Source organism: Macrosteles quadrilineatus, unplaced genomic scaffold (genome assembly GCF_028750875.1).
Source record: "Macrosteles quadrilineatus isolate MER2022 unplaced genomic scaffold, UCM_ALF_1.0 Scaffold_6__1_contigs__length_79288215, whole genome shotgun sequence".
Taxonomy (NCBI): domain Eukaryota; kingdom Metazoa; phylum Arthropoda; class Insecta; order Hemiptera; family Cicadellidae; genus Macrosteles; species Macrosteles quadrilineatus.
In genome coordinates this window covers 23404708-23527384 of record NW_026542599.1, presented here as the reverse complement: position 1 = coordinate 23527384, position 122677 = coordinate 23404708, and the positions used below count along the sequence as shown (strand labels likewise).

Sequence of the window (122677 nt, the reverse complement as noted above, 5' to 3'; positions counted from 1 at the left end):
TATTAAAAATTCAATTAAAATAAACATGTCAATATACAATGCAAATTATTTTAAAATGACGTTTTTACCTTTCAATATAAGTCGGAAAACTTATTTCTGTTTAAGCTTTGTAATGTATACACTATGGTGGAGATTTACTTATAAAACAAATTTGAATAAAGATTTGTTTCCACATTATAACTGTAATTGTTTAATTTATCGCTAAAAGTTTTGATTGCATAATGATTAGACACAAATGCAGCGAACATTTCAAAACATATAAATTTGCATTCCACTAGGTGCTAAAGCTTATTGTAGTTTAAAGTTGGAATTCTGGTTAAAACTTCTATATGCATGTCAAAAGCTTTTTATTGGTCAATAACATCAGTTGTAGATATGTACAATTTTACATATTGGGACATTTATTATGATGGAAAAATAGTCAATACTTACTATCCAATGAATGTAAATATTTAATATCTGAAGGGTAACTGACAAATATAAATTTAGTTTAGGGTTCGGACATTTTTTACTTTTTCCAAAAAACAATTTATTTTCTTTTTAGGCAGTTACATGACATTCGGTAATTCATATAAAGTTTGACACAAACAACTGAAAGTAATACAAACGTTCACCAAATGTAGAGAAAACCAGCGAAATACAACCAAAACATTACAACCGAATGATTTGATTGGTTTTTCCATATGACTCCCGCTTCAGTTACCATCGTATGGAAATAAAAAGCAATACTCGACTCAATCGAAGGCCAAATATGTTTTGGAATAGATTTTTATATTGGAAAAGGCAGCGGGTTTTACTAAATTGTGTAATAAACGGGTTACAGAGCAGCGGTCCCTGGTCATATATTGGCCGTTTGTACACAAAGTGCATATGAGGGGAAAATATAAACGGCGGAGTACATTTGCCAATGAAAACATTTATATTGGAAAATTGTCCGCCTCTATTGGACAATATGTAACAGGCTTTACAATAATTACATCCATAATATGTGATGATTTAGAATTGTGAAGTGTACATGTATATGTGTACCACGAATACTAGAACAGAGGTACGGATCATAAGGATAAAGCAAATAGTGTTACTGTCCGAAAGTAAACATTATTTACAATTATATTAATAGAATATTGTGGTTGTTGTGACTGGGATACACATAAAAGAACTGTTGGGACATACAGTAATGATGATTTACGTTTAGTTTTGAAATCTCTTAACCTCTAAATATAGACCCGCCGTTTGGGTTTCAAGTTAGGGACAAGATAAACCTTTATAGACTAACTTTTCGACCCATTTAAATTATAATCAACAGCTATAATTGTATTGCTGATAATTCATTAATGCAATCATTAATCAGATAAGTCCACCTCGTGCAAACAGGATAACATTATACGATAGGCCAAGGAAGTAAGATTCGAATTTGGTTTATAAAATGCAGTAGCCTAAATACTGAATTTTCTAACAAATTAGACAAATGAAATATACTAAATCATTTTATTTTATCTTAAATTGGAATTCTTTAGTAAGTAATACAACACGGCCCCTAAATGCATAATTATTGATTGACAACATGCCAGTTTATTTGTTTTGATTTAACCTTAAAATTTGACACATTCATCTTAAAAGATATTCTACCACACCTTAACCGCTTATAGCTAAAAAGAATCCAACTGTACTTGGATTGAATGACATTACATGTCTATATCGACAAATAAGCTACAAATACAATAATTTTATATCCTGCCAACCGCCAGGCTATATGTTACTAATATTTTATCATTCATACAGTTATTTATTTAATTATTTTTTAGTGTCATATGTTGATATTCTTTAAAAATATTGATTTTGTAATTTAAGATCATCTGTTATTGTTAGTAGTTGTGTTTGTTTTGACTTATAATATTCAGTTCGTAACATTATTCTCAAAATAAAAGTTTTTAATACGTTAGAAAACTTTATTTGTTCGACAGTAAGTCTCCGGATGACGTGAATAAAAGTGATAGTATATTCAATTGTTTTAAATGTGCCGTGTTGCCATTTTAATGTCAGTGTTTGTGTTTGAACTTTTTGTGAATTGACAACCTTCTTATGTAGTGATCATCCTTTTGACATCCTTGACGCCTAAAGACGGCTTCGTAGATTAAACTAGCTGCGACACTAGCAACATAAAGATTAAAACAGGTATGTGCACCAATTTAAGGTACTTTATTGTACAGTAAACTATATATTAAATATTTCATGTTGGACCTTACCCTCGTTTATTATACAGGGTGTTTCCAATTGTCTGGATATATTTTGTGGACTTGTTCCTTGGGCTAAGACAAACAAGTACAAGCCATACAAGTACCGGCCTAAAATGTCTAGATTTCGGTCTGTTTGTGATTTTTATAAATTATTTCATAACTTGCAGACATTTCATAATTGGTATAAATGTGTAGTTTAGAAGGTAGCCCATAAAGAACTTAAAATATTTTGTCCCAATATCTAATACCATTTTAATAAAGCAACAATTTAAAATCTTTAATGCCAAATTTCATGAAAATAGTAAATATTATGAAGAATGTTTTAGGATTATAAAGATAGAAAATTTAAAGCCAAATCAAATGAGACCTTGTTTGTTAAAATTGGATGACAAACAACCGAGTTATCAGTTTTTGTCTACATTCGGTTACGTAATTTAATATGACTTATATTTATATTGGTTTAATTTAATAATAACATAATTTAATAGGACTTAGGAGCAGTATAGTAGGTAGTCCTTTTAAATTGCGTAACCGAATGTATACAAAAACTGATCACTCGATTGTTAGTCATCAGATTTTAACACAGCAGGTCTTGTTTGATTTGGATTTAAATGTTCTAGGCCTATCTTTTTAATCATAAAACATTTTTCTTATCATTGACGCTTTTCATGAAATTTGGCATTTAAGATAGGCTAGGCATATCCTTTTAAAACGGCTTGAGATATTGTAACGAAATATTTTAAGATCTGTATTACCTTCTAAACTACACATTTATATAAATTTTGATATTTCTATCCTGAAAAATGCCTAAGATATAAAATAATTTGTAAAAATCACAAACAGACGGACAGACAGAAATCTAGGCATTTTAGATTCATATACTTGTTTGTTATATTATGTTCCTTAGCCCAAGGAACAAGTCCACAAAATATATCCAGACAATTTGGAAACAACCTGTATACGGTACTATTAAATACAAAATGTTTAGTATTTTAGTCAGTTTTCAAGTGTATTTTAAACCATTAAAGCAATCAAAACTATATAGCGATTTTTTTAAAACAGATGTTTATAACAAAAGACAATCCGTATAAATCCTCATTAAAACTTATCCTAAACACAAGATAACAGTTCTAAAAATACTCACACGGTTACATTCATTGACAGCCTCAGCGATTTATTCGTTATTGAGAATCGCGAGAGCTTTAGACAATGCGATGAAGGGTGATTGAAAAGCTCATTTCATAATTCACGGGAGAATCGCGGAGTAAGCAGATCGCTCTTTTGTGGTCCAGTTTGCCAAAAAGATCAGCAACGAACAATAGACGAACGTCAGTCTAAGGCGCTTACACAATGTAATAAACAATGTAATAAACTCATGTCGTATTACAGAGATTTAAGAGTGGTTATTCCATATTGGTTTTGTGTTATCACATATTACTTGAGTAGCAAATGGCCATTGAAATTTAAGCTCTGCGTTGAATTAGTTTTAATAGTGAAGTGATAAGTATGAAAAAACATTTGAAAAACTATAGTAGAACCTGAATTTTTATTAGTAATGTAAGATTGATCAAGCTATTGGAAGGGGACTAGACATATCAATACAGATTTTCATAACATTACTAAGTAAATGAATTGTTGTACAAATATTTATTCAGGAGTTAGTTTAACTGATGTAGGTACTAAAAAAAATTAAATAATTTATAAAGTTGTATCATTGTACTTAGCCTATTTAGGTTTCCATATTTTAATAATTTTACCGTGGCGTCGTCCTGTAATCCAGCTAACTAGGAGGTCACGAATTGTGGATATTTAAAGGCACGATGTGGATGCGATACTCTCTGGTGTGGATTAACGTACTAGTGAGAACTACGACTATCCGCAGTAGTGTCCTGATAATTAGACCAATTCGTAAATTTCAAGGCAAAAATGTGTTTCGGATTCCACTATATTAGGCCCGTTGCCATTGGGCTAGTAAAAAGACTACACGATCGCGCCACTTATACATTCATCTCCATTCATACTGGGCTTAAAATACAAATGTACGTATGGTCACCATTTCAATTATAAGTATTAAAAAGTATTGAAGTATTTGTGGGTCCAAATGCAGTATATTAACTCCATCATTATCCCTTAAGATTATTTTTAACGTTGTTAGGGATAGGAAACATAATTGATTTTAGTTATTAAATGATTTGTTTGCAATAAGTTTGTTTCTGAAATGGCTACCTTGTCGGGTAAGCAAGTCTATTTAAAGCCGGGTTTTCCTAGGCGCGGATGTAAAGAGCGGAGAGAGGACTCCACTTGTCTTAGGTAATTTAATGTTGCTGTTTTCCTAGAAGCGGAGCAGCATCTCTTTTCCGCTCTCCGCGTTCCTCTCTCCGCTCTCCGCTTCCGCGCCTAGGAAAACCCAGCTTTAGGAATACATTTTATGCATTGTAGCCTTTATTTGATTTATTGTACATGTATAATTTGCATTTGAATCAATTTAAATGAATGTTTGTACAGTATCGCGTGTAGTTTATAAATACGAAACAGATCCTTAAAACATAAAAAAAGAAAATTAATAGGGAGGACGGGAGTTAGTTTTCACAAATTAAATTAAGTACTGTTAGCACTTTTTATATCATTGAAACTTAAAATTTAGTATGCGTTTTGTCAATAATTAAGTTGTATAACAAAAGGTCATATTCAATTGTATAAGTTTGAAGGGCCATTAAAAAAATAGCTAAAAATGCCAATAACATAGAAACGTAAAAGAGTGAAATAAAAAAGAATTACTCAAAATATTTTTAGCCATTGTTGTATTTAGGTTATAGGGTGTTGTAAATAGTACAACTTCATACATTCTCCAAGCCTAATGCGTATTTTATCGCCAAGTACATAAAAGCAATACAAAATAGGGGTTTTCAAACACTATTCAAAATCCTTCATCTCAGTTACAAAACAGTATATTTTTATAATTTCAATAGATAAATTTTAAAGAAAAAAAAAATTCCTTCAAATTTATAATTTAGATACGGTAATAGTCTGAAGATTCTGATTCCGATTAGATCACTAGGAGGAAAATGAAAACCAAATTGTCTCGAACAATTCGTGGCAACCCTTTCTTCAGCCGATGGATATGAGACAATTATAGATGGAAATGAAAATTATAACAGCGAGAAAGGGTTGTGCGAGTTAAGAAGGGGAGGAAGCTTCAATCGTCGGGTTTGATCGAATAGAAGCTGTTCTTTCAGCAATTACTTTACGGGCAGTCAGACTTCCACAAGGAACGTAATGCTAACTATTGGTGGTAGAGTCATAGGGCTTGTTTTATTTTAAAGATAAACTCATTGGCTAGTGCCTTACACAGTGGTTTAACAATACCTCTAAAAACCTTTTTTATACAAAATTATAAAAAATATTGCAATTTTGAGATATTTTTTCTTACTAAAAGATACCATAATTTAGGTTGCATAACAAATAATACAAAATCCCTGTGTAAGGAACTAGTAAGTAGGTGTATAAACATGGTGTGAAATTCTGATCCTTGTATCTCTTATCGTTTTTTAGATATGTGTCCCCAAAGTTTAAAATAATAGTGTTTCGGGAAATCATGAGAAAAAAGAAATTACATTGTAAAACTTCACCAATGTGATCATACTTGTATTCATATTTTAAGAATTACAACAACTAAATTGCCTTAATGTTAATATATCAATAAAAAAAAAAAATTGTAGGAAATGAAACCAAATTAAAAAAAAAAAAACTTATGTTAGACTGCCCTTACATATGCACAATATTTTGTTAAATAGCAGACAGTATATGCATTTGTTTTCTAATCGGCCACCCTTTTTATAGGTACACTTCGTTGCTGGTGAATACAGTTTAAATTACTCTTTCCATTAAATTTTACGTTTTAGGAAAATAAGAGGAGTGATCCGTCAGAGTGTTAGTGAATAATGTCTTAATGATATCAAAGTTAAAGGCTCAAATATTGGAAACAGAGGTATCCTATTTGTGCATAGCAATTTTCTTGGTTCAAAATATAAAATTAGAAAATTTAACTCCAAACTGCAGTTACTATATGGGAGGTTCGTTCAATTATGTTAATTTTTGAGTAAAAAATTAACTATCTACATCTGGTCAAATAGATGGGTTGGTTACTTAAGTTCAAGTACCCTTAAACAAGGGATTTTACCTGTCATGACGATTTAATATTTTAGGTGTATAAGTTCAAACAAAAAGTCTGAATATTGTACGAAAAATTTGAATCCGATATATAACAATACGGTGTTCTAAATATACTATGTTATTATAAAAATGTTGCCAAAAATATCTAAAATCCTTTTTTCCCATAATCGAAATTCAAGTCTCCTTTTTAAAGTTTTCTGATTAACCAACGTTGGCAGAGTTCAGGTATTCACAATGTATACGGCTCCTTTCATAATTAACAAATTACTTAGTTGTAAATAATCAATTAATTTAACACATTCTGTGTCAATGTAATAAAAATACCATTTCCCCAAACAATATTTCGTTCACATTTTCTCTTAGTTTTATCAAAATAAATATCATCCTGCAACAAATGGTAAACGCTTGTATAAAGTATAATGCTTTTAAACTCTTGAAACTACTTGTACACAGCAAAAGTCGTAGAAAAACACCACAAATTGTTTTGCTCGCTTGTCACCATCATTATTGCCTAAAGAACAACAGAAAATTCCATTTCTTAAGAGCTACCCTCGCACTTCGGGCGGTCTTTGATTTCTTTTACCCCTTAAAACACATTTTCTCGCAATTGTGCAAATGCACGCTTATGCTTTTAAAGTAACGGCTTAATAGTGCCGTTGTTCTCTTAACCACGTCTTGCTTTCTTTTTGGCTCGCATTTAGTAGCAATCGTGTGTTATTAGGGTGTAAGCGAGGTAGAAGGCAGACATAAACCAATAGTAAATATGACAACAGCAGAGAAATCACACTACCACAGGGTATGAGATGTGTTTAAGTTTAAATACTGAATAAAGATTACTAGTTTGCTCTGACCGTGCTTCGCAACGGGATGAGAATGCAGAGGATAATAACGCGGTTCTTTAAATCTACTGTAAGACTGTTGAAATACACCCCTCATTGATTATAGGAAGCAAATCTCAAATAGCTGGGAAAAACATGATTGCTAATTAATATAAAGGATCTATTTAGTGGGGGTCGGTACTTAATCATATACTGTTACCATTTATTTTATTTTCATACACGCCCTAAAACACACCATAAAGGAATTACACCGTTAAAAAACTGAAACAAAATATAAAACATAACAGAATCTATTAAGGATCACAATTTAAGTAGAGAGAAACATGTCCACGCCTCGTATTTTTCGGTATTCAAAGTTCTTTTGGAAGTTGAGTAATTCGTTGAGACCTAAGTTCAAATCTCACCTTTATTCAGTTTCTTTTACACATATGATATTACAGAAAGTAAATAAAAAAACGTCTAACAACACTTTAAATATATATTTACACTTACATAATAATTTTGGCGCACAAGATGGTAAATACATATAACATATGATAAGAGGTAATCGCTTTCGACTGGACACTCCAATCATCAGAACCAATTGGTGAAAGAAGTAAAATAATATCGTCACCCGCAGATTCAAAGCCCCTCAAAGCTTAAGCTCAATACTAAGAAAACATATTATGTTTCTTAGGTCAGGAAAACTGTCTGTGTATCTCGAAAGAAATGCATAATTGTTCTATTTTAGAATTCTTTTTCAAGCGTTAAGTTCAGCAATTAATAAAAATCATTTTTAATTAATGGGTAAACCCTAACACCCATTGTTAACGAAAATAACCCCGTTGTATAAAAGGGCTCTTGTATAAAGAAGCTGATTTTTCATTTTATAAAAGAATCAAGGTCATTAAGAGGTAAGAGGATCAGGAATATCCTTCTTTTCAGTGTTGACTATTAAGATTAGTCTAAGGAACAAAACCTAACTAGTTAGTTGATCAGACCCTATAAAAACATTAATTAATTTTCTTAACCGTGAATTAAAACATTAACAACATATTTTAAAAGTTAATTAATAACAATTATTGTGCCTCAAATATATTATTAGGTACATCAATTACAAATAACGAGGATAAACCCTCCTTTCAGATTCTTTTCGAAAAATAAGATAAAAAATTTGAATCGTGGTAAGTTGGTCATATAAATAATTTAGTTATTCCTATCAAATTTTATACTGACCTGAACTACAGGTCTGACATATATAGCTACATAGTTAAATGGATTGATTGTGCAGCTCATCTGTAAAATGTGTTAAAAAAAAACAAAAAAAAAACTGTCGAAGTTCCAGCAAACCGCTGTCATGAGTGTTTATAAACTTCTGATGCATCAAAAGGGAAGATTCCTGCAATATTCTGTTTTTAAAAAATGGTAAAGAAACTTAGCCTTAATACGAGAAATGCATTTGAAATGGTTCTCATTCATACTAGTCAAGCGTTATAGCATTTTCCTCTGCCATATCAAACTACTTTTTTGAGATAAACTAAGAAAAATGTATAATGCTAATTCTGTTAGGTCATATAATCTCCAAGGGAATTTTAATTTTCTATGCCAAAAATTAAACATATATCAATTAAATAGCCTTAAGCCAGTACAACTTTCAGTTCTTGGAGCCGCTGCTGTGCTAATACAAGAGTGTATAGCAAAGTTATTTCATAATTCCTTGCCTTTATAGACAAAATAAGTATATGCATCGCCTTAGAAGTAAGTAAATGTTACATACAGTAAATGTATATTTTTTATTTAAAGAGACCATTTTAGAATAAACCTCTCATAGGGGTCCCTATTTTGCAGTCATAATCGTTGGTCGTTGTTCATACATGGGAACATAACAGAAGCTGGCATTTATAGTAAGTTGTCTTTTTATATTTTTCATCAATTAAATTTTAAATATTTAGAAGATAACTGTATTTTACATCGGTGTACTAGCAAACCAAGATTAACCAAAAAATACCTGTAATTAAACATAGAAATAGAATACGGTGGCCCATGTACATTCGTGTTAATCATACCGATAAATTATTATCTGTAGAAAATTCACTAAACGTAATATATTGTAAAAAGCCACTACACACACTATCTAGACGTGTATGTACTAAATGAAAGTTAACCGACAATAATGTAATAACCGCCAGACAGTTATTGATTGGTTAATGATCTTATCGCAGAAACTGTCACAAGTGATAAGGTGTTCCAGTAAGTTAATTAAAAGATACATCATCACTATCAGCTGTTGAAACAAGCGAATTAGTCTTGATTAGATTGATACGCATTGACGTGTACTCTATGGTATAAGAGTCGGAATGCACGTTTAAAACATTGTAAGCAAGGAAGAAATATCCCCACCGCAGCAAGCCTGCAGACTAAGCGAATTTTAACCTGATTGGATTTACACTAAAATGCCTCCATAAAAATATCACATTTTTTTCCTATTTAAATAGAATTAGTTTAACGAGTACTTAGGTTTGCTGCAACAGGAAGTGTAGAAACATGTTTTTTTAAAGTGTTAATAGTTTAGTAAGAAATGAAAGTATTTTCCAAATTCGATCAAAATATGTTCATAAACAAGCACACTACAACAGTTGACTTATTCTCCGTAAGAATAACATAAGAATTTTAAATTTACAATTTTTTGGAATTTTCTCTGTAACCATTAGGCGCACAACTACGCTTCAAAATACTGAATTGTTTGTTCTTTTAAGCTCTACAAAATGGTTTGGAAATAAATTGTAAAATTTTGTGTTTTTAGGGTCAATAATGGGAAATACCTATTTTTACCCCATAAAGCCCCATATAAAACCCTGTTCCCATAATCCGATCATGCTGGTTCGCGAATTCGTTCGAACAAATGTAGGTTTACACGTTCATACAAAATTTCATCACAATCGGATTGTTTTTGCTCCGATTGTTAGTTATCGCGCTAACGGACACATGAATTTGAACGGATGGTGTTTTTGGCCTCTTGGGACCTCAAAACGAAAAAGTAAATCGGTCCCGGGTCCAGGTCTTACCATGAGTACTACGGTAATAGCTTATTCCCTATATGGGAAATTCGCTAAAATTTTTGTACTAATACACATTAAGATCAGGCTAAATATATCAAGGATGTTTACCTCAACATGGATGTTTACCTCAATAATGAAAAACAGCCTTAGATAATATATAATCGGACAAAAAATTTTACAAATTAAAGAAAATAGCTCTGTCCTTGAATCAATCCTTAAAGGGATCGGTGGGATAATTGAGTGAATATGCGTGACAATAAGATCACCGGTTCTACCCTGGGAAATGTGGGATTTTTTACGATTCGATACTGAACCCAGCTGTCCATGGGGTTTTTAATAAATCGCTAAATAAACAGCTGTTCTTGTAGTCAGTACAAATCTACAAAGACTATCTCATCCCTTTCTACGCTTATTCTTCACTCATATATATATGGGATACGCTCAATTGAGTTCCCATTTCAGTTGATACTTGTTATGTAATGGATCAAAAATCGTCAACAAGAGCAAAAATATGCGTTCTCTTAAGTTCTATAAAAAATTGAAATCCAAAGTGAATGTTTTCGGCGTAAACCGCATCTTCAGTTGTAGATCACTGTCAGACGTTTCGCTCATACAGTGAAGTGAGATTTCCATCTCCATGGATTTCAATGACACCGGTCGCAAAAGTCTACCCATGAAGATAATATTAAAAATGTTTTTGAAGAATCTGCAGAAGTCTAAAATGTAATTTGATGAAACAACGATCGTAGCCAAACGTACTACAACTGTTCACATTTCAGCCTAGAAGGGTAAAGGGTAGAAGACTAAGGGGTAGATTGACTAACAAGTGCATGATTGGGTTGGTGGGGTTACAAAATCGGGCTCAAATCGCTCACAATGCGGCTGGTTAGACGTGTGAGGGTAGTGGTCCGCACCACCGCGACACATTTTCTGCCCCCCCCTCAAAACTACCCTGCGAACTGATCAGAACCACCCCTTTACTTGGCTTGTCTATTATAATGGTTATTAAATACTACTGATATCAGAAAATTTAAATATTGTGCTTGATATTTATTTATTTGTTGTCAGTTTAGATTGATTAAAAAACCCTACATTAGTTTAATTTTGGTTGAAAATTGTTCGGACATTTATCACGTGGGAGGGGGGGGATGTAATTTGATACTGTTTTCAGGGTAATGACGTGCTGTATGGTACACAAGGTTCTTGTCTTACAGGAGCCCAGTACCTTCTTAAGAGGCTCTCCCATCGAGTTAAACTATTGTTAGACCATATACATATCGATGTATGTATGCTAGCTATAGTTAGACTCCTTTCATTCTAACTATAGTTCCTCTAACTATTGGTAAAATTTGGGCTCTCCTTCAGGGAAGAGGTCTCTCAGCGTAGGACCCGCCATGGGTGTATCCTGCTTTACTTTCCAAGAGTGAGGGTTGGGATGCGAATCTCCATACTTGGGTCCAAAGGTGATCATGCTTTGGTCCCATCTGGCCTCAAAATATAAAAAAAAATACTTATATACTTTCATTAATTAGGTAATGGTTTAAAGTGTTGACGATTGTCTAGATTTAAATTTTAGATGTTTTTAAATATATTTATTTACCGCGGTAAAATATATTCTTATTGAATAATTTTTCATTAAAGATCTTTCAATACAATTTAAGCATGTGAGAAAAAATACTTTAAAATCTTTTGAACAAGCGTAATAGGCCCAGACATAACATTTACAAAATAAATTAGGGTAATATCTTTACAGTCTCTAGCCATTATGAGGGAATATCAATCTATTCGTTGTTAGTGTTGACACCAATGCCATTTTAACTGAAAGAATATGAATAGATAATGGGAAAGAAGGAGCGAAAAACCTTAAAACCACTAAACCAGAAAGACACCAAACTGAATACATCAAAATGGCATTTACGAAAGCTACTTTGATGATTTTCTAAAGTTTGTTCACAGTCATCTCACATTAGGAACGGTATTGAATAATTTATGTTAATAGACTGGCAATTTTTAAAAACAAATTATGATTTAAATATTTTTGTATCACATAGGCATAGTTATTGCAATAATCTACACAACTAAACCAATAACAATTTAATAAACACGCCAATAGAACACATATTTGTCCAAGATTGTTATAAAAACAGCCAAAACATGTATAAACGTTTAGAACTGTTTATAAAAGTTTTACACTTTAAGTTTCACGAAGTGAAGTTGCATTACAATAAAAGCGACTGCGAGTGTTGTAAGGGGGTTTTAATGGGCGAAGGAATCGAATCATGCAGGGTAACAACGGGCAAATGGCCTCTTCAAAGATTGTTTTAAGTCGCACTTCCATTACGTCTTATAGCAGCAAATGGATTTGTGTCATTTCTATTTTTTAGAGTTTATTTGGGATATGTTTTTGAAGTATTGGTTAAAAATAATTGATTCGAACCCGTTTAGGGAGAAGGCATTTATGTGATTAAGTTTTAGGATTTTGACATAAGTTAAAAATTAGGGACTTATAAGCCCTAAAACGTGATTGGTACCAGCTATTACCTCAGGAAAATTCTTATTTCGCTACGCAAGTCATTTGGAAAATTTTACATCAACCATAAGGGTTGCTAAGTAACTATGTTGGTTGAACAAAATAACAAGGAAAAAGTAAACAAAAGAATTGTCACTACTCACATGTGTTTTTAACGAGCCATCCAAAGTACACTAAGAAATTACAAAATACAGTAAAAAGGGAAAAAAACATCAGTTGTAACTACTGAGCAAAGATTAAGATTACTCGATATAGGGAAAGAAAGTTCCGATCAAATACTGATTATTTTACTTAGCCCTCTCCCACTAAAACTTAATCCCTGAAGTACTTAGGCATTCGAAGTAAACTTATTACATCTGGGGCTTTTATTTTGTATAGGCTAAAACTACCGTATGCTAAATGCCAATGAAAAAAAGGGCAGCTGAAGAGCTGAGCTTATTTCAAAATCTGATTTAAATTACGAGTACAAAAATAAATGTTTAATTAACATTGGCACAAGCAATGGGAAAATTTAAGAACTGTTTAAGAAAAAAGAAATCAGCTGTTCGTTGTTCCCTCGCTCTAAATTTAAAGCTGTTGGTTATGCTTATTGCAGTTATACTCAAGCTTTGCGTTTGCAATGGGGGAGTACAAAATAGACTAACAGTTTAATGGAATTTGCTTCTTTAAATTTACGGTATACTATAGTATTACCCATCTACCATAGCCATAATTTTCTACCACTTCACCTAAACAATAGAGAAAAATAAATTATCAAAATATTACAAATTATTCACAAAAACATAAACATAACTGTAAACAATCCTACTTTGACTGTTATCATGGTATATCACAGTTTTTGTTGCTACTTGTTTAAATTAGTCATTTTCATAAATGCAGAAAAATAATAGTGCTGCACCCTGTTGGTAAATCTTATAACTTTTTAATGCTTTCGCATGTCATAGAACCAACTTTTTTATTTGAAACAGCTGACTAAATTCTTTAATTCCCTTTAAATATGAATACTCATAAGGTTAACATGGGGAACTACAGAGCCACTGGGGCGGGGCCCGAAAGGATTTTTGAGATAAGAATATGCCTATATGTTAATCGGGAATGTAAGCTATCATCATGCCCCCGTAGTTAACACACAAGCAAACACACAAACTTTCACATTTATAATATTAGTAAGATATCAGCTGTCATTGAAATAGCTCTAAAACATTAGTTGACTCAAGCTAGAACAAGGACTTTACAATATTGTCTTTATTACTCTTTGAAGCAACTATTTAAATCACCCATGCAAAGCTGTAAGTCAAATTGTCAAGGAAAAATTCGAAATAATTTCAACACAATATATTTATTATGTACAACAGCGTTAGGATAGAAACTTCAACAACATTTACCGATGACACAATGATTCAGCACAGAGAATTTGAGCAAACGTTCAATTATTCCGTAGCATTCAGTAGTTTTCTTCTAAGGTGATTTTTTCACACTACGTAGTCTAAGATTGCTGTTGAACGTTCTCGGTCCGGCAGGTGAGTCGCCGGACGTCACTCTGCCGGTTCCCACGGAACACGACCAGCCGGGGGCGCGAGTCAGCGATCACATCATCCACGTCGTCGCTCTCTCTGTCTCCGCCAAAACAAAATAAATCCCTTTAATTCCGCAGTCGAGGGTTCTCATCCAACGAGCCGAGATGATTAATTAGCGAGCTGTTTTAGTGATCGGTGAGCCCGATTTTTGAGTCGAGAGCACTTCAATGTCTCGGATTGACCCGCCCTCAAATCACCCGCCAGGCCGATTTTTGTTTTGTTTTTATCGGGAAAAATTAAATCACCGAATAATGAACTACGGTGTTTTTGTTCGAGTGCACTCTATTAGTGGACGGTTTGTTATTAAATCTCGTTTCCGCGGTGATCGGCGGTCGGTGGAATTAGTTTTTGTAATTTGATTGTTAAAATTCTACCTGTTGTGTTATTGATCAAATGTTTTTAGCAGGATAACTAGGATGTGGTTATTTGTAGTTAAATGGAATGCAAAATTTGAATGTGGATTGTCTGAGATGATTTGATGGTTAAGGTTCTACCTGTTGTGTTTCTAGTTGAATATTTTAGAGGGAAAACATACTATGAACGATTAGTGGTTCCTAGTAATAAATTAGCTGCAATGGATTGTTTTTAAAACATGATTTCCTTGACAATCCCATTCAGATACTAGCACGATTGGGTTATTTCAAACCGAAATTTACGTGAAGGCTGGGTTTAGAAAGTAGTGAGATTTCTTGTGTAACTTTGTATTGATTAAGAGTCCTGTTCATCTTGTCAGTACCATTTATTAAAATGCGATGATCCAGATGGTATTTTTGTATAAAATAAAAGTCTAACTACAGAAAACATTTCTATGTTTACACTTTGAGGTTGTCAGTTACTAACTCCATTCAATAAACTATTTTCGATTTCTCAATATTTTAATGTGACCAGCTTGATGTTGTTACTCATAAATTAGTATGAAGTAAATCATGCGTCACAGTTATTACAGACCAGTACATTTTGTTTTAGAAGTTAATAGTTATTTATTCTTCAGTCTAATAAACAATCGGTTAATTTACAATAATCTCTCAATTTACTCAACCTGGTAGTAAAATCAAATCAACCTATACACAATTCAATACTTCTATAATTGAAGAAACTAAAATGATAGTCACACTCAATGCGTCAAAGAAGTATATTTTCTTATATTTAAGGAAATAGTTGAACTTTACACTATAATCTTTAAAATACTCAAACACTAATCTCGAATCAATCAAACGTTTCACCTCAAATACAATGCGACAAGACAATAAAAATTGAGAGTCAATTGTGTTAAAAGTACCATTTCTGAAGTGTGAGATTGTTCTGTTCAGAGCGATGGTCTAACTTAGCAAAAAAGGTAATCATCTGAACAGACAAACCTTTTGAGACAGTTTGACAAACATTGCTACAAAAACAAGAAAAAACACCACAGGCACTCCAGAAAGTTCACACCAACCCTTAGTAGGGCTCTATTGTGAAAGGTGTGACACTCCTAAAACAACCTTTGTCAATGGTAAAAACTCCACTATATCCAAAATGGTCGACAAATTGTTGGTATTTGCTCACATTATAGGGTGGAGTAAAAGCAAAAATGTTTAAGTGTAGTGGGGAAAGAAAAGGGTCTATTGATTTGACACCTCTTAAACTACATTTTGACGACAAAACATCCACAACATGTTATTTAAAATGGTGGACTGATGGTATTTGCTTACACTATTTAGTGTAGCATAATAAGGGCGAGAGTTTTGAGAAAGAGAGGGAGGTTGGGAATGGTTTCGCCCCTAAAAAACCGCAGCATGGCTATAAAATGGTTGACAAATTGGTATTTGCTCGCACTGTTTAGGGTGAAATAGTAAGAGTGTTTAAGTGTTGGGACGCTGGGAGGGGGTGGGATAATAAGGGTGTAATGCGAGGCTAACACCTGGCGACGCAGTGGGGGGTGCGTGATACGCCAACAGTGACAGACTGGTTCACAGTGGTCCTCCCAGGCGGGGTCACAGAAGGACTGAAAAAATCATTGTCGCAACAGACACAACAGTACTATACCAACCACACATAAATTGGGTATAGTAACACTTCGGCCCAGTAGCATTCTCAAATTTCTTAGAAAATTAGTGACAATTCGCTTTTGTAGTTGATCAAATAAGCTAATGGAGTAACATTTTGGCTCGGTGAAAAATTGACAAGGGTTGAGCAGCTGAGGTAGTAAGAGGCCCATGACCTGTATACTTTGCAAGCTACTAGTAACCTGACCTAACCTAACCCAACCTAACCTGACTTACCTAACCTAAGCCAAACTTACGCGACCTAACCTAACCCAGTTTGTGGTGAGTCATTTTTAAATATACTGCCGTTTGTTCGTTTTTTACTATCCTTCCAGATAGATAGGGAAGACTTGTCAAATATGTTTTGGACCTTGTGGTAATAGTGAGTGAACAGGTAAAAAGTTGGACCGCAGGTTACATAATGCAATTAAATATGGAAATACCTTTTTTTAAGAGGGTGGATTTCTTGATGAAAATAGGTGGATTCTGGGCCCAGGCACGTCAACTATTGCTTATCGTGTATGCCCTACTTGCCCCTAGCTGGGTAACCCGTACATTTTACCATAGAGCCTGGTCCATCTCCTGGCTGGCAAAGACCAAAAAGTGCCCTTATTCTTGACATCGCATTATCACATCTGAATGGTTGCCAACTCGACTCCCCTAGTTGTCACCGATGATTCCAGAATGTAAAAATGTTACCTGAAATAACTGTTTCAGTAGAAAAACTACTTGCTTGATCTGTCCTCTGCCCAGCTTCAGTAGCCAAGTCGATTTAAAAATCGATTTGCAAAAATGTTGGTCCTGTAGAAATCCACATTTATATTTCTAATCATAGTTGTTACTACTATAGTTCGGCCGCTTAGAAAACGACCTGCGCGCTAATGCTAAACCTATGCTGGAGGAGGACGCTTTCTAAGCGGCCGACCTATACATCTGGTTAGTGGATTTGGGATATCCTACTGGGGATGCTTGGCAGGCAATTATTCCCTACATTCTTCTTGTTTCAGTTACATCGTTGACTATACCATTGATATATGAATGACACTAAAATTCCATTCACATGTCAAACATGTAGGATAAAAATTAATGTAGTTGAATTGAGTCACTTAACAGAGTGCGTCAATGTCATTTAGGCCTACTATTTTGTAAATATTCTACCAACTCTCTATTCATATCAAACTAAGAGGACACCTTACGCACCTAATGCATATTTTAACACATCTATTACGGAAATTGAAACTAAGCGAGAATATAGAGTTTTAATTTAAAATTTAGTTTTAAGTTTCTAAACTGACGCGAACTGTGTGAATGGCTAATTCAAATTTATTTTTTTATGAACAATGGCTACTATCGGTCCCATAGATGGGATGTATTCTTCAGTAACCTAAAGTCACTATGGTTCAATAAAACAAAAACTATAATTCGTCATTCCATGCATAAGTTCTAGAACAGGAGGGGGAAAGTCACTCCCTCTAAAGCATTTTAAAAAGAAGGTTGAGAAACTAATGAGGACACGATCTCTGTACTCCATCAAAGAATTCTATACGGAAGAAAGTTTGAGTGGACCTCAGGAATTACAGCTATGTTAACCGATATGTGCCTAAAAATTCTAAAGTGCCAAAACAAATTTTTTTGACGAAATCCATCCAGTCTTTACTGGTCAACAATGGATAGTATAAAGTGTTGAGTGATGAATGAACTTTCATTGACAATGCCAAGTAATAATTACCATTCGGACACACGGGTTAACTAAGTTTCCAAATCCGGTTCACATGAGTACCTCCAGTTGGCCTCATGTGAACCGGCCTGCGAAGGTGTCACAATACTGTCGGGCCCCAAACATCTCAAGGTGGACAACTGTATAAAGGGAAATTGAGACGCGCCGACAGCATTCACGCCTGCGGGCGGCCGCTGAGCCGAAATTGTGAATAATGAGGCTTTTTGGGCCCATTAAGCCCCGGGTAGCCGCGATTATCCGAAATTAACAAGTGGAAAGACATCAACAGAGCGGAGGTGGGATCGGGTACGAAATTTGACAACAAACAGCTGCACAAGAAAAGTCTTGTTTGGGGTTTGGTAACTTTATACCGCGGAAGCAGAGGGATCATAGAGGGTAGTTAGCATTACTTTTGAGACTACACTAGTGTGAAATTCAAACGGAATATTATTAATTGAGATTGGATAATGAAGTAGGTTGGATAGTGAGGTAGCTGTAGCAAATCTTTCATAAAATATTAGTTAAATGGGTCTTTAACATAGGTAATGCTGCCAGAATAACATAGGGCTTAGTATCACTCAGTTTTTCACAACGCTAAAATTTACAATAAGTTGTATTTCAGTTTGGCTTGGTGGCTTTATTAAAATACGTATTTTTTTTCGATATCGCTACATCAGGGAGGGCCGAAAAGGGAAGACGTTTTTGCATACGTCCTATGCTTTACAATGTTAACATAAACACATGTGTTAAGTTTGGCATTATTGCAGCACAGCGTAACCATAAGAACATAAGTAAATTCTGACTTATACACCTTTGCCACTCCACGCAAAAACAGCTGATTTTGTATCTCTTTAGTTGAGAAGAAAGTCGTCGTTTGTAGAAAGATGAAAAAAATTTTAGCTTGGTAAATTTATTAAGCACTGATAAGGTGCACTGAAAGAAGTTTCTTCAAAAGGCTCAAAGAAGCTACAATGAAGCCAAATATATCCAAAAACTAACATTGCACGACCAAAAAACCTGATGGAAAGTTTGAAGAAATCTAAACTAGTAAACAAAATTGAAAATTGTTTAATTTGTTGTGTTGAAATAGTGAAGATGGTCCTAGAACAGCCTCAATCCAGTAGGTTTCGGCTCCCTGGACTGAAACATCACGAAACTAACTAACTGCACACGACACAGTGTTTTGATTCCATATATGGATGGTTTTAACACAAAATAAAGACTCGTCATATGTATTTGTTGCTGTTAATAGGCTACAACTACAGCAAAAAATGTCGTACATTCGTACCTACCACTATGTAGCGTATTATACCACTGTCTCATGACTATTACAAGTTCTATCACAGACAAATATTTAACTATTTCGTCTATGGTTATATAGACTCGTATAATCACCATGTAACGGTCAAATCCAAGGTAAGAAGAAGTCTATATAAGAAGGGAATAAAAGAATAATTTCCTTTGTGATAAGCACTATAACTGTGCCTTAACCTTTTAAACGTATTTATTCTATCCAGTAGTGACCCGATATCCGACCAATTGTCATCAGGGTTATAGTTGCTTGTGTAACTAGTGGGCGAAGTGGCACTTTGCTGCACACGCGAGAAATGTTTACGCACGAACCGTAGGCGAGTGTAGAAAGTTTCTCTCGGGGGCAGCAAAGGCAGTTTGCATTCGCGTTACACATTATATTTTTTATACCTACAGTTACTATAAAGCATATAAATAATTCTTTCAAATGTCTTTCAAACAATGTACAACACTTTTTTAGGTTAAATCCAAACATTGAACGAAATGGGAAACACTGCACCAGCTGATCGTAGTTGTAATATCCGTTGCCAACTTATTTTCAAGCGTATACGTATTACGTGCATAATAAAAGCACGCTGTTTTGTGTTTGCTTGAAATATTGGTGTGTGGCAAAAACAAACTGTGCGGAAAAAGTTAAAAGTGTGCGGCAAAAGTAAGTAGATGCAGCAATTATCAACTTTCTGCACTACAATCAGTGCAAGGAAGGCCACTTTGTCAGGTGACTGTAGGAGAAATTCGTTATAGTTTCATTACACGCGTACCTACGAGGGCAAACCTAAACGTAATAAAGAAATCGGCTGCCAATGAAGTAATCCGAAGAGTAAACTGGGCTGAGTATTTACGGTTCCCTGAGGCCCGAGGGGTAGAAAGGGGCAAAGAGGGTGGTTTAATAAAGATTCGATTGGTAGTGGGAAGTTAATAAGTGCTTGGAACAAACGTAAGCGAATCACGTACACAAATGTATTTGGATGTTGTAAAAATCAATCAAATGTTTGCTGTAAATTGCCTCTATAGGTTGGAGTTTTAATTATTGCTCCTATATGCGTTCTGAAATGTTTATCCTACTCTATGTATTACTATTGACTCAATAATATTATGTTTGTCGAAATTAGTCGAAGATCTGCCTGTGTACGTTATGCTCTAAGGGGAATCTAAATTTGATATATTCACTTGTATTACAGCTTAGTACTTAGCGTATACTTTTAGGTTGGAGTTGTGACTTCTTCGGAAGAAGTTCTAAATTTAATTATGGAAATCATCATGTTGCAAACGAATTTGTTATCTTGCGCTTTCAGAAGACAATCGATAAGCGTATACTTTTATGTTGAAGTTGTAACTTCATCAAAAAAAGGATTAAATCTAACTATGAAAATCGTCTTGTTGCAAACGAATATTTTATTTTACGTTCTCAGAAGACAATCCGTAACCGTTTTTAGAAAAAAAAAATAACACTTTAAGTGACAAACTGTTGTTTTAGTTTGTAGATGATAAAAGTTTTGATATTGTAGTATTATAATTGTATGCATTAATCTTGTAGGTCTAAAATATTTAACTATATATTAAATGAGATTATATATTAAAATTTTACCCCTTTATATACCCTTAGGAAGGTTTGTGCTTTTCCTTACGCTATCCAGTAACAGATTTTCAGAACTTACTGGGTAACCGAAATGCTCGCCCTCAATTCAAAATTACCAAAACGAAGTCGATTCTAGACTTACATGCTTTTCACCATTAGGCTATAGTCGATGACGTCATCTAAAAAAATATCAACCTCAGATAAGACTAGAGTTTAGCCCGTTCCCTAAAAAAACAAGTAAAATGTTAACGGTATAAATAAACTAGAACACAAAACACAGGAAGAAAACATAAAACCAAAAAATCTCCATTCTAGAAATGTTTCAGATCAAATGTAACCAAATCAAAGTTATATTTACCCCCAATTCCCAACTGATTGTTCCAAACATGTAGAGTTAGAGTTGCCTCCGGCTCGGACAACTAACTCCTAACTCTAACTCAGTAACCGGCTCAATTATATTGACTCTACGCCACATTAGAGAGTCGACTCAATTGTCTTGTGTTTGAGTTGCGTCGCTCCTAATCGCCCCCACGGCGCTGATACACTTTTAATAACATCCTCTGCTGCGCGCTGTGTTTGCTAGGGGTGAGGAGCGACTTTATTGGCCCATAATTGACAACGACCCTCAGCCCGGGGCTGTAATGAAATGACCGAGATTTACTCAAGTCTAAGTTAGATAAAGGAGGTTTTCATTGTAGGATGCATTGACTTTCGAAACTACGGTGTGCGGTATTAAGGCGCTGCTGAGAAAGTCAATCCGAAAATCGTTGCTCTAGAAATACGTTTCGGTGAAGTTTATTTCAGAGTTATATGTTTCGGAGCATTCAGGGGTATTTGTGCAAAATAGGTGAATGTGTTTTGGAGCAATGCCTTCTAGAGTTATTTGTTCCGGAGCAGTTCCTGCAGAAGTATTTGTTTTGGAGTAGTGCCTCCAGAGGTATGTGTTTCGGAGCAGTGATACCAGATGTATGAGTTCCCGAGAAGTGCCTACCAGACGTATGTGTTTCGGAGCATTGTCTTCCAGAGGTATTTGTTTCGGAGAAGTACTACCAGATGATTGTGTTCCGGAGCAGTGTCGACTAGACGTATGTGTTTCAGAGCATTGTCTTCCAGAGGTATTTGTTTCGGAGAAGTACTACCAGATGAATGTATTCCGGAGCAGTGTCTACCAGACGTATGTGTTTCGGAGCATAGTCTTCCAGAGTTATGTGTTTCGGAGTGGTGCCTTGTAGAGTTATGTATTCCGGAGCAGTGCCTTTGTATTTGTTTCCGAGCAATGCCCCCAGAGGTATGTGTTTCGAAACAGTGCCTAACAGGTGTATATGTTTCGGAGCAGTGCCTACCAGACGTATGTGTTTGGGAGCATTTTTTTCCAGAGGTATTTGTTTCGGAGCAGTGCCTCCAGATGTATTTGTTTCGGAAAATCGTCTACCATATGTTTGTGTCTTGGAGCAGTATCTTCCAGAGTTATGTCTTTCGGAGCAACACCTAGATTTCCAAGTAGACCTCTTAACTTATTGTACAGGATGTTTTTTTACGTAACCTAAATCATTAAAACTACCATATGACACTTTTTAACGACAAAACCAGTTTATATGTTGGTATCCCTGTTTTATTTACTTCATTTTTATATCCATTACTGAATATGTATGAGGTTTAGTGTTATTGAGAATGTATTGTAAATAGGTCTTAACGTGGTATTTTCGCAAGCTCATATTAAGTAGGTATGTACCTATTGTATGTCTACGTTTTTTTTTTGTTTTATATGGATTTGATTTTTAGAAATTTAACAATTCTATGAACAGTTGATTTTCAGGTACTGAAATCACACATTGAGACTTAATTTCATACTAATGATTTACTTTTAATGTACAATAAAAATTCTTTGAACTTGCGAAACCTCCATGTTGAGTCTGATTTGCAATAAGTTCCAATTTAGTATCATCAAAACTCATAAATAATTACTTAAAAGCAAATAAGTAAAAAGCAAAGAAAAGTTAAAAGCAAAGCATCATATTAGCTGATCTAATGAAGTAAAGAAAACAGGGATACCAACATATCAGCTTGCTATAATATATTTAAAACTGTTTGCAGTAACTGAGAGTTTTTCTGTGTATATTATTTTGTCACAGAGTCTTTACTTAAAGTTTTATATTTTTTTTTAATATTAGATAAAAAACGCCCAGCAACCATTTGCAAAACCCATTACTACTAGATACATACTATACATGACAAATGACACATTTTGATTTTCAAGCTGTTTTATTTATTTGTGAAATAACTTCCTCAGAGTGAAAGCAAAGTTTTTGATTTAGGAATACAATTTAATAAATGTTTAACGTGCTACAAATACTGTTGAGCTTTTTTCAAAATGTCGTGTAATGTATAAGCATGTAATGTATTCTGATTAATCTATTCTACATTATAATGATACGGTTAAATTACGGCGTTTGGTATTTTTAATAGCTCGGTACTCAAGGAGCATAGTATAAAATTGTGTTATGCTAAATTGTTTTCAAAACTGATTCCAATAAGTAAATATAGATATTACTACCACTGACTAATATATATTACATGCTTTATTATTTCGGAAAAAAATATTTTAAGGTGAAATATCCTTCAATCGTTATATCCGAGTGGTTTGTAAACCTAGCCTAATTATGTTGGTGTCGATTCATACGTTTAGTAAATAAAAGTGTTAAAAAGTAAGAATTTAATGACAATTTTAAAATTCAAACACGCGAATTTCGTGTCTATCAAATACCAATCAATCTCAATCAATGAGATGGGGCCGCCAACCAACTAGGCGAGTATTTTAACCCAAAGTACCAAGTGACCGAGCCTTGCTCGGATTGAATTGAACAGTATATTTATTGGATAAGTTATTTAGCAAAATTAAAAATATTTATCATGTACGTCAATGTGAACAAATTTTGTATGATTCAAAGAACACATTTTAAAACACCGTTATAAATACATTGTCATAAACATACCTGTATCAGCTGTTTTATTAACTACAACTACAAAAAGCTATTGACGATAACATGGGTACTTTAAAGGGCTGTAGGGTGGAAAGTGGATTTTTTCCAGCCTTGAGACCAACTCCAATTGATTTCTCGAGAAAAATACCCCATTATAAACAAAAAATTAAAAATCCTCGGACGAAAATAAAAGTTTGTCCGTACACGCGCTTGTTTTAGATTATAGGATATGAGTGAAGGATGATTGCAGAATACAAACACAGACCCAATACATCACATTATTTTTTCAGTAGATCCTCAACTTTAAACTAACCTCGTAGATGTTATTGTTTCCGTTTATTTTTTTTTCAATAAAGTTTGCTTTAGTTTACTACATAGGTTACAGATATATGAAGTAAATAAGAATGTAAAAAAATTAAATTCTGGTTCTATCAAGTAGTTTTGAAAAATATATTGATAGCGATATGCAACGCTGCCTAGCGGCAATCGCTCGGACTTTCAAATTGAAGTTCCTTACATCGCCGCTAGAGCGTTCTGTTAGTCTGTTTTCGCCCTTTGCAACGTAATATAGGGGTTGTCAGTAGGCTTACCACACTAGTATCAAGTAATTAATATTACTTACTCGTTACTCATAGCAAAATAAACAATTCTTCTGCTTAATACAATTTTCTAAAAATATATTATAAATTTATTTCTGGAGCTGAGGATTAAATAAAAGAAAATAACAGGTATCAATGCAGAACCTACTTCACTTTCAAAACTTAATATATCCCTAACATTGAGTTTTTTTAACGATTTATGTAAAAAATTAAATACAAAATTAAGCTAATACTATTTTTATTGGAATAGTTATTAGACCAGTCAAATATAAACTTTGTGTCGAAATACTGATCACTGACTTTCTTTAACATACGAACAAAATTATTTAATAATATAAAATTCCAATAATTTATAACAATTTCGTTAATTTATAAATCTTTTACGCGGTTATTTAGGATTTGATAGAATAATCTTGCCGCTAGTCACTTATCATCGCCATTTTTGAAATGAGTAAAATAATACAAACAGGAATTAAAAGGAGCTTTTACCATAAGAAGAAATAAGATATCCGTTGTCACATTTTTGCTATATTCGGTCCCATAACATCTTAACCTCTTCCAAACAACTTTAACTATACACTAATCTTAACTTATATTTATAAATTTTTATATAAATAAAATACAGTTTTAATACATTTTTGTAGCGACATGTTTCGTTCCGTAGAAGTTTAAACTATCCCCAAGCAACTAACTTTTCGTTACTTTTTATTGTTCTCAATAATTATCATACCAGTTGTTTAAATTTTCGCAGCTACATGCCTAATTCCACAGCACCTCAACCTTTTCAATACAACCATCATACTGCTTAACTTATATCCTTATTCAGTAAATAAGAAGCCTGCTGTAGTCCTTGTTTCGTACACCACTACTTGCAGAACAGTTTATTCTTCTCCAAAAATATTTTTTCGGATAAGCGCCTTTTGGAGCATTGCCTTTAGTATCAGTGCCCAGTTTAAAATGTATACCTACCCCATGTTCAATAAATAATATAACTGTTGACTCTATTTTCGTAACTACACCCTCGGTTCCATTGTCTATCCTATTCCAAACAAGATCAGATTTTGATCCAGAGGGCACAATTCCGAAAGCCACTGTTCCGAATGGCACTGTTCGAAATACACTTTCCGATCAGTGTATGCCTGTGCATGTTATTACTAAGCAGAGCCTATGTGGCGCATCCTATACGTTGAATTGCCTTTCGGAGTAACGACTTTCAAATAATTCTGTACACCGTTTACAAAATTACTTCCCCCCCTTCTTTAACTAAACAGATGCACAACTAAACGTCACAACCATCAGGGTGGATGAGATGGTTAATGAAGATATCTCGTGGTAACCAAATCCTTGCCACTTAGTGACATACAGACCCTAAAGTCGTAAAATGAATAGTTGTCTACAAACATGGGACGGTAACGCTGCCTGTAATGACTTGGGACACGCACTCCCCCCCCCCCCCCCACCACACGTAACAACCATCCCCTCGGGTCCGGAAAGTCACTTTGAAAACTATCTATTGGCACTTGATTGCCGAAAATTGAATAACATCATTTAGACTCCCGTGCTGTTTAGGGGCTGGCGTTTATGTTTTGAGATTTTGGTGCTTGATTGTAATGATTGTACTGATGTAAACCAATCGGGACAGACTGAAACCGTTATTGCACTATTTTTTATTGGTAATACTGTAGGATTTATAATAGTAGTTTTCATCACTAGGAACAAAAGTGGTTCGCAATCGTGTTGCAAGTTGGGCGCAGCCGAACTTTGAAATACGGTTAAATGAACAAAGTACTTTCATCATACTTTAAATGGCCTTCTAATCGTTACAAAACTAGACCTCATAATTTGAGGTTATACATAGTCGTCATCACTGTTTACATTTCTGTTGTTTGCAAATATGACAAAATAGCTTGTGATTAGCAGCGTTTTCACAATGCACCGATAAAATATTGTTAGCAAACAGAGAAATATTCCATATTTTTTGTTACCTATTTGAAGTGACCCAAAATCGATAATTTTTTGACGATTTCGAGAACTAAAAACGGCTGTTTTTCAAGCAGTTTGCTCATTTTAATAGGGTTCAAAATTTACTTTCAAGGTTAAAAAAATAATAATGCAATATTTTAAAGATTTACCTACCTCAATCAGGTTGCAATTATCAAAATCTTTGACTATTTAAAATCAATTTTCATAAGATTTTTTGTCTGTCTCTTGTTTACAATCTGATTTGTGGTTAAAAATTCAACTGAAGGATCAGCTGTTAAATTTCTACTTATATTCGAACAATTATAAAGAAAGTTAATCAGCAACACTGAATATTTGTAAGTGGACTTAAGAAATAGTAGTAACACAATGGGGCGAAGCCCTAGGAAATTACCCTTTTCGTTACCATTTGCATGTCTGGATCATACGCTTTAAAAATACTTCTCAATCGTGAAAATCGGTTAAGTAGGATGGTTGCAAAAGGAGATGTTTTATACTGTAGTTGATTAGCTGATTTAGCTTTGTTACCGACATATATCAGCTGTTTGTTAAACCAACAATCTCAATGATAAGGTAGAGTTGGCCAAGTTTTTAACGATAAAGATAATCATCTGTTTACTATGAGGACACTATTAGTTCTCTCTACACTACACTTGGTTAGCCATGATTTTAACTATGTAAAATCGTTCCTGCGTGTTATATAGGGGTCTGTCTCACCTGCCTTGACGGACACCAGATAGTGAGTCAGCTGTTAGCATGCGGCACGAGTACGATAATTTCATTAGGCGATAACACACACACGAGCACGATTACGCCTACTGCAGCATTGATTATTGTATCGATCGTGTAAATTATGTGAGAAGGTTCCAATATCTATTACCTCTTCTGAGTCACATGAAAAAAACTAGATGCGTTCATTCTCATTTCGAATATGTAACAAGATTGGAAATTAATGATTCATCAAATTGTTTTCTAAATGTTACAAATTAATTGTCTTTGTAGTTGCACATCGAACTGAATTCCAATATTAATTATGTAAGGCTAAAGGTAGTTCGTTTCCATGTAAACAAATATGTACGAATCTCTTGTTACTATGGAAGCAACATATATTTAAATTAAAAATATGTTGTGCATCAATTCAAATTTGCTAAAGACCTTGGTAATATCATAGCCTAACAAACATAGGTAAACTTCTCCTCCCATTGTAAATTTTGAAACTCGTTTTTCGTGTTTAGTTCATGTCTGGTGACCCTGATCGCTAGTGTCACCGAAATTATGTTTCTATCATTTTTGGGTTGATTTCATGATTTGTGCTTTACTGTTTGGTTGTATAACTAGGGGACGAGTTATTGTATATGATTCTATCATTTATTTTGAAGAGCGTGGTTTTAAATGACTGAAATAACAAGAAACAACACAAACAAAACCGACCTATACAGTGCACTGGACGGAACTAACAATAAAATGGTTTTCAGCTGATCCACTAGGTTCCCAGAGAAATCTATGGGAGTATGTTTTATCCATGGTAATATAAAAAAATAAAAGCATTTATTAAGGATGGTAATTGAAATGCTTTTAGTTCAAGACAACAAGCTTTCCCATAAAGATGGTAAGAAGATCCATTTTCATATTATACATATAAACCGAGGTTTACTGTACAAGGTTTCATCAAGTGTAAATGGTCTACTCTTGTAAAAGATAAGTGTAAAAAAAATTTCCCAAACAGATTTCGTAGCATTTCAATTGCACAAACTGAATAAAAACGTAATTTCCCTGAAACGCACTACTGTGTGACATTTCAATTACCAACAAAAAACCCTTACACGATTACCTTTTTTTTAAAGATTAAAACTTTAGTAGCAATTATTGTGTAAAAACGAGTGATCGGTTTCGAACACGAACATCGCTCCATGGATGATTATAAAAGCATCATCATCAGTGTCTAATTATATGGTGATCAGACATGATATGTTACAATCGATATGGGGTAATATTGTGACGTGTATGTGGCATGACGTGCTAAGGTGGAGGTGGCATTGACTACGTAGTTGGTATCACATTACATTGTGTGTGTCCCGACTTCACATCATAGTATAGGATCGAGTCCGAAACCGTTTTGCATACTCCAGGATAGGCCTTGGTTGTAGCATTATCGCATTTTCAACAATGGTGATTGGTGGGGGAGCTTAACCATTAGACCAGCTTGCGAACCAATATGTGACATGACTATACTGTCCGGTGGAGATACCATTGACTATGGATACACGTATTACCACTAGTGGAGCTTAGATTTTTATTCTTCATTGTTCCAAAAGGAACAACTCCAAAACATACTACTACTAAATTATTTAGGGACTGTAAGGCTACAGAAGAGAGCGTTAAAGCTTTTTTTGAGTGATGAGTCTAACGAAACTTAGAAGTTTTTTCTGATAAAAACCAAATTATACGCATTGGCCTTGCAAACCTATTCCATAAGCAGCCACAAATCGATGATTATTCGAATGTAATGTTCTGGTGAACGCCTTATTATAGGATTATTTCTTTTAACTGTATTAAGCTTCTCCAAAAAGAAATTGAATTTCAAAACTAAATAATAAAAATCGCCATTTGTATTTCTCAACAAAGGAGAATATTTATAATACTATGTCACAATCTTACATTTCAAAACTTAACCTAAAATGAAGAAAATCAAATCAAAACTAAAATCACACTATTAATCAAGCAACACTGCAATCCAACACGGCAAAACAATATTAATTAATGAAGCATGAAAACTATCTTGCTAGAGACTGGTTCTATTCTAAAAGCCTCAAAAAGCTTATCCATTTGTTAAAGTGTATTTGATAAGTATCAATTCTCCAGAACAGTTACATATTATTTTACTCTGACACTGACCAGTAATAAAAGTGCTGCTGAAAAAGCCCCACCCTAAAAACCTTAAAGAGTTTCAACATCTGAAGAAAAAAACATCCAAGTAATGTGTACATCTATCTATAATATTAAAACGTGACAGGGTTTTTTTATTTCACGATTCTAAATCAACCCCACGGATGTCACTTGACGGATTTTCATGATTTTTGTGTTGAAAGATAATTTTGAGAACTAGGGAATGTTGAAGCCACAATTTTAGTTTAGGGTCCCAGTTTTTTAGAAATAAAGTTAAAAATTTTTAAAAGTCTAGCAGCCGACGCTAAGATTTTACTCTAGCTTTTGGTATCATACCATTTGCTTAACGTACAACAGCTGTAAACATTCGGCGTTTTCGACACAAATTCAGCATTTGGATGAAAATGAAATGATATACGTAGGGTTGACTTATTTATACTATGTAATGCTATAATCATTGATACGTTCATTTATCGTCAAGAGGATGAGAGATAATTTAAATATACATAGTAAAATAATAGATGTTCTAAATTATTTATTGAACAGTCTATGAAATCTTTAGTTTGTTTTAGTGCAATATAATCTATACTATTATATAAAAATCTAATGGTGTCTGTCTGTATGTGTGTTACTAATAGGTGCAAAAACTACTGAACAAACTGGGCTAAAATTTTACAAAATTATAGTTACCATACCAAGGACCATTATAGGACTATTCACGTTTCGATACTGACCGTAGGCTTTGTCCCTTTGGCTTTAAAAGTTGTGAGGTGAAGATTTTAAAAGTAAATATTGATTGGTCTCCATGGCTGCGATGAGATCACTAACAATGTTTGTTTACATTTGCTTTGACATTTAAATGTAAACAAGAAGAACTGCTAAACTGCAAATTTCACTATTTCAGACAGCTGATACAAAGAAATTAAATATAATATTTTCCATAACTTTGAGGTAGGTTTATTTTAATCTAACCTTTTATCATGGATTATTTATTCTAAAACTATGTCAATGATTATATACAAAAAAGATTCTATAACCGTTGCTGTATCAACTCCGGCTCTGTTTTGGATTTTTTTAAAGCGTCTAAGTTATGAAAATAATTTTATTAATAATACTAGTGTCCCTGTTGCTCGAATTCGAGCAATTGCTAAATAAGTTATTACAGGCGTTATTTTAAAACGAACATCAACCAAGTCAGCAAATATTTGCAGCAAACTGTTTTATTAGCAAACTTATTGACTGTTTACAATTAACCTATGCTCTTCTTCTCACTTTTGATTTCTGACAACAGCTGGAGTTTCATAACAATTTTTGTTTCCCATGTTAATCTTATGGAGAAATACGAAACTTTAAAGGGCCCCAGGGCCTCACTCTCTAATTATTTCCCTAAAAAGAAAGTTTCCTGCACAACTTCACGTTACGCTCTTTCCAATGAGACCAAAAACATGTCAATCGGTTCAGTAGTTTCGGAGGAGTAATTGTCACCAAAATCCTGCTTGCGTATTAAATAAGTATAAAATAGATGATTTCATGGAAACAGTATGAAAATTACAATGTATAGATATTTTATATGAATTTGGAGGCTACTTTAAATAAATTCTAACTCCTTAACATGTGTTAGATTGACTTAACATAACTTGCACATCACATTGTTTTTTATATGTATATTTAGGTAAATTAAGTTATTGTGTTTTACTAAACCTATGCATAAATTAAACTAACGAATATCATCAATAACTAAATTGTACTGTACGTCGTTGATTTTTGTTTTTTAAAATCTGTTGTATATGTGTAACTATAATTAATTATCAAATGGTAATACAAAATACTCTTATTTTATCCATAGCTTTCAGTTCACATTTACTTTATTTGATACATTTATTATTTGTGTTTTGCCACACCACTGATTAAATTAAACTAAGGAAAATATCATAAAACTAAGCAGTACACAGTGTTCTTTTGTTTCTAAAATCAATGAAGTATCTGTTACTAGACTTTATGGTAAGTGTGAAAATGTAAAGCCAATGGACGATGGAACTGATTAAAAGAACTGGTTTGTATATTAAGTTGTTTGTTGATATTTTTGTAGAGTAGAATCAGAGATGCAATGAAACATATACTGTATTTGCTGTTAAATTGTTTAGTCCTTGATACTTTGATAATCATATTAGTTTTGTCTGCTGTCTTTAATGCTAAATTATTTTTTGAAATTTTTTATAGTACCTATAGATAGGCCTATAGTTTCTTTAATATTTCAAAAGACTGTATTGAAAAGGCATAGGAATATTTCAAGTTTATAACAGCTGACTTAGTTTTGCTAATGATTTATTGTGAGTGAAGAAACTGAAGATGGAAGGATTTGTGATTTAATATGTATAAAGAAGAGTGAAATCATTTAAATTTAATAACTAGTAGTAACTTCAAAATTGAAATTTAAAATGTCAATAATAAATAAAAAGATATGTTATTAAGGGAGATGAAATGGTGGTATCCACTACTTACCAGATTTAAAAGTCATAACTTAAACGTTTCTATTAAAAACTTTGTATAAAAGTTGAATTTTGTTTCTAAAAGCGTTGGAGGATGTGTAACTACTATATGCAACAGATGTAAAGATTAAAATGTTTCTATTTTGTGTCCTCTTCCCGTTGCAAAGCACGGGTACAACAGCTAGTTTGTTATAACTTACAGCTGGTTGAATATAAAAATACTCTAAGAACTATGAGGTTAGTTTATTTACTCTGTGATTTTGTCATTGATTATAGAAATTAAGTAAGATTCTATAAACATTGCTCTATACGAATCGAAGTTCATGAGTCTTGAAAAGAAAGCTTATGAAAATTTTGTTTACCAACCGAATTTTTTAGGAAAGGTTGGGAAAGTAACAACGATCACAAGTTTTAATTAATCTTGGGAGCTTTTTCTTTACAATAAATTTTGAACTGCTTAAACTAAGCTTGAATTAGGAATAGACATATTGATTTAACTTTATACAGTTTTAATACACTGCTCGATTCCCGTACGTAGGACGGGCCAACAGCTCGTTGTTATTATTTCTTGTTATATCCGTATGAACATCCTTGTACAAAACGAGATAATTTTCAATTGGTTCAATAACTACAATTGGTGGAGACTAACATTATTAAATCGTCCACTTTCCTTGAAACATTTGAAAACTTAAATCAGAAATATTTTCAGCCCAATGCAGAAACACTATGTCACTATCTGTTTTCATCTTCCTATGCTCGGACAGCTATGCGCCCTTCTATTAGGACAGATTGTCCTTTGTGCCTGCTATAGCTCGCCTGGCTGCCTCTATTCTATCACTCTGATAATGTTGTTTTAGCTTGTTGTCACCCCAACACACTACCCTTCCTACAATAGGCACTACACGCTACACGCTATACGCTATACGCTATACGCTATACGTCCCTTTCCATACGTCTGACATATCAAGTGTAGATAGTCGTTGTGATAGAGTTTGTGCAACAATATCATTCATTGAGACAACAATAACATCACCTCCCCATGCTGTAGCTAAATTTAGAACTAATATTCGGGCATTGACAGAGTAAGCTGGTTCAATTACCGATTTCTGGTGAATACGCAAACTTTTTACCTAAGAGAAATTAGTAAATTGTGTGGTTTGTTTGTGTCACATACTATCACAGTAACAAAAATTCAAGAGGAAATATAATTTTAAAGCACTAATTTTAGTAGATTCAACTATTGGTTCAAAAAATTGCTACATCACATCTAATCCATATATGTTAAATGGAATGTGTAATTCAGTTACCAAAAGTTAATGATGCTTTTTAAATATAATGTCCAGCAGAATCGTCCACAGTTGATATTTGAGTGTAATAATGCAGTAATGTTTTCATTCGGTTCTTTCGATGACTATTTTCACAACCATCCAGTAGTGAAAAAAACTTACAAAAAAATCCAGAATTTCAAGTTTGATAATTCAAACTATCCTATACTATGATCCAATACTATGATATATGTATTGGGGTGTAATCACCGCATTGATTTATTGGTAATTCCTACAACATTGAGATGCGCCTTGTTAACCCGGAGCTTATAGAGTTTCTGTCTGAAATTTTAAATATATTATATTTTAGCGAATTTCCCTATAGGGAAGAAGCTATTACCGTCGGTCTCATGGTAAGACCTAGACCCGGGACCGATTTACTTTTTCATTTTGTTGTCCCCAGAGGCCAAAAACACCATTCGTTCATATTTTTATATATGTATATACATATGTGTCCGTCCGGACGATAACTTGAGTAATTTTTGTCCGATTTTGATAAAATTTGGTTTGAAGGTGTAAGGTGGGATAAACTTGAATGAGTTCGCGAACCAGCATGATCGGACCATAGGAACTGGGTTTTACGGGGGTTTTTATGGGGTAAAAATGGCGGTTTCTCATTTTTTCCCTTAAAACACAAAATTTATTCATTTTTCTCCAGACCTTTTTAGAGAGCTTAAAAAAACAAATAATTTAGTATATCAAAGTGTTTTTGTACGGTGAATGGTTACGGTAAAAATTCAAAAAATTGTAAATTTAAAATTCCTATGTTATTCTTATTCTTATGGAGAATATTGTAAAATGTTGTAGTTGGCTTTTTTATGGATATATTTTGATCAAACTTGACGGATTTATTTATTTCATACCATATAAAAACACACTTTATTAGTTTCCCTGTAGCAGCTAACCTAGGTACTCGAAACATAAATGTTAATTCAATAGAATTGAAAATCAATCCAGGCAAATGGAAATTCGCTAAGTCGGCAGGTTTGCTGCGGGGGTATTTATAACTTATAACCATTGTATAACCTAACCATACACATTTATGGTAGTAATTGAATGAATTCAAATTATCCACTAGAATTCAAGTAATTTCGCAGTATGGAACGGGTCATTTAATATTTAGTTCCCTGAACGACCGAAACTGTACACTTTGAAACACAAAATCCCCATAACACTTTATTCTCGAGCTATATCCAGGTCCAAACGCAGAGTTAAAACATCACTCGTAAGTGAGATCTAATAGAGCACTAACCTCCAATAGGGTCGGCCCAGCACGCCTGATTAAGCTGCCCAAACATCCATTTCCATTTTATTAGTTCCTCCGCCTTGGGACAGCCGCCCCAGCCAGATAGCGATTAAAACTCCACCTTTGATCTTGCAAGTTTAAATGAAAAAGCTCAGCGAAGCTTTCACATGCTAAGTACACAGGGCCGCCGAATTTAATAACTATAAACTCTTATCGGGTTACACGTTAATGAGTTGAAGTTTGCGTTGGCTCCCAATACATGCGCCTACCTGTGTCTTTGATCCTGGCTTATTTCACGGTGTAGCGTGCGAGAGCGCTTTAATGGAATCTCATTAAAGTTATGTCAACTAGTTGTGAATGCGTTAGCTGGATTCATTGAGTTTTGTTCGTCTTTGTTGGGGCGGAGTAAATGTTTTGTTATATTAGTTGTCGCATGTTGAAAAATATACTATTATCATACTTCATAACAATATTATAAATGTGAAAGGTTGTGTGTGTGTTTGTTTGTTTGTTTATTTGTTTGAAGTTCAATCACGCTTTAACTACTGCACGGATTGGGCTGAAATTTGGTATGATGATAGCTTACATTCCCGATTAACATATAGGCCTATTATTATCCCAAAAATCCTTTCGGGCTCCTCCCCAGTGGCTCTGTAGTTTCCCCATGTTAACCTTAGGAGTATTCACATTTAAAGGGAATTAAAGAATTTTGTCAGCTGTTTAAACTAAAAAAGTTGGTTCCATGGTAAGCTATAGCATTAAAAAGTTATAAGGTTTACCAACAGGGTGGAGTATGATTGTTTTGTGCATTTATTACAAAGCTTATTTGAACTAAGCAGCAACAAAAAAACTGTGATATGCAATGAGAACTGTCAAAGTAGTATTGTTTACAGTTATGTTTATGTTTTCAATTATGAATAATTTGTGATATTGTTTGATAGTTTGTATTTTCTATAATTTAGGTGCAGTGGTAGAACATTATGGCTATGGTATTATACTTTAGAATACAGCAAATTTAAAGAACCAAATTTTACCAAACTGTGTCCTCCCCCATTGTAAACGCAAAGCTTGAATATAGCTGCAATAAGCATTTTATATGCCAACTCCGCACGAAGGACGGGTACTCTACTAGTACGTAATAATGAGTATGATTCTAATTTAATTAAATTATACAAAAGCAAACCTTGCGCTTGAAAAGTTTATGGTTTAACCTTGAATTTAATTTAATTTTACGCCAGTAATTCAAACTGTATGACTAAACAGAATAGGCTACAAATAATTAATGCAATCGTCAAAAAAAAATCGCAACAAAAAAGTGATCCGGGGAAATAATTGTATGTTTGTGTATACTTCAGAGTAAAAATTAACAAAATTGCAAATGCGTTAAAAATAAGCTGTATAAGCTCTCAATTTTTTTATATGCCGGGAATCGAACCCGGTGCGCTCTCACGCAATTTTGAGACACTAACTACTTAGATTGCAACAAGCAAATGTTTTTTTGTTTTGTTGCTTTATAATATTGTAACAAATAGTACAAATTTGAAAGCTATTTTAATTCTTTTATTCACGCTGTCCCGTGAGTAAATAGTCAAACTTTTAAAAAGGGTTTATGGGTAAAAATTAAATAAAAATCAAGTATAAAATTTTTGTCTTGTTTTCAAAATCCACCATTTTATTGTATGCCTTCATAAAAAAATATTGTAGTTTGGATTCGTTAAAATTGTTTTGAAGTTGGTCATAATTCGAGCTATTTTTTGTTTATGGTCTACAAATGTTAACACAGGCTCTTTAAAAAAAAGTTTATACAATATAGAATGTAGTCATTATTGAATACTAAGCCTAATGACAGAACCATTTCCGATTCCTCTAAAGTTATTATTATGAATTGGTTGAAGTGCTACATACAAGGTTTTGACAATACAACACCCCTAAATTTTAATACACAGGAAATAAGAGGAGATAAAAAGTAAACAAAACATATTCTTCTCATACTAGACGAAAAATTGCAATTGCCTTCTACCAACACATAAAGATGACTGATCTAAAAGTCATTGATTTTTGTCATATAATTTTCATCGGCAGAAGTTTTCTGGTATCCAAAGAGTCCAGTAGTGTACTCACCTAAAATTTTAAAGGTGTCTCTTTAAATCCAAGCAAAATCAATTTTAGACCCTATGCAATCCGTGATTAAGATATGCCACCTAACAAAATGACAAAATGTCAGAGTTACATAGTAAGAAACTTATTATTTGAAGCGTGTTTTTTACAAAAACTTCAACATCACCAATGGCGTTGCCCAAAAAAAAAAAAATAAATAAAACCAAACAAAACTGGGTGATGTTTTTCTTCCACTATAATAAACTGCAGGTAAGTAACACAACCGGCCCCTCACCCCCCTCCCCCTTCAATCAAGGGTGGCGTGATCGCGTGCATAATTCCATTAACAACATGTCAGAATTGAAAATGCCTTGGTTTTTAAAAGACTAATAAGCCTTAGTTGAGCACGAAGACCGGCGATTGGTTAACGAAGAGTGTAACTATAATCTTGACTAGGGTCTTTTGTTACGTGAGATTGAGAATGTAGTTTTATGAGTTCAAGGTGCAATTTTGTGGCTTTTAATGGGGGCAATTAGTAAGTTCTCTAATGCAGAGCAAGTTCTCTCCCTTTATTGAGTTTGATTATTTTTTATAAAATGGACTTACAGATTAAAAAGGGGTTTGAGCAACAAGGTCTTGAGTTATCACTAAAAGTCATTGGAGATCGGCAGGACTTTAACCTAGGCCTGAAATACTGAGGGATTCTAACCATTAGATTAGCTGTGCATAGTTTAATCGTTGGATTTGTTTACAGGTTAAAAGCATCACTATTAAAATACATCAGAAGAAGAATAAAACGGTTGTTTCTTATTTATAACAAGTGTAAACTGGGTTTGTCAACATTTTAAATACTGTGTTGATCTTATTTTACAAAACAGGAGAATTTTATTACACCACTATCACCTTCAAAATTACAACCAGCTTCAGAATTTTATTTGGAGCTCCTTTTTAATAAACTAATCTAATTTCAATACAATCTTGAACGTACTTATTTGAATGAGCGTAAATACTTACTTTTGGGGTTTTCCCACTGGCATCGCGTCAGTGACATAGTCGTCCAATTATTTTATTTTTCTTGCTTTTCATTTTTTGTAATACTGATTACATTTCCTCTTCAGGAATGCATATGCGTTAGAGATATATTTCTTTAATAGTGTGTAGTTAGTAGGCTACTTGATTTAAATATGTTTTAAACATGTTCTTGAATTTATTGAATGGAGGATCTTGAGTGATATCACTCATTTGTGTCAAATTGTCGATTGAACACTTAATCATAATTGAAAACCACAAAACTGTTGACGAGGTCTTAAAAAATCTTTGGTTAATATATTTTGGCAATCAAAAACACCAATCGTGACGAATCGTAAGGTTACAAATCCATCATGAGAACGAATCTTCCTCATGACCTAAATTTAGCTGTTCTGTGTTTTATCGTTGGCTTCAAGTATAGGTTCTTGACTAAAGATCCAGATTATCTAAGTCTGTAACAAAGCTATTTCCTATTTATATTAAACTTTTTCTTCTATCATTCAACTCTAAACCACACCTGGAGTTTTGACTGTATGGTTCGAATCTAATATATAATTAAATAACCGATTGAATAATCAAATAACCTTAATTTTACCTTAATAAACTCTTTAAAACCAATGATTTTGATTTATATTTGGAATAATCTCACCTTTAATGTAATGCTAGGTAAAGATGAAGGTGTATTTAGAAGGGTTGGCTCTCTCGTTTTCGTAAGTGGTCCATAATTCAATCTAAAATAAAATCTACACCATCAATGTTAACGTTAAACGGCTTATTACATCATTAACTATTTAATGGTCAAAACTTACATTAAAAAAATGAATATCCATGGGGAGGAATTATATCTTAAAACTATAATTGCTTTTAAATCAGAACCAATGGGGATGAAACCAATAGACAATTTTACTGACTGGGTTGTTTAGGTTAAAATTACAAACTTATTTGAAAATACAATTCATCACAACATTAACATAAAATTGAAATATATTTTTTTTAACTTGTTAGTGAAAATAGAGTGAACTTGTCTTACATCAGACACGTACAAGTACTTAATTACCTAGCTCAAAATTCAGCTGTTCATTAACATAGGCTTATTTGTGTCCCTAAGACACTTTGATTTCACCCTCTATCGAACATATTTTTTTCATAATAATTAATATATTTAATATTCATACAAGACAATTTGTGTCCATTGTAAGCTAAATTTAAAGCCTCTCTCCTTCCTTAACTGTGTGTTTCGTATCTGAGAGTTATCAAACAACAACGCATTAGTAAAGTAACCTTCAACATATTTTTGCGCAACACAACCTGTTACTGTCGCCTAACACGACCCTTACCCAATCAGCTGTTAGGTAAACAGCTGTTGTTTCGTCATTGATCGACACGTTAGTGCGTGTTGGATCCTATTATATGCGATATGATTGCTCATTTGCTACCCGCTATTTATCCTAACATATTCATTTCCCGCCATTATCATCTGTTCCGTCGCGTGTTGGTGATTTGCCACTTTTTATTTGTCAAAACGGTCTAGTTTTCCCGCGTAAACGCAACCCCTGTTTGAAATAAACGTAAGTGTAACCTATAGTAATCAGATGCCATAAAGCTGTGTTTCACTATGAATTAGTAATATATTTTTTGTGAGGTGGAATAGTGAAGGAGCGGTTTTGGTACACGAGTTCTCGGTTCAAATCCCAGCAATCGCCAGTGGCTTTAAGCATAGACTAACTTTTAGGATGTGAAGTTATCGGTAAACCGGTCCTGCAGTAGAAACGTCCTAGGACAGGAAAGGGTCCTAGGAAAGGGGACAGAAACGAATACTGATAAATGATGATTGTCTGGTGCACATTTAATTGTAATAACCTTTTTTAGTATAAAATAAAAACTAATTAAGATTTAAAGTTAATCTTTTGGAACTGTAAAACCTTGATAGATTTTGTCTCTTTTTAGAATTTGGAGATTCAGCGAAACATTTTTATCGCTACGGGTTTTATTTCTTCGTTACGACTCCAAAATAAGTGAATGAGTCGAGCAATTCAGAAGACGTTTAAGTCACCACAGCTTATAATTTAGGCTACATATTTAAACATTAAGTAATGTCTCTTATTAGAAAAAAAAATATTGCACTTGGGCAAATCAAATTACAAGTAGCGTAAATATTACGCACAACTATTGTTAGGACAAAAGAATTCTTTTGTTTTAAACATTGATAGCTAACTTTCCAAAGTTGGTGGTATACTTAAGGGATTTTAGAAATGGCATTAGTGTTATAAGACTATATCTGATGTTTGAACAATTACATAACCCTTTCTGTTATTGCATTATTTAGAAACTCAAATAGTCTATTAAATCCAAAAATATCAGGCTTAAGCCCAAAATATGGGCTAACGAAAATCGTCCTTGCAAAAAAATATACCAGGAAATATTAAGTAAATCCGATAGGGTGTATAATGCTTAGCTGAGGCGACAGTTTCCCTTCTAATTATGTGATTTAGCTCCAGTTTTGCATAAATTAATCCGAAATGTCAACCTAAGCTCCATTATAGAATGATTTGACCAAATCGTGTCCAATAAACAGCACTGATACGAACGATAATCACAAAATTACACTTTAAGAGTGACATATTAGGTAATTTTGGTAGAAAGTATATTTCACATGTTACAAAACGTTTTCAGGGTGATTTTAAATCGATTCATATGAAGTCAAGGAATCAAGACAGAACCAAGTATTAAAAGATTTTACGCCACACTACATTATTTTGACGAACTTCCCACGCAAGGATTTAGTCCAGAAAACAGCTGTTTGCCGCCAGCTTATTCAAATGGGGTTTCATTGCGTAATACTGTTCTGCAATGAGTTTTACCGGACAACAATCAGCTGATTATACTGTATTTGCGTGGCAATGATTGGTTATAAACAAAAACATAGCCTCTCGTAGAGGTTATGGCTAGTGATTTTTAGTCCTTTAGTTGGTGGTAATATATAAGGATTTGTACAGATTTAGTAGTATGGCGTAAACCTACGTACGTAACTCGTCCAAAATGTGTTTGCCGCACTCGTCCGGCAAACACTTATTTTCAGGACTAGTAACGTAATATACTATTTTGATACATTGAGGTTATACAAACTGACCAATAGCCTTAAATATGATTTTATATAGTTCAAATAACCATTACCCAATAATAAGTATAGAATAAGTATATTTAGTAGCAAAAATATAAAACTAATGATAAGCAATTTTTAAAATATTAATTTGAGGTAATATTTTATGGTAATGCATAGGTAATAATGCATTATAACCTGCGTTATAAAAATTGTTACAATGCAAAGATAAAAGATGAAAATTGTTTGTAAAAAATGTGATTGGAAAATGAATGTGGCCTTCAAAAGAGCTATAATTGTATTTTAAATTGGTTCTTTGGTGACATTTTCTTGTACTAACTGCTCCTTAACTGGTCAACTATAGTCTGTATGTCGGAACCTGTCTCCTGGCCCTTCTTCTACCCGAGCCTGAGATTTCCACAGGCCTTAAACCGTTGGCCAACCCCCAGATAGACGGGTGGGTGAGGATACAGGTTCCTTAATACAGACTATAGTAAACGAATAATTTATTTGTTTAATGCTTCCAAACTGGATATGATCTGAGCCCTGATGTAGAGCTAAATCGTCTTTGTAAGGTTATAATTGAAACAACTTCATGACACGGCCCAAAACAAAATACAAGTTGCAAAATTTAACTGGGTTGGAATTCTTTAGGATTGTTCAAAATTGTCAAAAGGTCCATTTATGGTAAAAATAAAACCAATACATATTAAATGGTACGTAATATATTTTATTATACATAAATAACACAATAAACACTATATTATATACAATGTTGAAAATTGAAACATATGTTACAATTATTTTTTATCGGTAAAGCCGTTGTAATTCCACAATGATTTTAAATATTTCATTCAAACAAATTTTGTCTGTATTAAGTAAAAAGTTATGAGTTTTTGATTAAGGAGAGTGTTAATTTTCATTCGTTGATTGCAAACAACATGCATATTTACAATTCATTAATGCATATAAATCTTTACTATCATATTGTTGAGCGTTAAAGAACTAAATGATTAAATTTCATTGTACAATATTGAACAAGTATCAAGTATCTAATGTAAATAGTCATGTAAACAATGATAAAATAGAGAATACCTTTTTGCTGATCATTTATTCAGGCAAAAATATGTAATTTCACAGCTGTAGTAGTAGTTATATTGTTTTCAAACATTATTCAAACTAGATAACGAATATTGGTATTAAAGCCGTGTCCTCAAACTTATGCAGTTAAAATATTTGAATGGCGTGATAATATAATAATCAGTTTATTTATTGATCATAGTTGCAAATTTAGACTAGTTGTCATTGTTGTTAGTAGTTTTAAATTTTTGGACTACATTTAATTTACATTACTCACAAATACATTCACAATTTACATTACCATACAATGGAGAATAATTTTTACATGAATAAAGAGTGATCATAATAATACTGGTATTGGTATCGGAATGGCTATATACAAGCTAAAAATAACTGTTTCACATCTTAAAATTGTGTTTGGCCTAGCTTCAATAAAAATTATGTATATGTAGGTCTACTAATTTTTACAAATTCAGAATATTAGATAAAATTTTACTACAAATGTTATCAAATAAAATTATAAATTAAAATTTGCATTCGATAATTTAAATATAGAATAGGCCTACGTATTATTTTTACAAACAAACAAACTCTAACACCTTTGATTTAAGTTAATGCTAATACTGTATTTACTATCAGAAAAGTCACTATAAGTTTGAGTGCTTAAACAATCTGTACAGTCTATTAAAGTCTATAGTAACGTCAATGAATGCGTTGCTCTTAATTGTTAAAATGGTAAGGAAACTTATACAAGGATGGCACATTAAATAAATAACATCACTTTAGTAGAGCTAAACAGGGGGCTTCTTCATGGAGAAAAATTAACTATCTTCAATTCATATTTCAACAACTGCAGTTCCTTAATTTCTTAGAACAAACTAAAATCTTCAACTAAATATATTGACAATAGATCCGAAGTAGAAAAAAAGGTTACAATGTTCTTAATGCTGTTCAATAAATTTGAATGGTAACTTATATTCTGTACTTGTAGATGGCGTTGCCCAGCATGTATCATTAACTCTATTTTAATCTGATCATAGTAAAACTGTGTCTTATTGCTCCCACTTGAGCAGATGTTTTGACCTCATTGTAAACATCAGCTATCGAAGAACTGAATCACGACATTGTAGTTTGGTTTGAGCTGGAATTCTTATTTCTAGAGGTTATGAAAACTTTACTTTTTAGTAAGTCAGTATTAAATGGGAATTTTTAAATTTAAATTCTAATCCTGATTGTTGTGTAAACTTTACATCATTATTGAATGGTTATTGATAAAAAGAAGAATGTTAAATTAACCGTAACCAAACAGTGGTTTAACTAATCGTATATCGAAATTTTATCCCATTGGAGTTTGAATTACACCGTATTGATTTATTGGTAATTCCTAATACATTGTGATACGCCTTGTTAACCCGGAGCTTATAGAGTTTCTTTCTGAAATTTTAAATATATCCTATTTTAGCGAATTTCCCTATAGGGTAAGTAGCTATTACCGTAGGTCTCATGGTAAGACCTAGGCCCGGGACCGATTTACTCTTTCATTTTGTTGTCCCCAGAGGCCAAAAACACCATTCGTTCAAATGTTTATATATGTATATACAGGGTGTTGAAAATGTCTGGAACCAACATTATATCTCGTGAGTGGTTAAAGAAAAACAACTGATATTTTGTGTACGGATATACTATGGTTTTACCTATCTTTTGGTGCCTTATGAAAATTTTTACCACTTATAGGGAACGTCCTGTGGAGGATGCAGTAAAAAGTTTTAATGGAAGCCTATGGTAAATGATACATCATTTTAAAGGCCATTTCTTTCTGAGTAAGATGCCACAAGTTTCATCTCAAAAGGACCACCCTAGCAAAAATGGCGACTGTTAGAAATTTAAAAAACCACTTATAGGGAACGGAATTTTTAAATTTCAAACAGTCGCCATTTTCGCTAGGGTGGTCCTTTTGAGATGAAACTTGTGGCTCCTTACTCAGAAAAAAATGGCCTTTAAAATGATGTATCATTTACCATAGGCTTCCATTAAAACTTTTTACTGCATCCTCCACAGAACGTTCCCTATAAGTGGTTTTTTAAATTTCAAACAGTCGCCATTTTTGCTAGGGTGGTCCTTTTGAGATGAAACTTGTGGCTTCTTACTCAGAAAAAAATGACCTTTAAAATGATGTATCATTTACCATAGGCTTCCATTAAAACTTTTTACTGCATCCTCCACAGGACGTTCCCTATAAGTGGTAAAAATTTTCATAAGGCACCAAAAGATAGGTAAAACCATAGTATATCCGTACACAAAATATCAGTTGTTTTTCTTTAACCACTCACCAGGTATAATGTTGGTTCCAGACATTTTCAACACCCTGTATATATGTGTCCGTCCGGACGATAACTTGAGTCATTTTTTTCCGATTTTGATAAAATTTGGTTTGAAGGTGTAAGGCGGGATAAACTTGAATGAGTTCGTGAACCAGCATGATCGGACCATAGGAACGGGGTTTTACGGGGGTTTTTATGGGATAAAAATGGGTTTTTCTCATTTTTTACTCTTAAAACACAAAATTTATAAATTTTTCTCCAGACCTTTTTAAAGAGCTTAAAAAAACAAATAATTTAGTATATCAAAGTGTTTTTGTACGGTGAATGGTTACGGTGAAAATTCAAAAAAATTAAATTTAAAATTCCTATGTTATTCTTATGGAGAATATTGTAAAATGTTGTAGTTGGCTTTTTTATGGATATATTTTGATCAAACTTGGCGGATTTATTTATTTCATACTATATAAAAACACACTTTAATAGTGTCTCTGTAGCAGCTAACCTAGGTACTCGAAACATAAATGTTAATTTAATAGATTAATTGAAAATCAATCCAGGCAAATGGAAATTCGCTTAGTTGGCAGGTTTGCTGCAGCGGGGGTTTTTATAACTTATTACCATTGTATAACCTAACCATACAAATTTATGGTAGTAATTGAATGAACTAATTCAAATTATCCACTAGAATTAAAATAATTTCGCAGTATGGGACGGGTCATTTAATATTTAGTTCACGACTGAAACTGTACACTTTGAAACACAAAATCCCCATAACACTATTCTCGAGCTATATCCAGGTCTAAACGAAGAGTTAAAACATCACTCGTAAGTGAGATCTAATAGAGCACTAACCTCCAATAGGGTCGGCCCAGCACGCCTGATTAAGCTGCCCAAACATCCATTACCATTTTATTAGTTCCTCCGCCTTGGGACAGCCGCCCCAGCCAGATAGCGATTAAAACTCCACCTTTGATCTTGCAAGTTTAAATGAAAAAGCTCAGCGAAGCTTTCACATGCTAAGTACACAGGGCCGCCGAATTTAATAACTATAAACTCTTATCGGGTTACACGTTAATGAGTTGAAGTTTGCGTTGGCTCCCAATGTAACATGCGCCTACCTGTTTCTTTGATCCTGGCTTATTTCACGGTGTAGCGTGCGAGAACGCTTTAATGGAATCTCATTAAAGTTATGTCAACTAGTTGTGAATGCGATTTAGCTGGATTCATTGAGTTTTCGTCTTTGTTGGGGCGGAGTAAATGTTTTGTTATATTAGTTGTCGCATGTTGGAAAAAAATACTATTATCATACTTCATACCAATATTGTGAAAGGTTGTGTGTTTGTTTATTTGTTTGAAGTTCAATCACACTTTAACTACTTGACGGATTGGGCTGAAATTCGGCATGATGATAGCTCACATTCCCGATTAACATATAGGCCTATTATTATCTCAAAAATCCTTTCGGGCTCCTCCCCAGTGGCTCTGAAGTTCCCCATGTTAACCTTATGAGTATTCATATTTAAAGGGAATTAAAGAATTTTGTCAGCTGTTTAAACTAAAAAAGTTGGTTCCATGGTAAGCTATAGCATTAAAAAGTTATAAGGTTTACCAACAGGGTGGAGCATGATTTTTTTGTGCATTTATGTCAACAGCTTATTTGAACTAAGCAGCAACAAAAAAAACTGTGATATGCAATGAGAACTGTCAAAGTAGTATTGTTTACAGTTATGTTTATGTTTTCAATTATGAATAATTTGTGATATTGTGCAAATGTTTGATAGTTTGTATTTTATGTAATTTAGGTGCAGTGGTAGAACATTATGGCTATAGTAGATGTATTATACTTTAGAATACAGCACATTTAAAAAACCAAATTTTACCAAACTGTGTCCTCCCCTATTGTAAACGCAAAGCTTGAGTATAACTGCAATAAGCATTTTATACTTATATGCCAACCCCGTACGAAGGACGGGTACTCTGCTAGTACGTATTAATGAGTATGATTCTAATTTAATTAAATTATACAGAAGCAAACCTTGCGCTTGAAAAGTTTATGGTTTAACCTTTAAATTTAATTTAATTTTACGCCAGTAATTCAAACTGTATGACTAAACAGAATTGGCTTAAAATAATTAATGCAATCGTAAAAAAAAATCGCAACAAAAAAGTGATCCGGGGAAATAATTGTATTGTTTGTGTATACTTCAGAGTAAAGAATAAACAAAAATTGCAAATGCGTTAAAAATAAGCTGTATAAGCTCTCAATTTTTTTTATATGCCGGGAATCGAACCCCGCGCGCCCTCACGCAGATTTGAGACACTAACTACTAAGATGGCAACAAGAAACATTTTTGTTTTGTTGTTTTATAATATTGTAATACATAGTACAAATTTGAAAGCGATTTTAGGCCTAATTCCTTTATACACGCTGACCCGTGAGTAAATAGCAAAACTTTTAAAAATGGGTTATGGGTAAAAATGAAATAAAAATCAAGTATAACATTTTTGTCTGTATTTAAAAATTCACCATTTTGTTGTATGCCTTCATAAAAAAATATTGTAGTTTTGATTCGTTAAAATAGTTTTGAAGTTGGTCATAATTCGAGCTAATTTTTGTTTAACAATATGGTCTACAAATGTTAACACAGGCTCTTTGAAAAAAAAACCGTTTTTACAATATAGAATGTAGTCATCATTGAATTTTAAGCCTTATGTCAGACCTTTTCCGATTCCAGTAAAGTGATCACAATGATAGGTTTAAGTGCTACATCCAAGGTTTAGACACTACATCGACCCTAAATTTAAATACTGTTGCGGGCTTAGCAGGTTCTTTACAAATAAAACTTGGCGATTTTATAATAACTATTTTATTTACACTAATTATTCTATATTTACAAATATTAAAATTACCTAACACCTAGCTAACCCTATCTAAACCTAGCTAAAGCCTATTCTAATTTACAATGATTCTACTTACAGCTAGCCTCTACAGGATTTATCACTTCTGTTACAATACTGTCACTACACTGTCACTAGAGTCACTACACTGTTACTCTCACTGTCACTACACTGTCACTGCCACTAGCACTAGCACTGGTCACTAACACCGACACGCGCTTGCTGCGACGATTCTCGGAAGGCTCAACTCAACTCAACTCCCGTGTGCTGGAGGACGGTCCCTTATATAAGTTTTTCGTGGAACATTCTAGAGTGGAGAGTTCGAGCATCCGTTGTTTACAAACCGGCGTAGAAGTAGAAGGTTCTAGGGCCCCTATTGAGGTAGTCCGTTGACATAGGTCTTTTGTCTATCAGTGGTGCGTTCTGAGAAACCCGTGTAAACAAACAATCCTTTTGTGACGGCGCCTGGCTATTGTTGCGCGGGGCTCCTGACTTGTAACAATACACATGAAATAAGAGGAGATAAAAAGTAAACAAAACATATTCTCCTCATACTGGACGAAAACGTTGCAATCGTCTTCTACCAACACATAAAGATGACGGCCCTAAAAGTAATTGATTTTTGTCTTGTTATAATTTTCATCGGCGGAATTTGTCTGGGTAGCCAAAGAGTCGAGTAGTGTGCTCACCTACAATTTTAAAGGTGTTTCTTTAAATCCAAGCAAAATCAATTCAAGACCTTATTAAAATATGCTACCTAACAAAATGTCAGAGTTACATAGTGAGAAACTTATTATTTAAAGAGTTTTTTTTTACAAAAATTTCAACAATACCAATGGCGTTGCCCCAAAAATAAAATAAATGAAACCAAACAAAACTGAGTGATGTTTTTCTTCCACTATAATAAACTGCAGGTAAGTAACCAAGTAACACAACCGACCCCTCACCCCCTCCCCCTTCAATCAAGGGTGGCGTTTTTTTTTTTTTTTTTTTTTTTTTTTTTTTAATAGAGGGCCAGGCTTCAAGTAACCATGGGATTGCAACGCAGCTAGAACAGCTTATTGTGCACCCTCATTCACAGGTCCTCATTCTTTGTCAAATCCCAGGTCCTTTGTGAACCGTGAGATCCTTTTGACAATGGTGACCCGTTCTTCCCTTTGATCTCCAGTCGATAGGCCAAGGGATCTCATGCGCAGACCTTGTAGGGCTGGGCACATAAATATCACGTGGAATGCTGTCTCCTCCTCCTCTCCACATTTCCTACATAAGAGGCTTTCAACTTGAATTCCCATCTTGTGTAAATGTCCACGGAATACCCAATGGCCGCTAATAAAGCCAACCACCTTCCGCAGGGTCTTCCTACTCAGCCCAAGGGCTTCTGCCGCTATCGCACCTGTAGGTGCCTTCAGCATTCTCTTTGACTGTACATTTCCTTCTGTTCTTTCCCAGTTCCTTTGATGTTCTATGCCCATCCACTGGCGAACAGCTCTCCGTGCTGTGTTGTAAGCAATACCACACGTCGGCTCTGGACCCATGAGCGGGCTTTCAGCTCCTTTGTTTGCCCACTTGTCAGCTCCCTCATTGCCAGCAATACCTTTATGCCCTGGAACCCAACTAAGGATGATCCTGTTGGTCTTTCCCAGGGCTTTCATGGCTTGATGACAGTCCCATACAGCCTTGGAGGTAAAGTCGAAACTGTCAAGTGCCATTAGTGCTGCTTTGCTGTCTGAGTTCATGTATATAGTGTGGCCTATAAGACCGCGCTTCAAACACACTCTCGCACACTCAGACAGGGCCACCACTTCTGCCTGGAATACAGTGGCCATTTTTCCCAAACTTACGCATAACTGCACCTTGGGTCTGACTCCATATATTCCAGCCCCCGTGCCCGTTGGCTTTTTTGAGCCATCCGTATACCAGGTGATCCCCCTTTTCATGAATTCAGGTTCACCCTTATCCCAGGCATCCCTGTCAACAATGTTAACATTGTATGGTTTTTCTAGATCTGTGATCTTCACCATCCTGTCTGGTAGCATTTCCAAGGAGTTCTTTTGCACCTTGTCTACAATTCTTGTGTGCTCACTGGAGGCATTATACTTCCAGTTGCCACTACAAGCCATTCTGTAGGCTGCCATCCTTGCCTCTCCTTTCACAATGATGTCGAGAGGTGGCAGGTTTAGCACTACTTCCAGGGCTGCAGTTGGAGTGCCTCTCATGGCTCCTGTGATGCTAAGGCATGCTACTCGCTGGATCTTTTGTAGTCTCTTTACAGCGGTAGTTTGCATTACCTTGGTCCACCAGACCACCGAGCCATACACCATCATCGGTCTTGCGACCCTAGTGTATAGCCAGTTAGTCATTTGTGGACTTAGACCCCAGGTCTTCCCAACAGCCCGCCTCATCATCATAAGTGTGGTCTGAGAACGTTGCGTTATATGTGCCAAATGGCTGTTCCAGGTGAGCTTGTCGTCCAGCCTTATTCCTAGGTACTTGAACTCCCTCTTAACCTGGATCTGATTACCGAAGAGAGTTGGTACTCTAGCGATATCAACATTTCTCTTCCTTGTAAATGGTACCATTACAGTCTTCATTGGATTGACCCTCAGACCTTCCTGGTTACACCACCTCTCCACTATGGACAATGCCCTCTGCATGAGTTCCAGGCAAGTGTTCATAAATTTTCCTCTTATTAGTACAACAATATCGTCAGCATATCCTTGAGCGTACATGCCCTGTGCATTGAGCTCGGACAGGAGATCGTCAACCACCAGATTCCACAGATTTGGTGACAAGACGCCACCCTGTGGACACCCTCTTTGGGCCTTGACCTCTCTCACCGTCCCACACAGAGAAGCTTGCGCTCTCCTACTTTCGAGCATGTTGGCTATCCACCTCACTACAGTGCTTTCCACATTTCTTGACACCAGCTTTGATACAATAGAGCGAGTACTGGTGTTGTCAAAAGCTCCTTCTATATCAAGAAATGCAGCCACCGCTATTTCCTTGTTCGAGATAGCACTTTCAATCTTACTAACCAGCGCATGCAGGGCTGTTTCGCATGACTTTCCCTTCTGGTAGGCATGTTGGTTCGGATGCAAAGGATGGCTTACCAAGACCCTATCCTTTATTCGTCTATCCACTAATTTCTCCATGGTCTTCAGGAGAAACGATGTAAGGCTGATTGGTCTGAAAGCCTTGGGCACAGCATATGTATCCCTTCCGGGCTTCGGTATGAATACCACCCTTGAGGTCCTCCATGCTGTTGGTATAACTCCACTGGCTAAGCTGGTCCTGAAAAGACGCACCAAGGGGAGTATCAACTGGTCCCCACCTTCCTGCAAAAACCCAGGATAGATGCCATCGGTACCAGGAGCTTTAAATGGTTGAAATGCCCTAAGCGCCCATTTGATACCGTTATAGGTAATCACAGCCCTAGCGCAGGCCCAATCTTCTCTTACCGTCCGCACCCTAGTCTCTCTTTCTATCTCCACCTGGACTGTGCTCTGCGGTTGTAAGGATCCTGGGAAGTGAGCGCTCAAAAGGCTCTCCAGCACTTCTTCTGGGCCGTCTGTATATGTACCATCCTCCTTAAGCATTGTTCCTAAAGGATTAGCTTGACCTCGAGCTAGTACCCTATGAAGCTTTGCACATTCAGAAACACTCTCCATGTTCTGACAGAATTCTCTCCATGACTCTTTCTTAGCTCTTCTAATTGTCCTATTGTAAACAGTGAGCATCTCTGAGTAGTTGTTCCAATTTCCTGTACGTTTTGCCACATTATACAGTCTGCGAACCTTCCTCCTCAGAGCTTCTAGCCCCCTATTCCACCAGCAGGCTTGCCTAGACATGTTCTTTACAGTCTCTGGGCACGCTTCTTGGTATGAGCTTAGTATGGCCGCATTTAGAGAATTCGCCATACTCTCCACCCCATGCCCTTCTGTGTCTTTTAATTGTCTTAGTCTGTCCCCTAGCACCTCTCGATACTGGTTCCAGTCTGTCCTTCTAACGTTCCTATAGGTCTCTTTTACACAGATCGAACCTATAGTGAATTCAATGTAGCTGTGATCTGACGCTGAGTGATCATCAGATACCCCCCATTTTACAACCTTTGTCGCCGCATAATTACTGGCCAAGGTTATGTCCAAAACCTCTTCCCTTAGTACCACCCCTCTCCTCTGTCTAAAGGTTGGTTTGGATCCCTTATTAAGTATAACTAAATTAGATTCAGCTACAAAACTTAACAAGCTCTCACCTCTCTCATTGATATTGCTGCTGCCCCAGGCCACATGATGGGCATTGGCGTCGCAGCCCAACAGCAGGTGTTTTCTTTCCCTGGCTCCATATTCGACCACCATCCTCATTTCTCTGGTCGGTGGTGGTTCCTGGGAGTCATATGGCAGGTATACTGAGGCAAGCAGGATTTTGACGTTACCGTCACCCATCTGCCCGTATACCTCGGTCACGGCACAATCCCTAGAACAGAGATTAGTGACTTTCAGTGTCTTAATATTTCTACTGACAAAAATGCAAGCTCTAGGTTTGTCACTGTCAGTATCATATATCAACTCACCTTTTGCGGTGCTCATCCCCATGATTCTGCCTCCTGCGGTCCATGGCTCCTGGATCAGAGCCACGCCTATGCGGCCGGCAAGAATTTTCTGGCAAAGCGTAGCCGTAGCCGCCTTGCTGTGTTGGAGATTTATCTGGAGCACCGCAACCATCCTCTACTTGTGGGGATCCTTGCTCCCATGCAACCTGAAGGTTACCCTCTCGCAGCCCAAGAATGGGCGCATCGCAAGAGACTTCAGCTTCTGCAGGGAGTTTTCGTCAATTATTATGACCAGGAATTGTCCGCTAGGGTTTGAGTTCCCCCCAACGACCGCCCAGTGGTCTGTGTCAAGGTCATTCTGCAGCTTTATGCCCTGCATCACGTCCTTCTTGGTTGTTGCCCCCGTTGTGGTGGGAACAAACACTGATACTTTCACAGCCTTTACAAGTTCTTTGGCTGGGGCAAGCTTCAGCGAGCTGCCCTCAAAGGGGCTCAGCTCCTGAACCTGTTTGACCAGCCATTCCTTTGTGGTTGTGTTAGTACAGCCGACTACTAGGCATCCACCTTCAAGATGGCAGCTGCTTATCCTGACGTCTTTGCCACGAATGGCCCGTCTGGACAGCTCCCCCTTGATTTTGTTGGCTTCAACCTCTGTCAATTTCCTGTCCGGGTGTTCAGTTCTGGCGATTGCCATCTTCTCTACGGACAATGTCTCAGAATATGTGGGTGCCGATGTCCTCTTTGAAACACCGGACCCCTCTCCTTCCTTCCTCCTTGACTTCTTTTTATCACCCCCAGCATCCTCAGGTGTCAGGTGCTCTCGCCCCCTCTTTCCACCCGTCCTTCTAGAGGCTTCAACAGAGTCGGCTTTGGGAGTGCCGCCCTCACCCTGCTTTTTCCCAGCATCCTGGTTCCCAGAGGAACCGGCTTCGCCGGGAGCAGAGTTCGGGTGCTTGGCAGCCCACGCCAGCCTTCTCTCACTTCTAGATAGCACCTTCTCGCCTTTGGCTAGAGCTTCCGCTATCCTTTGTCTTCGTAACTCTCCCCTGGAAAGTCGTTTGTTTTTTCGTTCCTTTCCAGTTTCCGGGAGCTTGTCATCTTCATCAGATTTTAGTAGGCCTTCCTCCTCCATTAGGGTCGGATCTTCTACATTTACACTAGCAATAGAAGTGCTTTCGACCTGTTGGTCACACTTTTCTTGCTCCTCAGTTATGTTTTTGTCAGTTTGCTTACTAACATTTATTTGGACATCCATTTTGTTCCCACGAGTACCGGGTATATAAGGTCCACCTCCCCAGTGACCCGATTAGAGAGGTAAGGGGTTCATACGACTGGGTTCCCCCTGGTTCCCAGAAGGCTCCGTTTCTGACACTGAGTATTAGGCCCCCAGTGCCGCAAGGCTCTCAGCACGGGTCGCATTACACCTTAGCCCAGGGCCCGCAGTGCTCAGACATAGCTATTGCTATGACTGAACGTCTAGGTGGGCGCCCTGCTCTAAGAGAGGCAAGCCTCTCTTAGACCAGCACGAAACACCCAGTTCTGATGGTGCTGCTGCCCCCCACCAGAGAGTCATTCAGGACTCTAGCCTAGATCCGCCGAGATCAGCGTGACAGGGGCCACGACGTGAACGGTGCAGTCATTGGACTACACAGGCCTGTACTTCATTTTTGTACTGGCCTTCTCGGACGGTCTTGAGCACCATAGATGCCCCTGGGGGAGAAATAGTCCTCGGTTTCAGATATCAGTGCAGCTTTAGCTGTCCGAGGAACTACCTCACCCCCTTAACCCCCTTAAGGGTGGCGTGATCGCGTGCATAATTCCATTAACAACATGTCAGAATTGAAAATGCCTTGGTTTTTAAAAGACTAATAAGCCTTAGTTGAGCACGAAGACCGGCGATTGGTTAACGAAGAGTGTAACTATAATCTTGACTAGGGTCTTTTGTTACGTGAGAGGTGGGACAGAAAATTTAGTTTTATGACTTCAAGGTGCAATTTTGTGGCTTTTAATTTGGGTAGTTAGTAAGTTCTCTAATGCAGAGCATGTTCTTTTCATCTGAGAGTTTTATTATTTTTTATAAAATGGACTTAAGATTAAAAAGGGGTTTGAGCAACAAGATCTTGAGTTATCACTAAAAGTCATTGGAGATCGGCAGGACTTGAACCTAGGCTTGAAATACTGAGGCTTTTAACCACCAGATTAGCTGTCCATAGTTTAATCGTTGGATTTGTTTACAGGTTAAAAGCATCACTATTAAAATACATCAGAAGAAGAATAAAACGGTATCTTAGCCTTAACAAGTGTAAACTGGGTTTGTCAACGTTTTAAATACTGTGTTGATCTTATTTTACAAAACAATCCGAGGAGCGTTTTATTACAACATTATCACCTTCTAAATTCCAAACCGCATCAGAATTTTATTTGAAGCTCCTTTTATCCCTTGCAAATTAAAGTTGTAGCTCCTAACAATAGGAGGGAAGCTGGAAATCGTTTTAATCTGCTCTGGAGATCCTAAATAAGTTAAAAATGAGTTTGTGACGGATTATGATGTGAGCTAAGTGCATGGGAGGCTAAAAACTAGGCCGATTTTGCTCATTTTTTCGCTTGCTCGTTTTTCGCTTATAACTCAAGAACAGTGCATCCTACAGAGGAGCTACAGCTCTTTTTTGGGCTAATTTACCAGGGCTATTTTTAATAAACCGTCTAATTCCAATACAATCTTGAACCTAATTATTTGTATGACTGAGAATACTTACTTACATGTACACTTGGAGTCTCCCCACTGGCATCGCGAAAACGACATGCCGTCAAGTTATTTTATTTTTCTTGCTTTTCATTTTTTAATAATACTGATTTTATTTCCTCCTTGGGAATGCATATGGCCTAGGGATATATTTCTTTAACAGTGTATAGTAGGCTACTTGATTTAAATTTGTTTTTAACATGTTCTTGAATTTATTGAATGGAGGTTCTTGAGTCATATCTTACTTATTTTTAGGAGCTTGAATTTAAATGAAATTAGTGTCAAAATGTGTCAAATTTTCTATTGAACACTTAATAATATCATATTCATATTGCATACTACTACTTGTACGTCCATCCTTCAACTATAAAACCACACCAGGAGTGTTGGCTGTATGGTTCTAATCTAATATATAAATAAATAACCCATAATCTATTTAAGTAATCAAATAACCTTCATTTTACCTTATTAAACTCATTAAAACCAATAATTTTGATTTATATTTGAACTAAACTTCCCTTTAATGCCACCTGTACCTTTAATGCTAGGTGTATTGGGTCGACGCTCTGGTTTTCGTACGTGCTCCATACTTAAATCTAAAATAAAATCTACACCTTTAATTGTTCAACAGATTAACTTCCATTTTACAAAATTGAATATCCATGGGGAGTAGAAGGAAAACTATCTTCAAATCAAAAACACTTTTAAATCAGAAGCCAGTGACAGAACTAATGGTTCTTGTTAATGACGAGGTTATTTGTCTAATATAACAAAAAATTTTTAAATAAAAAAAAACTTAGGCTTATTTGTGTTTCTAATACAGTGAAGTACTGTCACAGTAATATTGATACAAGGAAAAGCCAGTGGTGTTTGCTGTTACAAGCTGCGATAAGCAGAATGTCAAGTCGGCAAAAGACACTTTGATTTCACCCTCTTTGAATATATATTTAATTTTTTCATAATTAATAGATTTTATATTCATATAAGACAAATTGTGTCCATCGTAAGCTAATTTTTTTCCTCTCTTCTTCCTTATCTGTGTGTTTCGTATCTGAGAGCTATAAAACAACAATACAGTAAAGTAACCTTCAACATATTTTTGCGCAACACAACCTGTTACTGTAAGCCTAACGCGACCCTTACCCAATCAGCTGTTAGGTAAACAGCTGTTGTTTTGTCATTGATCGACACGTTAGTGCGTGTTGGATCCTATTATATGCGATATGATTGCTCATTTGCTACCCGCCATTTATCCTAACATATTCATTTCCCGCCATTATCATCTGTTCCGTCGCGTGTTGGTGATTTGCCACTTTTTATTTGTCAAAACGGTCTAGTTTTCCCGCGTAAACGCAACCCCTGTTTGAAATGAAACGCAAGTGTAACCTATAGTAATCAGATGCCATAAGCTGTTTCACTATAAATTAGAAATATATATTTTGTGAGGTGGAATAGTGAAGGAACGGGGTTTTGGCACACAAGTTCTCGGTTCAAAATCCCAGCAATCCCCAGAGGCTTTTAGCCTAGACTAACTTTTTAGCTTTGTGAAGTAATCTGTAAACCGGTCCTGGAGTAGAAACGTCCTAGGATGTGGAAAGGGGACAAACACGAATACTGATAACTGATGATTGTCTGGTGCACATTTAATTGTAATCAGCTTTTTTAGTATAAAATAAAAACTAATTAAGATTTAAAGTTAATCTTTTGGAACTGTAAAACCTTGATATACTTTGTCTCTTTTTAGAATTTGGAGATTCAGCGAAACATTTTTATCGCTACGGGTTTTATTTCTTCGTTACGACTCCAAAATAAGTGAATGAGTCGAGCAATTCAGAAGACGTTTAAGTCACCACAGCTTACACACAAAAAAATACTACACTAAAAAAAAATATTTATTTTGTTTTATTTGTTGGTTGGTTCGTTTTTAATTTAGGCTACATATTCAAACATTAAGTAATGTCTCCTATTAGAAAAAGAAAATATTGCACTTGGGCAAATCAATTTACAAGTAGCGTCAATATTACGCACAACTATTGTTAGGACAAAAGAATTCTTTTGTTTTGAACATTGATAGCTAACTTTCCAAATTGGTTGTATACTTAAGGGTTTTTATAAATGACATTAGTGTTATAATGCTATATCTGATGTTTGAACAATTACATAACCCTTTCTGTTATTGCATTATTTAGAAACTCAAATCGTCTATTAAATCCAAAAATATCAGACTTAAGCCCAAAATATGCGCTGATGAAAATTGTTCTGGCAAAAAATATACCAGGAAATATTAAGTAAATCCGATAGGGTGTATAATGCTTAGCTGAGGCGACAGTTTCCCTCCTAATTATGTGATTTAGCTCCAGTTTTGCATAAATTAATCCGAAATGTCAACCTAAGCTCCATTATAGAATGATTTGACCACATCGTGTCCAATAGCACTGATACGAACGATAATCACAAAATTACACTTTAAGAGTGACATATTAGGTAATGTGTGAAGAAAGTACATTTCACATATTACAAAACGTTTTCGGGGTGATTTTAAAATCGATTCATAAGTAGTCAAGGAATCAATACAGAGCAACGTGTCAGTTTTTGTGGAACAGATAAAATAAATTGATTAAAGAAACAAAATCATTCTAAGTTTTATAACTTTCTGTTTAACTCAATCAGCTGTATTGCTGGTTAACATTTCAACTTGGTACAATTTTGGACAGGTTAAAAATGCTAACAAAGAAATTGTAGATACCTTATATTTAATTATTATTCTGTTTTACATCCTTGTCTTGAAGAACTACTCTTTGCCAGGCCTTTAACGACATTTGTAACTGTTCGGATGTTTAATTAAATTAGCTGTAAAAACGATTTTAAGATTATGTAAGTATTGTAGTTGTTGTATTATTCCTCCTGTGAAAATCGTTATTTTAAAAAACTGTATTAAAGTGCTGAGGGAAATTAAAGTTAAAATACATTTTTGATACATTGCGGTTATACAAACTGACAGACAGCCTTAAATGTGATTTTATATAGTTCAAACAACAATTACCAAATAATATATAATCAATATTTTAGTAGCAAAAATATAAAATGTATGATTAGCAATAATAAAAAAAATAAACTGAATTGGAGGTAATATTTGATGGTGCATAGGTAATTAGGTAATAATGCATTATAACCTGCGTTTTAAATGGTTATAGTGCAAAGGTATGCATGCATGCATAGGTAAAAGATGAAATTGGTCTGTGAAAAATGTGATTGAAAAGTGAATGTTAAAAAGAGCTATATTTGTATTTTAAATTGGTTCTTTGGTGATATCTTCTTGCACAAACTGCTCCTTAACTGGTCAACTATAGTCTGTATGTCGGAACCTGTCTCCTGGCCCTTCTTCTACCCGAGCCTGAGACTTCCACAGGCCTTGAACCATTGGCCAGCCCCCAGGTAGACGGAAGGGGAGGATATAGGTTCCTTAGTAAACGAATAATTTATTTGTTTAATGCTTCCAAACTGGATATGATCTGAGCCCTGATGTAGAGCTGTATCGTCTTTGTAAGGCTATAATTGAAACAACTTCATGACACGGCCCAAAACAAAATACAAGCTGCAAAATATAACTGGGTTGGAATTCTTTAGGATTGTTCAAAATTGTCAAAAGGTCCATTTATGGTAAAAATAAAACCAATACATATTAAATGGTACGTAATATATTTTATTATACATAAATAACACAATAAACACTATATTATATACAATGTTGAAAATTGAAACATATGTTACAATTATTTTTATCGGTAAAGCGGTTGTAATTCCACAATGATTTTCAATATTTCATTTACACAAATTTTGTCTGTATTAAGTAAACGTTATGAATTTTTGATTAAGGAGAGTGTTAATTTCCATTCGTTGATTGCAAACAACATGCATATTTACAATTGATTAATGCTTATAAATCTTTACCTTCATAATGTTGAGCGTTAAAGAACTAAATGATTAAATTTCATTGTACAATATTGAACAAGTATCTAATGTAAATAGTCATGTAAACAATGATAAAATAGAGAATACCTTTTTGCTGATCATTTATTCAAGCAAAAATATTTAATTTCAAAGCTTTAGTGTTAGTTATTTTGTTTTAAAACATTGTTAAAACTAGATAACGAATATTGGTCTAAACTGTGTCCTCAAACTTCTGCAGTTAAAATATTCGAATGGCGTGGTAATATAATAATCAGATTATTTATTGATCATAGTTGAAAATTTAGACTAGTTGTCATTGTTGTTAGTAGTTTTGCATTTTATTGGACTATATTTAATGTACATTACTCACAAATACATTCACAATTTACATTACCATACAATGGAGAATAATTTTTACATGAATAAAGAGTGATCATAATAATACTGGTATTGGTATCGGAATGGCTATACAAGCTAAAAATAACTGTTTCACATCTTAAAATTGTGTTTGGCCTAGCTTCAATAAAAATTATGTATATGTAGGTCTACTAATTTTTACAAATTCAGAATATTAGGTAAAATTTTACTAAAAATGTTATCAAATAAAATTATAAATTAAAATTTGCATTCGATAATTTAAATATAGAATAGGCCTACGTATTATTTTTACAAACAAACAAACTCTAAAACCTTTGATTTAAGTTTATGCTAATACTGTATTTACTATCAGAAAAGTCACTATAAGTTTGAGTGCTTAAACAATCTGTACAGTCTATTAAAGTCTATAATAACGTCAATGAATGCGTTGCTCTTAATTATAAAAATGGTAAGGAAACTTATACAAAGATGGCACATTAAATAAATAACATCACTTTAGTAGAGCTAAACAGGGGGCTTCTTCATGGAGAAAAATAACTTCAATTCAGTTTTTAACAACTGCAGTTAATTTCTTAGAACAAACTAAAATCTTCAAATAAATATTGACTATAGATCCGAAGTAGAAAAAAGGTTACAATGTTCTTACTGCTGTTCAATAAATTTGAATGGTAACTTATATTTTGTGCTTGTAGATGGTGTTGTCCAGCATGTACTATGATGATGTCTAAATATTATATCTGATGATAGGAAAACTGTGTCTTATTGCTCCCACTTGAGCAGATGTTTTGACCTCATTGTAAACATCAGCCATCGAAGAACTGAATCACGACATTGTAGTTTGGTTTGAGCTGGAATTCTTATTTCTAAAGGTTATGTAAACTTTACTTTTTAGTAGTCGGTATTAAATGTTTTTTTTTTTTAAATTTTAATTCCAATTCTGATTCTTGTGAAAACTCTACATCATTATTGAATGGTTGTTGATAAAAAGAAGAATTTTTCATTCCTAACTAAACAGTAGTTCGATTTAACTAAAATCGGGCAAGGGAGACCCAGATCTGCCATCCTCTTACAGACCTCTGTGTATGTTGGATACGGCTGGCAAAGTCCTCGAGAAATTGATCCGTTCCCGGCTAAATTCAGCCGTTGTCGCTGCGGGGGACCTCTCCCCTCGTCAGTATGGATTCAGGATGGGGCGGTCAACGATTGATCCGATTGAGGAGGTGAAGCAAGCCGTGATGAGAGCTGAGGATTTTACCCACTACTCTCGCAGGGTTGTGCTGCTCGTAACGCTCGATGTGCGAAATGCATTTAATTCGGCGAGGTGGTGCGATATGCTGGATGCTCTGGAGAACACCTTCCACGTGCCGGCATACCTCATGCGCATCATAGAGGATTATCTCCGGTTTCGCCTCCTAACGTATGACACTGCGGAGGGCCCGCGGACGATGAGTGTCACTTCTGGTGCTGCCCAAGGTTCCATACTCGGCCCAGACCTCTGGAACGTCGCTTATGACAGCCTTCTGAGGTCTGAAATGCCTGAGGAAACGGTCTTGGTTGGGTACGCAGACGACGTTGCAGCTTTGATAGCTGCACGTAGCGTTGAGCTGGCTCAGCTAAAGCTAAACCGAGCTATGCGTACCATAAACGCATGGATGGCAGACCACGGTCTCTCGCTTGCTCTGAGCAAAACCGAGATCGTGATTTTGACAAAAAAACGGATTGACACCATCGTGCCGTTGAGGGTGGGAGCCGTCGAGGTTCAAACTGTTCGTTCTGCCAAGTATCTTGGGGTCATGGTAGACAGCAAGCTTAGCTGGCGGGATCAGATCTTCCGTACAGCGGACAAGGCCGCTAGGGTGGTTTCTTCTCTTAGCCGGTTGATGGCCAATGTCGGAGGGCCTCGGTCCAGTCGTAGAAGGCTGTTAATGTCTTCGGTCCAGTCCGTACTCTTGTACGGTGCTGAGGTGTGGGCAGACGCACTAAATAAGGAGGCATACAGGATGCGGCTCGCCCGAGTGCAGCGTCAGGCAGCACTGAGGGTAGCATCTGCCTACCGAACAGTGTCCGAGCCCGCCGTCCTGGTGATTGCTGGAGTCATCCCCGTCAAACTTTTGGCGGCGGAGAGAAAGGCAATTTACTGGCGCCGTGGGGAGGACGAGGCACGAACAGAGGAACGCACCCGCACCTACCAGCTGTGGCAGGAGGGCTGGGAACAGGAGACACGGGGACTCTGGACCAGGCGACTGATACAGCAAGTCCAACCTTGGGTTGATCGGCGGTACGGAGAGGTGGACTTCTACCTCACCCAATTTCTGACGGGACACGGCTTTTTCCGGTCGTACCTGTTCAGGATGGGCAAAGCCGTGTCACCCGACTGCATATACTGCCCAGGCATTCTCGATGACGTGGAACATACATTTTTCCACTGCCAGCGCTGGGAAAGGCCCCGCCTGGAGGCTCAACAATTAATAGGACTGCTGTCGGTGGACACGGTCATACCGATTATGACGGAGGGTGAGGACAATTGGACCTGTGTGTCACATTATATCCAGGGTATTCTCCGCGCCAAGAAGATCGACCTTGACCGGGATGCGGTGTAGGTCATTAAGAATCTAAATGCCAGAAACGGTGCGAGCCCTGAGGGCTTAGGTCACATGTTGGCCAGACTTGAAGTAATGTGACAAACAATTCCAGGTCTGTGTCCAACAGAGTAGAGGGGGTTTTTTAGTGAGTAGTCTGATAATTTTCAGGAGTCTCACACTACAGGCTGGCTACCTGTGTGCGTAAAAGCATTTTCCCTCCTCTTCCTAAAAAAAAAAAAAAAAAAAAAAATACTGTATTTCACAATATTCAACTAATTTTATTAGCAGAAAAGTCACTATGAGGTTGAGTGCTTAAACAATCTGTACAGTCTATTATAGTCTATAATAACGTCAATGAATGCGTTGCTCTTAATTGTAAAAATGGTAAGGAAACTTATATAAGGATGGCACATTAAATAAATAACATCACTTTCGTGTAGAGCTAAACAGGGGGTTCCTTCATGGAGAAAAATTATCTTAAATTCAGATTTCAACAACTGCAGTTCCTTAATTTCTTAGAACAAACGAAAATCTTCAAATAAATTTATTAACTATAGATCCAAAGTATAAAAAAGGTTACAATGTTCTTACTGCTGTTCAATAAATTTGAATGGTAACTTATATTTTGTGCTTGTAGATGGTGTTGTCCAGCATGTACTATGATGATGTCTAAATATTATATCTGATGATAGGAAAACTGTGTCTTATTGCTCCCACTTGAGCAGATGTTTTGACCTCATTGTAAACATCAGCCATCGAAGAACTGAATCACGACATTGTAGTTTGGTTTGAGCTGGAATTCTTATTTCTAAAGGTTATGTAAACTTTACTTTTTAGTAGTCGGTATTAAATGTTTTTTTTTTTTAAATTTTAATTCCAATTCTGATTCTTGTGAAAACTCTACATCATTATTGAATGGTTGTTGATAAAAAGAAGAATTTTTCATTCCTAACTAAACAGTAGTTCGATTTAACTAAAATTATATCGGAATAGTATTCCATTGGATTTTGGGTACGGAAGTAGACATTCCATCGATATAGACCAGTATTGCCAATTCTTATTAAAATAGAGTATAGGTGAACTAGTCACTTTTTCAACTGCCAAAATATCTCTCTTTCCTTCAATTGTTGATATAACACAATCTATAGCTTAATAACTTGTTTATTCAGTATGCTTTGGTTAAAAGCTGGAGAATCAGATCCCGACAGTTAACATTAGCGTATCTTGTCGTTGGCTTGATATCTACGTTCATTTTGATTTTAAAACTGGTCACAACTTTAACATGGGGATGGGATGTCTATTTCTATCCATATTCAAATAATTTAGTGTGGCATTGAGACTATTGATCATAGTGTTGAACAAATGTCTACTATTTTTTAGTTTGTAATTATTGTTTTTAAATTCAATTCCCATTCGAAAGTAAGGGAAATATACTTTATCAATTATTGTAAAACCTAACTAAATCGTGTTGAGATGTAAATAATTAATTCAATTGCAACCCCCTGTTCAGCACCGCACTTTACACCATTTGCAGTCCTTTGGTGATACTCTCCACGTGTTCCTTCGCCTTTAGCCTGAGGGCGGCGATGCTGGTCGACCTGGGGTCCTGGGAGTGTGGGTGCGGGTCCGGGGAGGGGGTGGACGGCTTGACAGGCGGCGGCTCGGCGGAGGGTGGCAGAGACGGTGGCGTGAGGTAACTTGGGTACCCGGTCTGAGGATGCGCCAGGAACCCGGGAAGAGCGCTGAGCAGCGGTGGTGCCAGCCATGGGTCCACCGGGAGTGCCAGGGATGTCCCCGCCATACGACCCAGAGTCCCTACCGTCTGGTGGTACTCGCTGATCCCTAGGCGAGCGGCCTCCATCTTCTCCTGTCGTCTCCATTTGGCGCGTCGGTTTTGGAACCAAACCTGAAAAAGAGTGCGGGTTAGTATTCTCTGTCTACTCCTTTTATATATGGTATTCTGAAGATTTTGTGAAAGAGTGTGGTTGTATTCTAAAGATTTAGTTAAAGAGTGTAGGTTGTATTCTGAAGATCTAGTTAAAGAGTGGTGGGTTAGTATTCTGAAGATTTAGTGAAAGTGTGAGGGTTAGTATTCTGAAGATTTGAAAGAGCGTGGGTTGGTATTCAGAAGATTTAGTGAAATAGTGAGGGTTAGTATTCTAAAAATTTAGTGAAAGAGTTTGCTTTGTATTCTGAAGTTTTAGTGAAAGAGTGTAAGCATATATTCAAGAGAGTGGGGTTGTATTCTGAAGATGATATAGTTTTCACCTGGTTGCAAACAAATGTCAAGTTTGATCTTGAGAAAAGTCAAACTATTTTTACAGTTCGAACCCGGGCAGAGCTCTACTTGAAAATCGGGAATTTAATGATCCTGGAATAACCAGCTGATCTTAATCAGTAACAAACTGTCCTCTTCAACTTACAACATTCATCTACGGCTTATAATACCACGATGTTGGTATTGTAGATTATCTCCATGTATAAGATGTAAGTCTACGGTAAAATGCGTGGGTAGAAATTCTCTAAAGGGATTTGGTTGGTATTTTGGACCAAACCCCTCCTGACTCGTTCAATTATTCACAATCGTAAACTTTGAGATCAAAAACTTTGTAGAATAAAACAAAATTAATAATAATACTAACTATACACAATAACATAGTGAAACATCCTCACTACAAAATGGCATTCACCAAGAGGAAACTCTCAAAGTACAAAATATTACTTTAATCCTACGACACGACAGTAACGTTATTAATTGCAAAGCTCTAAACACAAAGGCTAATAAAAGACGGGTTAAAGCAATATTGAATTATCATATTAATTACAATGTAATTGTTTAGCCCGCTATAATGCTTGATAAACTCTAAAGTTGGCCGTGACAACAGAACCTATTAGAAAGCTGAACGTAATTATTCGTTGTTTGCTGATGTTATTATGTTTGTGAGGCAAAACACACTATGCCACTTAGCTGCTAAATTAATTAAACCTTTGACTCTATCGATCCTACGCGAAGGAAATCACTTTTGGATTTGGCAAACTTCAACTCGAGAGTTGTCTCAACATGTATCTGGAGATGTGTAATGTTGGACAAGTATAAAATGTATCAATATTCTGCAAATTACTACTATAAATTTAAATGTAATTGAATTACATTTTTTCTCTATATTACTGAAATGTGAGATCAAAGTTAATAAACTTTTCATACCGATTGTTTTTATTATTTTATGTGGATTTTTAATTGTTACACTACCAAAATTGACTGCCTTTTTATTGAACATACTGTATTTGAACCATCGGTTACTTATTGATGATTGGATGAACAAAATAATGAACTGAAATAGACGTTGGTCAATGAGTTTTACTTGTTACATACAGTATTTTTATAGAATGTTTACGCTTGAATCTAAATCTCAAAACTTGCTGAAAGCCTACGTTACTTATACAGTATGTTCATGTATGTATAAGTTTTAGTTAATTTTATATACTAACGAAGTAAAAAGCAATACGACCCCAACCCAATACAAAAATTGACCTCAAGTCCAAAAGCAATCTTAAACCCGGGTTTTGCATCATTAAAAGCCCTCAAACACACAAAAGCTTAGAGAAAATACGGTTAGACAGGTCATTAAAAATTTAACTAAACTCATTATGGAGTTAAAAGTTCGTGGAAGACAATAAACGGAAAAATCAACGACGGGGTTCACAAAGTCAATTAAAAATGTGAAGAGAGTTTCAGGAGGGTTAATGAGCGAAGCGATGTTAATGACACATTTGATGTGGAGCCGAATCGCCAACTTTAGTAATTATAAGATGCGCGTAGAACAACGGGTTAACTGTGAAGAGCGGGTAATTTCGTCTTCCACATCAATTTCAAGTGCGCAGGCGCATTAGATTAACAAACCCTATTAAAGATGCACACATAGTGTTGCTATAAGCCGCGTAACTCATTAAAGACCCCCCGCCCTCCTCTCTTGTTAATTACTATATCCCTGGAACCCTTCCCAACTTTCTAATACATTTAAGTTGTCATGTTAATTTATCTGTTGGATTGCTCTGTTTGCAGTTGTGTTTGTTGATAGTTTTTGAATTCCATTTATCTATAATAGGTTGGTTTCAATCTATTTGCAACGAGATATTTCATGGTTATGAAGTATTAAGTAACTATTGATCGTCAATTTCTAAATTTTACGTGGCCAACTGCTTATGTTGGACAAGAACTTTTTAGTTGGATTTGATCAACGGATTTTGGTATTGGAAGATCCCCAAGTGAGACTGTTCTAAATACCAAATCAGACATATGAATAGTATTATTGTTTTTGTACAGCTAAGAACTATTTACACAATATTTAAGATGTACTGAGAAAAACAGTTACGACGTTTTCATATAGCATATAGCCATTAGTGATAATCAGTTTCAAATTAAAAAGGAAGCTTAAAAATAATCCAGCTTTAATAACAACAAAACAAAATTATTTCCAGAAATTCCCTGGGTAAATAATATCTGCCCTAATCCAAAACATAGTTAGATAATACATCTAAGAGTAAAACTAGGCTTTTTTTATAATTTATTTGTAGGACATTTACAATATTGTTTTTTTTTTTCTGAGCTTGTCTGTTATTGGAAAGTACCTGAATTGCCTAAACAAAAAATAGCTAACATACTTACACACTCATTATTCAGGATGCATATACTTTACAGGACTTTAAACTGGTCGTAGATATGTGTAATTTCATGGTACGGTCCCGCTCCTAGTTAGTGAATTAGCGAATTTGTTTTCCAATTGCTCTCGAATTGTTTTTAATTACGGTCGACTGTGTAGTGTGTGTATAGCGTTAATGGATAGTTTTGTTCCTAAACGAAACGCAATTTACAATATAAACAATTCATCATTGATCGAAAGCCATTGTAATATTTGTAACCCTTGTGTAACTGGAAGTTTTCCGATTATTTACGGCATTATGTTGAATCGGTGGCGTTTGTTTTCGATCATTATGTTTTGTACTGTTGCTGAATTGTTCGTTATGTGATTGTATCGTTGAAATTATTCTTTTGTTTAACAGTTTTACATGAAATCACTATTTGTTATCGCAAATTTATAATAAATCTAGGAAGTTGTTTTTTATGATGGATTGAAATAAAATTTGACATTCCAAACAAAATATGAAAACGAATGTTAACTTTGAAATATAGTAGCTTTGTAAAACAAAAATTACTTTCTTTGATAAGAGGTAATTTATATAATTATTGTTATTATATTATAATTAGAATATGTTTTTAGAGTTTTTAGCATTTTAGTTCTGATACACATGCCACTAAGACGAATATCGAGTTTGTCAAGCACATTTTGAATTTTACTTATGAATCTATTCCGTCTTTTTCTGGACCTATCTAGATGCTAGAATACAGGATTTAACCCGGGAACGTATAACACACCTACTTAAAGCTAGTCCTACTAGTGTGGCAATACCACATGTCCACATAGCTATTTGCGGGATTTCAGCCCTGGAACACGGTAAAACGTCTGAATTAGCACAGGGAACTTCGATTTTGTTGTTAGCATTATAGCCCATGCTAGTAAAAATCAATCAGGTAAAACAATTTAAAATTACTTTACCAATGTTTTTAAATGAAATCCTAATCAATTTTGACCAACTTTAAAAAGATATCTGAACAATGGTGCGGAAATTGGCAGAGAAAGTTAGGTCTAGCAAAAGTTGCGACTTAAAGTACACAAAAGTTAATTGGTGTATTAGTAAAGTACGGTCGGCAAGGGGACAAATTGGCTTAGTAAGGCATAACAAAGTGAGCTCGTCGCTGACAGGTCGCCAAAGAACAGGAAATTTCAAAGTCTCGCTTCAATTTCTGCTCCCCCGCCTCCGGCCCGCCTCGTCTTATGACATTACTTTGTTAAAGCCATTGTGAGGCTCTGGAAAATGAGTTTCATATGAAAAATTGAAGATTTAATAAAAGGACGAGAAAGGTTGCGGCGACGTGATTCAGTTTCTCGGACGAGTTTTGGTTTAACCCATTTCTTTCCTTATTACGTATACAATGTTCACTTGTTTCGGAGAATGATGTTACGGAATAATTAATCAACTGTTTTGTAGCTATTTTTAAACTTTTTGAAGCGTCGTTGACGTAGTTGCTTAAATTTTAAAATTTAAAAAAACTAAAAATATTTTAATTAACATATCATCCGGTTATTGTATGTTTAAGAATTTGGGGAAGGTTAAATTAGAGTACATTTAGTTAGTATGTTAACATTTAATCTGGTTAATGTAGTTATATTTTCTACGGTGAAATCTAAGACCACTTGTTATTTTGTGGGTTAAAAACAAAATATATTTTATTCCACCTTGTTTCTAGCCCAGAACTGGTTTAAAATTATTTCAGACATTGGTGGTCGTGAGATCATCAAATAACTAAGAGAAGACCAATTAATTATAAAAATTAGGGTGTGTTGCTAACCTGGTGGTTAGCGACTCGGACTTCGGTGCGGGAAAGGCGGGTTCAATTCCCCCCAACATCCACAACACATGTGTTTGGGTCGCTTTCTATACAATTTTCATTTCCGTAACGGTCCCATAAGGCTCTCGTGTAAAAATGCCACTACGGTTTACATAAAACATATATTGGTGTTTGGTAGGATTCGTACCCGTGACCTCAGGGATTGCAACCCCGACCAACTTGCCACCCTTGTGCGCAAACGGAAATTGATATTTTTGCACGCAAAACGTAATAACATCATACAAAAATACTCTTCGGTAAAATAAAAATAAAATACATCAAGCAAGTTCTAGCATCCACATTGTCCCCTACCGATCAATATAATGTAGTAAATAACTATTATTAACTTTTTAAAATCAAACATTAACATAATGACTCGTGCGCCTTTTCCCTGCCTTTTGGGACCGAGATGCGCGCGTCTAAGCCCAGAGGCAGCCAAATTGTCAATTATTAGATAAGTTGTTAATCAATTTGGGCCGCCGGTATCCAGCCTCCTGATTGGCTAACGTAGCAGTGGAGGGGGAAGTAGGGGAGGGGGAACGTCAACACAAACCTAATCAAGACTGTTTTTCAAGACGTTTAACGAGTTTAGCTCAGCTTTTAAGAATCCCAATTAAGTTAATTTCTTAACTTTTTTACGTTGATTTGTTTTATTGCGTTTTCTTAAAGCTCTTACAGAGTGGACTTTTTCCATTGTGCTTTTGATTGCGTTTTTATTAGTTTTATGAGTTTGAGGTTATAAAGGTTGTCATGGGGGTGGAAAATGTGTTAAATTTGGTTGACGTTGCGATTAAAAGATTATTAATTTTAATGATTAAACTATATATACTCAACTTTTGAGTGCACATTCATGGTCAAATATAATTTAAATTTAAGTTAGGCGTGTGTTATGTTTTTGTACGAAGATACAAAGTTTGATATTTCACCTGTTAGGTTATGGATACGAGTAAAAATTTACGAATTAGTTGATTACCTACCATACCTGATACCACATTGGTAAAACTCTTTTATTTATAATTTTATAATATTCGATGAAATAGGATTTTAATATTGTAAAATGTACAAGTAGTTTGTATGGTGCCATATCCGTTAAAACGTTGTCACAATAGAATAATACAAATACACATAATTTATGGACTATTTAGCACAAAATATGACGCAACTATATAAACGCGTTTAAAAATTTACCATAGTAAGATTTACTTCGGGTTCCAATGGTCAAAATAAACCCACATATTTAAGGAGCAATACTTAATTGACGCTAAATTAAACAAAACAATTCCTCGACTTCCAAACTAAAAACACCCTTGAATTTATTGAATCAATTCAACCCATCCCTTATCAAGATAAACATGACTAAATCAAACAACACAAAACCGTTATGGATTTACTTTAGGGAACAAACGACGAAGGGTCGGCCCATATAACCTACCCTAAATTGATAATAATTATCCCATTAAGATGATTATCGGAGTGGTTAAGGGCTGCAAGGGTTCGCGAACCGGTCACGCATTCAAGGGCTTATCTTGCAGCAAAATCTGCCGAAGGAACATATGTCCCTAATCTGGCATTGTAACTGGATATGTTTTGAAAGGGCGTTGAAAGCGAGGCCCATGAAACGGAGATGTCCTTTCGAGCGATACGGTCGTGCCGGGGATTGAGGAGGATTGGCTGTGTCCTGTCTTACCTGAAATGAACAGAAGTCGGAACGTAAGAGTGGTTTGGAATTTTCCATTGAATTTTCGCCTTTTCAAAACTTGATAAGCAAGTAAAAATGTTTATTTTTCAAAATATAAATGTCCTTCAGTATAAAATTTACTCTAAAATGGGAGAACATGTGGAAATTACGTAACCTGGCATTAAAACCAGGATAAGATGTAATGAAAGGCTTAGTAACGATATTGGAAATAAATTATTAGGAGTACAGTAGTTGGAAATGCCAATGGGTGTAAAGGTAATTGTTTTTTACCACCTAGGACTTCAATGCAAGCACTGAAACCACTCGGCTGCCCATAAAATACTTTTTTTTACTGTTAATCGGAATAGCCAAAGATAAATGCTACTACAATGGTTAGGGAAGCGAGTTCGATAAAATTGAGTCTATATTAACTGTATTTTGTACATTCTAAGACCAATACGTTTTTTACGTTACCTTGGTCCATCTTACTTCTACATGAAGGTGGAAAAAACAATTATGGTTTTTTTTTACGTATTAAAAATTACATTTACATAACAAAGTAAAGACCACGTAACCTGGCACATGAATAAAGTAGCTTTGAACACATAAAAGTGTAACATTATTTTTTGGGAGTTGCGGAGTTTGACTATACACTGTGACTACCACGCGTAGTTGGACCCTTCGGGGGTCATAAAACTATTCCTCGTCGAAAATCTGACCACCGCGCGGAGTTGGGATATCCCCTGTTAACCATCTGCTAAGATGATATATTACAATTTACGTGAATGAAATTGGTTAGTCCTTCAATATACACTCTCAACCTCTCTATACATACTGTGCAGCATCGCCAGAGTAAACTAGATATCTTCCCAAAAGTGCTTTACTATATTTTTTTCGATATGAGTAAAATTTTCCAACGAAGGTGATAAGTAACATTTCATTTTAATGTAATTTTTATATACACATAAGCTTGGCTATGTTTTTTCAATCATGACGTCAGCACCACTCCAAACATTTTACAGCCTTCTTATAAGTCTGAGGGAAGAAGATAGGAAAGGATCAGCAATTGGAACTTCATCCGCCGGAAACGTGTATTTGCTGAATCAGAGTTTCCGGTACGATTTAAGTCACAAAACTTATCAGCTCGGTTATCAAAGTTGTTTACGGAATCCATTCGTGGCTCTGTGGGGGGCTTATTGGCGAATGACGGGTTTTGATCCAATTCCGCTCTCCAACCGCTGAGATTGGCCTGATGATAGCAACTCACATCCCAGCTGGACTCTCTAGAAGACTTGATGCGTTTAAGGGGAATAATGACTAATTATGGTTCGTGCTAGTTCGTAAAAAAAAGGTTTAGGCCTACTTAAGTACTTAACGTGTATGTAGAAACCAGGATTTTAATTCGGCCGTCGGAAAGATTTGTCATTTTCCGCGTAGCGTAGGCTACTCATTGAGATTTATTACTGGATATTTCAATACATTATTGAAGCTTAAAACCGTTCCCTTTGATCATTGCAGGATTTTATACACCGTTCTGCTTAAAAGTGTAAAATATGTAATATAAATAAATGTGATTATTCCCAGATGTAGTAGGCAGAGGTCTATAGATTTTCGTAATACGAATTGTCAGTAGTAAATATGTACTGATTGCTTTATTCGGTATAGAAGATTTATGTTAAATATTTAATTTTAATCAATCAAGCTAAGAATTTTAAAATTTTTTATAGTAAGTGCACCACAGAAACGAATAATTATCCTGTATTAGATTAATTTCTTACCCTCTTACTCGTACATAAGAACATACTCGTATAAGCCTCTTAACTTTTCACACGTAAAATTGTCAGAAATCTACATAAACCTAATTTATAAACAAGAACAATTGCAACAGAATACTTGCAGACGTATATATTTATCAGCTAACTCCAACGTAATTTGTCAACAGATTCAGATAGAAAAAAGCCATCTTACACGCGGCTTAGCCGAAGGCTGATGGAGTATTTGCTATTTTAACACCGCTCACAAAAGGTATTGTTTACTTTTTGTGCGAAGGTCCCTTAGGCTCGGATATTGTAGTCGGTTTGTTTGGACCCCTTCAGAACGGCTCAATTGAAAACCCATGTCTATTGAAAGTTGGAGAAACTCACCCTCTTGAGCTGTGCCTGAGAGGGGCACGCGCGGACTTTGTAAACACATAATAAAAAAAATAGATTAAACAGTAAGATTAATTACAATTGAATTTATTATTGCCAGTTAACCGTAAACATTAGTGTTTTATTGTTGAAAGTTTTTCGTTTCATATGATTCCGATCTGAATTCCCACCTAAACAATTTAGCATCAAGTGTTATAAAAGTGCCGTTTCAGACGAATAAGTGTTAGTTCAACTTAGTACGGCCTTAAAAGCGCAAGAAAGTTCAATAAATTAAAAGGGTTTACATTTTTTAATCATAATGGAAGGTTCGCTGCTTTGATTCCAAGCAAGATCAATTACGAACCAAAAAAGCTATTTGTCGTTGAGAGATTTTAAATTTACATTAGAATTATATATATAAATATAATGACGAGTTAGACTGTAGAACACCAGGGTTTGTGTCTTCCCATTCAAAAAAAGCCAAAATAGCGTAGAGTAGATTATAAAAAAGATAAACTCATCTAATTCCAATTAATATTTTCACAAAACACAACAAAAGCTCAACTCCAATTAAGTGCGGCATGTCGTGTCGTGGCTTGTAAATATGATCCATTTAATCAGTGTTTTCCCACAGCGAGTGTACTAATTAAGGTTGTCGACAGCGGTAACCGGAGAAGGTATTAAAGCTATACTCCAGGGTCTCGGGGGTGAAACTTGAGAGGGTTGGCGGAGGACGAGGTACCGAGTAGAGGACGCCGCCACGGCACCGCTATAGTAAACGGAGGACTGACTACTGCAGCAATCAGGACATTCGCTATGGTGTAGTAATCAATGTATGTTTGATTTACGTTTTACTTTCTCCACCTTATGGTATGGTATTGTTTTTGCCAATATTTTCAAGTTTGAATTTCGGGTTGGATATATCTTTTGCACTCAAAAAAGTCGTTTTCGAAGTTATGTCTATGTAAGGATGTGTACAGAGCTACTTAGTACAAATGTAGTCCAAATTTTATGACATCTGGCAAGTGGGTGCTAATTTATGGTATCTCCACCTTTACTGTATTTTTTTAATTTTGATTTTTATAAGTGATTTTCCTTTAAACTTTTATGTGGTAAAATAACGGAAAACTCGAATTCTTTCAAAAAATGGCCCAAACAATTTTGATGAAAATGTAGTAAGCCTAAGCTATGTTTTTTTTTAACTCTGTACAACCCCTATCGCTGTAAAAACGACGGTTCAAAAGCTTTTGCAACGTTTGTGATTTTTTCCATAAACATCATAGCTACTCCCACCGCTATGGCCTATGATAAAAGTTGTTGACAAGCCAATGGGAGAAAGTATGTATCAAATCAATTTTGAACCTACAACCGTAGTGCATCGTCAACCAAACAACAACAAAATAGTAAACAATAATTACTTAAGTTTAAATTCTATTGTGAGGAATGTGAAACACATCCAGCAAAATATACACCCTTCATAATCAGCCACATAGACACCCGCGTTTCGCAACCATAATTTGCCATCCGGACTTGACGCACAATGACATCCGTTTTGAGACTCTCTCATTACAGCTGGCGTGTCGTCGTGCACGCGGCGCAAACACGCGCAAACACGCTCAAACACGCGCAAACAGGCGCAAACACGGGCAAATCACAATTACTGACGGGGACAGGCGCATTGGGACAATAATTAGCCCCTATTGCCCTCCGCACAAACAGCCATAATCAATACGTCACTTGTCGCTGCGTTCTGCTCCCTTACTCATGCAGATCGTCTTCATTTGGTCTGGCTCACTTGACTTGATAGAATCGCTTCTAGATTGGACCTTGTACCTTTGTCACTTGCAACCTCTGTGCTTGTTGATGACGTATAAATGAGTCGGCCTATCCGAGTGAGTTTCAAAGTGAACTTGAATGTTTGTGGTGTTTTGAGGAAATGTGAATAAACCATACGAGAATTGATTCAAATTTGATAGGATTTATTAGGACGAAAGTTAAAAATAAATCTTCAATGTAGAAGAGGAGATTATGGACCCACTTGCAGTTGTTTTGAGGGTTTTGGGAATATTAGTTAAGATTTTTAGGACCACAGGTTGGCTTTTAAATGTAAAATAGTTAGGATTCCAATGAAATTTAAACTTGTATGTATAGAGCTACAGACAGTTTAATTTATACTGGTTTACGCGTTAAGACTATTTACGCGAGTTGCGTACACTACTTTACCTACGATAGTTTTTTAATTACTAACAATCACTACTCATGACTTATAAGAGAGATTGTTTTTGTTTATAACCTCTTGCACCACTCATTAATAATTAAATTGGTCTAAACAGCTGATAAGTTGACGTTTGAAGCATTACAATTTTACTTTTTCTCTCTCAATCCTTGAACCTCATTGGTCCGTTACCCGTGTTGTCAAGTAAGTGTACAACACTATACTTTAAGCGTACACACACCGTGGACGGTAGGTGCACAGTGTGTGTACAAACAAACGGCTACTTTAAAAACTGTTGTAGGTAAACGGTTTTATTAAAAAATTCTATCCTAAACGGTTAATGTCAACCCTGACTTCATCATCTACAGTATCTTAGTACTTTAACACGCAGACATTTGAAAATATCCCACGGCTGAGTCAAGAGCTTTTTTACGCCGTGTAAACTTGTTTACTTATATATTTGTATAATTTGTTACGACAACTTCATACAAATACTACGGAAGAAACGCCATTTTGTAAGAAAAAAAGTATATGGACCAGAATTATGTCACACAACACTATGTTTATTTTCTTCTCAAACTTATGTTCAATTTTTTTTTATAAAAACTGTTGACAGCGATACAGCGAACTCCACAACGTAGATAAAACCAGAGCCAGATTTTCTAAATCCAATAACACAACGTTCCTTTCACATGGCGAAACCAACATGTTAAATAATTACTCCAGCCAGTGTACCTGTTGTTATTACATTTAGATGGAAGTTTTTTCAATTACGGCCAATAGCCCTGCGGTGTCATATCTATAAAGTTTTTCATTAACTGCGCTCCCTTCGTTCCGCCATTGGATAAAAGTTAATCAAACCGTCCGGGCTGCAATTTTGGCCATTATTGTTCCATTGTTAATATACATTTTTCGTTTTAGGATTTGGCTTTGTGTCCTCTGATGGGTAGATTGATGTAAAACTGAATTGCAATATGAATTGTTGAGTGGAATTACAATATGAGATGTAGGGGTAGTTGCTGTGTTATATAAATGTAACTGTGTTCAATTAAAGAAGACATTTGTAAAATTTAGTATCCAAGTTTCTTGAAAATAATTACAAAGAAAAGTAAGGTGAAAAGTTAGTTGTTAGGCTTCCCGAGTAAAAGTATCATTACAAATAATTTTTGTTTAACAGTTCGGTAAAGCTTTATTTAACATATCATTCATGCAAACAATTATTTATGGTTATCGTTATAATATTTTTATAAACTTATCAAGTGAAAAGAATAACATTATTTATATGTTAAATTGGGCAACTCAAATCATACAAATCATACTAGCGTTAAAAAGGTATAATACAAAAACGAATTAAAAAAATAAATTTTGAGAATTAGTAGGCATGGTTGTATAAAGGTTAATTTTCAACACCTCCAAAAATACCGTGAATTTCCAATATAATATGTGTGTATCTCTAAATGTATGTTTTATGTGTTACCTTCACACCCTAGCAAGTGACAATTAAAAATCTAAAGGGTTACATCATCACATACCTAGAAGATAAAAGCAATTTTTTATTGGAGAGGTTTGAAAACACTGTAATAGTAAAACATAAACAATTTTTAAGGTGACTCAATCACATACGGTACGTGTACATTTTACAATACTTTCCTTATGATGTAGACCTACACCAAAAAGAGCACGGGTCCCAGTGCACTGCCTTGCGAAACACCCAGCATGCGATGTCACTGTCACGTTGAAGTTGAACCTCACAACGTGTACCCCTGTTTTACAAGGGGGGGGGGGGTAATTGCCCAAGGGGCTGATCGAGTTAAAGGGTTGTGTCTAACTGATGGATGTACCAGACACTCGGCAGTTCCCATGTCAATGTCCACGGCTAATCGTGTGTTTCCCGGAAAATAACCCTTCTCTTTCAATTTTCTTGTACTTATGGCCCTGAGGAAATAAGTGAATGAGGGCATTTAGCTGTAAGCGATATCAATGTAAGAAGTTGTAAGGAGTAGGTTGGTTAAATTTTTACATTTTAGTTAATTTTACCTGTACATCTTGAAAATATGTGAAGGTTCGGTTTGCAAATTTGGTTGAGCTTTTCTTGGTGTAGTTGTGATATTTTATTTGCTTACATATTCCGGTACTTACGTATTATACCGACCACACAGATAATTGGCTTCCAAATAAGATTTCAATTATGTTAAATAACAAAATCTTCCTAACCTAACCAAACCATCATTAGTTTAGGTTAGTCTAGGTTAGGTTATGTTATAATTATTAGGTGTGGTCGGTATAATACGTAAGTACCAATATTCCAATTGTAGTTACGTTACTCCTGATAGTAATTCGTTTAGTTTTGGAACAGATTATTTTGTATAATGTATTGAGTCAGTTTGTGTATGTCAGGAACTTAGGAATAAATTTAGGAAATAAAATCTTATTTGTTGAACTTTGGGAAAAGGAAAAGTTTCCTAATGCTTATGACACGGTTAAATAAAACCTATTAAATGATTATTAATTTAATTGGCTAACTGACTGTGATTATTAATAGTGTGTTTATGTATTGATACAATTATTTTGCATTGTAACCTAAATAAATAACTCTAGAAGATACAATTAAGCTTTCTTTACATTTTGATTTTAATACATTTTACACAACAAGTTAATTTATTTTTAACTACGGCAATGTCTATTTACAGGTCCCTCCCAGTTATAATTTTGATGCAAATATATCTCGTCTGTTTCAGGGGTTTATAAATGAGTTTTTGCCCTTCATTATTAGGAAACAAATTAAAAATATTATTCGGAGTAAACAGGGCAAGTAATTAAAAAATTGTCATTTGTTGATGTAAAGCAATTTGCTCTCATTACGGAATTAATTATCATCGAAATTAGGAATGTTTTATGAAATTGTTCGTAATTAAATATTTTCTTTTCATCTTCCTAGGTCATTTAATTAAAAAGATTGTTTTTATTTAGTTCAAACTATGATTAAAACACAATTTCATTCTATCGGTGAATTGTGTTCGTTAAAAATGCCATTTTCATCGAGCTTTGGAAACCTGTCCTCTTTGTACATCAACAACATTTTACGAACCAATTGTTTTTCTTTTCTTCCAAAACTATCAAAAATGTAATATAAGTAAAGTAATTATTGCTACAGTATTACTCACTCTCGGGATGAAATGGTTTTTTGTCAGTTATACTACTTTAATAAACATGTTTATCAATTGTACAATAATTACTAATTTGTTTCTGTTTCTTTAGTACAACCCATATCATAATTTGATTGAGACTAATAATTTGTTACATTCAAAATAGCGTTGTCCTCAATTCTTATATTGAACTGGTGAACTATTAAATCCTAGGTAACCCGTAAATGACGGACCATCAATAGCTTCCCCTCAGTAAAGAAAAATAGGTACTTGCGTACTATACCAACCACACCTAATAATTATAACCTAACCTAAGGGTGGACTATGTTTTAGGTTAGGTTAGGTGGGGAAATTTTTGTTATTTAAACTAATTAAAATCTTATTTGGAAGTCGATTTATCGTTGTGGTCGGTATAATACGAAAGTACCGAAAATATTTCATAAATAAAAAGCATACTACTGTTGGAAATTGGTTGAAAATAAAACGAATAAGTTACCAAGAAGTAAATCTTAAAGGACAAAACGTGGTTTCACATAAAAGACTCTGATATATTAAAACATGTTGAAAATCAAGCATGTCCTGTCCATTAGTACTCATATTATTCGCCATTTTCAATTCGGTGAAAATATGAGCCCAAAGCGACCGGGGGGGGGGGGGTTGATTCCGCCCTTTAACAAGATTATTCTACGTCCAAGTTTACCTTCATGAGGACCGTGGAGGTGGGAGGGGTAGGGGTGAATCCTCAATTTATTCCATTATGCGAGCGCGCCAGTAATGAATTTAACATTCAATTTGGTGGTTATTAATCAAAGTTTTAATCAATGTTGATTATGAAGCGCTAACGAAGCGGGCCGACCTGCCGGTTGATTATTCACTATCTATTAATCTGTTGACGGCTCGAATTATATCTGCGTCCGTATTGGCTAGCGCCTTGGTAGGGGTGGCGCTTGATTCTGTGTGGTTCAGTATAAATTGTGATTGACTCCTGTACTGTTGTTAGCAGAAAATCTCATAATCATCAACTTTAGCCGGAAGTATTCATACTACTTTTAACCTTACATTTTTGATTGTGACTCCACGTAAGCGCATTTGCGAGGAACCTTTTATTAGCAATGGGTGAGCGGAACAGTGGGTACAGCTTCACAGAGGAACTGTTTTAAAAAAATTTTGTGGAAGGTACCAAGATACTTTTAATACTTTAATCTGAAATGGCGACCATACGAAGATCTGACCCGAGATAGTCCATCACTTTCAAATATTTGAAAACAACATACACTCAAATTTCCAATTTTAATATTACGTACAATATTGTTTAATCGCATTGATCAGAAAATAAAATGAAGCCAATATTAAACTGTAATTATAATTTTACCGTAAAATATTCTGTTTCAACATAATATGTGTTCGTTATAGCTCGAATAATGACATGTAAAAATCGATTGAGTGGTTAAATTATATTTTCTTTGACAATGTTTTGATAGGCCTACCATTCTATTTACACCAATCAAAATCTAGCAAATTATAATAGTTTTTTTTGCGATTCCAATTTTTTAAACCATGAAATTTACTTCATATTAAACAATGATAAAGTTTCGAAAGACACTGAATGTACTTCACGTTATTTATCTTGTGTTCAAAGGAGGGTTGTGATGTCAACAGCTTGACAAATAACTACTACATGACAAATTGTGTGCACAGGATATAGAAATAACTCCGTGGGGTTCAGTTTATACCGTAATATATATGGAAACTGTTGATGTATCAATCTTTTTGTAACGGTAGAAACTGTCATTCTGGTTTAGTAAACCCACCTTTTAATTATTACAAAATTAAATACTGTCTGGCAATATATAGTTTGGGAAAAAATGTATAAAAAGTTATATCTCCATGTGGGATTAGAAAAACAAAAAGTCAAAGTAAAAAAAGTATATACTGATACAACAGTAATAGTACATAAAGATTTAATTAAAAAGTCTTTAGTGCTTCAAGAACGATTTTTATACACTTAACTAGTCGATTTTTACTAACGCCTACATAAAATTACCTCATTTTACATTACTGACGAAATCCCAGACCTTAAATTGAATCTGCGTCTACGTCAAACACCATTGAATGCGAAGGGTCGATTTAAATTTCAAATGAAGCAAATTAGGTGTTTTAATAAGAAGGTCGATAAAAGCACAAACACTCGATCTAAACTCATTAGAGTTCTCATTTAGCGCGAATTACCATTAAATCGGTCGCGATTCAATCGGAAATCGACATCGACTTACCCCGTCTCTCTCGAAAGGTTTTCCTAATAAGATAACGAAGGCGTTCTTTTCGCGCCAAAAGTATTTCCCGCGAAACAAAGAATTTTCCGCGCCGTCGCGCCCCCCATTACACCCGTTGTGTGAGTTCCCACATTCTCAAGGGGAGGGGGGGACTTTCGGTTGATCTCTTTATCATGTCAGACATCGTCTCTTTCCCTTATTTTCCCTCAATTTGGGATTTTCCCGCGATCCGTCGGCTCTTTAAATTAACTGAGTGTATTTCTTCGCAGGATTACCCTTGTCAGGATCCGTCTGTCTTTGGGCTGTGTTTTCGTTCCCCCCCTCCCCCTCCGCACCTAAACTTGAGTATAATCACCCCTTATCCGTTTATATCGCGTTCAGCCGGGTTAAATGTAACTGCAAAACGCTCCTGCTTAATTGAAGTTCTTATAACAATAATGTTAACGGCCCACTAAGTGGGTAGTTACCCCCACTCCTCCCCCAAAACAGCGCGGCTGCGAAAACATTAGTATCGATCAGGAGTTCTTCAACAGTTTCTTTTTCTGGAACGTTTAACGGACTTTTGTTTTCTTATTAGTTATTCAATAAGTAACAGGGAATGGTTAGCTTAGTATACTAATTTACTAACTTGAGCTTTTTTATCAATTGTTCACCTTTTCTTTTGGGCTGTTAGTTTTATTCCCTGCAATTAGGGGTAACCTAATGTGTGGTTACACCTTATTGCGGTGGTTTAAAGAAAACGGGTAATTGTAGAGAGTAAGTAATCAACAAACGACAATTTAATAACATTCAACAATAGTAAGTAGGCTACTAAATCACGCTACATGTATACATCACATGTTTGAAGAACATGACGTCCACTATTGGTTTTGTAATCAATTTACATATTTTCTCCCTTCTTTCGCACAAACGATGCTTTTTCGAAAAACACAAAATATACAACAGATTATTTAAAACGAACTATGTGCGTCTACCTACCAAGAAATAAAAAAAAATGACACAACCTTCAAGTGAATAGAACTCGCACAGCATCGAACAAGACCCGCTACTAAAAGCAGTAAGCGAATTTAATTAACTAAACCAAAACAAAAAATTAGGGTTGTTTCTAGATTCTACATAAATAAATGGAAATCACCACGAAAACATTTAAATGCGAAAAAGGTTGCATGTGAATCTACAGTATTAATAGAAACGCTATGTAGCAATAACCATGAACAGTAATGTGGACATGGGCACGAACTCATAACAAACAGATATAGCGTAATTATGACATTACAGTACTCTTGCTATGAATTCGAAAGTAGGAGTAAATACAACGTTTATCATATGGTGAGTGAGTGGATTTTGGTTGATTTATTTAAATTTGTTGTAAAATATTTCAAGGCTACAGTTATTCAATTTTGATATATTAAGGTAGGGTTGAACATTTTTATCATGTTTGGCCTGCGAACATTTTTCTGTATCAGCAGAGAGAAATCTTTTGCCAAATTGAATTGAGAATAGTTCTTTGAAGGGTTCTTTTACATTCAAAACAAACCATTTTCCTAAATCATAGAGTAACAATAATACACATAGTAGTAGACCCTAAGCTAATAATTAAATGGATTAATATACTTTTGTGGAAATAAAAAAAAAAACACAAGACCTACATACAAAAATCCATAAAACACAGAACTAAAACAAATAAGAATTAATTAGGACTAATTGCTTTATTATTTGCTAGAGAAACTATCATCCCCTTTTTAGGGAATTACTTATATGATGAGTAAGCTATTACCGTAGGTAGCACTGAAATACTTGGACTCAGAACCGTTTTACTTTTTTTCATTTTAATGTCCCCAGAGGTTAAAAGGACACCTTTCGTTCAAATTGTCATATAAGTAGTATAATATATGTGTGTCTGGAAACACGATAACTCAACAAGTTTTTAGCATTTTCATTTGCACCCTTAAACGAAAAAATGTCCTATTTTGATTACAGTCATCGTGAAGAGCTCAAAAAAAAATAATTTTGTTCATTGAAGCTGAAGCAGTATTATACTTTTAGGTCAAAAAAGAAATTCCACAAAAAAATGTAAATTTAAAATTTCATAATATTACTTTTATCGAGAGAAAGTTAACCGCTGTAGTTTACTTGTTTATGATTATTTAATAACATGATGCATAAGAATTTATTTAATCCTATACTGTTAACATGTGGGAAAACAACTTTTCCTTCCCCATAGCCGTAAACCTATTTAAATAGATAATTAACATGACTTTTTTCATAGAAATATTTTAATTAGGTAAAAATAAAATCAGACAAAAGGAAATTCGCTTTGACTGCTGATTTGCTGCGTTTGTAATATTTTCTACTAAACATTATTGTACAACAGGCGAACAGTGAAATGGGCTTAACTTCACCAGTTGAACAAACTATTCAATTGCGTGACCCGCGTTCGAATTAATTAACCAAAAGTACGCTTTATTAAGATCTCCACCGGGCAATATATCACGGCAAGTTGGCCGAAAACGCAACTCCGATATCAAAACATTTCCCCGCCATTATAACTCGATTTCGAATTCCACGCCGAAATAACTTTAATAAAAGAGGGTTAACGGCAATTGGGCCTCTTAGGGGAGCGATAAACCTAAATAATTGGCCCTTTAAAGAGCACTTCGCTTGTTTTACGTATTTACATAGAAATTATAAGTTTTCTGGTCAAACAGAGTTGCGTGCCAAGCCGCATTAAAATCACCGACCACTTCGCCTTATCGTCGGTGGGCGGATTCCTGATAATTAAATTAATTATGGCTCGCGTGTGGAAAGTATTTATTGCCAATAGGACCGTTTTATTTTGCGCCCTAGCATGACGCTTGTGAATTATTAATGCCCAGCGCTAACTTTACAAGCCGAATTGCTTTTATTGACGAACTGATTACGTTACAACTTTTTGTTGCACGCTGTCGCTAAGGCTAGCGCAGTGCATACTTGCACATGTATTTTGGCATATTTTGAGTATTTAGTATGCGACGGGAGCTGGCATAATATTTATACCATATCATAAATATTATGCAAATTTTAATTCATCGTTACTGTAATTGAAATAATAAATGTCGCAAGTTGTTTTATAAAATGCCAGGAAGGTTCACTCAACGAATAGTAAAGGCGAGTCAATTACTAAAACCATTGACAATATCTAAATATTTTAATTATTTCGTATCATAAGTTTTATACAAATTTAATTCAGCTGGAGAGTAAGGCTACCAAATCAATTTCTGATTTAAACTATACGTGGGCTATTTATTAATACTTCAATTTAATCAACGTGTTGTCCATCTATGTTTTCTTAAAAAGAATTTATTTCTTAAACAACTGGGGTAATTACTTGTTTATTTAAATTTTAGTTTAGTTTTTAGCGAATTTCCCTATAGGGAAGTAGCTATTACCGTAGGTCTCATGGTAAGACCTAGGCCCGGGACCGATTTACTTTTTCATTTTGATGTCCCCAGAGGCCAAAAACACCATTCGTTCAAATTTTTATATATCTATATATATATATATATATATATATATATATATATATATGTGTGTGTGTGTGTGTGTGTGTGTGTCCATCCGCACGATAACTTGAGTAATTTTTGTCCGATTTTGATAAAATTTGGTTTGAAGGTGTAAGGCGGGATAAACTTGGACGAGTTCGCGAACCAGCATGATCGGGCTATGGGAACGGGGGTTTACGGGGGGTTTTATGGGGTAAAAATAGGTTTTTCCCATTTTTGACCAAAAAAACCTAAAATTTTGCAAAATCTTTCCAAACCATTTTGTAGAGCTTAAAAAAACAAATAATTTAGTATATTGAAGTGTTACTATGCGCCTAATGGTTACGGAGAAAATTCCAAAAAAATGTTAATTTTTAATTTCCATGTTATTCTTATGGAGAACAAGTAAACTGTTGTAGTTTGCTTGTTTATGAACATATTTTGATCAAATTTTGAAAATGTTTTTATTTCTTACTAACTATTAACATTTTACAAAAAAAAGCAGTTTTACCCTCCCTGATGCAGCAAACCTAAGTACCTGTTAAACTAATTCTATTTTAATAGGAAATAAATGTTAAATTTTTATGTAGACATTTTAGTGTAAATCCAATCAGGCAAATGGAAATTCGCTTAGTCTGCAGGTTTGCTGCGGCGGGGGTTTTTTTATGTGTATATTTTTGAAGTCTTCGTCTCCTATCAAGCAGAGCAATGTCAATTAAGGAAACTGTGGTCTGTTTCACGTTTTTTTTAAGAATTTTATTTTAGTTAGTTTATCTAAAGTCATTTCTGCATGTCATATATGATAAATGCAACGTTTGGACGTATGATACAAAATTATATGTGAACGTGTGGATGTATATAAATGAACCAACCGGTAAAACAAGTTTCAGTATTGCAATTTGAACTTTCAATATAGCATACTATTACCATGCTATTACGGCTTGCGAGTTCCACAGTTTGGTAGGTTATCGTCTTATTAAATATTAATAGAACTTTTGGTACTTGATTGAACATAAATATACAAAACATAAAAAATAAATTTTACAAGCAAAAATAATAGTGCGCAGACGTAAGGCTGTGGTGGGGAATATTGGAATCAAAAACGATCGCAGAGGGTGTTTTGGTTTTGGGGCGTGTGTGGAGGGGTGGTAATGGAAAGAAAAGCACAATAGAAAAACATCAAGAGGAGAAATGCACCGCCCAAATCGAATTTCCACGTCTGAATTGACTGTAACAAGCCATTTCACGACCTTACCCGTCGCTTAACTCCGCCGTTTTCTATTGTTCAATCATAAAAACGAATTTGACTTTCAAATCGTAGCCCCGACGTTCCAACGGGAACCCAATTACAGTTGACGGCGAGTGTGAGGGTGGACCATCAGAATATTGGCTGGGCCCGCGGGAGAGTGGTGGAGAGTGAATTGACAACTTTCCATTAAAATGGAAACTGCTGAAGAGTGGATGTAAGGGAACATGTGATTTGATTAATTAGCGAGTACTTTCTGTTTGTTTAAGGGGTATCTTTTAATCCTGACTTTTCAAGTTCACTTATTTTTGGAGCATGTGCGTGAACGTATCCATGAGAGCAAGAGGTGAACTAGTACATATTCTTTATTATGTAGTACAGCATAAGTGAAAACTCTACTGATACAATTAGGTAGACCATCAGGACTCACAAGAGCAGCAAATAAGAGAGTTCATTCCTCACAGAAACAACAGTACTAAGCATATATATCAACAACATCATGACAACAAGAATAATAACAAGACAAAAATAAGAATTAAAAAATCCATATGCTTGACCTTCGAGATGTTTGGATTGTTTGACTTTAGTGGGATGGAAACATTTTTATTTTATTATTCTACACTGATTTGTATCAATTATAAATAACTGGTTGTATTGTATTTGAGCGACTGGTTACGAAACAGTTTTAACGTTGAAAACCATATAGGTATGATTTAAATTAAAAAACCCCCTTAGTTCTAACAGTCCTATGCTTTCATTGTGTGAGAGCTTTGTATGCAAAATAAATCATCCTGCTATGGAGATAATATTTTAAAAAGTTATTGGACTACATTAAAATTGAACCAAATACATATGAGTAAATGCAGAAAGGAATATCATATTTTCTTGCTTGCCTAACTTGAACGGAATCTTTCATTACTTTAGTTGAACAAGAGTTACTCATTTGTTATCACATAGAAACGCCAAATACTAACTGGAACAGTATCACGACATCTTACAACTTCTAGCAACGTATTTTAACTCATAAAATCGTAATGCGGATAATTTAGTTTATTCGAAATTTTAAGTCATATTTCAAGTATGGGATAGTTATTACTTGATATATTCATAAATTAATGATAGATTTTAATAGTTTAATTCAAATTTTATACAGTACACATTTTTTGGGCATTTGAGATTTGTATATCAAATACAAGGTACTCAAAACGAATTACAAAATTACTAACTGAGCCATTTGAAATAAACAGGCTACATAATTCGTATTTTTTTTAAAATAAGATTCATTAAATTGCCTGTTTAGAATCGGTTTGTTTCATAGGAAAACTATAACATTCACTGAATAGGGTCAATAAAAAATCCAACACAGCCTCCAAATAAAAACGTACAACACGGGTAAACATTCACGAATCCCTGCATTAAAACCCGTAACATCGTTTGGAGCATGCAAACTTTAAATTAGGGTGGTAATACGAGAAGACAGTCAGGAATCGGGGTCGGGCAAAAATAAACCGAATTGATTGGAATATGGTCTTATGCGAAGAGGAGAGCATAAAATGCGGTGAGCAACCCCCGACAAGTCGGGGTCGGGAAAAATATCAGCATTTGTATTTATCGTTTATCTTTTGTCGAGGGGTGGGTTATACCCCTCCCCCCACCCACCCTCGCACCCAAACCCACCCTAAACCCTAACCCTGGTGGCTTCGATACGCGATTATACGAAATTATTTTCTTGACGAATCAAATCGCGAGTTTTCGCAAACGTTGCCGCAACTTATTGATGCAATTTCGCCAATCCGCTTAGCATTAGAGAAAGATTTCCTTACATGTCGGCGAGCCGGGTTTATTGAATGCCAATTGCGTTTTTCTCGTTCCACGACGGGTTTGAGGCGGTGTAGAGATGGATGGTTTTAGAGAATCGAGTTGAAAAATTAGTAGTGTTCATTGATGTAGCAATGAACACTCTACTATTCTAATATTCCACATGCATTTTTAGTTGTATCTTTGACTATTGAATAGCCAATTGTATGAGTGTATTTTTAATTACTTGTTTTCATTCAGTTCTTTGAAGTAGTTTTTTCCCTACTTTTTTTTATTAAAATATGTTTACAATTTAAACAAAAAGTTTTGCAGGATTCTCGATACTGGTAAAATACAAATATGAACCACAACAATTTACTCCAAAAAATTGAATATTTTATAAAATATCTTTACATTTCAAATACAACGTAACAGTCTCTGTTTGGACATATAATGCTAAAATTGAATGAGAAAGCATGATTGGATCATAACTTTTCAATTACAGTAATAGGACTTAACAGAATTTTCTATCCTTTGCTGTTTGTACACAAAAATATTCATTAAAAAACTTGAAGACTGTTAACTGTATATGTACCGAGGGGGGTCAGTTGTGTTTCTTTTATTACGTTTTCCCAAATCAAAAGTATTTTACATTTGCACTAAGCCAACAGCTGACAAATATTTTGTGTCCATTAAGCCCATCCAAAAACTGAAGCGGTGTTTTGCAGTCAACGGATAAAAATCTATAAGCAATTGTGAAGGTTGTTTTCTACATTACTTTAAATGCCTACAATGTAACGGGCGAAACCGCTCAGACATAAACTCCACAATTTCCTCCAGTGAAACCGATGCTACGAATAAAAATCCAACCTAAACATGCAAACGCTGACTCATCAGAGCTTCTGGTAGTTAAAACAGAAACAAAACGTCCCGTCGCATAAAGACTCTAAGGAGAGAGCTGAAATAAAATTAAAGAAGGGGAAAATGACAAACGGTAAGTGGTGAAAACGAATGCAGACTTTATGTTTTGTTTTTTTAACGGGACAGACGACCATCCAAGGAATAAAATCGTATCAACCGCTATTCCCCACAACCTAAATAATCCCACCTAATTGTCACAAAGGGGGATAAAAAGTCTTGTTTATGTGAAGTGGCGCCGTAGCGTGCAGCCCTTCACGTATCGAGCCTTTCAGATTTATATTGCCATCGAATCAAGCTACATACAAAAATACGCCCGGTTGAAAAATGTTACATGACAAATCAGTATAAATATTAACGGAGACTTATAGTGTACCGGGACCGAGATATGGAAATCGGGGACATCTTTTCGGTGTACCGAACCCATTCGGAGTTCGGAGCCCTGCACCGCTTACCTCTAATGTCTCCGGAATATTTTTGAATTATTTAAATCTCTGTTCGTTTTTCCTTCGCGTCTTTCTTTGCTGTGACTTGTTTTAAAATAGAGAGAGACATGACGACATGCTATATCGGTGAATATGACTTGAATTAGTTTACCTCGTGTTGTGTATTTAAAGTTAGTGTTCCATTTTTCTTGCTTAATTTTGCAGTTTGAATTTGTCTTATTTTGTATTTTGTCTGGGAAGCAAGTTTTTATTAAACTATTTCCTAATAGTCTACATTCATACCGTGATCTAACATAATTTAATATGTATCTTGAGTAATACAACTTTACATACAGCATTTCTTTTGTTTGTCTTTTGTTTCTTTTGTTTTTCCATTATTATTTGTAAATGAATGAGGTAATATAAATATACTCATCTATCATCTAATTTATATAATACTTGTGAACTTAAATTAATTTTGAATTTGATTAATAAACACAGGTTCGTATCAGCTTCTACATTATAAAGTAGAATGACTTTCAAAAAGACCTTATAATCGTACAAAACCTGTCGGTTCCAATCAAATAGCCCACTTTATCATATAAAAAAAGCTCAAGCTTAATTGGATCACTTGCCCATTACCATTTGGCTTAATGTTTTACCTAATGGCTGTATGTCATTTTCAAAGATAGTCCATAAATAACTTTTAATTTGGGTTGAACCCTCTTTCACTTCGAAAAGCGTTTGGAGTTCTCATAAAGGAAATGCTGCTGGCATGTGCTACTGGTACACACCCTAAAATCTTCCTTTGGAGAGTGACCTGGAGTATTGGTAGTCAATGCCCAATGATCGAAGTAATACCAACCCAACCCTCTAGCCCTGAAGTAACGTAAACTGTTACAGACAATAGCTTTGCGTCTTCAGAGTATTACTCTGAGGTAGTACGTACTTAAACATACCCTTCTTCTTCCTCTTACTCACCTGTACTCGGACCTGTATAAGGTTCGCTCCAACCCTCCAGAAGATACTCTCCCAACCCTCTAGCTCTAGCCTTAAGTAACGTAAACGGATACAGACTACCGCTTAACTTCCTAGGGTGTTAAGTTAGTATATAAACTTTTTCTTTTCCTTCTTCTCACCTGTACTCGGACCTCCGGCAGATTGACTTTCATCGCCAACTCCTCTCGGCTGTACACATCAGGGTAGTGAGACTTCTCAAAGGCCCGCTCCAGCTCGTGCAGCTGGTAGGTGGTGAACGTCGTACGGTTCCTCCGATGTTTCTTCTTGTCCGGTGACATGGGGGCTCCACCCCCTCGGCTGCTGGACACTCCGGACCCCTGGTCTCCTGGGTTGCCGAGGACTCCGCCCCCGTCGTCGTCACTGTCCTCGCGAAACCTCCGGTCTAGGTCTGTGTTGACTGTGAGAGGGGCGTCCGAGGAGTTGCAGCTGTTCTCGCCTGGAACGATTGTAAGATTAGTTAAAATTGAAGATTTTTAATTTTACACACAACATATATTTTAGGAGTCTAATCTGAAGGCATCATAGTCGTGATGCGGTTGAATTTTTCACTAAACCGTCATATCAATTTGACTCAGCACAAACTTATTTTGTTACTCTTTTTTAAGGATCACTTATATACATAGTTTTTAGCTATAAGATCAATAAGTTTTTTATTAGTTTCGTGTATTTTGATATTAGAAAGTTGGTTCCTCCGGAGGTTAGTTCCTATTGTGGAAGCTTGAGTCCTGGGTAAGGTGAAGTTTAAGTTTTTAATTCCTTATATTTTTTAGTAATAGTCAAAACTCTCCAGACAACAGATTTGGTTTTCATCATTGATCGTTTAACTGCAGACTACTTTATTACAGTCCATGCAGACATCAAAATGAACCATTATAGAGGTCCCGGGTTCTAGTCTTATGATGAGGCCTGAAATAGTATATTCCTTATATCGGAATTCGTTAAAATAAACAAAACATTTAAGGTCACAACGTTTTTCCCACCCTTCAAAGATGCAATTCTATCAACCCATTTAAAATATGACTTATGATCAACTTAACTAAATGATTTTCATCTTATACGTTTTATTACGTCATGTGCTCCTACCATCGATGGCTCCTACTGACCTTTGCCTTTATGTAAACTTTCTATCAGCTCTATAATATGGTAAGCTTGCTAACCTAAATCAGATCTATCTCACTCTATCGTGCACGTCGGCTCAGTCTGTCCTATGTCAAAGTCACTCGTGGCAAGGCGGCGCGCGCTGCGACAGTGGGTTTTGCTAATGGACTTGTCAGCAAATATGACATCCTGGAAGGATTAATTATACTTCAATTATCTAAGGTTACGACCCTACGGATTGACACTTTTCGAAATCGTTACTCAATCTGGAGTTGTCGATTTTGTTCTATTGTTTGCTACTGCGGCGCAAAATGTAAATGTTTTATTCCGAAACCGCAATTACTTTAGAAGTATGAGATTATTATAATGCTTGCTTGAAAGGTTGTTGGTTCAATCATGGGAGAAGTCAATAGCGTCGTTATATTAATAATTTGGTTAAGTGAATATGAGTTTACACTGGTTAGGTTTGCTTCAAAAAATTCAAATTCACCACACCCACATTGATTCTTTATATCAATTATCAATTATTTAAGATGGGGACGCCACTATGTGCGTATTTTAACCCAAATATGAGTGAAGGATGAGTGTAGGATGAGTGGCGCGATCTTGTAGTCTTGTTAGTGACTAAGGCCGACATGTTCCTTAGACACAGCTGTTAATTAATAGCCCATAAAGCTAATGGCAACTAAGGGACCTACAGTTTATTGTGGAATCCGAACCACATTTTTTCCTCGTAATTAACGAATTGGTCTAATTATTAGGATAGTACTGTGGATAGTCATAGTACTCACTATTGCGGACGTTAACCCACACCAGGGAGCATCGCATCCACAGTGCATCCCTATAATTATCCACAATTCGTGACCTCCTAGTAGCTGGATTACAGGACGACGCCACCCGTCCCAGTCTAATACTTAATACTTTATAATTTAATACTGTATAAAATAATCAACTAGCATAAAAAATGTAGATTCCTATTAAAATTTGCATAAACAATACAAATGCAATAACAAATCATCATTGACTGTATTCACTTCAACATATACATAAACCATATTTTCTCAGAAGCAAAATAATTTATTACAAACACCACACACACTGAACAACAGCGTAGAAACGACCAATCAACACAACAAGAAAATAGCTCAAAGCCACTATCACATTGGGAGTCAGACTCAAAGCGGGTGTGGTGGCAGCAATGTCCGGCGTCAACAGTTTTTCAGCTGCACAGTTGGCCAAACTGTAATGGCTGTGATTGAGCTGGTAATTGCTTGCTAACCTGTTTACTCCGTGCAAAGCGTTCATTGGCTACTCTGCACTATCACGACTCCACTGTCCCACTGTCCGTTGTTTGCCCAAACTGATTGCAGCCCAGACAAATTAACTGAGGGCGTTTGGAGGACATGCTTTATTGGAACCTAGATTTTCTGACTCGAAAAGTAAATTGATCGATGAGTAAAGTGGTGGGATCCATTAGGCTTGGGTAAATTATTTTGATCCAAGTTAACTGTTCAACTAGGTTTGTATTACATTGTATTTAAACAATTATCGTGTTACTAAAGGATTTAAATTGAGAAACGTTAATGATTAACACAGAAAACTATTTTAAAATCTGCTTTGCCCATTATTACAATTATTTTCTTACTCTAAATAATTATGTTCCCTACATTTTTAATTGAATTTAAAACTCACTCAGTCCAAGTAACAATTTATAATTGATCGAAATTATTAACCATACTTACACATATAAAAAACATTATGATGTCAATTACTATGCTATTCATATGTCAATGGAGATTCTACAATGGGCATAGTTATCTTTAATGCCGTACAACCATTTTAATGTTAATTCCGAATTGGTATGATACCATAAAAACAGTTAGGAATAATGTATTTTACTTATTTATAAACAAAAATTAATGTTTACCCAGTTACAAAGCTCGAGTAAAGATACTAATTTTGTAAAGCCACATTTGCCAAAGGAACTTATTCGGTCAAAATGATGGTACAGAAATATATGATAGTTTAATTGTATTTATTGTTAAGTAAAAAAAAAACAATAAAAATAGATCGGTTATTTTGAAACTAGCATTACACTGTTTGGAACATAATCAAAATTTACAATATACAGCTCATTTACAAATTTGTATAGCTTTTTGGGGTACTTTGGTATTACACTGACCACAACTATGGATCGACTTCCAAATAAGATTTTAATTAGTTTAACTAACAAAATCTTCCTAACCTAACCTAAAACATAATCCACCATTAGGTTGGGTTAGGTTAGGTTATAATTATCATATTGTGGTAGGTATAGTACCAAAGTACTCTCTTTGGATGCATATGTTTAAGTTTGTATACACACTCCTATGTACATTATGATTGACTTAATCCATTTTTACTTGGCTTGTCCAGTTTAAATTAACACCACAATCCAGCAGAACGTGGCAGCGCGGTGCGCGGGAGTTGAGCATAATTAACACGTGTATACGTTGTATCGACAACAGGCGCAGTCAATTAGGCCGGTCCCTCCTCTCAGATCTAGACGTCTTATCTTAAAAGCATCGCGCCGTCGCAGACACTAGGCATGCGCAGTGACTTGTTTAATTGATGCATTAGCGCGGCCCCGCCCACAGCGCCAGATTAAACATTTTATTAACTCTCGCGGCCCCATTACAACTACCTGCGCAAACATATCATCTGCCCCACTTTTTGTACCACTCAAATTAACTAGGTTTTTTGTTTTAGTTTTTTTTCGGTTGGTTCTTAATGCATTACGGAAGATCGTAATAAAAGGTTTGTGAAATGGATTTCGGGGAAAAGAATCCACATAGAAGAGATGTTGGATTGTTTAGGTAAACGTTTTAAAATCGTAAACAGTTCAGTTGACTGTTTATGATTAGTTTAAACGTCAACTACTGTGATAAATATATAGATATACAATTTATTTAATCCGTGATCTCACCATGGTATGTTACCGTATCGCTTAGCTTTACAATAAAGCAATTTTTTAAAATTTTAAGGAGAAACATACAAATTTGGGTTTTGCTATCGGTGAACTAGATGTCCTAGGAAAGCTCCCCAAGTTAAACTAAGGCAGAACATGAACACGTCAATCTGTGTTCTAGCATTTTAACTGTTTCAGAAGACATTTGTCAAATATCTAAAAAAAAACAGTTATCCCAATCATATTCGTCGTTTTGTTTGTTCTGACCAATATTATATAATTGAGTTTACGTTGGAGCTGAAATTAAACCAGAACACAATTGAAAAATGGTGAATTGAAAAACTTTTCAAAAAAATGACTACACAAACTTTAAATGTAAACTTTTCTAAACTAAACGACCTTTACACCTTCGTCAACAAGTCTTTCACATTTATCCCTAATTCCTGTTCCACGTGAGACAAATTCGAACCGCGACGCAGGATTGGGAGTGACAGTTGCCTAAACCGCTTTTCCGGTATTTGACGACAACACATATCTCCAGCCGTATATTAAGCCGTAGAATCGACACAGAACGCGGAGCTAAGTCCGTAATCTGTGGAGCTGTCGTCAATTAAATGAACAGCCGCCTACTCTACCGGCTCAGTCGGGATTTGATTGAACGGTTAATGTATTCCGGCATAATTTAGTTAATAACGCTACACTAGCGCGGCGCGGCGGCCTGACGTACTAACGGCTCCGATACGATCTCCGGCGTCCTTTCCACCCAGAAACAATACAGTAGACCTGTTTAATTTACTCTTAAATGCCACGGATTAATGATCGCTTAACGTGTCGAATGGCTTTTATTAGTCGGTTTATTCTTTTGTTGGTTAAGTGGTTTGTCTTTCAAATCGAAAGACGGATTGGGGTGTTTGAATGGCAGCTACGATTCCGGTTTAAATACTAACTGTTTGATTGAGTATGGGATGTCTTTATTGGAGTGTAATTTTGACTAAGGTAATCGAATTTTTAGATGTATATATGAAAAATACTTACTAAACTTAGTACTTAATTAAGTTTTCTCGAAAGATGTTCCGGTTGGAAGGTATTTTGTTTTTACTATTCGTATAGGATTTTATTTCATCATGCGTTTAGTGATGAGATGGTTTTTAATCTGAAATAGACGTTCTCGGTTTTCGCACATCTATACACGAGAAAATCCCATGTATGTAGTTTGTCCTTTATGCAATACCAAACCTGTAATGTGATTAAAATGAAACTCTGGGAAGTGGTTGGCTGTTGTATACACCCCTGAGAAAGGTTTATATCCTTTCCCATTCTTGAAATCTCATGGGGCTCCGCCCCGGTGTCTTCCATTTTGCGGTCAGTCCATTTACCGGTCAGTCCATTTACCGGTCAAGTGTGGGGGTGAGGAGGCCCTGGGGGGGGAGGTTTTCCATTTTGCGGTCAGGTTTCAATTCCTAGAATACCTGACTATTTTGAATGAATAGGTTCCATACAGAGCAGCAACAGTTCTTGATTGTTTGCAGATGTCGAGTTTTAGATCTTCACGAATTGTTGTAGACGGAGCCACTTTTTTACCAACAAACATATTCTTCGTAAATCACAAATCATGTCTGATGATATTATAAATGGCCGTTTATTAAAAAAAAAACTAGTCTATATACAAACAAGTAGGCTATATACACATCAGTTAATTCCATTGTAGCACTTAATTAAAAACAGTTAACAATAACACGAAATACAAAACTCCACTAACTATATAATTCGAACTTAAATAATACAGTAATTATCCAACACGTAGGTGTTACACCCTTGCAGACAACAGGTAAACTAATTTTGCAAAAGAAATTGTTAAGTCAAAAATAAAGCATGTGGGTGGCTGCATAGTTTTTGGTCACATACTATTGGTGCATTGGTGTACAACATACCGACGCATCAACCTGGCTCACATGTTCTCGGGATTTTAGAAATATGTGACCGCAAAATGGAAAACTATTTTTGACCCACCCCTCCAGATTTTTGGGTTGACCGGTAAATGGACGATTTTATTCTTGACCGGTAAGTGGACGACCGCAAAATGGACACAACCCTCCGCCCCAGTGGCTCTGGAGTTTCCCATGTTAACCTGATGGGTATTAATATTTAAAAAGAGACAAAGAATATTGACAAATGTTTGAAATAAACCAACAAGTTTGGTTCTATGATATTCAATAGCATTAACACGTTTCAGGGTTAAAACAACAGAGTGCAGCACTATTGAACCCCCCCCCTTGCAAAGCATGGGTACAGCAGATAGTATAGCATAAAAAGAACTACAAGAATATACACAACCTCTGTTGTAGCAAACTTTACGCAGATAATCTTGTCATAGTAAATCCTTTTTTATAAATTTGGTGCCGGGCTTGTAGGATTTTTATGTATTGGGTTTAGGATATGCATTGACATCCTATACTGACAAAACCCATTACTAAAAATAATAATATTCTTATTTCCACCTTCAGTACTGACTTAAACGATACTGATACTCGTATCGTAAAAATAGTACAGAGATCTAAAAATAAATAGTAATGAACCATACAACTACCCAATAAGTAATAAGAATAATTTTAGGTACAAACAGTACAAAACAGTGATATTATCTACATTTTCAATATGATAATTGCTGAGGTTATTTTTGTAAAAATTATTACTTGTGTTGTGTACTTTTGTTGTTTATGTATTGAACTACTAACCCTAATTTCTTGTCAGTTACCTCTATACAAACCACATATCATCACATAACACCACGGCTAATAACAATCTCCTTTCAATAGTTCGGTGTTCTGAAGCCTTTAGAGCTCGTCAGGTCAATTTGTCTGGGCTGCAATCAGTTTAGGCAAACAACGGACAGTGGGACAGTGGAGTATGATAGTGCAGAGTAGCCAATGAACGCTTTGCACGGAGTAAACAGGTTAGCAAGCAATTACCAGCTCAATCACAGCCATTACAGTTTGGCCAACTGTGCAGCTGAAAAACTGTTGACGCCGGACATTGCTGCCACCACACCCGCTTTGAGTCTGACTCCCAATGTGATAGTGGCTTTGATGGAATTTGCTCATTAAAGTGGGTGTTTGGTATTGATTTGCGGCCAGCAAAATTAACTCTGAATAAATTATTAAATGAAGTTTATACAAGATATTGTTAATATCTTGTTGATAATATAGTTTGCAAAAGTAAGGTAGGGAAGGTGATCAATATTTGGGTAGACTGTCTTGTACAGTGATTATTTTCTTGTAATCTCGGTTTTTAGCTTTAATATTTACTTTATATTACTTATGTATCACAGGAAAAGATGGCAACTAAAGTGTAGTTTCTGATCTTCTTACAGCTAAGTTTACTGTCTGCTCCGACTGCGTATAATGCTCGCCTTATAATGTGAAGGTCTCTGGTTCGATTCTAGCGAAGTCGAGCCTCCACCTAGAAGACAATTGTCACAGGGCTATTAAGTAATGGTGCCATAAAAAATGTTGACTAAACAGTAACAAGACCACTGTTAAGACTTTTCCCTTAAAAAAACTAAAAAATTACAATTACGTAGATAAAACACATAATGATCATCTATTGTTCGGTATGCGTATGTAATACAAATAATCATACCACTTATAGATTTGTGGTGATGTTTACTCAAAAAGGATAAAATATACCTATGTTACAAAAGATCCTTCCAATACCTTCCAATCATATTACAAAACACCTCAACTCTAACATTAAGAAACTGAATCATAAAACACTTTTCAACCCCTGTAAAGTAAAAAGTACCGAGGTAACATTTTTACAACACCCAATGAAACACGAAGCAACAACCGCGCAGTAAAGTTTGACTTATCAGCTCCGGTTACGGCTATAAATCCAAGCAGGCCATAACAAGTTTGGACCAGCATTAAAGCTATTCAAACATCGCGCGGCGGCGGGAATCAATTTGGCGGGAAGGCACGCGAGGCGGCCATCAGGTCGCGTGACGGGTTAATGAAGTTACTTAGTGCCTCGCTCACTCCGCTCAATTATACAATGGGCTTTGTGTGAGCTTGTTACCTTGGTGCAACTTGATACAATGTAGTGGGACCAAGTCATGATTTTACTAAGTTGTGTGAGTATTTAAAGTTATGCTATGACATTCAAGCTTTGCTCCGAGAGAAATCTCCGAAAGCCACTGCTTCAAAACATTTTCAAAGCAGTACCTTTTAGAGTGGTACATTTTTCGGGGAATGGCCTTAATGACGCATTTTTGGGAACAGTGCCTTATTCCAGCATTCCTTTTGTTCCTTATCAAGCATATTGTTGGAGCAGTACATTAAAGTGTAGCTGAATTTTCGGATTGATGCCTTCTAATGCCTTTCAGAGTAATGTTTACAGAGCCATGCCTTTCAAGGGAATGCCATTATTCAGAGCAATGCCACGCTCTCCGGAGCGTGGCATTGCTTATTTTGTCCACATCATTTCTTATATGAAGGGTCTACGGTACTAGCTATGTTCTAACACGTACTGGAACAGCCACAAAAGGGCGGACGACAAGCAGAAAAGAAACTTGCTAAACTATTGTTTAGACACTGAATGTTCCTAAGAAGACTAGTTGTCCAGTACTTGGTCAGCACTACAATATTGACCTGCTTAGAAAATGGGTTTGTGCTCAAGGATTGGCAAAAGTATGAAAAGTATGAAAAGCCGGTCCGTGCCAGCTTAAAATTGTCGTAGAGGTACTGCTGACCTAGTTAGTAAAGCCTGAAGGGGTTCGGGATTGAATAACCAAAGACTACCCTGCCTATCGGATTAATATGAATACCACAACTTCCTTAGAAGAGAGGTTACTTTAGGAGTATTTAGGTTAGACAAACCTACTTGACCAGAGTTTACCAAACCTTTCAATGTGCCATCCACTCTCTCTGCCTAGCTAGATAATGTCCAATATGTGTTCGTGGCTTAATGGATCTTTAATTTAACCTTCCTTAAAATAAAGAAGGTTGTCATGTCTGCTCAGCTAAACCAGAGACAAAAGTTGTACGATCGCCACGACCACAATGTTTTATCTTTGCTACGATATGTTGGATTCAACTGATTGTCCACACACTTGGGAAAACAATCCAAGACAACGACAGCTCATGGCTGACCATTTCATGATCAGTCACTCTTTCATATTATCCAAAGTTAGCAAATGTCCCGCGGTTTTCAACTTGTCAAAGTGACTATCGTGAGTCGTGAGTCTAGTTTGTAAACAGGCGCCATTTAAACGGCAAGACAGCGACTTTGCGTGACCCTGTCTCCGTTTGTCTTCACTCGAAACTTTTGAGATCCTAACCTTTATTCTGATTGTGGTTTGGAATCAATAAAAGTGTAAATATAATTGAATGTTTAAGATGTTGCCGTAATGATTACTTCATTATCATTATCAATTGAGATGGGGACGCCACCTAGGCGCGTAACTTATTTGAACACAAATATGTGTGAAGGACGAGTGTGAGATGATCTATGTATATTTGTTATTTACGAAGACCACCTGTTTCATCAGTCAGGATCATTATCAAATCTCAATGATCAAGGATAGTTGGGTCCAGTTTCGAACCATCAAAAATCTACTAAGAAGCAGTTTTAGTGTAATAAGAAATAAAAGTAAGGATAGAGTAAGAAGGATAGAGTAGGTGAGGGTAGGTCGAACTTTAGACCATTTCTGGTTGCCTACCCAGTAGTTGAACCACATAGTAATTAACAATAACTAAGGAACAAATAATTGTTAAAAACTAATAGTGTTTTAAAATTATTGTCTAACTGATTCTACAACGTTACCAAAACCAAATATCCCTTGTAGAACACTCGACTTATTGTTTAATATTGAAAGTCATTCCTTAAACTTTAGTTCAATTAAAACTGTAGGTAAGATCGTGCGCAGTTGAGATAATGTTCTTTTATGGTTCAAGCAATGTCAAACAGCTGTTAAACAATAAGTGTCAACACTGCAACGAAGGAAACAAAATTGTTAAGCTTGTTTGATTACGTGGGTAAAAACTGGTCAATTTTGAATTTCACTCTAGTGTTTAGTGTTAAAGTATCTTCTAATGGTGTCCAATCTCAGCTAATAACACAAAAACTTCATTTAATACAGGTAGAACGATCCTAACTATAGCAAAACACCCGACGTTCAACCCATTGTAGCCAGTAACTAATAAACTACCCTCGGAAACGAAGCGACACATCTGAAAGTAGCACCCGAGGCAGTGTTTGGAGCACACGACCGAATAACATGCGACAAATCGAAACCAATTAGGGTGAATCGACGAAATGAAGTGAACAGAACAGACGTTTGGTCGATGGGACGAATTAATATTCCGTGTCGTGAGAGCCGGCACGTGTCTGTGAGTCAGTAGCGTTATGAGCATTGTTATTAGTCATAGTCGACACTTGATATGTCCCCACAAATAACTGCGGAGCTCCACAAGGGAGTGTTTTAGTTACGGTCTTCTTTTGATAGTAGTTTGGCCTATTTGTAACTACTGTTATTTTTGTGTTTGTTTAAAAGCAACTACAATTTGTTCGCGTTTCTTTGTGAGTGGAAAGTGCTAAACCGTAGTCTTTTTACAACTTTTTGTTAGATAGCATCATTAATTGATAGCTCAATGTAAAAAAAAACTATTGAACATTTAAAATTAAGATACGGATAGTAATTCTTTATAGCGGCGGAGATCCAACCGGGGATGGTTTTAGGTCCGATTTTCTTTTGTAGAACATTTGTGAAGTTATTTACAATGTGGTTTTTAATTGACAGAGAATTGTTTTGAATCCGACTTCATATTCCAAAACAGTAGGTTAGTTGTTTCGAACTATTGTAAGTAAAAAGTCAGTTATTGGTGTGTCTTCGTAGTTACAAAGGTCCACAGAAGAATATTTGTCTAATGTTTTCTTTATTGTTGAGGGTTTTATACTACATTTTCTCGTAATTATTTCTCACACAGAGTCATGCTGCTTCTGCAGAAGATTGTTAAGGGGAGATTTCATAGAGCGTATTTCTCGGTACAGTACTTTTGTGTAATAGTTACAATTGTGGCTTTTAACTTATCGAAAAGCTGTATTGATTTAACTAAAATATATTTTTAATATGAATCTAGTAGGTCTACTGAAATGTACGGCTACGCAATAACATGTTTTACAGTAATCCGCTCGCATTTCCACTTGTGTTCAACCACATGCGAGGGGAGGAAATAAGTAGACATTCTCAGATGGCACTTATGCATCATATTTCATAAAAATCAACCAGAACCCACGCACGGGATTATGGGATCGAGACACGCATGTGGAGAAAAAACTACAAGTTTAAATCCCACCCTCTTCGTCGAATGTTTCCAATAATGTATAACCACTCCTAAAATTAAATTTATTGAAATAATGCAATGAAAATCGTTGAGAATTCAGTAAAATAAGTTAGTTGTGTGTGTGTGTTGTGTGTTAAGTGCACATAGATTGTCGCAAGTATAGTGTAATATATGTTGAATAGAATTATTTTATTAAAAAACCATTAACCATCATATAATCATTATCAATCTTTATCTAATGATCATTATTGACACTAAAATACGAGTTTGTCATAAGCGTTGATTTTTATTGAGTTTGCATAATCTGAGGAGTCCTTGGAGCTTAGGTGTTATTACTCATAACAATTACAAAAGTAGAAAGATATATAATCCCACACAACGATATAAACAACTCATGGATCGCTGGCTCAGTGTTGGCCGCGCGGTCGAGCTTCCCCCACCACCTACTGGCAGAAGCCGACGCAGCCCATACATTCACCATTATAAAACACACTTTTTATTTGCTGCACTGTTGAAATTTATAGGGATAAAATATTGCTAACGCTTGTCAAACTCTTTTTACTAGTTAAACCTTTTATGTCTGTTTTGTTTCTTGCAGAAAATAACCCATTTGAATTCTTTAAAACTACAAATTCACTAAACCCGTTTTGTAGAGTTTTTTAGACAACTGATATTGCTAGTTCCAAATTGTACATGGTAAAATAATAAGTGATTACAAAGGAGAAATATAAAGTACAATATTTGTGTTTGAAATTCTATTTTATTAATCGAAAAACTAGTACATAAACATTTAGAATAATTTTGCTAAGTTTTTGCCGCAGTGGTAACGTAAATGTTTGACGTAAACGCGATATTTTTTCTTTCAATGTTTAATGACAATGTATCTTACAAAATAGGTCATAAAAAAGTATGCCTATCACGTTAATGTCAAGCATAGATTTGCGGTAAAAACTGGACAAATGTAGTAGGGTTTTTAAGAGTTCAAATGTGTTATTTTTTGCACGAAAAGAAGAAGACATAAAGTTTAGAATAGTAAAAGTTTTTGGCATGTATTAGCAATATTTTATATCTATATATTTAAACAGAGCAGCAACTTAAAAAGGTCTGTTTTACAATGGTGAGTGTATGGGCTGCGTCGGCTACTGCCAGTAGATGGTGGGGGGAGCTAGACCGAAAACAGCGCCCGCAGTGCTACTGAGAGCGCAATCCAGTAGTTTTTACATCGTTGATCCCACAGTGCACTAGATATTTAAATTTCAAACACTTTGGGATTTGAAAAAAATATTGTTTGATAATAAATAACCCTTCAACAGCTGTTTGAAATCATCCAAAATGGCCGCTAGACTCCAAAGACTCTTAAACCGTTCTATCTCGAAAGATAAAAATAAACAACTTTCAAAAACTCATTTGACACACTTCCCATACTGCATCGAATGATAAATTCACAATAAACTCAATTTAGCCACATTATTTAGCTGCATAAACATAGACAGAGTACAATACTAATCAAGTTGGCAATAATTACCCTAATTGCATTACAGATGGTCTACAAACTGCAATAAAAGCCAATCATTGGCTAGCCGAAGGCTTATGTTCATTGGCTGTATTAACTAGTTCGGTTGATTATTATTTAGCTAGGTCTGCTTATGCCAATTTATCGACGGTTTAATTTACTTTGACACCACAATATCTCTTTATGCGGCAATTAAAACTTTTATAGTGGTAACTCGTTAATGAAAAGGCTAAATTAGTTTTCTGGAGTTTCAAATTAGTTCATCGTTATACTCGTGTGGATGTTTAATTTGTTTTTGTGTTTAATTCACTTTGTAGTTAGTAGATGGACATGGACAATTATTTGTTTATGAGAGTAATTTGTTTAGCTGTAATGAAATGGTAGAGCTATTTGGATCTTACACGCTTTTCAAGTGTTTCAGTAACTCTACCTGAGTTTTACCTATTGGTAAAAATTATGTTTAAAAACATGTGTAAAGCATTCACCACAAATCGCCCTAAATAAAAGATTTAAAATACATGAAAAGTTAGTCTGTTTATTCATCACTGGCTGCAAATACTCATAAACACGTGAAAAAATCCCATCTAGACAAAGTATTTTAAATAAATGTTTCGTTTTTCCAAATCAGGGGTATTCATTTGGTTTTCAGCTGGAAAATAAACTAATAGGTTCAAAACCTATGGTAGCCTAGATAAAAAAAACTAAACAGGACCACTTGACATTACTTTAGGCAGTTTAAATTTTTTCCTAAAGGTGATCCAGAGGCTAACATTTTCAAAGATCAACCCCCAAATATTTAAACATCCATCGATACGAGTCAAAATCTTATCTATAAACGGTGACGCCGTCAAAATAACAAAACGTTATCCGCGGGCACCCGCTTCAAATCAGTGTCAAAATTGTGTCGGTCCTTTTAAAGCTTAGGGAAATAAAGTGGGGAACGTCACCTGTCAGAGCCCCACTAATGCCAAACAAAAAGCCTCTTATTCGAAAAGCCCGTGACTCAATTAGAAGGACTGTATTAGCCAAGTGTTCCCTAGGGTCGTCGTTGTTCGGGTTTGGCAAAGTATCCCCAACAAGCAAGGGATAGTGATTAAATGATGCTGCAGAATCCGTAGGCTATTGTTAGGGTTTGTGTTATAGTGTAAAGTGTTCGTATCTTATATGAGCAATGTTTGCTTGTATGCTTGTACAATGGTCTCGAAAACTGCTTTGACGATTTCCGTAATCATGTTGGTTGAACAAAATAAGAAGGAAACAGTAATCAAAAGACTTATAGATATATATATATGTGCCAATATGTGTTTATAAGAAGCCATCCACAGTCTACTAGCAAATTACAAAATACAATACAAAGGAAAAATTATCAGTTGTTACTATTGAGCAAAGATTATACTGAGATTACTCGATATAGGAGTACAATGGAAATTAGCTATACCAAGTCACAGCACAGTCCCCATGTACTGGTTGTCATTACATTGATGAAATTTGGTGGCATTTTAAAGTTTTGTCGAAACTATAACGGTTGGAAATTTTCTCTATGAGGTATTTTGAGCGTGGCGTGTGGTAACATAAATAAGATGTTATGAAAACTTATACAAATAAATGATCAATACTCTAATATTAAAGCTTAAAAATTGAAGTAGACCTCTCTTCCTACTGTAAAATTAACCTGTAACCTATTTTGATTTTTTTATGTCTGACAAAAATGGTGTTGCCAATATTTAATTTACGAATAAGTTAGTAATGAAATAACAAAACGAACCATTAAAAAAAATTCAAATGCTATTTGATCGTGAATTAGTAAATAAAACACAATTAAGTATTAATTTAAAAAAATATTAAATAAAGTTTAGCTAGAAGGATGCTGCAACCGATTCCCTAACTATTTTCGGTCAATATTAAAAAAACAATATCCTACTCCTAAATGAGAATACTGTTTATCAAAATAAGAATAACATACACCATTGGTAATCAACGCAATGTTGAAATGCTCAGCAATTTTCTGGAAGGAAAGACGAAGCAGCAGCGGATTTAAAAGGTTTCGCAAGAAACTTGTCTTGATGTAAATCCCTCCTACAAAACCCTCTCAAATTGGCTTTGTCTTGTGGTATTATGTTTGTAAAACGAGGTAAGGTGAAAACGTCGTTTAGTGAAAATTGACTGTACATTTGCAATGCGTAGAGTAATGTTAATGTATAATTCAGTTGTAAACTCTTTAAGTTCAGTATTTTATTTGGAAAACATTAAATAAACCGAGTTTTCTCATCTATTGCTTATTTTCGTACCAATTGCATTATTTTTTTTTATAAAAATCTAATTCATATAGAATATTGGCAAGTATTCCGTCTTCCTTTACTTACAAAACATTAACAACTAAAGTCAATACAAAATTATCAATATAATATGCCCTCATTTTTAGACCGATTTTAATTATTTAAGTGTTAAAAATAATTGCCCTGATCTGTAGTTTTGCATAGTGTTTTTAATTTTTTGAAATCTTTATTAGTTAGGATCTTCCATAAAAGTTTAGTTTTTCCCCTTAAGATTAACATGGGGGAATCTAAATATAATATAATATGTTCTGATTCAACGTAAATTGATTCAAAGCTTTTAACAAACATCTGTAAAGTTTTTGTTCTTTTACAATCATTTTTGTTCTACATTATTAACACCTCAGTAAAGTTATATTTTTTCTCTGTACAATCATGTGTTACCTACTTTGTTTTACGAGTATGTATGATAAATGCCTTTATCTTAGAGATTTATTTAGAAATTGGTATTACTTGGCCATTTTATGTGTAATATATTCTTTCATTCTCAACTAAATAATACAATGTAGTAACTAAAGGAGGCGAGTATTTGTATGTTGAAATTAAATTGGAATCAATTTTGAATGTGCCGTTGCATGGAAAAGTTTGAAAACTAGTACAGTGTCATGGTTTAAAAATGAATACAGGATTTTAAATTTTGGGAGTTAAATTATCATTTCCCTTTCACCCAAGCTATATACTTCTGTTCTGTACTTAGTGAGAATCATCGTTAAATCCAAGTCCAAGTTTTTTTAGTTCAGTATTAAAGTCCAACGAAAGTATGATATGACACAGAACTTACCCTCTAAACATTCTTTAAAATCTCCTTACGTAGTATCCAAAATCAAGAAACTATAGAAGCAGGGTGAAAGTTATGGCTTGTTTGGGGCCGTGTCACAGTTATCACGTGTTTTATGGTGTTTTGATAACATCTCACTCGACTCTGCACGCACCCTTCAACCTAACTACACACACACACACACATACACAACCTACTTCAACGTCCCGAGGTGTGCGTGACCAAACTAATACGATATAATTGACAATTAACCTTGATTAGTGTGTTGTTAGTTTGTACGCTCATGTATTATTCGTTTTAGTTAACTACCTTTTGGCGAACACCGATAATGAGAGTAAGAAACACGCTAGTTAGAAGCTATATTCTGGATAACTACTTTTTCCGTCTTAACCTAATTCTTCGTCAGTTTTAACACAACTGTAGTAGTTATTCATACGTGTTTTGATTGTTCTCTAATCGTTTAGCGAAATAGTAAAGCATTGTGAAATATACAATCGAACGATGTAGACAAACATTCATTTGGCGTCAGAACACTCATACATGCATGAAACACTTCGAAATAGCCTTTAGATTGTGCACAAAATATTATACGTCTATCGGCAACGAAGGCAACTCAATTTAAAACTTGAAATTTAAAACACGTTAATATAATACAATCATCAAACACGTCGGTAGAGCGACGGTCGACGAAAACAGGTTGAATATATCATGGGTTTGCGTCCTGGCACAACTATAATAATTAATATACCTAATAGGCGAATACTGCACGTTCTTTCTTGTACGGTACAAGTTCACATCTTGCTTTGCTATATAGTTTTACCCACTACCTATGTGGATGGGGTGCGAGCTGGTCTAGTAGTAGAGCGCAGAGCGCAGGACTACGGTCCTTGAGGTACCGGGGAAACGGAGAACCGGCCACCTCTGGCCCTAATCCGCATATAGAAGTTTGGTTAGGTTATGTTTGTTTATATTATATAAATATAACCCCTGAATTTACAACCGGTGGCCGGGACCCTTACACTGGAGGTCCCGGGTTAAAATCCTGGAAAATCACTAATGGATTTTATCCAAGTGATGACTAACCCCTATGACGCCTAATCTAGCCTGAAGTAAAGTGAAAAACGATCCCAGGCTAGAACCTAGCGTCCTACATAACTACATACATACATACAGGTTCCTCTTCTCCGTAGTCTTGAAGACCAGGGAATTGTCAAATCTTGAGGTTAGGGTAGGTGTGTTTGTGTGTGCGTGTGTATGTGTGGTGTGGGTGAGTTCATTTGTTGAGATGTTTGTGGTCGTCAAAGAAATCTTTTAGGGTGTAGTATGGTCTTTCAATCAGGTATTCTTTTAATTTTCTTGTGAAGGTTGTTGTGTTGGCTATTTGTTTAAGGTGATCAGGGAGGGCATTGAAAATTTTTGATCCAGCAATTTGGGGGGTTTTACTAGTTTTAGTTAGCCTGTGTTGTTGTATGTCGAAATTTAGATCTGTGTTCCTAAGTTTATATTTATGGCAGTCTCCTCTGGTTTTTGGGGGGTTTAGTTTGAGAATTTTGGTGGTTTCTAGGATATAGATGGATGTGATGGTTAGGATCCGGTTGGAAGTAAAGTAGGGTTTGCAGTCTGTTGATGGTTGAAGGCATTCTATCGTCCTTATGGCTTTTTCTTGAAGCGATATTAGCTTATTTATTTGTGTGATTGAGGCAGATCCCCAGGCGATAACTTGGGTGGATGAGCAAATGCAAATAAAACCCTATCTTTTTCCCTACCTAACGTGAGACACAGACAGTTAAGTTAGACCTAGTTAGAAGAAAAGTAACACTAGCGATTACAGTGTGCAAAGTAACGGAATTTACAGCTTATGCGGTGTTTGACAACAGTAGTAATAACCTGATAGAGCAGTTTTCCTGCTAGAGTCACGCTACTTGGTCACGTGAGCTGGGTCGCTGGGTCACGTGATATATTACGTGACCTCGAGCAAGATTGTTTGCATACAAGCATTGACTGAAGCGTCGCGTCTTTGCAGCACACTTGAGTAGTATAGTCAATATTTTTAAACATACTAGTAAAAATAAGTACAGCCAGACTAAATTCATTCTCTATATTCTTTGTCGTCCGAATGGATTGGATGAAGATTATTTCGAGGTATGTTTTCTTGTACTGTACCAGTTCACATCTTACTTTGCTAGATAGTTTTACCCACTACCTATGTGGATGGGGTGCGAGCCGGTCTAGTAGTAGGGCGCAGGACTACGGTCCCTGAGGTCCCGAGTTCAATTCCTGCAAATCCTACTATTCCTGCTATTCACTTTACGTCTTATTTTATGTATTTTACCAACTGTAAACTCACAGATTAAATCTAAACTACGGATTTTCCTCTAATGACATAAGAGTAGAATAAAAAAAAAAACTTTTTCCTACAGTCACCCGACAAAGTTGGCTTCCTTTTACTGTTTAAAGTACAGAAAGCTGCTAATTGCTACATATTTATACTTTGCTGTACGGTTTATACTTTGTCGTACGGTTTATACTTTGCCGCACATCAGGATTCCAACGAAACAACACCAAACAGCGTGGTTCTATTATGCACGTAATCTGTGTACGCTTGGAAATAGGTTGGCAACTCTTAAAGATAATAATACTATGAGCAGCTGATTGACTGTTATAACTACGATTTATCCTGTCATTTCGTGTTTATAGTTTCGGTATTTCTGAACTTTTCTTTTAAACGTTTTTAAAACATTCCTACGATCTTAATAAACAAGAAAATACCTTTAAAGCATTTTTTTTAGGTGCGGAAACCACTTCAAATTACAAAAACATACGGAACTATATTCTCAAAACGCGGAGCACATTTCTTGCCGAGGAAAAATAGCGGAGTGATACGGACCGCGGGTACTACTTTCTCTAGAGCACCATTTGTGTTGCCAGCTGAACCTAAAAACGTGTTGTTGTATAGTTTTTGAAAGACTAATTATTTATATGCTTTATAGTGACTGTAGGAAAAATATAATGTGTAACACGAGTGAAAAAGGCCTTTGCTGCACTCGAGATCATTCCGCACTCGTGTGCAGCAAAGTGCCACTTTCACCACTAGTTACACAAATAACTATTTTCGACAGATTTTTGTAATGAGTAGTCGTAATATGCCACATATTTTCTTTAGCATCGCACTGAAATCTAGATACTAAAATCATTGATTAGAAAACAATGTATTAGGCCTACACTGTTAAATAAACACGTACTAATCAATTAGTTGTTAGATGATGGACTACCAATTGTAACAAATTGAAAAACGTAAAAACATATTTGATGATTTTATAGGAGTTAGACAATTAATTGCCCGTTAGTTGATTTCCTGATTCAATTTATGCATAAAACCACGAAGGCTGCTATAACATAACCCCGTACCTATTAAAAACATAAATAAGCTACGTAACTGGTCCGAATTCTGTTATGGTATTTTACACAATGATTGCGTAGATAGTGTTAATGACACGAGTAGAAAATTTAAAAACTTCTACGAGTGTCGTCAACACTATCTACGCGAGTCGCATAGACTACTTTACCTACAACAGAGTTTTAATTACAAAAAAATCACTACTCATAGCTTTTAAGAGAGGTTATGTTTTCGTTTATAACCTCTCAATTGTCACTGACAGTGATTCAACGAAACATTGTATCAAACACTAATAATTGCACCGCTCAACAATTAAATTAGCCTGCACAGCTGATTAGTTGAAGTTCGAAATATTAAAATTTTACTTCTTCTCTCTCAATCTTTGAACCTGATTGGTCCGTCGCCAGTGTTGTTATGAAAGTAAACAACTTTTGAATTCTAGGAACTGAACTGAAACGGCTGATAAAAAAAACTGTTGTATGTCAAAATAATGTTTACTTTCGGGCCAGTAACATAATTTGTTTACGTTTATTTTCCATACCGCTGTTTTAGTATTTCGTTGATAAAAATATATTTGATTGACTACGTTAATGTTGAAGAGTGTATAGAAAAGTTTAGAAATAATGAAACGGGGGCTTTGACTAAGATCAGCTGTTTTCATGAATTACCTTAAACACATAATGCTAACAGATAGCTGGGTACAGTTTCGACTAATCAAAAAGTCTATTTACTATTTTTCGATCGAATCGCCTTTATACTTATGATTTAACGACAACCATATCCACTCACTAACCCGTCTATTTAAGACACATTACCCCTTTATCCCCTTGTTTACAAAAATTAAATTGCAACCATCTGGCCATTAAACCAGGAGGAAATTCGGACAGGGAGTTTTGCAAAGTGATCAAATGCAATCTATTTATTTGGAAAAGGGAAATGCAAATCGGGTTGTTTGCGGGGTCCTTTGGATTTGCGAACACAAAAATGCAATTTACATACAAATGGCACAAGGAGCAATAATTGAAACAATTACCCGAGCAATAATCTGCTCGTTCTTCTTTGTAAACAGAAATCCATCTCGTTCAATTCGTTTTCTGAAAACTCAAACAGCGAGTGTGCATCGGGTGATGTTATCTAAACAATAATTCGTTTCAAATCGCTTATGTTGGAAGAATCGTTTTAAATGTATCGTTCTGTATTTAGGTAGCTTAAGCTCATCATTTTCATTGGCACATTATTTTCAGAGGTTCATTGGCGCATCATTTTCAGAGGTTCATTGGGGCATAGTTTTAGTTACGTTAGAAAATTGTGTTAAATAAATACGAAAGGAAAATTTACTAGTACTCTAATGCGGTTAATGATGTAGATGGGAACGGTCAAAGTATTTGGCACAATACAGTAATTTTTTATTCATTACAATAGTGGATTTCGTATTTTAATCCTTCTCAACTACAATTACTTACGATGGTTTTTAATTTATCGTTATGTTTGATTTAGACGTGTATTGGTTCCTGTATCACTGTATTTACTTTAGAGTGGGTGTTAAAATATATAAGAAAATTTACCATTCTGTTATTATACAGGGTGAATTTTAAATGAGTTCCCCCCCTACTTTTTTCTACATTTCTTAAGATATCAACTTCGGACCACGTCAGATCATTGTAGTGTAGTAAGTACTTCATTTTGACTGGATAAACATTTTTGGCCGCCATCTTGGATCCGCCATATTGGATACAAAATTTTTTTTTCAAATGTAAAGGTAGGGTTGTGACCCATTGTTTCAAACTAGAATTTTACGCTGATTACAATGCCACAATTAGTTTTAAAAAATCTTGATCCGTTCTAAAGTTATGAGGACTTTTTATAACTTTATTTTTAGCCCATTTTAACATTGTGCATTTACAAACTAAGACCATAATCTCAAAATAGTGCTAGATAAAGATAAGTATACACCACCATTTATTGTCGACCTATTATCACTTGGTTATGACGGATGTATTTTTTTGGCCGCCATCTTGGATCTGCCATTTTGAAATGTGATAAATTAATTTAAATATGAAGGTGATGTTGTGACCCATCATTTCAGACTACTTTTTTATGCTGAATTCAATGCCGCAATCCGTTTTTGTTTCTCAGGCTTTCTTGATGAAATATTACAATTATCTTACTTAAATTTCCAATATTTCAAAAAACAAATATGAAAATGCAATACGGATATTTGTTGGAAACCGTAGATGACTTTATTGAACTTTAAACAAATTGAGTCTCCTGTACCGTACGGGACTTTGTTTGAAGTAACAGCTGGCTTAGTCTGTAGAAAAGTAAATAGGATGAAGTGTATAAATCTTTTACTGTTATTAACATACTCGGTGTTTGATCCACAATTTATTGTTTAACCATATTGCAAAACTAGCATAAATGTTCCAAAAAATAAAAAACCTTCTGAAACAGTGAGCTTGGTCAAAACAGCTTCTGTACTTGTATAATAATATTGAAGTTTCCAAAAGTATAAACGACAGATGTTTAGTAATGTGGATGTAAATAAAAGTCACAATTTAAGAATGACTTATTACAGTCCATTCCCTTTTTGCAGCTTTTTCTGTCTGTAATCTTGATCTGTTTGCACGACAAGTTGTCTAGGGTCGCCTTGGCTCGGTGATATGATATCATGATTTACATTTATTTTACAGGATTTTAATTAACAAAGGTACTCTATACATAGTAGCCAGTCTGAATGATTTAGCAGTTTATTTAAAAATCAATATTTTACCAAACTCTATAACATAAACAATCGCAAACTAACAAAAACTAACAAAAACTTAGTTAAATGTGGACTATCTAAATATTCTATAATTATAAATTGTATTGCCCACTGTGCGCAATCACGTGGCCCTAGAACCTCCAAAACAGTGCAAACTTCAATATCCACAAAATACTACTTTGACAAAACTGTATTGCTGCCGTACTAAGCGCCCAATTTGCCGTGGAGTTTTAAAAACGCAAACTGCTCGAGAAAAATGGTTTATTTACTTATTAACGGTTAGAGTTTCGTGTCCATTATTCGCTTGGCAATTAAGCTCTGGTAGTTTTTCATTCGCGTGGCAAGTGACGGGTACACGGGCAATTTGCCGTTGATAACCTCCCCCCCCCCCCTCCCCCCAGACCACCGTGGTACAACCCTAGATTGTATTATACCGCGTAAATTGGCAACATTGTCTTCACTAGGCGTCGTAGTGCAGATCAAACATGGGTAATTACATTGGAGTAATTACGTAATTAATTATTACATTATTGGTCTTCTTAGGTTAATTACGTGTTGAGAGAGTTATCAGTTTGTCATACTGAGGTAGCTGTTGTGATGTAAAATATGTTATGAAATATATTTGGTTGGTTTCACCAATCAGCTGAATAAAGTGTCACAGCGTGATTCTGTATGATGCCGATTATCCAGAACCTACTTAACGTTTATTAGTCGCTATCGCCGAAGAATGATTATCACTATGTAGGATCCATCTTAAAATAAGTGAAAAAACATTTTGTTGATATCAGCCTACTCAAACGGGTAGGACGTGAAACATTGACACACGCATTAAGTTAAGTTTCAGGTTTTCTGTTGAGATAACAGGATAAAAGAATGCCGTTTATGCTTACAGTTTTCCCAGGTAATGACACATTTTTACATGGCAATGGAATGTGTTTTGCGGTCAAATGTAATGTACAAAATAATATGATAATCTTATAATAATCTTTTACGCGAGTTGCACCACAATAGATATTTGTGTAACTAGTGTGCGTAATGGCACTTTGCACTTGCGTTAAACATTATATTTTTCCTATGGTTACTATAAAGCATATTATAAAGCATATATTTTAGTCATTCAAACACTATACAACACGTTTTTAGGTTATGTTAAATCCAAACATTGAACGAAATGGGAAACGTTACAGCTGATCGTAGTCGTATAATTTTTAAGCGTTGTCAACTTATTTTCAAGCGTATAAATATCACGTTACACACGGTTTTGAGTTTTTTGGTTGGAATACTGGATTGCGGCAAAAGTAAGTAAATGCAACAATTAGATACTTCTTGTGCTATTATCAGTTCAAGGAAGCCCACTTTGTCAGGCGTAGGAAAACACATTTGGTGGAGTTTAAAAACATACATCCCTTACAAAGCTAGTTTGTAAATTCGAAAATCAGTCTAAATCGACTCTTTACAGATTTGCTCAGCAAAGGCAATCACTAGTCGTGACCGAGCGAGCGGTAAAGTAAATAAGAAAAGTGAAATAAATTAACAGCAGAGACGGGACAGGGGGAAGAAATTCGTTCTGTAATAATGTTTCTTATTTACTCGCGCAGCCACTTTGATTTCGAATGTATCAGGACTTAATTAAATGGAATCACTGAGCCAGAGTAATTTAACCCCCCCTTCCCCCCCCCCCACACCAAACCAGTCACGTGACACGACTGCCTGGGGCAGAAACGGTCCAACATCTTTTATGAGGTTGTGATGTAAGTTAAGCATTTTGATGTTTTATTAAGCTGATGTTTGTGAGAGAAGATTTGCTTGAATCAATGTGTTTCGCCGAATCGCGGTTGGTATTTTCAGACTAGTAGCAAGGGAGGGAAAACTTTATTGATCAAATTATTCATAGAATTTTGAGTTTGCTGTTTTAGGTTTTTGATGTGGGTAAAATTTGGTGTTTAGTGTGACAAGGCTGTTCTTTTGTAATTAAAGGCCACGTAAGGTAGTTAAAGTCTGAAAATCGGTTTAATTTTTGTACAGAACATTATTTAATTGTCATCATCATCACTGATATAGTGAGTTTAGTAGAAGAAATGTACAACAAATGTATACTGTTTCAGAATATTATACATGTTTTGCTATATTGTAGTTCTTTGCTACAGTAAACATTTACTGGATTGTGTCTTGTAGAATGGCTCTGGTTCTTTATACTTGGATATTATACCATTTTTACACTATCGTAGATACAATCGTTTCCCCGATGGCTTTAATATAATACCTTCAATTGTAAGGTCCAAAGTGTACAGTATGAGAAATGGGTGTTGATGTTTTGTCAGCTAGAAACATTTTAATAATGTCTACTCATAAACCTTTGGGTAAATACACCAATATGCCTTAAGAAATATACCTAAGCAAATATTTTTAAAACCTAGCACAAAAACAAGATTATTTTACAACAGGATGATACGTCTAGCTGCATTTAAAGTCTAAACACGTTACATCACTTCCATGTAATGTTACTAAGAAATAGTTAAATCGTTGGTAACAGTGGTTATAGTATTCACCTTCAAACCTGAAGTTATCTGGTTCAATTCCAGATATTGATTGAAACCCCAGATTCAATTTGTCATTGGGTTTTCAGCGAATAATCCTATCTATACCCTTGGCAACAGAAATACATATGTGCAAGAGACACTCTTATGTTGCTATATGCTAACAAAAAGTCGACGTTATGTAGTAACAAGACTAGAAGTCGGGTGGTTTATAATCGAAAAAGTTAAAAAAAATACATAGGCGTAAACAACCACAAATACAAAATATCACCAGACTGTATGAATTCTACTTGCAGTATCCAAAGTCTATGACGCTATGCAATACTACTACTATGGGATTCTACAAACACATCATACTTTTATTCACTCAGTAGTACCATGTTCGTTGTGAAAACTATAAATGGATACAAGCCCTGTAGCAGCAGCCCTGCAGCCCCCCTGCGCCCTAGGTGTGCTGCGCTCACACCCTAGTTGCCCTTCAACAGCCCTTCCCTTCAACCCCTCGACGCCATTGCAGTTTTGACACCCGACCAGCTTTGCAATAATCTACAGTTTCGTGGTTGATGCTGTGGTACAGCATGATTTGTTGCAACACTCCCTAAGAGCATTATAACATTCCCAGGGTTATATGTTGTATTATGATGTTCTTGATGATTTAGTTGGCCCTTTAGGAGCGTGAAATACTGTAATAGCTTGCCACTTGACTTAAGTAAATTATATTTTTGGTTGGATTGAAACCGTTGGGTAGCTGAGTTATCTGGTCAGAAGGTCGCTGGTTCAATCCTGAGGAAAGTCAAAGTATATTTTTTATGGTTCAAAACTAGACTTTACTGTCATTGATCATTGCGTTTCTAATAAATTATTCTGAGGAAAAACAGCTGATCTAGTCATAAAGTTGTCCTATTATTTATTCAAAATTCATCCATTACCTTTGGATTAAAACGCGCACCTTAAAGATTGTAAAAATCTAAGATCATCTATTCTTGGATTTTGTATTAAGATCAAGTTAATTAGGTCATGTAAGCGAATTTATCTTACTATAACTGATAATGCTTTGAAATCTGATTATCACAGACAGTTGTACACCAGCGAGCACTTTGTACACCTTCACAAATTTTGGAAAGGATGTGATGTAGTAAGATAACCAAAGCATCATCCAAACTTGCTCAAAATTTGTCGTGCAGTTGTACGACTACAATTTGCAAGCAATGCATTGAAAAGCAGAATACAGTAGCTTCGATGACTGTAAAAAAAAACCTAAATGCCAACTTAGCTACTATACCAATTTTGTAAATTGTAAATTACACAAATAAGACCAAAGTTTGTTTTTCAAGTTTAAGTCCTTGAGTTTATGTTGTTCTGCTGAAATGTGATACAGTAGGTTGCATGTTTAGAAATCCATTGAATACGCTGAATTCAAAAATTTATACTATTATTTTATAAAAAAATACCATAGCCAACACAAAGAATATATAATGAAATAATTATATTCATCCACCAAAATTATATAAACGCGTGGTTAAAAATCTATACGTATATTTTTAACAAACATTATATCTATGCAAAACTTTCCACAAATTTTTAATTAAAACACACCAAAGTTTATTACATAAAGTGATTATAAACTATAATATCAGCCGAACTGTAGTAGTTGGGTACACAGGGGGGGGGGGCTGACGGTACGGGAATTAATTATCAAGCTATTGGAGCGGTCTGACATCAACTTGTTTATTAACTTCATTAGCACTTCACAGGGATCAATCGGTATTAATTAATATAGGTCTTACTTAGACTAACTCCACCAGCTTCCCGGCTGACCGAACAATGTTTGTGGAAAACAGCCTATCTGGGTAGATTTTGTAGTTTTTAAATAGTTGGTGAATTCTAATAGGTTTCGTCATTGACTTTGGAATACTGACGTAAACATACCATTTATATGAACCCCCTGTTTTGTATTATGACATTTAATGTTCGAAATAAACACACCACCATTTACATAAGTTGTCCCTTTGGTTTGACTTAGTTCAAAAGCTGGCAATTCAACAATAAAAGTCACTAATAATTGACATCGTACAACTCGGTTCAAATTCTTCAATCTATATATTAATAGGCAAGCATGTTTCTTTAGAACCTTTTTTTCTCAGCTCGTGTGTATCGCAGGGAAAATCTACGCATACTATTAGAAAGATAATTCCCTGTATATGTGCAGAATCCCTTTAAAAATTTAAATAGGATCAAATATAAGCACAAAACATTAATCTGAAATTAAAAAAAATAACACGGGCTTTATGGGTTGCTATGCTGGTGATGAAATAACAATTAGATATAAACAGAAAATCAAAACAAATGTAAGAAATTACAATCACATGTTTTATTTACAGCGTGAAGTGAAAATAGAGAAGCATGTACCTTTGACTTACAACTAGACATTCCATCTCCATGTTAAAGTTGTCGCCAGTTTTTAAATTAAGTTCATCGTAGTTGATGTGAGCCACCAACAGACTGCTCTGCTGTCGAATACACGATGCTTTATACCAAGTCAAACTTTTTGAATGACTTATTATGAGCTATAGCAACTGTTATGACCCATCTACTTTGTCAACAAAAATAAATAAGGTAGAAAATAGAATTTTAGAGACAAATTCTGTGACTGGCTCACAACTACATGTTTTTTATAAAAAAAAAATGGCGACAGCTGGTCCACATAGATGGGATGTCTACTTCAGTATCCAATAGTCAATGGGTGTACATTACATATTTTTGGTCGAGTTTTCGACCACTGGACGAGCACTAGTTAAACTTTAAAAAATAAAAAAGGCACGACTAGTTACCTGTAAAAACGCATTGTTAGTTAAATCTCCGCCAATTGTTTTGAGGAACAACCCGATTTTTAGTTGAATCTGAATGAAAACAAATTAAAATTTTAAATTAAAATTTTATACAAATTTTAATGAAATTTTATTTCAGGACGAGACATCCAGCAGCGTAGTGGTTATAGTGCTCACCTTCAAATCTAAAGGTATCTGGTTCGATCCCATGCTATATCGATTAAAAACCTACATAAATTTTGTCATTAGGGATCTAACTCTAAATAAAAGTCGACGTTATATAGTAACAAGACTGGTGATCAGATTGTTTTCCATCAACAAAGTACAAAACCATTTATATCCACAAGTTTAAAATAATGTCCCGACGGAAAAAAACCGCACACGAAGCGAATTTCTATTTCCCTAAGTAGGCTCTTAAACAAATGTTTCCTTACAATTCAACAAAATAAAAAAATAAACAAGTCAGACCTATTCCGATTTAAAAAAAAAAACATTGGAATCAACGATTATTCAGGTTTTATGCCACATGGAGTATAAAACAAGCATTTTTATAAAATGTTAACAGCATAGCATCAAACAAATAGGATTACACTTGCCAAATTAGATCAAAATGTTTTCATAAACAAGTAAACTTCAACAGCTGCCTTTTTCTTTATAATAAATAGCATGAAGATTTTAAACGTATCGGTCATTAAATATTCATAAATTAAAATAGACTGAACCTCGCCAGACCAAAATGTTGAAAACATTGCATGGATAAAGAGCGATATATCATAATATCACAGTCACTTTCCAAAATATATTTAAATTTAAAATATAAAATGGCTTTATCTCAGTCATATTGTAAGATATACATACATTTAATCTTCTTCTCGTATTTTCCTTTTAGTAATTAAAAGTCTGCTTACTCCTTCACATACCTTGATAACTGTTTATATTATTTACACAATTGTGTTTATTGCCTGTTGGATTTATTTTTAACAGAGCTTAGTTTTGTATTGTTGGGTGTTGTATTTTATGATATTGCAGTGGCAAATATTTAGAAAGTACGTATTAATATTGCGGTAAAATTTATAAAACCCAAAACCCTCGAAACGGCTTATTCGTTTTGGTGTTAAAGATTAATATTAATATTTAAAGTAAGCATTCAAGTTTTTAGCGTTAGTAGGCTAATATGAGAAATAGGAATTATATCACCATATTGACCATTAACATGAATCCACTTTTTCTTATTTTGTGAAAAGATAAAGGGCTAATAGTAATCATTTTAGTCACCTTGACATACGTTTGACGACTGGTAAATGCTAGACATCCCTTTCACAAGCTCGTATCATTATTAATTAAAAAAACTAGTTGTTTTACAAATATTTATAAACGTTACAACCACGACTCTCAACGAACAAATTGAAAATGCGTAGTGATTAATTTAATTTTTTAAGCGGGTCGGTGATTCACAATATTACCATTTTTTTCATTTATCAGACACCTTAAGATATTAGTTTCGTATTCTTACCTGCAACTAGATGGAAAAATGAAACGACTGCTAGCATGTAGCATTGATGCTAGATAATCTAGACGCTGTAAAATTATGTTATATTGTTACCAAATGGGGGGATCTTTATCTAGACGCTGTAAAATTATGTTAGATTGTTACCAAATGGGGGGGATCTTTATCTAGACGCTGTAAAATTATGTTAGATTGTTACCAAATGGGGGATCTTTATCTAGACGCTGTAAAATTATGTTAGATTGTTACCAAATGGGGGGATCTTTTACTAGACGCTGTAAAATTATGTTAGATTGTTACCAAATGGGGGGATCTTTATGTATCCACAATCCCACAATATCTGTTTCCCCTAGTCGAATGTACTAAGTAGGTCTACAATGTACAAATCCCTTAGTACAAATGCCAATGGTGACCATCTTATCAATTCTCATTCAGCGCTATATCCAGTTGTATCTCTAGCTCGGTGTTTGAAACCGATTCGTCTTAAACATTTTTTGTGTTACTTAGTGAACCAGGTTAGGTTGGGATTGGTGTGTTAAAATTAATTAATTCAATGAATGCTGAAGGTATGTGATAATATATCAGACAAGTTTATAGCTTTACTATGTTTACGCTTATGTATCCGTTGCAGATAGATGATGACAAGCCAGCGGATTAAACCAGAAAGGTAACGTATTTAACACTTATCTTTCACCCAATAATGTAATATTTAGATGCAACCCCCTTTCTATCTTAATTATACACCAGTAATATTTGAAATAAGCTGTATTAGACTTATAAAGAAATCCAAAGATCAATTCAAAAATTACCAACCTACCTCTAACAATCACTGTCGAACTGTCTATTGCAAATCCCTCACATACGGGGATCTATCAGAAAGAGAGGACATAAATATCTCCTCCTGTGTACTGACTAAAATCTAAAATGTATGTATACAGACTGTAGTCCATGATTGTGTATACACTTAGGTAATTAGAGTTTTCTTCTTGTAACTTATTTAGTGACATCATATTATTGTATCATGATAAATACATTTAAAAATACTTAAATATATAAACATGTATTATTAAATACACAAACCATTGTTCTTCCACCTAAAGATTGCTTATTGAGAAGAATCATTCATGGTTTAAATCTCTTTGAAATCGGTAGTCGGTACCTTAAATTCCAGCGCTCTCCGTAGCGGGATATGCCGGCTCTCATATACTTTAATATTTCTAACGCCTTTTGTCATTACAATTCAATTATTCAATTATCAATCATTAAGATGGGGACGCCACTTAGGTGCGTATTTTAACCCAAATATGAGTGAAGGATGAGTGTAGAATGGTGTGAGATGATCTGTGTAGCTTGTTACTGACTAAGATCAGCTGTTTCATTAGCCAGGATCATTTATTGAAAGCCCAATGATCAGGAACAGCTGGGTCCAGTTTCGAACCATCAAAAAGCTACTGACTTTTATTATGGTTATAATATACATTTTAATCAACCATCGTAACTAAACAACACACTTAATTGGTATATTTGTAATCTGCCGGTGCAAATACTTCAAAGGATGACAAAAATGACAAATGTAATCAAGTTTTCTCCACTAAAGCAATTTAATTTTTGACTTATGTCATTGTGTTTACTAAAAGCGTTTAATTTCTTGGTTCTACAGGTTTACATATAAATTACCCTCAATTATTGTTTCTTTTATTGAATTTATTGGGACTATTTAAAATTTGATTGCGTGATTTTTAAACCTCTTTTGCAGAGAAAGTAAATTATTACAAGTAGGGCATGTGTTTTACATAATATATTAAGAAAACAAATTTACCCAAGGTATTAAAACAACAATAAACATTTTTGGAATATTAATTCTCCGAAGAGGTACCTAACGGCTCTCTTTTGTTGCTTACTTAACGTGTGTGAAAGCAATTTAAACATGTTTTAATATTGAATACTTAGTATTTTGTGTTTAAATTATTTGACATACACTTGACGTGCTATGAATTGTGTTTGCTAAATAGGCTAATGCATTTTTACATTCTTATGCTAACCGGAATTTGGTACCCCGTTACTAAGTTATATTATAGTTGGTACTAAGTTATGTGTTTTTATATAGATTTAAGTTGCATTATTTGTTATATTACATACTTTGGTGTTTTATTTTTGATTATGCTATGCTATTACCATCTACATAGGTTAACTAAAAGAAAGTACCTCGAGGTCCTAAGATCACTTCTACAAAGTGACATTTTCTGTTATTACAGGATTTTTTACAGCTCGCAATATAGTACTAATTACGTACAACCAAATTGGCACTTTAGAAACTCACCGCTACTCTCCGTCCCCTGGTTCTCGGACCCGCCGGGGCGAAGTCCTAGTATGCTCTCTATCGTGTGATGCTTCGGCGCCGCCTGGTTCTTCTGCAACGACAGCCCGAACGCCGTGACGGCCGCACGGTGCTGTTGAAGTAGCATGTCCAGGTCGTGTCGCCTGCCTTCCTCACCACTGTCCGTATCCATGCTGACTGGCGACTAGCGGCCGCGGCGTGGAGGGGGAGGAGCTAGCGCGGACCAATCAGCGCACACCGCACGTTGAGTGGGGGGAGAAGGCGTTACCATGACGACGGGGTGGGGGGTGTTTGGGAATGCAATAATGGAAGCAACAACCACCCGAACGGGAGCTTGTGCTTTTAAAAGCCCACATTCGAGAAAATGAGGCTGAACCGCGACCTATTATACTGTCAGCCTATTACACGCCCCCACCACAGGCTACAGGCTGACGTTTGACGCGGTTATGTAATTAAACTATCTACTCGCCCGACAATTATGTACTGGCTCGTTGTTTTATGTTTAAACTTGCGGGAAGTGATTATGTTGTTGACGTGACGGTTAGCGTGATAAGTTAAGTGCTTAAATTATTACTGTTTCTCTTGTGTATTTTGTAATCACAGATTTTTATAGTAATTACTGAAAATAAAATGCTATATTATTATATGTTAACTTATTCTTTTGGATGCAAATGAATGCATGAAATGATTGAATGAAATGAAAAAGCAATAGTCCGTCTACTGCATTTATTTTGCTTGTAAATGCATGTATTTATTTCGAAATGGGCCTGTAATCTATTGATGTCTGTATTATTTTTCATGTTATTATGTAAACGTCACGCAATCTTTTAAATGAACTTGTCTTTCTGTAAGTTGCTGTAGTTTGCCGTGGAAATAAATTTAAAAAAATTGTCTACCTTGTAATTACAAAAAGTCTTAATACTTTTTGGTAGCAAGTTAAATATTGTTTACCTATTAAAAACGTCCAATGTATGGTATCCCAATTGTTACAACCTTGTTACAACATTGTTACAAAAATTTAAAAGCAATCCTGTTTACTGAAATATTCAATTATGGTACAAACAGTACTATAGCTACTGGGATTATAAAAATGACACATTTTTGTTGTTATTGTTAACTAAATTATTAACCTGTCTTAAATATATGCTTGCTTCAGGAGTAATAGTATATTAGTATGCATTCATTTTTTGCTCTCCAATCGGCCTCACATAACAAGTTACGTCAATGTGTTTGTTATTATAACAAATGATTAATGTATAAATTGATCCAACCTGACAATATATCCCTTCATTCACAATTCTGCTGCCTATTCGTTTGTCTGTGCTTTATCTTTATCTATTTATTAATCCATCCATCAATCTATCTTTCCATATTTTTAGCAAATGGGCAAAAATCAATTATTTAAGCCCATTTTACCCAAAACGAGGAAAGTAAAGGCAATACAAATCATAAAAACAGAAAGAGATGACAAGATTAATGTTTGGAGAAATAACAAGATTTTCTGCGATGATTGCAGAACCTACGTTATAACAGAATAATAATCTCTTTTGATGTTACGGCACGTGTTTGTCCAGAATTAATTGTATGTTCATCCTTATCATCATTAAACACACATTTGTGGTTATTTATATCGTATGGTTATGTGAATGAAGTTAGTAGAAAATAAATCTTATTCGTTTCATACAATAAACTGATTATTTTTATAAATTATTCAGAAAATTCATCTTCTGATTTGTTTTCCGAGTACTTAATATTATTATTGTGTTACTATCAAAATTTATATCTGGGTATGTTCAATTTTTTATTGTTTTCTTTTGATTAAAAAGCCAGTGGTGGTTAAGAAATTGTTTGTAAATTTTTGTACTACTATACTCAAAGTCGTGATTTACTAAAAGCATTTTTATTCATGTCTTATTAAAAAAATACAAGTATAAATAATCGATTGGATGAAATATTAATGCAATGTCCTGGATATATTAAATCGAAATAAATAAACTTGTCTCTGGTAGTGTACACTCATATTTAACCTCATTATTTACATTCGTGATTTTATAAAAGTAATTTAATAAACACAAACCTACAAAAAATCAAGTGTAGTGTAGCTTTCAACTCTCCATAATACAGCTTTATTTAACATTTTATGATTTTTAGTGATAGTTTTAACTCACTCTACTAATTCGACACTATCCCTATCTTTAAAATAAAATATACATAATATAAAGTCTAATATTAGATTTTTCCAAACATTAACTAAATCAAATGTTTGTTTATGATTTCTAAAAATCTTACATGGTGTCAGGCTACTTAATTTAATCGTACTATTGTCTTTGTGATCATTTATAAAAATACAACATTTTAGGACAGGATTGAGTATTAGTTTCACAATGCTATTTTCACTTCAATACTCAATTCCTTTTTCTGCACGAATTTCCTTTATACGAAAAACTAGTAATTTATTCCTCCTTCGCTTCAATCGAGAAGGGCGAAATTAGTTTATCCATTGTCATTTAATAATCTGTTAAACAATATTCACTAAGCTTCGTGAAATGAGTTACAAATTGAATTGCCCCCTTCCACTCCTCCCCCCCCCCCTTATACACACACCACGTCTATCAAACGCCAACTAGAAGTTAAAGAAGTCGATGTCTCGTTCTAGACTATAAATAGCCAACCAAAAATTTGTATTTGCCCCCTGCTCTACTATATTTAGATTTAAGATTAGAGATATTGGTTTACTATCCATAAGGCATTTATAGCATAGTTATATATTGATAGGCAAGCATGTTATGTTTCTTTAAAACCTTTTTTACTCAGTTCGTGTGAATCGCAGGGGAAATCTACTCACACTGTTAGAAAGATATTTTCCTGTAGAAGTGCAGAATCCCTTTATAAATTAAAATAGGCTAATAAATAAGCACAAAAAAGGATTCAAATTTAAAAAAATATATACATTGGCCTTATAGGTCGCTATGCTCGCGACGAATAACAACAAAATATAAACAGAAAATCTAAACACAGAAATCAAAACAAATGGAAGAAATTGCAATCGCATGTTTTATTTACAGCGTTGGGTGAAAATTTACAAGTTGTACATTACATATTTTGGTCGAGTTTTCGACCACTGGACGACCTCTAGGTTTGTTAAATCATTATTATTTGGCAAAA

At 35.1% G+C, this 122677-nt stretch overlaps 1 protein-coding gene across 1 annotated transcript; it reads right to left on the bottom strand.

Annotated features, from left to right (window-relative positions):
* Nucleotides 1-62774: 62774 nt before the first annotated feature.
* Nucleotides 62775-119684, bottom strand: LOC128997387 (retinal homeobox protein Rx1-like). Its single transcript, XM_054423024.1, has 3 exons — nt 119495-119684; nt 88255-88571; nt 62775-63165 (listed from the first exon to the last, which is right to left on the bottom strand). Exons 1-3 carry the CDS (start codon nt 119682-119684, stop codon nt 62779-62781), a joined length of 894 nt encoding a protein of 297 aa, XP_054278999.1. The 3' UTR covers nt 62775-62778.
* Between the last annotated feature and the right edge of the window lie 2993 nt (nt 119685-122677).

Coding starts and splice junctions, on each gene's coding strand:
- LOC128997387 (XM_054423024.1), bottom strand. CDS start 119,684: ATGGATACGGACAGTGGTGAGGAAGGCAGGCGACACGACCTGGACATG. Junction 88,572..119,494: donor CCAGGGGACGGAGAGTAGCG/GTGAGTTTCTAA, acceptor CAATCGTTCCAG/GCGAGAACAGCTGCAACTCC. Junction 63,166..88,254: donor TGCCGGAGGTCCGAGTACAG/GTGAGAAGAAGG, acceptor ACTCTTTTTCAG/GTTTGGTTCCAAAACCGACG.